The sequence below is a fragment of the Triturus cristatus genome, chromosome 5_2 (assembly GCF_964204655.1).
Source record: "Triturus cristatus chromosome 5_2, aTriCri1.1, whole genome shotgun sequence".
Taxonomy (NCBI): domain Eukaryota; kingdom Metazoa; phylum Chordata; class Amphibia; order Caudata; family Salamandridae; genus Triturus; species Triturus cristatus.
The window spans coordinates 1,116,659,276-1,116,787,776 of record NC_140588.1 but is presented as its reverse complement, the minus strand read 5'-3'; the positions used below and the strand labels follow the sequence as shown (position 1 = coordinate 1,116,787,776).

The 128,501-nt window shown below is 43.0% G+C and overlaps 1 protein-coding gene across 1 annotated transcript; it reads left to right on the top strand.

Annotated features, from left to right (window-relative positions):
• The first annotated feature begins 7,604 nt into the window (after positions 1-7,604).
• On the top strand, positions 7,605-109,745 carry LOC146829842 (nicotinamide N-methyltransferase-like). The gene is made up of 3 exons (XM_085606738.1): positions 7,605-7,808; positions 89,002-89,209; positions 108,940-109,745. Exons 1-3 carry the CDS (start codon positions 7,661-7,663, stop codon positions 109,373-109,375), a joined length of 792 nt encoding a protein of 263 aa, XP_085462864.1. The 5' UTR covers positions 7,605-7,660; the 3' UTR covers positions 109,376-109,745.
• Positions 109,746-128,501: the final 18,756 nt, after the last annotated feature.

Below are 128,501 nucleotides of genomic sequence, written 5' to 3'. Positions count from 1 at the left end.
AATGCATTACCCCAAGATTAAGCACCGGGTCCAGACAGTTTTTCTGTTGAATTGTATTCCTGTTTTTCACATCTCTTACTCCTGCATCTACGTACCTTAAATCAGTGTTTTATCTCACCAGACGAAGCTAAGGGGACTTTTTGGGAGGCAATGATCTGTTTGATCCCTAAAAAGGATAAGGATCTCTCCTCATATGCCAATTATAGCCCATCTCTTTTATTAATTTAGATTGCAAACTTTTCTCCAAGATGTTATCTATTAGAATCTCTCCTCTAATTCCAGTTATGGTCGGATTTGAGCAAACTGGATTTGTTCAGGGAAGACATATGATTAATAATTCTAGGGTGTTTCTGGATATTTTACATATGGAATCTTTTAACAATACACCTATGGCTGCTGTAACTTTGGATGCTGAAAAGGCTTTTGACTATGTTAATTTCTAATTTATGACACAGGCTCTAAAATGGCGTGGCTTTAGTCCAACTTTTCTTAAATAAATAGCTGTATTGTATTACTCCCTGATGATATCTGTTTTTTTAAATGACACTCAGTCTTCATATTCTCATCTTTTACGGGACACTAAAGAAGGATGTCCTTTATCTCCTTTGCTTTTCATTTTATCCTTGAACCCTTTTTGTTCATTTCAGTGCTTTCAATATAAAGAAATTCTCAGCATAAGCTGACGATGTGATCTTTTATGTCTCTGAACAGGAATCATCAATACCACCTTTTACTAATCTTTTATCTACTTTTTCTAAACTATCTGGATATAAATTGAACTTTTCAAAATCTGAGGTACTCCCCGCTAATAAGTATTGTCGGAAAGATATGTTTGATGGCACAAGCCTTAAATGGTCTCAATTAAATATTAACCTTCCAAGGCATAGACAATTCAGAAAAAATTAGATGATGTCCATCATAAAATTCTTCAAATGACAGAAAAATGGTCTCCTCTATATTTGTCTTGGTGGGGAAGGTTGGCTACCATAAACATAATGTTGCCTATTAATTTTCCTTTCAAAATCTTTATTTATTAAATACATCACTGTTAGATCTGGGGGTCTCTGGTTGGCAGAGGTAGGTACCTTTGACCAAATAGGGACCCTTGATTCTAGTCAGGGTAAGGGGGTACACTCCTAAAATAAACCCTGCTCACCCCCTTGGTAGCTTGGCACGAGCAGACAGGCTTATCTCAGAGGCAGTGTGTAAAGCATTTATGAACACATACAGTAATCCAGTGCAACACTTCAGATGGACCCCACACAGGCTTTATATAAAAAATAAGTATTCTTTATATAGACTTATCATAAGACCACAAACAACAAAAATCCACAATACTGTAAGAAATAGCTTAGTTCTCTTAAGATGGTAAATGCAACACTTTAAGTTCGATGTACCTTTGGATGCTTAACACTATACAACAATAGTATTGCAGGTAAGGTGATGCGTCGGTTCCTAACACGCAAGAACGGTGATGCATTGGGTCCCTACTGATGCGTAGGGGATGCGTCAGTTCTTCTCGGCATGGGGAGGTGAAGCGTCGGTTTCTTGCTGCGCTTCCGTGGCGATGCGACCAGCAGCGCCATTATGCGATGAAGATCCAGTGCAATGAAACAAAAATGGCGTCTTCTTCTTGTTGTGACACGATGCGTGCCCGCCCAATGGCCGGGCGGTGACTCAACGATTCTTCTGTGTCGCGACAGGCCCTGCTGCACACTTGTCCGATGATGTGAAGGGATCTGATGCGACGGCGACACTCTTCTCCGGCTATGGGAAGCGCTTCTGCGAGGTGAAGTGACAGCGGCGAAACACTTCTCCAGTGATGCAACGACAGTGGTGGCGGCGGTGACATGCTTCTTCTTCGTGAGTCGCGCTTCCAGCTCCTTGTGACACTCAGTCCCTCTGAAGGCCCCGCACACCAGCAGGCCTTTCAAAAGAACTCTTGGGGAGCCGGTTGATGAAGTGTGTTGTCCCTGAGACTTCAGCAGTAGGCATGCTCTATCTCAAGCCCTTGGAGATCCTTCACAAGTTGATTTGAAAGTAGCACAAATCAATCAATCAACCAATCAGAACATTTGTAAAGTGCACCACTTACCTGTGAGGGTCTCAAGGTGCTGGGGGGAATGCTGCTACTGCTCGAAAGCCAGGTCTTGAGGAGTTTTCTGAAGGTCAGTAGGTCTTGGGTTTTCCGTACGGGGATGGGGAGGGTGTTCCACGTCTTGGTGGCGAGGTGGGTGAACGATCTGCTTCCAGAGGTCGCTCTTCGGATGGGGGACTGTGGCGAGGGCGAGGTCGGTGGAGCGAAGCTAGCGGGTGGTGGTGCAGAAGCTGAGTCGTCTGTTGAGGTATGCTGGTCCAGTGTTGTGGAGTACCTTTTGTGCGTGGGTGAGGAGCTTGAAGTCCTTTCTCCTTTCTTTGGCAGTCAGGCAACCACAGCAGGCCAATCCCCCAAACAGCACTCAGCTAGGGATAGTCTCTTCCTCAGTTTCTCCGGTTCCTCTTCTCAGCAAAGGATCTTCTTGTTTTCCAAAGTGATCTAAAGTTCTGGGGTCCGGGTCGCCCCTTTTATACTCATTTTCTCTTTGTTCTCTGAAGACAGAGAGGCCTTTGCCTAGTCCAAAAACAGTTCATGTCAGTCCTGGAGCACTTTGTTGACAAGACTCTTTCTTTCCTTTCACAGTGTAGGCCAGGGACATCAGACGCACCACAGGAGGAGGAGCCAGCATTGTGAAGGGAAGGCACAGCCCTATTCAGGTCCCAGGTGCAAATCCTCCCACCCATCTACATGCAGATCTCTCTATTCAGCACTGTGCTGACTCACCCTGTCTCCTGGAATCCCCCTGCCCCTGTCACTCAAACTCCAGGCAAGGAATACATGACCTAGTAGAGTCAGGCTTGGATAGTTAGACAAGAAAATACCTACTTTCTAAAAGTGGTATTTTCAAACACAGAATGTTAAAACCAACTTCACTAAAAGATGTATTTTATCATTCTGAGTTCAGGCATAATAAACATGAATTTCTACCTAGTTCCCTGAGTCAGGTAGGATTATACGATGTTATAATCAAACTGCCCATTCTGACCTATGGGGAACAGGTAGCCTTGCAATAGTGAAAAACGAAAATGTCTGTAATTCACTATCAGGACATACCACACACATCAGGGCATGTCCTACCTTATATTTACAATGTACCCAGCCATTGGGCCTACCATAGGGGTGTCTGATATGAAGAAAAGGGAAGGTTTAGGGAATAGCAAGTGGGTTTACTTGACCAGTCAACATGGCAGTACCAGACTGCAAACAGGCTCTGCAATGGCAGGCCTTAAACATACTTTGCAGGCCGCGTCTGTGGGTGGCCCAACCAGTGCCGCAAGCTCACCAGCAGCCTTTGATTTACAAGCCCTGGGCACCCATGGTGCACTGTACTAGGGTCTGACAAGTAAACCAAACGAGCTAATCATGGTGTCACTAATCCATTCATCAATTTACCATAGGGAACACTTGCACTGTGGCACTGAATAGCAGTAGCACAGTGCCCAAAGCATCTAACATCAGCAAAAACACATGAGGCAACAGCCAAAAATCGAAGGGAGACCCACGCCAATGGTGCCAGGTCTAACAATCGCTTGCTGTATTTTTTTATAGGTACAATTCATATTGCCCTTATTTAGTCATAGAAAATCCAGCCCTTATTTAGGCATTGTCCATGCTAACCAAATACAGGCATGGTCTCCTACATCCGTCTATCCACGTCACAACGAGTTCTTGGAAAACCAGACTCTTAAGCCTTTATGAATTTCCCTTTCTTGGATATTGATTTCTGCAAGAAATCATTATTATGCATGAACATCTATTCCTAAGGGGTTCATTCATGATGTTCCGATGCCCGACTTTTACGTCAATAAAGGCTTTCCTAAACACCTTCAAGGTATAAATATACCTACACTTGCTCTGGCAAACAACGGTTCTGGTATGGTCCAGCTCGACTGCCTACTTGTGGTTCGCCACGGCAAGTTTGGAAGGAGATCGAGTTCCCGCCTGATGCACTGACCAGACGCTGTCATCCTCCTCACAGAGAATCCAGCTCCAGTGTTTCTGACTCCCCTTGCGAGGTGTTAGATATCGAGTCCCGGAAAGAGATTCCAATCTCTTACATTCTAAGGTATGGAGCAGACTAGAACTTAGAGAAACTTTTGACAACTCTTGGCAAAACTAAAACTATATCTAGCTATACTTTAGAAAACAGCACCTACTTCTTACCTCGTACTACACTTAGGTTAGGTACACTGGGGTTGAACTATTTAGAAGCATCAGATGAGTATTCACATTTTAGCCTGTGTTATTTATGTATGTATTTTATGAATATATGTCATAGCTACAAAACATGCTATTGCAGTATTATTTTATCTTACTGCTAACTCTGTACATATTGTACTTCACAGCCTGTCTTATGATTGTAGCAGTTCATATCCCTTGCATTAGAAATAAGACTGTTCAATAAACCCTTTTTATTGAAACGCTCGTCTCTCTATTTCTGTGCAATTCTGTAGAAATGAAGCATGCACGATTGAATGAGTGAAACTGTCATCTATTGTTTCCACGGTTTTGAGATTGTTCCGATTCTAAGGGAAACAAAGTTGTCATGTTTATGCGGTTGTCAGAAACGAATCCCTTCTTGTATATTCGAGAAGTTTCTAGTGACCTCTGAGTTAGCTGGCACACATAAGTAATTAAGTTTAATGTACTCAATAGAGACATACTGACCTCATTCCTATGTCAAAACTATAGTGTATATTATTCCAATGCGCAAAGCCTATCAGGGATAAAGGAACTACACTACAATTAGAGACACTGCTTCTCCACGTAATAATATTTGGCACAGACCGGGGGATTCACTTTTGTCACCCTTTTCTTCTTTACCATATTTTTTTAAGCCTCTATGAGCTTTACTATAGTATCTTCCCATATTTTTACAAGGCCTATGCCCCCGGTAAAAGAATTCCTGAATCTCCTATATAGCATAATAAATCTCTCAAAATTTCGAATCATACTTTTTTTGGGAGGTCATGGGTTCTTAAAGGAATCATTCAAATCAAACAATTACTGTGTGTTATGACTCCTCTTTCTTTTTTAGAAATTCAAACTAAATTTAACCTTCCCTCTGCAGATGCCATCAAATATGAGTCGCTCAAAGGTGCTCTTATACGGGCTATTTCCATACTCAAACAATCGCAGTTTCATATTTTGCCTCCCTCCTGACCCGATTGCACTTTCATCATCGCTGAAAGCATCATATATATATAAATAATGTACTATCCCGTCACAGCCCAAGTCTAAACCTGAATTAGCGTGGGAATCTAATCTTCAGCATCCCTTCTCTTTAAGAGTTTGGGGTTCAATTTGGAACAAGATACACCACACCTCGCCTAATGTCAGTATTACACGGACTCTTTATTACTTTTATAATAGGTTATATATTACCCCACTCTCTTTAAAAAAATATAGCTAAATCTTTCAAATATATGTTGGTCTTGTAAAACCCTCCCTGGGGCATATTTATACATGTATTTCCACTGTCCACAGACGCCTGCATTCCACCGTCCACAGACGCCTGCATTCCACCGTCCACAGACCACTGCTTTTGACTATTTGTTCCATCAAGGTCTTGGCCAATTAGGTAAATTCTGGACCTGTCATGCTATTGCTTTTCAAGGTATTGCATCCAACTGGAAGAATTCCAAGGATATGAACATTACTGGTTGTGGAATCTTCTTTGTTCCCATCATCGACTTGATACAGCAACTGCTACGCCTACACTCAGATGATAAATAAAGACATATTTTGGTCTCCGCTTATTGGTTACTTTAACAAAAAGCCTAAACCCTCCAAGGATTCTAAAATGGTTTTCCAACCCCCATGACTGTTTATCCCTTTCCTGTTTAATATCATACATAGTTATTTTGCTGGTGTCGTTTTATGGCATAAGTTGTTATATGTCATTAAGTTACTATATGGAATTAGCCAACTATATGATATAAGGTTTACTATATACACAGATAAGTAATACATGTTGTCTTATTTGTTTCCCTTTTCTTCCTTTTCTCTTCTAGCTAATTCTTTCTTCTTCCTCTTTTCTAAAATTACAAAATACAAACAATGTGTTCTCATCAGTGTATAATTATGATATTTTTGTACAATTTTCTCTTCTGTATATTAAGTATTATGTTTTCTTTCTTTTCTGCTATTATTCTATCTCATAACCTGATTTTCACTTTAAGCAAAAGATAATTCTGTACATTTGTATTTCACTTTAATAAAGCTTTGTTAAACAAAAAAAAAGAGAAAAGAGAAAAACTCCCTGACACAACCATCCTTTATACATTTTAATCCTAGCCATGAAAGCCAGAAATAAAGCTTTGCAGCGGATATTCCTGGGCCAGTTTTAGGTCCATGTTCTGCACAAATATGTTTATTTTGGATACCTATGAGTTTATGTTTGTATTCTATCCCCCTTCCCTTTTGCTCCACCCCAGGCCCTGGTCTGCACAGGGGTGTTGTTTAGCAAGCCCTGTGATGAAACATGCCACAAATTGTGGGTGAGCACCGTTTTTAAATATTAAGCAAATGCCACCAAACATAATCGTTTTAATTCTAAAACTCCCTCTTCTATTCTGTGTGTGCTGCTGAGAATGCTGCCAGAGTCTTCTCAGTACTTCTCACAGGTGCATCTCTGAAAGCTCATCAGCTCACTGGCTCAAGGATGCCTTTTTAAATGGAAAGGGTATGAGAGCACACTACTTTATATCGCAGCACAGTTTGCCCCTTTGCATTATGGTGAGTGCATTTCACAATTAGCAAGTACTTGAATATTAGCAGGAGCATTTCACCTAAGTTGGTGCAGGTAGGCTGTCACTCTATCTCTGTGTGCTGCAGCATGCACCATACAGAGAAAGCTGAAAACATTAGTAAAAATAAAGATATTTCTCCTTGTTATGCCTCACTTGCAGAGGCGGAAGATTTTGGCACAATCCCAGGTTTACAAGTCTGTGTAAATCTGTGAATGTGTCAAAAACCATGGGAGTTACCAGGGGTAAACTAACTGCAATGCCCATGGAAGGCAATGCAACAGTTTGCGCTGCAGGCAAAGCAGCGGTTTGTGCTGCTGTGCCTTACTCCAGAGTTTTGAAGCCATTCAAAGCCACACAAAGTGGCTTTACGTGGCTTAATATATCTGACTTAGAGGCTTGCGTCACACATGTACCACTTTGTGTGGTCAAACATGATGTAAGCCTCTCATAAATATGCCCCACAAAGTCCAAAATCAAGCATGTTGAAAAAATGAACAGCAAGTGCATGTTTTTTAGGACTTATACAAAAATCCTATTGACTGTAGTGTCACAAATAGCATTGCTGAATGCTTTGTTAATTATGGTGATAGGGCAAGCGGCACTTTACAACATTATGTTTAGGAAACAGAATGGAAAATATTTACAATCTCCACTCAGCTCACATCAAACAAGAATAGAATTTTAAATGAGGTTTGGAGCAGACACTACTAACACTGACTTCTGTTTATCAATAATTTGCAATTTAGATTATTTACTATAACATCAGGTGCACGCGCAGTAGAAGTAGAGTTGAAACTTCTCATCACTGAACATGGCGTCATTTTGTGAGCTGAAAGAGCTCCATGATCAATACTTGGATGTGACTGCGGCAGTGGACGTATTCACTGCCAAGGAGTCTGCCTTCCTTTATGATGGGATTACACGGATGCTACCTTTCTTCAACCAAATCTTCACCTCAGGTATGTGGGATTCATGTTCTGCTTTCTATAACTCCTGTTATCCAAGCTGAATATTACTGAAATGCAAATATATTGAATTTGACATGATGAATATTGGAATGCTTTTGTTGCATTAGTTATTTAAACAGATCAGCTTATTTAAAGACAAGAATGATCAATATATGTATTTCAATTTAGTTGTTAGTGAATTCACAAGCTGGAATAGACAATTTACAGAATGATCAAATATAAAATCTTCTCCTTTTAGCAAAAAGGCGTGGGTGAAAAGTAAGGGTGGGCGTAGTTCGCGAAGTAGCACTTCGCGAAGCTACGCAAAGAGAAGTTCGCACTACGCGAGCTACGCGTAGCACTTCGCGAACTGCGTAGTAACATGTTCGCACTGTGCAAGATGTTGTTTTCAATGATTGCACAGTGCGGACAAGCAACCGGCACTGTGCAATCATTGAAAATGGCATCTTGCACAGTGCGAGCTGTAGTTGTCTGCTGCTCGAGTAGATTTTTACTCGAGCGGCAGCTTTCTCAACGCGAAATGGTAGTTTCTCATCGCGAGCGGTCGCGAGCATACGCGACCCCTCGCAATGAGAAACCTGACCTCCTCGCATTGGGAATCTCGCCGGGAGGTTTATTTTCCATGCTCGCGATCGCCAACTTGATGTTGCTGATCGCGAACAAGGAAAAAGTCTCGCCGGGATGTCATTTTGCTTGCTCGCGGTCGCCAACTTGACGTTGAGGACCGCGAGCAAGCAAAAAATGACCGCAGCACTACGCAACACTACTCTACGCGTGTTCGCACTGTGCTACGTGCAGTTCGCGTAGTGCGAAGTAGCGCGAACTTCGCAAACTACGCAAGCGTAGCGTAGTGCTTCGCCCAGGCTTAGTGAAAAGTACATTGTAATGCAAATACATATGTGCCATTCATCCATGGCATCTTGTACATTTTGTATTGAAAAGCAAGATGAATGCCAATAGTTCCATCTATTTAAGCTGACATTGCACAAATAATGTACATTGTGAGATTAGAGAATCAAAATGAAACACAGGAGGCTGTTTCTGCAACTCAAAATAAAGAATGCACTAGAGACTGAGAAGGGACCAGTTGCATTACAGATCTGATCTGATCCCATTAAACACTAGTGACGTCAGTGTTGTAATGCTTCATGAGTGAAAAAGGAAAATATATTTCCCTGGTTCTTTTAATGAATCCTTTATATCTCACTATTTCATGATAACACAATTATACCTGAGTATACACACACCGTTGCAGATATTCTACCATAGACTACGTAAACAAGAATCAACATCACATCAGACATAAAACCTAACACCCACACCATTCACCTTGCCCCAAGCATGAATAGTGCACGTTCAAGGGCTGCATTCAAAGGTCAGTCTGCCTTCCACATTTCTGCAGGTGGCAGTGCTTTTCTATTGTCACATATTTACATATGGTGTCATATTGATGATACTGTGGGCCTTATTCACAAAGGTAAATCAACTACTAGTAAATGTGCTCCAAACTTTTTGGGTATTTTACTAATTTGGGTTTTAACAAAATACGAATGTGAAGTAACTCAACATGCAGACTCACTTGTCTACCCCCCTGAAACAGGGGGAGGACTCAATTCAATAAGTGGAAAGTTACTACTGCCAAAAATGAACAGTAGTAAGTCAAGCACCACACTGATACTGAACACCCACTCAGATGAAAATAACAGTGGTAGGGTCTTAAAAACTGCATAATAAAATAATTAGACTACAATATTTAAAATAGTTAAAATACAAATAATGCTATTTAATCTCCTCTAAAGTCATTATTTTATTATGAAATATTTTAATTACATTTTATAATTGTATTATTAAGGTAACATTAAATTGTATTTTACATTACAATTAATGTTGTTTATTCAACTCTATACAACACTTGAAATAATTAATAAAACATAATAAAAAACATAATATTTGTACTTATGTGGGTTTTCTTTTTCACGTAAACCTGAGAAAAAAGTCTGATTTAACTTAATATATTTAACTAGAAGGATGACCGGTCCAACAAACCGATTGTCTGCCTGTCCTATTCAATTATTGGGAGAACCACCACCTTTCTGTTGACGGACGTCTCTATTGATGGTTGATAGAAAGATAATTCTGATTGCCTGATTGAATAAGGGTGTCTGCAGTCGCACCTCACACTTCCCAACCTACCACTACCAGGTAAAACATGGTGGTGGGGATGGAAAAAACAAATAATGACCTCACACCAAGTGGAACGCACCATCACTCAGGGCAGTATTCTGACTAATTGTTTTTTTGGCCACCAATGCACCTCTGATTAGCCCCAGCCATATGCAGATTCGTCTTGGTACTGCCTCAATATGAAAAGTCCAGCCCTCACTGCCAAAGCCATGCCATCTCTGAAATGGAGCACGAGCAACCCAATGATGGTTTCAGCCTGATTGGGCATCATCAGATGGGTGCAGATTAGTTCCAGGAACACAGTAATCAAGGAATCCACAGTCACTGCCAGTTCATTACCAGCAGGATAGGAGGTGCATCCATTTCATTCATTTGGTAGGAAAGGATCCCATGTGATCCACCCTTTTGAATTTTGGCAAAAGAATATGATGAAACAGAATTGGGTTTTGCTTGGCTATGGGGACATCTAATTTCACTGGTTTTGTACAAGTGGAATCTGAGCCTAACTATAATGCCCCTGAAACCTTTGTATTTGTCAGTGAATTTCTAAGGTTTTCCTAATTCTATTTCCTAACTATAACATCCCTGTAGCCTTTGTTTTTTTAAGTGAATTTCCAAGGGTTGTAAAAAGCTGTTTTGTTAGTTTAAAGTCTCTGTTAATTGTAATTTTCAAAGTGAATTGTGTTAATATTTTTAAATTGTATTAGCTTACTATGAAATTGTTGTGATGTTTGTTTTTCAGTGTATGACTGGGTCTGTGACTGGGTGTATTAGTGTCTGAATAGGTCTGTTAGTGGGTGCATGATTTTGAATAGGTGTACAGCTGTCAGAAAGTGGGTGCATAAGTCACTGAGTGGAGCTCTGAGTGGGTAAATCAGTGTCTAAATGAGTGCTGGGTGGGTGTACAGCTGTCTGAGTGGGTCAGTAAGTGGTTGCCGGAGTCCCTGAGTCAATAGGAGTAGGTGCATCAGGGTCTAGGTGGGTCTAAGAGTGGCTCTGTGAGTGTCTGACTGAGTCTGTGAATGGGTGTGTCAGTCTCTCAGTAAGTCTGCAAGTGTGTGCTTAACTCTCTAAGGGCCTGATTCATAAAAGTAATCTAAGACAAAATTCTGACTTTACAACTTTCATTATTCACAAAAGGCATTTAGGAGTAGTAAAGTTAGGATTCCTAACTTTAATACTCCTAAACTGAGAATAATCTTAACTTTATAACTTTCAGTATTCACAAAAGTAATCTGTGACAAAATACTAACTTTAGGACTTTTGATAATCAAAAAAGGCATTTAGGAGTAGTAAAGTCAGGATTCCTAACTTTACTACGCCTAAACTGAGACAAAATCCTAACTCTATGACTTTCCATATTCACAAAAGGCATTTAGGAGTAGCAAAGTTAGGATTCCTAACCTTACTACTCCTAAACTGAGAAAAATCCTTACTTTGTGACTTTCGGTATTCACACAAGGGATTTAGGAGTTGTAAATTTAGAAACCTTAACTTTACTACTCCTAAATGCCATGCAAAATGCCATGCTAAATGAACCTGACTGCAGCATTCTGGATTGTCTACACAGTCTGCTAAGTTGTTGAGTGGTGACTCCCATGCTGATGAGACTGTGTTACTTTTTTTTTCATTGTGAGCCTTCTGTTATGTTATGTTATAGGGGTATTTGTAAAGCACACTGCTACTCTTACGAGTGTCCCGGTGCTGACTTAACCCTATTGACAGAGCAGATGGGGCGACTAGGGGAACTCTGCACTCATTGAAACAACCAGGTTTTTAATTTTCTTCTAAAGTTGAGGTGAACTTGTACCTGTCTCAGGAGAGGCGTCAGACTATTCAACAGCTTAGTGGCGGTCACCTGGAACGAGCATCCGCCCAACTGAGAGCATGTACATTTTGGCATGACCGACAGCTTCTGAGTGAAGGATCGCAGCATCCTAACAGTGGCATATGGCTGGATTCTGCTCCTGATGTGAGGGGCTCCGACGTCAAGTATGATGCCAACATTCCTGGCATGATCCTCAGGTGTGCATGTGAGAGCCAGGTCTGCTGGCCACCAGGTGTTGTGCCAGGGGTTGATGTTGTTCCTTTTTGTCAGTGTAAAGCTTAAAGCAGTTTTTCTGTATACAGCTAGTGACACTGGTCATATATCTGTGGAAATGTGCTTTGGTGTTGGTGGGGTCAGCGAATAGGGAGAGTATGAGCTGAGTGTCATCAGAGTATGAGAAGCTGTTCACGCCATGGGCTCTGACCAGGGTGGCCTGAGGAGCCATGTATGTGTTGAACAGGGCAGGGCTCAGTTAGGATCCCTAAGTGATGCTGAAAATGTTGTTCTTTGGGCCCGGGGTGAAGAGTTGGAGGCGGATAGTTGGTGATTGATGTTCTTTTCCAGGACTTTTGGCTGGAAGGGCATGAGTGAGCTGGGTCAATAGTTTTTAAATGCCTTTGGGTCTGTAGAGGATGTTTTGAGGAGAGGATTGATTTCTGCATGTTTCCAGTCCATTGGCAAGGAAACTGTGGTGATGGAGGTGTTGAGAATTGTTGTGAGCTCTTTGCTGATGGTGTTGTTTCCCAGTTTGAACAAGTGGTTAGGGCAGGGGTCTCTGGGGGCTCCTGAGTGGATGGATTTCCTGATTGTGGTGGTGGTGTTTGGCATGGTGAGAGGGCCCCATTCTGTGATCCTTGGGGGTGAGGTGGAGTCTGGTTGGTTGTGGATGCTGGTGACAGGTGGTTGGGATTTGAAGTGTTCATAGATGGATGAGATTCTGTTGAAGAAGAACCCTGTAAGGTTGTTGCCAAGCATCTGGGAGGACCTGCTGTTGTTTTTGGATGCCTGAGGGTTTAAGAACTCTTTGATGATGCTGAAGAGTTCTTTTTTGTGTGGTTACAGCTGGCTTTGGTGCAAGCTATCAGAGAGTCCTTTCTTGTTTTTTTAAAATTTGTGTGGTATGGGTTTAGAGCCAGTTTGAAGATGGCTCATTCGCTGGATGCTTTATTGGCGCACCATATTCTTTCTAGTAATTTCCATGTTTTTTTTGAGGTTTTGATTTCTGGGGTGAACCAGTTAGTGCGCTCAGCTGGTCTTCCTGGTTTGGCCAGTTGGAGGGGTACAACCCTGTTGATGCACTTGGAGATCCAGGTGTTGAAGATTTTGATAGCCACCTCAAGATTGGAGGCAGTGTCTGGGATGGAAGGACGTAGGGTGTCGGTCCAGAAATCCTTGGTTACCTTATTCCAGCTCCTGTGAGGGAATCTGGTCTGGTTTGTATGGGAGTTTAGGGTGATTGTGAGTGAAAAGTGGACCATTTACTGGTCCTTCCAGGTAAGTTAGGTGGTGTGGCTGTATTTGATTCTATTGATTGCTCTAAAGATGGGGTCCAGTGGTTGACCAGTGATGTGCATGGCTCCAGTGACTATTTGGGTGAGGCCTAGCTTGTTGATACTCACAAGCGGATTGGTTATGTTGGTGTCATTGGAATCCTCTATATGGAAGTTGAGGTCCCTGAGGAAGATGAAGTTCCAGGATCTGATGGCAAGGGTGGAGATGAAGTTGGCAATGGCTTTGCAGGATGCAGGCTGTGGACCCGGTGGTCTGTATGCCAGGGTGGCCCTGATGGTGGTCTTGTTGTCAGGTTTGAGTTGGAAGTAAAGGTGTTCCATGATGGGTTGGAGTTATCCATGGTTGCAGTGCAGTGGAGGGACTCTCTGTGGATGATGGTTACTTCACCTCCTAGTTTGTTGCTCCCGATGTATGATCTTGTATCCATTTGGTTAGGTAGTGATGATGTCAGAAGCCGAGGCAGGGTTGAGCCAGGTTTCGGTCAGGAAGACTATGTTGAGTGAGGGAGGTGATGGTCTCACAGATCTTGGAGGCATGTTTTTAGAGTGAGGAATCAGATCAGGAGGCAGTGGGTTTCTCCTGGGTCCGTAGTGGGGAGCAGGGGTCCTTCGGAGGAAGGTGTGGTCTAGCAAGTGAATGGGCATTGGTGGCAGGACAAGGGTAATGCCTTGGAGTGCAGAGAGGAGTGGATATATTGAGAGCTGCTGGGTTCGAGGTTCAGGGCTATGATCTTGTTGTTGGTGTAGTTGTAGGTCAGTGGAGTTCCAGGGGTCCGGGTGCTAGGTGGAGTCAAGGACTGGGCAGGAACAAACAGGCTTGCCTTTGGCATGCTTCAGTGTGCTGGTGGAATGACAGTGCAGAAGCCTGAATTAAGAAGATTCCTGGGGGAGGCAATGAAAAGGGTTATGGGGAGGCAGTTAGTTGGATAGGAGTCATGAGAAAAGAGGTAGCAAGAATTACAAGAATAACACAGAGAGAAATGAGAAGAGAGAGGCAAAAGTTAAGGGGAAAAAATGAGCGAGGAGGCAAAGGTTAAGTGGGAAAAAAGAGCAAAGAGACAGAAGTTAAGAGGAAAAAAATAGAAAAGAGGCAAAAGGTAAGAATAAAAAAGCAAGGAGCACAAGTTAAGTGAGAAAAATATGCAAAATGCTAACGTTTACTAGGGAAAACCCTCAAGGAGGCAAAAGTTAAAGGGGAAAATGTGCAGGGACGCAAGAATTAAGGGGAACAATAAGCACAGTATGTATGCGTGGTGAAGCATTGATCAGACCTGACCTATAGCAGCAGCGAGAGCTGGCCCAGTGACCTGCTCCTCCCACTATGTACAACTCAGTGTTTATTCTGCTCCAATGAGAACAGCCCAGCCTGAACTGCCAGAGCACGTCCTTCCTGAACTGGAACATAAAGAACCCAGGACCATTTTCACCCTTTTTTATGAGGTCCTCAGCTCGGTATAGCTTGGTCAAATTTGCACACTGTCCATAGGACCCACACCTGGGTATACATGACCCACTTAGGGTGACATAGTAAAATATTTAAAATATATGTTGGTTGGTATGCTGATTTAAACTCAGCCATTGGTCATAACATGAGGACTCTTCCCAGTCTATCATTCTGCACTTCATGCAACCTCAGTTCAGCTCCAGCTATTAGCAAATCAGTTATGACCTTACTCCAATCAGAACAGTCCACCACGAACAGCCAAACCAGGTCATCCCTGAACCGGAACACAAGCAACCCAGGACTGGTTTTGCCTTTGTTATTGAATCATCAGCTGGGTAGTGCTTGGTTCCAGTGACAGACATGAGACCCTTGCCTGGGTACACAAGTCCCACTTATTGCGACTTGGAATGATTGAATTATTCTCAGGTACGGTTAATCACTTTGGCCACATCCAAGTTCATCCTTATTTTGCATGCCATGCCATCTCATTTTGGGCCCAGCTATATTCAAGTCAGTTTTTACTTTGTTCCAATGAAGACAATCCAGTCTGAACTAACAACTAATGTCCTCCATTAACCGGAACACAAGCAACACAGGACCATTTTAGCCCTAGGTTATGGGCTCATCATCCAGGTATAGTTTGGTTCCAGAGTATGGGCATACCTATCCCACTTAGGGCAACATGCTAAATTGTACACAAGAGATGGCTGGAGTGCTTGAATTAATCTCAGCCAGTGGTAATCGCTCACGGCTACATCCCAGTGCGTTGTTATTTTTCACATTATGCCACTTCGGTTTGGACCTAGCTATATGCAAATCAGAAAAAGTTTAGCCCAAACTTCCAAACCGGATCCTTCCAAACTGGAACAAAAGCAATGCAGGATTGGCTTTGCCTTTTTTTGATTGGCTCACCATCTTGGTATAACCTGGCTCCAGAAACAAACTGAACATGAGCCCCACATCTGAGCATACCCGTCCAACTGAAGGCGACAAACTAAATATACAAAAGGTGATGGTTGGAATACTTGAATTATTATCAGACACTGGTAATCACTCAGGTTGCATCCAAGTTCACCATCATTTCGCATACCTTGCAAAATCAGTTTTGACCCTGCTCCAATGGCAGCAGTCCATCCCAGACTGTCAACCGTGCTCGGTCTGGACTGTTCCCATGAGGGGCAGGGCCAGGACTGATTTGAACTGAGATAGCATAGTGAGCAAAAGAACAATTGGCTGGATGCTACACAGAGTAGTGATTGCCAGTGGTTAGACACATTGGAATCATTCCTCCCATCACCTTTTGTGTGTTTCATGTTTCACCGCTTTAGGGTCCAACACCTTCACCAAATTTTCTAAGATCTGAGTGGGAATAGTAAATGACACTGCTTTAGCAGGGGCATAGCTTGGTCAATAAGATTAGGGCAGTGTGAACTTCAGGTTTTCAAAAACCAGGCTGGCATCTCAAATAAAAAAACATTATGAGAGAAGCAGTACAAATGGGGAGTTTAAGGAGCATCGAAAGGGAGAGGCATACAGATTTTAAGGGATGTTTAAAACACAGTGTTTTGTAGAATAGCCAACATTTTGTAAGACTTTTAAAACATAGAAAAGAGACTCTTTGTGTATGCAAAAGTCCCAGGTGAAAGTTGACAAACTCCTCACCATAGCCGATTTAAAACACCTGTACCCAACTATTTATTAGATAATAGATTCATTTGGGGTGCAACACCCTAAACAACCCCCCCAGAGCTATGCCCCTGAGCATTACAGTCCGATACTTACCCTAAACTGGTACAGATTGGAGTGACAATTGTAAATGCCACCTCCATAGTGATCAACACCTTCCCCAAATTGGTTTAGATTGGAGTGGGACTCATAAATTATACCCTTTTAGAGCCCAGCTCCTTTACCAAACCGGTATCGATTCGTCACTCCTTTATTGCCCAACACATTCTACAAATTGGTTTAGATTGGAATGCAAATAGTAAATGTCACCTGCTAATGTCCAAGACCTTCCCAAAATTGGTTTAGATTGGAGACTCCTTTAGTGCCTAGCTCCTTCGACAAATTGGTATGGATTGGAGTGGAAATAATAAATGTCACCACTTCATGGTCCGGTACCTAGCACACGTTGATTTACACTGGAATGGGAATAGTAAATGCCACATATTGAATGTCCAACACTGTCTCCAAATTGGTATAGATTGGAGTGGGAATAGTAAATGAGACCCCTTTATTGTCCAACACCTTCTCCAAATTGGTTTAGGTTGGAGCTAGACTATTAAAATCACCCCTTTACTGTATAACACCTTCTCCAAATTAGTTAAGGTTGGAGTGGGAATAGTAAATACCCTTAAGTGATCCTTCCTCAAGTTGGTTTAGATTGGAGTGGTGTGAGACCTTTCAGCCTTAGGGTGGCCTTCACCCATATCCTTTGCCTCTCCTCCTCTATTTTACTGCACTTATGTGTGTTAGGACTCTGTGTACCTTGCCACTGCTTGCCAGTGCTAAATTGCTTGTGCTCTCTCTCATAAAACATAGTTAAATGAGCTTATACCCAATTGGCAAATGTAGGCAGATATTTACAAGAAAATACTGAAGTGCGGTGTTACCCAAATGTGGCAAAGCCATGCTCTGACATATTCTAAATGCATGAGTTTATGGTGGTTATGGGTTTTTGGGTGCAAAGGATAATTTTAGGGTTTAGGGTGGGTATTGGTTTTTGGGTGACATGAAAATATTTAGGGTGGATATGGGTTTCTGGGTGGCAAGGGATTTTTTAGGGTTTATGTTTAGGCTGGGTATGTGTTTTTGGGTATCAAGGGTCATTTTAGGTTTTAGGATAGGTATGTATTTCTGGGTGGCAAGGGAGATTTTAGGGATGGATGTAGGGTTAGATATTTGGTGGCAAGATGTTTTTAATTGTTTTGGGTGGGTATGGGTTTTTGGGTGGCAAGGACACTTTTAACAGTTTTGGGTATGTATTGGTTTTAGGGTGGCAAGGGAATTTTTAGGGTAAGATGCCCATCACAATGAACAGTGAGGGTGATTGAACACGGGCCTGGCATGACATCATGCTGCCTGATCCAAGCTTCCTGCCCTCCCCACCACCTTGCCATCTATTGTCCAAGTCCATGACCCTGCTCCATTATTACAGCTAAATATGGCTGTTATTCTGTCATTGTCCTGCCCACCTGCCCTAATCCATCTACCTTCTCCCTACTCTCTATTGTCTGAGTCCATGCACCAGAATGCTCCATCGTGCCCTGCATGGTTAGATGTGCCCTCCATTGCCCAATTTTATCCCCCAAGAAAACAAAAACAATGGTTCTTTCGGGTTTCTCAATTATTTCTTGTAAGAACGCCTAGTGTTAATATACATAGATATCTCAATTGTCCAGACAGGATAGAAAATACAAAAAATAATCAAGATCGAGAAACACATTTTTGGCTACTCACTTGTTTTTATATAAATTGAATCATTTATGTGTATTTTTTATACATGTGTACAAGGCTGTCAACACAAAGTGAGGTATATAAATGAAAAGTGAACAAGTGACATTAGTGCTCAGTGCTGTTGCTCAGTGCGTAATATGTACAATGAAATGTTAATATGTACATGGGAAAGAATAGGCCTGAATTCTTGGGAACAACAATAGCTCTGCTGTGTAATGATTATTCCTAATCGCACAGAGCCTTGGTCAATCTGGACCATGCGAGGTCGTCGACGTTTCAACCCAAACTCAGCTCCATTAGGTCATCAAGGCGGGTCTTCATCAGGACAATGAAAAGGGGTTGGGTGTGACAGCCCAAAGAAAAACCAGAGAGGCTCCTGGTTATTCAAACTTCTTTGTGGATCCAAATTAAGTTGAGTGAAAGATACAATAAAGGAATCTCGATGCAGGTGGCAGCAACGGAGAATTCAGCTCGCCACAACGGAGACAGGCATGTGTCCTGTTCTTCTGCATCTGTTTGGTTAGAGTGAAAAAAAAAATAATAATAATATATACCCAGGTTCTGAGGGGCACAGGGTCGTCCCATTATTGTTTAACTACAATTATATCCCCCATCATTGCCCTCCGGCTTAGCCTCTGTGATTAGCTTGCTGCCCCTACTCTCCTTCCCCTGCCCTTTGATGTCTGTGTGCATAACTCTGCTCCCTCCTTTTTGCTTACAATCTTCTATGGACCGGCCACTGCCCAGTCTATTCACTCTTGAGTATTCTGTTGAACAGCCACTGCCTATCCCACCTGCCTAGCTTTGTCAAATGGTTGCCACCTGTCCCTGTCACCTCAACCCTGCCTTTCCAAGTTACATGCCCTTATCTCCTCCATACTGCCATCCAAGGTCAATTTTGCTCTACTGTCTGTTGTGCTGCAACTGCTCCTCCTGCCTGCCCTGTGGCCTGTTGTAAAGCCCCTTCCACTGCCCTTATTTTCTGTGTCCAGCCTCTACCCCTCCCTCCTGTCCTCCGTGGTCCTTTTTCCTTGTGCCTTCCCTCTCTCTTTTGTCCACCATGGCCATGTGCTGACACTGACCCTTACACTTGGCATGCATGTCCTTCTGTGTTTCTGCAGCCCTTCCCACCTGCCCTGTGTGGTCAGCTTGCTGGTTGCTGCCCCTGACCCCATCCCATCTTCCCTCTGCTGTCTGTGTGTATGCCATTATAGTCTCACTATTGCCCACAATGGTGTTTTCTGCTTTCAGTGTCCAACCCCCTGACTTCCATGGTCAGCTTGCTACTCCTGCCCTTACTCTTGCCCCCTGCCTTCTGTTTACATTTGCAGACCCCTATCCCCCTCCTGTTTTTTCTGGTGCATTGTCATGCTCTAGCCCCCTCCTTCCAGCATTTCATGGTCCTTTGTGAAGTAACTGTCTTTTCTGTCTGTCAGGTATGGTCAGCTTGCTCTCGGTTGTCCATTTGCATAGCCCTGCCCCATCCTTGTTGCTTTCTATGGTCTGTTGTGCTATACTTGCCATGTGTGGTGTATTGTGCTGCTGCAACCCCTGACACCTGCCCTGTATGGTCAGTTTGGAGCCCCAACCCATCTCCCTTCTGCCCTCTGTTTTACAAGTCCATGACCCTACTCCATTCCTTTTGCCTCCCCCATGATCTTATGTACCTTACTTGCCAACAGTTTGAACTTGGTAAGAGAGAGATTAAAAAACAAATAGGGAATTGAATGTCCCTATTGACTCACATTGAAAAAGAGGAGATTTTAGAAGACAGATAAAATAAAGCCCTTTTGGTGTAAAGAACACAGAGAGTCTCCTGCCTGAATCAGGTCTGTTGGCATGTATAGTTGTACTGCCACTGCCTCATCCTTTTGCCCTCAATGGTCTTTTATATTGTCACAGACTCTCTTGCCTGTTCTGCACAAGTGTTTTTTTTCCCCTGCCCTCCATAGTCCATTGTGCTGCCACTGCCCCTTAGCCTGTACAGCATGGTCAACTTGTTGACTTTGCACCCTCTTCCATGAGAGGGTCGTATTCCCATAGAAATGATCGTTAGTTCTCTAAACAACTAAAATGATGACATGTTCTCTGAGTTCTCAAATAGCAACAAAGCACTTTTAAATAATTTGCTATCCTTATTTTTTTTATCCATTTGATTACTTAAGGGAGAGGATGTGGCATTAAGGCCTGAGCAGCAGTCTTTGCATCTGGGGAAACAGTTTTGAGTGTTGGCATTAGCTGGACACCCTGTGATTCTGGGCAAATTACTTATCCTCTGCCTATGCCTAAATCCAAAATGAATGTGTCCTTGTGTGATGTAACATGTGTTCATGTAATGCACTCCAGTCTGAGCTATATAAAACTGTAAAAAACCTCAAGTATTTAGGGCCTAATGTACAAGATTTTGCCATAGGGCAAAAGAAAAGGTCAGGAATGGGCATATGTACCACATACAGCTCATTCCTGCCCTTTCACCCTGTACTGGCGCACAATGGTCTGTCATGCTCCCACACAGGCACCTTTGCGCATTGGTGCAAGGGTGCCTGCAGTGCAGGGAAGATTGTTTTTTTGGAAGAAGAGAAACTGTGCTGCACAAAAACAATCATGGGCGTCTTTTTCTTCTTTCCATGTGTGCAGCACACATAGAATAGCAAGGTGAAATAAAGGTGTTTCTCCTTGTTGCATCCCCCTTATGCCTTCCGTGGGGAGGCATAAGTTTTTTGCGCTGTCTCAGAGTTACAAATCCTCGTAAATCTGGGGCAGTGTCAAAAAGTCATAGATGTTGCTTGGAATGCCCCCAGAAACACCAATGACATGCCCCTTTAACCCAGAAAACTGTGTTAAATGGAACAATATGGTTGCAAGATGGCGTATGAGTAACGTCTCCGCGATGCTCCACTGGTCAGACCCCCAGAAGCCGTGACAAGTGCCAAGTATGCTCTCAAAAGCATTGCATCAAACCCATCAAAAAGAAGTTGTCAAATGGATCAGTCTCAATACCTGCAAGTCGTGATTACTATTGCAAGTTGATACGAGCAACCTGGAACCGGCGAAGAGGGCAAGCAACCTCTCCTGCCGCTAATTCCTGCTTCAGCTCGCTGGGATCTGGCATCTCTGACATCTCCTTCACTGCGGCAGGATTCTCCCTCAGTGCTGCCATTGATGAGAATACTATTGGCGATCTACAGAGCCCTGCCGGCCCGAAGGAAATTCCTCTCCCACCCAGACTACGTGATCAGCGCGGTGGCGTCTCGACTGCTACCCCGCTTCCAGTACAGAGACAGTGTTCGGCGGATACACTGTTGTGGTAAAGGACTTGACTAAAGACAAGTAAGGATGACAGGACGGGTGGGAAATCAGTCAAACCCAAAAATATATAGCTTTCTATTCCCGCAACAACTGTAACATCTCAGCCTAGCACAATGACTGCCGAAAATCAGCAAAAACGCTTTGATACACATGGGGGCAAGGAAAAAATGGGAGAGAAGAGTGAAAAAGGCGATATCGCGGGAGGCATTGAGAGACCTGATATACCTAAGAAAAGCCAGATGACAACCCCCAGGGACTCTGGCACCTCTCAAGTGCTAATCACTAACATTTTGTGCCCAAATGAGGGAAAAGTGCACAGGTCTCTGGAGGATAGAAAGAAAGGTGAATGGGGCCAGAATAATCAAACTGGTGCTGCGAACGCCATTGCTGCCCCCACCGCAGCCCCAGGGGTAACATCATGCCCTGGCCTCCATTCAACCCAAGCTCCCAGCCTGGAACTTGACCATGAAGAGACTATCAGTAAAAACTCTATCCCTGGGCCCCAAGTTGACCTACAAAAGTATAAGGAAAATGTAGGAGGAAATGTAGGTGCAACAGGCAATGAATCCTCTTCTATCAAGAAAGTCCCTGAAAAAAAATACTGGAAAAGAAACTGATAAATCCCCCTGCCCCTTGCTCAGGCAGGACACACGACAACTTAGAGAAGTTCTATTCCTTAACAGATGAATCGGAAATTTCAGACTTGAGCATATCCGCCTCCACCAAAGGAGAGGGGAATAACTGGAATAGCAGTTCGGATTCAGACCTACCTGCCAAAACTCACGGACAGAAAAACTCCAAATGAAAAATGGAAATTGAAAAAAGAGATGTGAGAACCCGGACCAAGGAAGTGCTGGGAACCTCAGATGGGAGTGACCTGCCTCGCAACTAACAACCATGTCTGACTAACACTGTGCTCAGGGAGCAACTGCACAATTACAGGTATTGCTGAGGATGAAGGGTTAGCGACTAAGAATGATCCTGCTCTAGTACTGGTGCTACAGTCAATCAAGAGTTTCAAGGAGGAGGTCAAACTAGACAACAGGAGATCATGCCTAGCCACCAAAAAACTACAAGGGGCCGTGAGGAAGGTGGGCAGAACGTGTGCTGACATTGTAGACAGAATGGACTCCGTTGAAGTACGGACCAAAAATCTGGAGAAGGATCTAGTCACTTTGAAGGCACAAGGAGATGAACATGAGGGTATAGTCAAGGGCCTGATTTGGAAAATGGAGGAATACAAAAATAGACAATGTCGCAATAACCTCAGCATTCTCAGCATTCCAGGAGGAGCAGAAGGGGACGACCCCAGGAAATTCATGATCACCCTTCATATGGGGGCCTTCCCGGAACTACACACCTGGGACTGAGACAAAGAGATCCAGTGAGCTCATAGATTTCTACTAACTCCATCAAAACTTCCCTCAAATACTTCTCAGCATCCACGTGCAATGCTCCTATACTTTAGAAACTTCCTTCTTTGCCAATCTCGCTACGATCTGGCCAGGCCAGCAGTCAAGAAGGAGTTCAACGGAGTTACTTTCTTTACAAGACCCGATTTAGCTCATGCCACTGTCGAACGCAGATGTAGGCTTAGACTGCTGTTTGCCCCCTTTCAACTACTTGGGGCCGATGTATACTTACAGAACCCGACTCGGCTAAAGGTTTTTTTTAGGGGGAGCACGTGCAGTTTTATTTCTGAAATTCAGGCCCAGGCATACCTACAAGAGATCGCCAGCTGCAATGAGAACAAAGACTAGCGCCCAATAGACTCAATGAAATCTCACTCCTGCAAAGTTATTATCTTTTGTCTTCTGTTCTTTAATTGTTTCCTTTCCTTTTTCTACAATCGCATGCTAACTTAAGAATCTTACAACAGTTGGTAAAGATTAATCATGGACAATTATTAATGCCAGTCAAATGTCTTGAGTTAGAATCTCTATTTTTTTCGCTGAGGGTGTCTCAAGTGAGGGGGGGGGAGACCGGCAGGGAAGTAGGGAGGTGTTTGTTCAGATGCCATTATCCTGGCTCGGGCTGGGACAGGTAACCTCAGCTATAGGTGGTGGGAGGGGATGGGGAAGGGTGGGGGGGTCGAGGCTTACAGGGTTGGGAAGGAGTTGGCATAACAGGGAGAAATCTTACAGGGATTTGTTTTTCTTTCGTCGTACTCTCTTATGTATCTTAAATTAGTAAACTGCGCATAGCCACAATCAATATTTGTGGCCTCAATGATCCCAAAAAAAAGACAGAATTCTGCATCTGGCCTTCGGTTATTGACGGCCGATGTAATCTGTATGCAGGAAACTCTCATCGAAAGGGCTCAGATACTCTTATTGGAAACACTCGGGTACACATTTGTGGGGGCAACAACACAAAACTCACAGACACGTGGGGATGCGATTCTGACATCTAATCTTTCCCTGCAATTCAGGCGTACATCAGTGGATCAGCTTGGGATATGGGTAATCACTGAATGCTGCAAGAATAAGCTTCTCACCCTATGTTCGATTTATGGCAGCACATTAGATGACCCAGGAGTATTTTTTCATATTAATAATAAATTAGCTGCATGGCCACTCCCTATAAAATATATATATAATACATATAATATATATGTGCGGATTTTAACATAAATGTACCTGCTGATAAAAATTTAAGCTTAGAAAGTGGCTGAGTATATAATGGTCGGAAACCAAAGGTATATCGGGCATTGAGGACATTATGTCTATAACATGAGCTTTCCGATCTTTGGAACTGGCAGAATCCTTCAGACCCAGGTTTCACTTATCTTTTTTACCCACACAATAAAAATGCAAGATTAGACTTTATATCAGTATCTCACACTCTTCTCCATGACTCCTCTATTGAGAAAGCCCCACGCATACTGGCTGATCACCACCCCCCAACTATAGAGCTTAAGGGAAAAACACCTAAAGGTGGGGTCGCTATCACATGGAGTTTGGAACACGCTCTCCTTGTCAATAAAGAATACTGTGATCATATGAGGGAGTGGATCCCCCAATTTCTTAAGGGGAATTTAGGCAGTGCAGAAATTGGAGTTGTTTGGGATATGTTGAAAACAGGAATACAGGGGGAACACCTTAGATTTTCACTATCTCTGAACAAAAAAAGTGCTCTTTGATGATCGATATACAAGACAGACTGCCCATTGCTGAAGAGAAACTGATCACAGTGCTCCAGACTGGGGGCGACCCCGCAGAAGCACAGGCAAAAGTGATGGTTGCTAAGTCAGCAATTATGGTTTAATTTTGCAGTGTGGCGGGAGGAAGCATACAAGTGTAGCGAGCAGGTTGGGCATCACTAGCAACCAGAGCTAGACAAAAAGCGACCCGGAATATAATTCTAGAAATTAAAGATCCTGAGTGAGGGATGATCACAGACCCAGAGGTAATCTGGAATGTCTTTTATACATATTACCGATACATCTGGAAATTTGGGAGATGTTGAAACATATCTTGGCTCGATTCCATCGGAAAAATTTTCACAGGAAGACCAGCTAAAGCTGGAGGAACTCCTGCAATGGATAGAGATGGTATTATGCATCAACAGCCTCCCCAACGGTAATGCTACCGGTCTAGATGGTATACCCCACGAGTTCTATAAGAAATGTTCAACACAACTGAAAGATTGTATGACACAGCTATTCATTCACGTATTTAAGGGTGGAAGACCACCTGAATCCTGGTCACAGGCCAAAATTGTTGTCTTTCTTAAAAAACGTAAAACACCATCTGAACCCGGCTTATAACGCCCTATAACATTAATCAATAGTGACAGTAAGAGTTATTCTAAAATCATATGGTTATTTCTATCTGGCAACATGGGTTCATACAGGAGCAGGGGACGAGGGATCATATTAGAAGGGTCATCTTACTTCTGGATGCTGCAAATATCTCCATGGACCCAATGGCACTAATTTTGCTAGATGCAGAAAAGGCCTTTGACAGGGTCTCCTGGCCCTTCCTATGGGAGACCCTGCCGAGGGTCTTCAGGACTTTAAAATGCTTTACTTTTGCCCTACTGCAAGACTTTTTGTAAACTGAGTACTTACAGCAGGAAACCCCCACTGGTAGGAAACCACATACCAAAAGCACAATAATGAAAACTGGCATCAGTGATGGGAATAGTTTGGACACCCATAGCGGGATCCACAAAAAAATACTATGCAACCATTCCTGCTCTGGGGAACTTCCCTCCTCCTTCATGTTGGCTTACAGACAATGGAGTTCTGGTATGAGCTAAAGTCCCATCGTCCATGTTGTTTCTGGAAATAAAAGTAAACACAAAGCACCAATTTTGGTACACACCCCACACTCTATTGTGGTCATCAAGTCCAATACGTACCGGTGTTGCATTACCATATGGTTTCAATTCTCTCAATTTTTATGTGATAGTGTTTAGGCCGAACTCAGTACCATTAATCTTCTTCAGCAACTCCCACCTGGTTATGTGCAAACAACGGGCGTGAACCGTCTAAAGTCTTCTGGAATGTCCTTGTACTGAGCCCAGCAAAAATAATCAGCAGTTTTTCTCCTTCGAGCCTGATGAAACAGATTTGTTTTTTTCTATGACAGGTTGGGACAACTCAGACATATCTTCTCTAAGGATGGTTAGGGTATGGTGTGTAAGGTCACAAGGTTGCGGAGACCCAGCCATCCAGGGATGAGCTGGGTGTAGACATGGTCTTTACATTGCAAGTAGGAATCCATCAATGTGGAGTTGCCACATTACAGTTCTGGTATGTACAGTATCATGCAGCAGTTCTCATTATTGCCTAATGATATGGTTCATTTTCCTCTAAAACCTAAAGATTACAGTGTAAGTTTCTGTACAGTTAGGGATTGCCCCTTCCCCCACAACCATGTGTGCCTATTAATCTTAGTGTCCTAGATTTCCTAGCACAGGGTGTCTTTGTTAGCTTTGGACCACTCACCTTGGACTCATTTCTTCTGCATGATTGAGATAAGCAGCACTTGCCTGTCATTCTATTCCCAGGGTCACCTTTTCATTAAAGACGGTGGCCCCAAATATGTTAAGGGCCACCCTGGGACTGCAGACATATTTGTGGTGGTTTTGCTACCTCCAGGTACCTATTTCTACAAATTTCTACGGCCAAGCAATGTCATCCCCTATGGTGCCCCTCCTACTCATCCTCAGATTGGATGACACTAGGCTTGCTGAAGAGATACAGTGAAGTGGGATTGGTCTCATAGCATGTGATATTTATTAGTGCCCTATGGGGTTCTACTCTATAGGGTTGCATCTTCACCTTGATCAATCATAGGTGCAGAGGGAGGAGGCATTTTTCTCTTTCTGGGGCATAGGTAACACCGGTCTGCGCCTACAGCATGGGGTATCAATGAACCTATATAACATGACCAGTCAGAAGTTTGTGTGTCTGCAGTGGTTTTGATGGCAGGTGTATGTAGGAACGCCATATGTAGTGCATGAAGAATACTAGAGTTTGGTTCAATGTGGGTGTAGTAGAAGTGAAAGAGGTCTCTGCGCATTTACAAGATTAGGCATATGTCTAGCTCTGGTGGGTCTCAAGAGCACCCTGGTTAAATAGAATGGGTACAGAAATACAAATACATAACTTAAAAAGCATTTATGGGCTGTAGGGCTGTCTTTACTTGAGGTGTCTGTTGTCTGGACACCCAAAGGTATCCTGTCTGTGTGCAGTGCAAGCAATGTCTTTCAAGGGCTTGTTGCAAAAGTCAATGTATCCTGTATTACTTGAGAGATTGGTCTCGTGAAAGAACGTCTTTTTGAAAGCTTTGGTCAGCAGTGTTGGTGCATATTTTGCTTGATCACGGACCGGTAGGATAAGATATTATTTGTAAGCTACTCTGGAAAAAACACAGCATTAGGCAGCTGTCTGGAAAATAGCTGTGTTTTCATTTTGCTGATGCACTCACTGGTTTAATTGTGTGTAAATGTTTTGGCATGTAGTACTGAAACAGAAGTGCTAAGGTTTTAAGATGATAGTGAGTTTGAAACTGTTTTAAGAGGTGCTAGAATTTTTAGGGGTGTAGTGAGTGTGAAACTGTATTAATGTTCTTTGTACTTTGAGTCCGCCCTCTCCTGGATACGGTGGGGACAGTACTCTTTTCTTGTGAGCTTCTCTGTTTTTAAAAGTCTGACACTTTGACCAGGGCAGGGGGTGTCCTTTTGACCTGCAGGTGCAGCGTGCATTTGTGAAAGGAAGTGGGTATTTGGATTTTAGGTTCGTGCTCCCGTTGACACATGCTCTTCCCTTGGGCCATGGAACATAGTGTAGAACAAGGTTTTTCTCTAAATGAAATGAAATGAGTTACTGGGTATCACCCTTCTTCCGGAAGGACCGAAAATCTTTAGGCTGTTTTTAGGATTGTGTGTGCCGGACCTGGTGGGTGGTTACCTGTGTTTTGAGCATTGCTAATTTCAACAAATCAATCAATCAATCAATCAATATACTTATAAAGCGCACTACTCACCCATTAGGGTCTCAAGGCGCTGGGGAGAGGGGATGCTACTGCTCAAAAAGCCATGTTTTGAGGCGTTTCCTGAAAGTTAGGAGGTCCTGGGTCTAGCGAAGCTGGAGTGGTAGAGAGTTCCAGGTTTGGGCGGCGATATGTGAGAAGGATCTTCCTCCGGCGGTGGTGCGGCAGATGCGGGGGATGGTGGTGAGAGCATGGTTGGCAGAGCAGAGATGGCGTGTGGGAGCGTGGAAGGAAAGTCTGTCGTTGAGGTAGGCTGGACCGGTGTTGTAAAGAGCCTTGTGTGCGTGGGTCAGGAGCTTGAAGGTGATCCTTTTCGGTACGGGTAGCCAGTGTAGGTCTCTGAGGTGGGGGGAGATGTGGTTGTGGCATGGGACGTCAAGGATGAGGCGGGCGGATGCGTTCTGGATACATTGTAGCTTGGTTTTGTAGCTTGGCCGTTGTTCCTGCATATAGGGCGTTGCCGTAATCCAATCTACTGCTGACCAGGGTGTGGGTGACGGTTTTCCTGGTCCACTTGAAGATCTTGCGGAGCATGCAGAGAATGTTGTAGCAGGAGGAGGAGATTGTGTTGACCTGCTGAGTCATTATGAGAGTGGAGTCTAAGATGAAGCCCAGGTTGCGAGCGTGGGTGGTGGGTGAGGGTGCGGTGCCTAGGGAGTTGGGCCACCAGGAGTCATTCCATGCTGAGGGGTTGGAGCCGAAGATGACTATCTCTGTTTTATCGGTGTTTAGCTTGAGGCGGCTTGATTCCATCCAGTTAGAGATGGCGTGTAGTCCATTGTGTAGGTTGTTTTTGGCAGTAGTGGGGTCTCTCGTGAGGGAGAGGATCAGCTGGGTGTCATCTGCGTATGATACTATGTTGAGGTGGTGTGTCCGAGCGATGTTGGCAAGAAGAGCCATGTAGACATTGAAGAGTGTTGGTCTGAGGGAGGATCCTTGAGGGACGCAACAGATGATCTTGGAGGCCTCAGACAGGAATGGCGGAAGGCAGACTCTCTGGGTTCTGCTGGTGAGAAATGATGAGATCCAGTTGAGAGCCTTGTCGCGGATTCCGGCGTTGTGGAGTCGTGTGCGTCGAGTGTGATGGCATACTGTGTCGAATGCGGCAGAGAGGTCCAGCAGGATGAGTGCTGCAGTTTCTCCTTTATCGTGCATGATCCTTATGTCGTCTGTGGCAGCGATGAGTGCGGTCTCGGTGCTGTGATTTTTTTTCGGAATCCAGATTGGGAGGTGTCGAGCGCCTTGCTGTCTTCTAGGAAGCGGGAGAGCTGGGTGTTGATGACTTTTTTGATGACCTTGGCCAGGAAGGGGAGGAGGGAGATCGGCCGGTAGTTCTTCGGATCATCTGGGTCCGTCTTGGGCTTCTTCAGTAGTGTGTTGACTTCTGCATGTTTCCAGATTACCGGGAAGGTGGCTGACTCGAAGGAGCTGTTGATGGTGTTGCAGAGGTGGGGAGCGATGATGTTGCTTTATTGAAATTGTGGTGAGGGCAGGGGTCCGATGGGGATCCGGAGTGGATGGAGGCCATGGTGTGAGTGACGTCTTCTTCGTTGATGAGGGTCCAGGTGTGGAGGAGGTTGGTGTTGCTCGGTGGGTGTCTGCAGTCTGTTTGGGGCTGTAGCTGTTGTGAATTTCTTCTATCTTGCGGCGGAAGTGGGTGACGAGGGAGTTCCAGAGCTCTTGTGACGGAGGGGGTTGGTTGGAGCAGGTCCTGGGGTTTGAGAGTTCTTTGACGATGCCGAAGAGTTCTTTACTGTTGTGGGCGTTGTTGTCTAGGCGGGTTTTGAAGTGGGTTCTTTTGGCGGTGCGGATCAGTTGGTGATGCTTGCGGATGGACTCTTTGAGTGCGATGTGGTTGGGTTCGGTGGAATCCATGCGCCAGGCCTTCTCTCTTTTGCGGTGTTCTCGTTTGGAGTTCTGTAGATCAGGGGTGAACCAGCTGGCCTTGGCGCTGTGCAGGGTGTTTGAGGACTTATTGAGCAGCGCAAGGGTGTTGGCGCAGTCTGCAAACCTGCGAAGCAGGTCGGTGGCGGCTGTGTCGGGGTCTGAGGTTCCTGGCGTTTGGGTCTGGGCGAGGGTGGAGATCAGTTGTTCTGTTGAGACTTTGCTCCAGTTGCGTTGGGGGGTTGTGTGCGGTGGTGGTGAGTAGGTGGTTTCTGGTAGGAGAAGTGGATGCAGTGATGGTCTGTCCAGTCGAGTTCGGTGGTGTGGCTGAAGGAGACGTGGCTGTTGGCAGCGAAGATGGGGTCAAGTGTGCGGCCTGCGGTGTGATTGGGTGAAGTGACGAGTTGTTTGAAGCCGAGGTTAGCGAGGTTGACCAGCAGGTGGTTGGTGTTGATGTCATTGTTGTTTTCTGGGTGGAAGTTTAGATCACCAAGGAGGATGTAATCCGCCGAGGCGAGGGCCTGCGCACTGACGGCAATGGTGTCGTAGAATTGTGCTCGGGCCTGGGGTTCTGTAGATCAGTGTTCCTTTGAGGGTGGTGTTGGTGTTGACGTAGATGTTGAAGTGGAGGTGTTCAGCGGAGTTGAGGGTGTTGTGGGTGCTGGTTGAGATTTTGATGGTGCTTTTGTGGACTATGGCGATTCCTTCTCCTGGTTTATTGGGATGGCAATGGCAATGTTGGGTTCAGAGGCCGAGCTTGTCCAGGTTTGGGTGAGGAAGGCGATGTCTGGTGACGTGGAGGTCAGCAGGTCCTAAAGTTCGATGGCGTGTTTGTGGATGGAGCGGGTGTTGAGCATAATGCAGCACAGGTGGTTGTTGGCAGGTCTGTCGTGGTGCATTAATGTGCAGGTGAAGTGGCAGGCTTGGAAGGCGAAGGGTCCTTTGGTGGTCCTGGGGGAGGACTGGAAACAGGTGGAAGAGCGTCCTGGGTTGAGGGCGTGGAAGTTGCTGGTGGTGTAATGGCATCTGGGGGTGTGGGGGTGCCACGGGCCAGGGGGACTGGCGCTGGGCGCGGTCCAGGCACGGACGGGCGCAGTCGTGCAGCGACCGCCAATAAGAAGGGAGGAAGGAGAGAGGAGCAGATGGGAGGCAGGAGGGGAAAGCGACTGGGGGCGCTAGAGGGGCGGGGCCGCAGGGACGCAGCAGCAGGAAGGCTGAGAGCCGCCAAGGGGAGCGCACAAGGGGCGGAAATGGCACAAAATGAAAAACGATCGTAAAAGCAAGGCACAATCAAAACAAGGCACACATACACAAGTCTAAGAACGCTTACCAGCAGCCCACTAGACACCAGGGATGAGGCGCAGGCGGGTGCATGCGGGTGGAGGAGGGCCTCGAATGCGCGAATAGCAGCGTGGGTGGGGGTCAGGGACACGGGCACAGCTAGGTGGTGCAGCGCGCATGGGGGAGTGAGCTCCTGACCAAAGGCAGGTCAGAGGTCACTTACCAGCGATGCGCAGCGACTGCCATTAAGAAGGGAGGAGGGAGGGAGGAGCAGCTGGGAAGCAGGAGGGGAAAGCGAATGGGGGCGCTAGGGGGGCGGGGCCACAGGGACACAGCAGTGGGAAGGGTGAGAGCGGCTCAGGGGGAGCCGGCAAGGGGAGCACACAAGGGGCGAAAATGGCACAAACAAAGAATATTGGAGATGGTTGGAAGGTCATGAGTAGACCCCCATATGAACTTGCAGGGGAATGGCTGGGGCTGTGTTTTATGGGGTATTTTCTCAGCAGGAGTCATGGGTCTCATTGAGACCTTCTGTGCTTGGCCTGAATGGTGGCGGCTTCAATGAATTCAATGGATATTCCCGTGGGCTGGGGTCTTGTGCTTGGTTTTTGTAGGGGTTTTGAGGATATTGTTGCTATTGTGGCCATTGCTACTCTCCATTTGTTGAGTAACCTGGCTCCTGATGCTGATACTGTAACATTAGACTTGTTTTGTAACTAAAGGATGCCATCCATTTAGCGGTAAACCATGAGGCTGTGGAGATTTACGTAGCCCACCCAAAATTGGACTTGAGTGAGTGGTCCTGGGTGCCTGTTTTTATGCACCAGCTGGGGGCCACCCCTGCTCCCAAGTCAGACTGCAGCCTGATTTTCTTGAGGGTTATTATTGTGATGCATGTGTGTTGTTCTGAGCTCAGATTGGGGGTGGATACTCTGTGGGGGCTGTCCGGTACAATCCCATTCTGATGGTGGTAAATATTTAGACACCACCCGTTAGCCATGTGGCCCATTCTGTGACAAGAGTGGGACTCTCTAAGACCGGGTTGGACCAACCTCCCTGACCTCAGCCATTAGGGCATTGTGGAATACCTCTAGGGTCCATTAGAGGAGCTCCCTTTGAGATGGGTGCCATCTGGATGCTTGCAGTTAATGTGGTCCCCTTTATTGCAGTCTTCTTCATACTTATGTTGGACCAATTTTACAGAGTCTCTTTGGGCCTGCTCCTGCACTTGCCTCTCCCTGCCCCTTTTCTGTCTCTTTCAGTAGTAGTGTAATATGTGGGCCTGTATTTCCCACCAGGTTTTGGTGTCCAGACATAGTAATCTGGTCAGGACATTAGTGGGTAGTCCTCGTTTTAGGATGATGTAGAAGAATGCAACCTGAGGACCCATGTTGGTCCATGGCTGTCCTGTCTCCTCTCATCCTGTATAGGAATTCATTCACATTCTCCCCAGGTTTTATGATCCCTGCCCTCAGTCCTCTTTCATCTAGGTAGTAAGGGAATTTCTCCCTTAGGGCCATACAGATCTGGTGTCTGAATGATTTAAATGCAAATCCATCATGCTTAGTATTGATAAGGATGACTTCGGGGATGCGTGCTCAGGTGAAGACCGTGTGGATCTGCTCCCCAATGAGGCTGCTGAGCAGTCATTTGATGCCACCCAAAGCTACGTTTATGTCCCTAGAGTTCTTTTCAAAGCATGAGCTCAATTTCCCTGCCCCATTCAACAAAGGGGGAACTTTAATACTGATACATTCTTTGTCCACCTGTGTCCAAGGCACGTAGATGGTTCCTGCTGCACCTTTAACGGCAAATCATGGCTTGGAGCAGCTCTGTCGGTGTCTCCCTGACATTCCAATTCTATCATCAAAAGCACCCCTGCAGGTATGGGTAGTTCCATTTTGGAACTCCTCTTCCATGCTGAATGCAGGCCTTTGCAATGGCGATGTTTTGGACTTCAAAAGATCCCTCCTCAGGCCATAGATGATCATACTGTTAGCCCTTCCTTTTGGTCCAGCAGACTGACTTATCTCTATGTAGGTCCTGAGGTCTAGATGCTGCTCCATCAGGGAAGGGGATTTTATTCCCCTCCCTGCAGGGCTATACAAGTTCTCTCTCTCTCCCCAACATTAACTCTTGCCTTTCCTCTTACTCCCACCTGGGTTCCCTCCTTCCCACAGTGCTACTCTTCTAGGCAATGTCTTGGCCTCAAACTCCCAACCTGGTGCTTCTTCTGTGCCATAGGCCTGCGTGGATGGATTGTAGCCCGTGTCACCCCTTTGGAGTAGGACTTTCTGGGAATGGTACTCCTTTCTTCCTCTTCACTTGTGGAATCAACTTCCAGTAAGGCCACAAATGTCTCTCCTTCCTTATGGCACCTGGTGGGGTGTTCAGGAGTACATTCTCCCTGTTTGGCTTAACCTGATGAGTCGCAACCAAAGGGTGAGAGGTCTAACCTGTGGCATTGGGTAAGTACAATGTCAAAGAATACCATGATTTGTGCAGGCCCGATAATGGCAATACCAATAAAGGAAACATCAATGTGTGCCATAACCTGTGTCTGCATGAACATGCCAATAGCCACCAATGTAATATCAATGTATTTCACAACCTGTACCCGCACAGTGGCACCAACATCGGCAATAACGTTATCAATGTACATAATCCATGCACAAATGATGTTACTGTTGCTAGAAAAAACTAAACTGATATATGTTATGACTTAAACAAGCCAAACTGTGTCAATACCAGTACTAACAATATCAACGTATACTGTGACAACTGTATGCACAATGTCAATAGAAATTATACAAATATTATTTCCAGGAGTTCCAATGAACTTCATCGTGGTCTGATTCACCCACGGGGACCTCCTCATGAACCACGAGTCAGAGATACGTGATTAGACAAGTCCTAAGACCCACACCTCTAAAATTACATGGTCACAGATGGGGGGGGGGTCTCTCTTAACAGAAAGACAATCGTGGGCTTGGTGAAAATGCTGATTGATCCCACAGACAGACAATTGCACCACAAACAGAAAATAGAACGCCCCCTAAAAAAACAAATGTTTGGCCCATGGCTCACGTTCCCCAAAATAAAACAAAGTTAAATATCACATGTACATAGAAATTCACAACCAATCAGGACACAACATGCACACCCCATTTAGTGATCATGCACTCCTCCTGCCTGACTTCTGAACACATACACATTGGCCCGCACTACCTCTCCCTGAGGCCGAGACCCATCGGTGTCCTTATCAGATGCCTGCATTTGTTGATTTATGAGATTTGTGTTGTAATGCAAAAAATCCCATTAACTGTATATAACAGAGGCCAAAACTTTGTACACTGAGTAACTTTGAGCAGGAGCACTCTGTCAAGGATGTCCCGGCTGCAGTGTTAAATTAAACCAACTTGTTCTTGTTTGCCAAACACCTCTTGTCTTTGGATTTATTTAAGGTAAACTCATATCCAAGCAACAAGCCCGAGGAGGCTTGACACCGGATTGAGCCAGGTATGACTGCTCTTGGGCTCGTGATACCTGTGATCTTCTTGCCCGCCTGGTGGCTTGCTGCATCATGGCCTGGTACAGCTGCTTCCTTGACCGCTGGATTTGTGTAACTTGTCACGGTGGCAACTGGGATGAACAACATCAGCAAGAGCACATCCCTGCCGGTGTTTGGGGTGGGAGGTGCAGATTCCTTACTTACAGACTCGGGGATAGAATTATAGGCAGGGTCCACCCAGGGTCCACCTCGAAGATAGTTCACAGTTGTAGTAGGGACTCCCACTAATCCTTTTTAATGCCCATTTATCTAGTCTGTATGTGAGTCTTTGTATGTGCTACTGTGTAGCTGTCAAATGTCCCCCTCAGGACTGGTAAATATGTGGACTTTGGTGTGGACTTGACTCTTGCAGGTATGTTTCTCTAGTTTCCTAAGATGGGTGGGGAAACTCGCTTGCATATGGCTTAGTGGAGTCTCCATGATTGATTGGGAAACCTATTTTAGAGATTTTGTAAAGTTGGAATGTCTTGAGATTCGTCAAATAATTATAACTTCTACTCTAATTTCGGAGAACAGTGTTCACGGTGTGGTATCAACACAATCTACTGGTTAGGAGCTCAATAAAAATCAATGCTTTTGAAAAGGACATTTAACATTAAACACAGGAATGATGCAATGAAATAGTAACAACCTGAAACAGAACACAATTGTTTGTTTATAACAGTATGAGTTGATTTGTAGCATTAAACTAGCAAACGTTAACATCTGATCTGGAATTCTTTTCTAATTATTTTATTAAGCAATGATTTACTAACATGACATAAAACTTGAACATGCAGCGCCACCACATCAATAAATGCATAAAATGGAAAAAATATAAGAGTCTAAGAGAGAAAGGGGTTGACAGAAAAAATATTACTTTGCTCCAAAGAAAAAAAACTTAGCCCTGAGGAGAGGGGATACTCCATGTATTACGCAGAGCTGAGTGAGCCTGATAATCTGTCACTATAGGCTCGAAGCACAAAGGTAGTGGAAAATGGAATAACCTGACAACTTTCAGCCCTCTGTGGCCAAACACAAGCTATGCCTTATTTCACCAAAGTCAGAATTTTACCCAACCTTTCAAATTACACCCTATGCTACTCCCAGGGGAAGTGCTTATAGACTGCCTGATGTCCAGTTGTCCAAGTGCAGAAATACACTGTTTTGCTTCATTTAAACCTCCCAGTGTTAAGAAAACACAGGAGTCTGTAAGAAAACTAATTTGACTAAAAAATAAGATTGAGGTGGTGATCCTTTATAACACACCAAGGATTGGGGTTGTACAGTTCTGTCACACCCAACATGTTCAAGCTAAAAAAGAAAGCCTATATATCACACCAAGGGTCAGGCTGTACGGTTGTGTCACACCCAAATGTTCAAGATAAAAAGTAACCCTATGTAACACGTCAACGGACCAAGGTGTACTGCTGCGTCAAGCCCAACTGTTCAAGCTAAAAAAAGGAGCTACCTTCTCCTTTTTCTAGCAGGCTGACTGTGGAGAAAATGATCTATGTGCTTGTCCTAGTTTGCCATACCTTATATGCTAGGAATAAGGATTACATGTGGTCTCTTAGCCTTGTGACTGCGGCCTCGAAACAGACCTCCACCCTGCAGATTCATAAGAACATCTAATCAATTATGACAGATGCTCACTGTTCTGGTTTGAGCAGATAAATCCTTTCAGACAAGGGTCCTTGTCCTTCGGCAGAAATTGGGCTAAAAAAACTATCTTTCCAATCTGGCCTGCCAAAATGTTGCTCGGATATGAATTCACCTTAAAGAAATACAAAGACAAGAGGCGTTTGGCAAAACAGGAACAAGTGGCGTTCAGAAGAGTCTCAACAGGATGCGTCTGAGGTACGTTTCTTGTTGTACAAAGTTTTGGCTGGTATTATATATATATCTTGTGAGGTACAATTATGCACTTTATGCATTCCTATAAAGCATCTTAGTCATAAGTTAACAAGCTCAGTCATATGATAGGTACACAGATAGCTCTCGATCTCGGGGAGAGCTACTGTGGGCCAGTGTGAATGTGTCCAGATGTCCGGCATGAGCAGTGTATGAGCACTACTTGCTGTGATGCCTGTTGTTTCCTGATTGACTAAGTGTTTCTATCTACATGTGGTATCTAGCTTTGTGGTATTTTTTGGGAAAGTGTTTTATTGGGTCCATTTTCTTAGAATCTGTTTGTTGTGCAATTACCTATCTGTAGGATCGATTGTGATTTTCCCTCGGTGGACATTTGTCTTTGGGTTAAGAGAGACACCTACTGTGACCTGTTATCCGATAGGCATGGGTGTGGGCGGCAGGACCTGCCTGACTGTGTATTTCTGACTCGGGTTGATGAAGAGGTCGCCTAGGGTAAATCCAACAGCAATGATTTGAGTCACTGGAACTCCTAAAAAAAATATGGCATTCAATGGTATTATTTTTATTGACATTTTCAACATTGTGCGTACAGTTGACATGCATACATCAATTTTTTAATTACTGATATTGACACAGTTATGCATTCCTAGATTATGGCATACATCAACATTGCTTTTACTGGTAACAACATTGTTATTTGTGCTTATATTATGGCATACATTGGATTTGCTACTGCCAGTATTGTTGCAGTTATGTAGGCATAGATTATGGCATACATTGACATTGCATTTTAGGGCATTGACATCGTTATGCAGGCACATTATGGCATAAAAGTACTTTAGTCATAGTTGAATCAGTAACTCATTGCATTTGTTTTTCGACCGGCAGTGCAGTGGTTGCAGGTGTGCGCATCAATCGAGTGTCGCTGATGGATGCTATGCTCTCTTCTGACTATGTGTTGGTTTTCCTAGTATGTCCTCATCTCTATGGGTACACCTCAGCCTAAGTAAAAACTTCATCCAATTTATAGTCTACGGCAGTGATAAATAAATGGACAATCATTTATTAACCAGCAAATACATGCTTGCCCGTTTATTTAACATGTTTTTAACCTCCTTACATAATCCATGAGCCACCCAGACCCCCTACTGGCATCAGTGCAGCCCTCGGGCACATCACAAACCAAACTTGGTGGCCCCTGGGCAAATGTTTGTGAGTACCCATGGTCTATGGTGTCCCTTTTAAATGTACGTATCTTACACGCATGGATTTCTTTAGCGTAGGCATCCAAGTTGGAGTTGATTTCTGACAATGTGAATTCCACAGGGGGAAGAAAGCACACTAGACACCAGGGATTCTTTTTTTGGGGAAAACGTGGGAGCTGCCGTAAAAGGGACTTATACTGCCCCCACCCATCCCAAGAATGGGCACAGTCTTTCTGCCCCCCTGGGTAACAGATGTGGGCAAGGATGCCAACAAGACACTAGAGATTTATTTTTATATCTGAAAGAGAGATGGGGGCTGCCTAGAATGGGCATGCTAATGTTCTCATGCCTCAAAACAAAAGGGAAAGTCATCCTGCTCCTCCCAGGAGGAAGATGGGGTTAATATCCCCAATCTGCCCCCACAGAGCCCACTAGAAATTAGGATTTTTTTCAAAATAAAACATGGGTGTGGGCTGCCCAGAATGGGTGATGTGAATGCCCCCCTCCCCCAAAGAATAACCCCAGTCTTTCTGCACTCCCTGGGGGGTAGAAAGCCCACTAAGCACCAGTAATGTGTTTATGGGCATTTCACGGAGTGACATCTTAGGCATGGGTTGCTCCCCTTTTTTTGCAAACATGTTTTGGCTGCTTCCACCCCTTTTCCCCCTTTTTGGCATATAAGCAATATTGTCAGGCTCATCTGCACCCAAGGGGGCAGGAAACCACTAAACAATAGTTTCTGTGTGTATGTGAACTGGAGTTCAGGTGATGGTTTGTGTGCACTGGCGTTTGGCTGGCCGTGTGTGAACCTGCATTTTGCTGGCTATGAATGTGGACTTGCACTTAGCAGGCAGTGTGTGTGGACTAGTGCTTGGCTGGCAGTGTATGCTTGGGTAGCGGTCTGCATGGATGGTAAATGTCTGGCAGTGTGTGCGGACTGCTGCATGGCTGGTGGTGTATGTGGACTTTTGCTTGGCTGATGATATGCGTGGATGGCTTTTGGCTCACTGAGTACATGGATGGATCTTGACTGGTGGTGTGCATGGATGGCGCTTGCCTGGCAGTGTGACTTGCATGAATCCTTCAATGTTTTATTACGAAGAATTCCTTGCACACCTTCAATTTAGCTACAAAGTCAGACTTTACTCACGTTTCTGTTTAGAAAGGTTGTAGGATCACCAAGCCAGGACACACTTTTCCCACCACCTAGCATTTCCCTTATAAAAATGATTCCTCACTTGTGTGGGTACCCAAACCAGGGACCCTAAAAAACGTATAAAATCGAAAATTGAGGTGGAACTAAAGTGAGTTCAAAAGGGCAGTTTATTTTTATAAGTTATTAGCCTGACTCTGCTTTTAGCACCCACAAAATGAGGTATCATTTTTATCAGGAGATAGGGGAATGCTGGTTGGTGGGAAATTTGTGCTGCATGGTGATCTTACACCCTTGGCACACAGAAATGTGAGCAAAATTTGACTTTTCAGCTCAATTTGAGGTTTGGAGGGGATTTTGGGTAAAATCAATTTTGGGAATCCACTCAAGCCACACCGCCTTGGACTCCCCTGGGTGTCTAGTATTTAGAAATGTCTAGGTTTAGTAGGTTACCCTTGATTGCCCTTGAGCCAGGACAAAAACTCCGACTTGATATTCGGGGGAGTCCAGGGCGGTGTGGCTTGCGTGGGTCACACAATCTTTCTGTAAAGACGAGGCGAGAGCTCCTAGATGCTTTTAAAGTGAAGAATTTATTAAGGAGTACAGAGAGCCGTCCCAGCCAGCACAGCTACAGCACAGAGACCAACTGCCCTCCAGAGAACCTTAGAGCAGAACCCTTAACCATTCTATATGACATCATGATGTTCTCATGTATCAGTCACATCACCACACCTCCCCCCTTTTTAACAGAAAGTCAAACTTATAACAATATAATAATACAATTAAATGTATAAAGAAAAGGGAAAAAGAAAAATTTAAAAAATAAACATAACACAATATAATTTATACATAATCTCGTAGACTGCTTGCAAAATTCAGATGTTTTTTTATTAGCAGAATACCACATGTTCCTTATGTCACAATCACGGTGGAAAGATTTCACCATCCAAAAAGGATAAACCTGCGAAGGAGCTTTTCTCCCTCTCATGAGTTCGAATGGACTAAAATTCGTGGCTACATGGGGCGACGTGCGAAATGACCAAACAAGATCATTCACTGCCTGAAAAATGCAAGTTTTTGACCTGAAAGCTGCTTGGACACACTCTACAATAACCCTATTGAATCTCTCAGTTTTCCCATTGCTTTGTGGATGATAAAGTGGAGTTCTAGTGTGTTTTATACCACAAGAACGTAAAAAATTGATCATTTCTTGTGAGGTAAATTGCACACCGTTGTCTGTAAGAATTTCTTCCGGAAAACCTTCTCTAAGGAAAATCTTATTGAGACAAGTAATGACACTTTTGGAATTGGGAACACTGATGGGTTCAACCTCAACCCATCTTGATAAATGATCAACAAGAACCAAAAACTATCTAGAATTGGCAGGAAGAACATGAAAAGGCCCAAGAAAATCCATGCCTATTTTCTGCCAGGCTCTCCCAGGAGGAGATACAGAAAAATCAACAGTGCCCTCTAATACTAAAACTTTGTCGCTATTATTGCACTGTATACAGTGTTTAACCAACTCATCAATCTGAGAATCCATCCTTGGCCACCAAAAATCGGATCTTACCTTTCTTTTAGTAATAGTTGCACCTAGATGACCCGCATGAGCAGCCAAGATGATTTTATCTCGGTAGCACGAGGGAGGTACAAGTTTGTCACTTCTAACAACTTTTCCACCTTCAAGAGAGAGTTCACTGTTGATTTTCCAGAACATTTGAAGATCTGGAGAGAGAAGCTTCTATTTTGGCCAACCTTTTTTGATCAATGAAGCAACCTCACTAAGCACAACATCTTTATCAACTTCAGTGACCCAGTCTTCATCTGCAAATGAGAGGATGTCATAATTGACGCATGCTACAAAACATTCCTCTACATCAGTCTCCCAATCTTGCTCTTCTGTGTCATGAATAGGAAGCCTACACAAACAAGCCGCTCTGCTATTTCTCCCTCCAGGGATATACTCTACCATAAACGTATATTCAATCAATTTGGTCGAAAGCCTGGCCAATCTAGCATTGGTGCGTTTGATATTCTTTCCAGACAAGATGTCAACTAATGGTCGATGATCAGTCCTAAGGACAAAAGATCTACCCCACAAATACGACTTAAACTTCTCGACACTCCAAGCACAAGCTAACAGTTCTTTTTCGATAACCGAATACTTTTGTTCAACAGGACGAAGAGTCCTTGATACAAACCCCACTGTGTACTCTTTTCCTTCAGCAATTTGCGACAGCACAGCACCCAGACCGTACTCGCATGCATCAACTGTAATAACAGTTTGCCTACCTTCCACAAAAGCGTGCAAGGCAGGTGCACAGACGATGTGACTCTTAATAATTTGAAAACCTTTTTCGCATTCCTCTGACCAGGTAAATGTTGCCCCTTTCTTGAGTAGAGTCCTAAAACACTCTGTAGTTTTAGCAAAATCTTTCATGAATTTCGCATAAAAGAAAATACATAAGTTGTTCTTTATTCTGAGGAGCTGGAGCCTCTACAATGCTTTTGATTAAACCGGGTCTGGGTTTTATACATTTTTCTGATATTATATGACCTAGTTATTCAATCTCTTTCACTTTGAAAGAGCATTTACATTTCTGTAGGGTCACCCCTCGACTTTCTAATACACCAAAGACCTGATTGAGAACTAAGTCATGTTCAGTTTAATTTTTAGTAAATCCAGAATCAACAAAGCCAGTGTACAATAATTTGAAACAAGGGGCACTCTAGTTAATGCGATACATTAAACAAACGAGCAAAGAGCCACAGATTCCCTGTGAACCGTTATGTTCAGGGAAAGCAAGTTTGGCCACTATGGAACAATACCCAGTGGGTATGAAAAAGCCCTCACTCGCCAACCTGGTTGGTGACATGCTTCATCATTGGGCTTCCACTGGGACGACCGAATGTCATCCCAGTGTGCTGCGACGCCAGGTTACTGCGGAGCGGGGTTTGTTGTGTGGGGAAAGTGAATTTAAAATATCCAATCAAGTCAAAAAAGAAACTTTAATAATTTTGCTTAATTGGAAAGGAGTAAAAAGGAGTGAGGGTCAAAAAAATAAAAGACCTGGTTCACTCCGTGGCGGTCAACATGTTTCTGCCTCATGGAGTGTTAATCCGGCATTCGTCAGGACCAGAGGACCAGAGGGGGATGTGCGCAGCCCCGGTGGTGTGAACTCGCTAAGATCCACCCAACCGTTGGCTGTTTGTGTGAAAAAACAAAAAAACACTGAATAGTGTGAACTCCGCCAGATAAATTAATTAATTATGGGGAGAGGAACGAGTTTACTCTGATGATACAAAGAGACAAACAAACAGGAAGACAAAACATAAAGAGAGGTATCAATGTTTGTCACAAACAGCGTGCTCTACAAATCAGGAATTAGGAACTGATGTGCTCGAAGGACAGGTGAGTGCCTCTAGAACTACCTCAGGTGCCAAAAATGTGAGAAGCTGTGCACCTAGGTATAGTCAAATATCGGTGTAAAGATAACAGACGTTATCCTCTCAAAGGTGACTAGTAGTCAAATCTCGGAACGCATGTGAAATGTAACAGTGACACTCAAATGCGGAGAAATCGGGCTAGGGACTAATAAACCTGCACGCGATGCTCAGTGTGCAGAAAAAGGAATGGATCTTACAGAGAGGCCAGTCCGTTAGAAGCCTCATGGATCCCGGGAGGGGGGTGGGAGCAAAATGGCACACCCTGCATCAGGAAGAAATAAAAAGAAAACGGAGTTCGTGTGAATATCACGAACGGAGGAGAAAGCGAAGGCTCGCTTACCTTGTTGGGCGAGGAGCGGATAATATTACTTACGCCCTTGCTGCTCTACACCCGCGATATGCCTAAACAGCCTCTTGCTGCCGGGTCCAGATGATAGTGAACCTGGGCCGGAGGTATGCATATGAAGGCCACCCGGCGTGTCCCTGGTCAGGCTCTCTAACAGAGCTTCTACCTGATAGGGTAGACAGCTCTAACTCGAACGCTGATTGGCCTAGAGGGAGCCAATCGGTGCGAAGATAATAAGAGACGAGGTTGTTCGTTGCGCTAGGCAACGCTTAACAACGAAGGGGGGAAAAAAGGGAGGTTTTAACAAAAACTTTAATGGCACGAGACCATGGGAGCGTAGACAAACCAACACAGAGCACACGAGAGTGTGCATCAGGGCCTGGAGAAAAGCATGGTACTGCGAGAAGGGACTATGAGGCAGATTCGCGCACTGGAGACCTGGCTTGTATGTAAATAGGGCACGAATAGACCAAAGTCATAATAGCTGGAAAAGAAACAAACCGGACACCCAGCCTGGGTGTCTGGAGTTCCTAATATGCAGAATAGTTATCGTTATAACAGGGAAGATGAGATGAACCCATCGACTAATTAGAGTCAAAGAGAGTGGTATCGGGGGATTTATTTGTAAATGATGATATTCATATAGGGTGAGAGTGTTCAAAGGATACTAACCCAAGGGACATTGTCATTCAACCCATGGTGGTTAGTCCCCAGACGGTAGACCCACCTCTGTTCCCTTTCAAAAAGCACTTTAGGGATGTTTCTACCACTTGAGATCTCTTCTATCACTGTCCACCTTAAATCGTTGGTTGTGTGGTTGACAGAAAGAAAGTGTTCACTCATTTTGGTAGTTGTGCGTTTGCACCTGATGTTGCTCCGGTGTTCGCATATCCGGAGTCTGACCTTCCTCGTCGTCATCCCCACGTATCGTAGACCGCAGGGGCATGTAATGAGGTAAACCACATTCGTAGTGTTACAATTCGTGTGGCCTCTTTGGGTCCAGATCTTGTTGGGTTCAAGGTTGAGGGTTTTGGTATGTGAGGTCATATGGCATACACTGCAGTCAGAACAGGGAAAATGCCCAGTAAACTCGTTCCTCTCCCCATAATTAATTAATTTATCTGGCGGAGTTCACACTATTCAGTGTTTTTTTGTTTTTTCACACAAACAGCCAACGGTTGGGTGGACCTTAGCGAGTTCACACCACCGGGGCTGCGCACATCCCCCTCTGGTCCTGACGAATGCCGGATTAACACTCCATGAGGCAGAAACATGTTGACCGCCACGGAGTGAACCAGGTCTTTTATTTTTTTGACCCTCACTCCTTTTTACTCCTTTCCAATTAAGCAAAATTATTAAAGTTTCTTTTTTGACTTGATTGGATATTTTAAATTCACTTTCCCCACACTACAAACCCCGCTCCGCAGTAACCTGGCGTCGCAGCACACTGGGATGACATTCGGTCGTCCCAGTGGATGCCCAATGATGAAGCATGTCACCAACCAGGTTGGCGAGTGAGGGCTTTTTCATACCCACTGGGTATTGTTCCATAGTGGCCAAACTTGCTTTCCCTGAACATAACGGTTCACAGGGAATCTGTGGCTCTTTGCTCGTTTGTTTAATGTATCGCATTAACTAGAGTGCCCCTTGTTTCAAATTATTGTACACTGGCTTTGTTGATTCTGGATATTCTACTGAGGGGACTAGCCGTGTTGAACCCTTCCTCTCCTGTTGATTTTTGAGAGGTAATTTTTAGTAAAGACAAGAATATCATCTTGAAATACTACAACGTTGGGACTGTGTCTGAACATTTCAGTCATTAGTCTCTGAAAGACCGCAGCCGCAGAGGCTAGACCGAAAGGAAGTCGGCAGAACTGGAAGACACCATCAGGATTGACGAAAGCAGTGAGTTGTCGGGACTGAGGATGAAGTTCGACTTGATGATACGCAGCTTTGAGGTCCAACTTGGTAAACCATGAAGACGACCCAACTTTCGCAATAAGATCTTCAATGCGTGGAAGGGGAAAGCCGTCAACCCAGATGGCCTCATTAAGACTTCTCAAGTCGACACACATCCTCAAGTCCCCAGACCTTTTCTTTGCTAAAACAATAGGAGAAAGCCAAAGAGTAGACTCAACTTTTTCAATTATGCCTTGTTCACACAAATTTTGTAGGTGTTTAGAAAGATCCTCTCTGATACTCAATGGAACATTGCGTAATCTGTGTTTAACGGGAGTAGAATTCTCTTTAAGTTTTATAAAGTGTTGGAAATTGGTAATCCTGCCAAGGCGATTTTAAAAAACTTTGCTGAACTTGAGTTCCCAATCATTGAGTGACTGTGTGCTAGAAAGCGAGTAGGTATATTTGGTGGAATGAGAATGACTTTGATCAAGCTGCTTGTCAATAAAAACAGGGTTCTCCAAGCCAGCCTTGATGGTTAATCCGAACTCTGCTTGATGGACAAGAACAAGAACATTGATCCCTCTCTTAGCAACATATACCTTCCCCTTGATAGTTTCACCTAAAACACGCACTTACAAACTTAACAGTGGCTGATACCGAGGCTGGGCAGACTCCAGATGCGACATTGCCGTGAGGGGAACGGCTGCTCTTGCCCCTGCTGAGCCGTATGGTAAACAGCTTACCGGCACACCGAGGACTTCATTTCCCAGACGCCCCATCGCGCACAGCATCCGCGTCATTGTTTCGGCGCCAGGAGCCCTTAAAAGCATCGAGGGCATACCGCAGCGCGGGACGCGCTTACAAACTTAACAGTGGCTGATACCGAGGCTGGGCAGACTCCAGATGCGACATTGCCGTGAGGGGAACGGCTGCTCTTGCCCCTGCTGAGCCGTATGGTAAACGGCTTACCGGCACACCGAGGACTCCATTTCCCAGACGCCCCATCGCGCACAGCATCCGCGTCATTGTATCGGCGCCAGGAGCCCTTAAAAGCATCGAGGGCATACCGCAGCACGGGACGCGCTTACAAACTTAACAGTGGCTGATACCGAGGCTGGGCAGACTCCAGATGCGACATTGCCGTGAGGGGAATGGCTGCTCTTGCCCCTGCTGAGCCGTATGGTAAACGGCTTACCGGCACACCGAGGACTCCATTTCCCAGACGCCCCATCGCGCACAGCATCCGCGTCATTGTATCGGCGCCAGGAGCCCTTAAAAGCATCGAGGGCATACCGCAGCGCGGGACGCGCTTACAAACTTAACAGTGGCTGATACCGAGGCTGGGCAGACTCCAGATGCGACATTGCCGTGAGGGGAATGGCTGCTCTTGCCCCTGCTGAGCCGTATGGTAAACGGCTTACCGGCACACAGAGGACTCCATTTCCCAGACGCCCCATCGCGCACAGCATCCGCGTCATTGTATTGGCGCCAGGAGCCCTTAAAAGCATCGAGGGCATACCGCAGCGCGGGACGCGCTTACAAACTTAACAGTGGCTGATACCGAGGCTGGGCAGACTCCAGATGCGACATTGCCGTGAGGGGAACGGCTGCTCTTGCCCCTGCTGAGCCGTATGATAAACGGCTTACCGGCACACCGAGGACTCCATTTCCCAGACACCCCATCGCGCACAGCATCCGCATCATTGTATTGGCGCCAGGAGCCCTTAAAAGCATCGAGGGCATACCGCAGCGCGGGACACGCGCGGGCGAAGCCCGGGCCAAGGGCGGGCCCGTCCGCGCCCGTCGGAGCCAGAAGGAGACTAGGCTGGGCCACGTCCCTGTCAACTGCAATATGGGCAAGAGGAAGCTGGCTGGAACTCAGGTACAGGGGGGGTCTAATGCTAAAGTTCCTCGTAAATCCTCCTCTATTATTACCTACCTGACTACAGCGGTGGGCGTGTTGAATAATGAGATTGAGGTTGCGGAAAGGGAGCTGGGTATAACCGCTAGAGAGGGTGAGGGCTTCTTACATGTTGAAACGCCATCTATACCATTGGAACCCGAGGTGATTGTAAATAATGGTCTTGAAACTGCCTTTGCTCCCTCGGGGATTGTTGGAATTGATATGGGGGAACGGGACCTAATTTTGGAAGTGCCTACTACTGAATCGGTAAATGGGTCCAAATATCAGGCTATTAAGACACAGGGAAAAAAACGGAAAAAAACAAAGGGGGCCTAAACCAAACATAGCAAAACCCATTTCCGGTCTGGACGACAATATACAATTGGCATTACGGAATCTGGTGGAAGAGATTTTCTCATCACGGTTTGAGGCCATACTGACTAATGTTGCCAAGGATGTTATTGACACTATGAATAAGTGTGTGGCGGACCTACGGAGCAAATGTGACCGCCTGGATTCCATGATTGACTCATTTAAATCCGATGCTAATTGTCTTTTATTGAATAGTGGGCGGTTAAACCCAGGGCTGAAAACATACTCTAAGGCTGATTTGGTAGAAAGTCCCCTACAAAGGAATCATTCTTTATCTACGGCTAATTTAAATCCAGGGGCAGTAACGAGTCATTTAGTTTCTAATGCACGGAAACCTGGTGTTGAATTACTGTTGGCTGGGGATAAGAATTGCGAGAATCAAGTTGTGGGTAGTAAGAAGGAGGCATGTAACAAGAATGTAGAGCAATTGGGGAAAATGTTCTCTCCCAACACATGTATAATCAACCTACCACCAGAAGCCACTCCTCTGGTGGTAGTTTTAGTTGGGGTTCCTCCTCTATCAGCTGGCGATATTGAATCTACAGCCGCCCTATTGAGAAAAACTAAGCATTGATGTGAGCGTCATTCTTCAGGTCCTGCGGGGATTTCTGCTAATATTATTATGGCAAGGCGAGTTGGCTGGGTGGGCTATGGCCCCAAACGTGTCACTGGGGATTGTATCATAGTTAACTTCAATGATCAAAATACACCTGGAAGATTGCTCTGGAACGTAACGGATCATCTTGGTGGGGATATTAGAGCTGTGCCCCTGGGGTTTTTCTATCCACCCCCTAGGAGATTGTATGATTCTCTTATCCCTCCCCAAGTGGATAGGCTTGTTCCTCAAGATGGAGTCATTAGACCATCTAAAGGCAGAGAGAGCAAGGTAGTAATATCACCAGCACAATATTCATCTCTATTGCCCACTCCCAGGGATAAAGGGCTGTTGTCCTCTAACAGCTTTTTTCCCCTTTCTCAGTTGGATCAAAATGATTGACCACCAGGGATAGGGGTGTCCAGAGTAGATTTGATTCCTACGGTCCAAGACCCAGTTGAGAGTATGGAAGATCCCACTTGAAATTGTAAAATTATTACATGGAACATTGCCAGCCTTAATTCTAAGAAACACTACCCCATATGGCTGAATACCATAAAGCAATATGATATAATCGCCCTACAGGAAACATGGGACAAGGGGGACGATTTTTGGATAGATGGATATACATCTTTCGCCCTACCGGCATGTCCATCTAAGGCTGGTAGAGCGAAGGGTGGACTGATGTTCCTTTTGTCCCTTAACCTCAAAGGTTCATTATCAAAATTAGAGGTTGATTCAAATAATATATTGGTTTTAGAAGTAAGCCGCCCTAATAATTTTAAATTGTTACTGATTAACTTCTATAATTCAAGTGATAGTATAGATACTAATCAGCATTTGGAAAAATTGAATGATTTTTTACTTGAATATAGGAGAGTTCAACCCACTAATTGTTTTATTCTGCTTTTAGGGGATTTTAACATACACTTATGTGATCATTTTTGTCACATATCTGACAATTTGGTTTATACTATTTCAAAGACCCCGCATTTTGAGCACTCTCTTTGAGGTGCTGCCCTGGAGAGTTTTTTGTCCGAAACAGATCTCTTTGAGCCCTCTTTTGCTAACTCCTCTGATCGCCATCATACATTCAAGAATGGCGAGACAATTATTGATTATATTTTTCTGTCTCACAATCTTCTTGAAAAGGTTATTTTCTATAATGCCATATCATCTTCCTTTAGCGATCATAACCCTGTTTTGTTGGAATTGGCTTGCAATTGCGGGTTTTTAGAATTGAGAAGGGGAACACTTGGCCCTAATAACTTGGTAACTCGGGATCAAGACAGGAGGCTTAAGTGGACTAAAGTGATACCCACTCTATTCTTTAACGATTTATGTACGAACACCAGGGATCTTATATCACTATGTAACGACCCCTTAACTTCGGAGGACGTTACATTGGAAGCTTGTGTGGGTATCTGTTCGCAGATTGCTACAGATCTGACTACTAAATCTAAGGGATATGTGCAACTGAAAGAAAAATGGTTTGATAAAAATTGTTCGCAAGCACATAGTGCTTTAATCTTAGCATTGAAAACCTCTCCGCAAGATAGGTCTCTGATAGCGAGTCGTAGGAAACTATACAAACTGGCGATCCAAAAGAGAAAATCAGAAATTAAAGCAGATACTTGGGATGCTTTGCTATCTGTTAACGTTTTAAAAGATAGTGCCAAGTTCTGGTCAATTGTAAATACTCCTCTTTTTACAGGTTTGTATAACAGCTGCCAGGAACATAATGTTACAGAAGCCCAATGGTTGAATTACTTTGAAGGGATCTATGGTTCTAATGATCCCAATAATTACAAGTCCAATAACTTTATGCAGCAAGGGCTGCCACCTCTTATATTTGTCATTGATGATATAGAAAAGGCCATAAATGACACATCGAGTAATAAAGCACCAGGCCCAGATCATGTTCCAGCGGATGTTTATAAACATAATCCCAGTTTCTGGGCAAAGATTTTGGTCAATGTTTTTAACGCCGTGGCTTTGATTGGGCCTCCTCCATCTTGGTGTCATTCGACAATTATTCCGGTTTTTAAAAAGGGTCAACGGAGTGAACCAAAGTGCTATAGACCCATTTTCCTGATTGATTCGGCTGTCAAAATACTTGGCAAAGTTATTCTAGGCAAGATAACAGATTGGGCTGAAGATAATAAAATTATAAGTAACTCACAATATGGTTTCCGTAAAGGTCGAGGCACTATGGATCAATGTTTGAACCTTTTCATGCTAATAGGGAAATATACTATGGCTAAGGAGGGTACGTTGAACTTAGCATTCATGGACTTGTCCTCAGCTTTTGACCTGGTCAACAGGTCAAAGCTGTGGACAATTCTATTAGAGATGGGTTTGGATCCACCTTTGGTCTACTTCTTAGTAGATCTTCATCGTGATCTTACTGCCTCGATCAGGTTATCCCAGGATGGCAGATGTTCCAAGCCTTTTAAATCTAGGAGAGGGGTTAGACAGGGGTGCATTATGGCACCCCTGTTATTTACCCTATACATTAATGCCTTGGACAAAACCCTGGTTAAAGCGAGTTTGGATATTCCGCGTGTAGGAGATACTTTAATCCCAGTTCTCCTATACGCGGATGACGCTGTCTTATTGGCTAGGACGGCGGTAGGCCTACAGCGTCTACTAGATGCTTTTGGTGAGTTTATGCTGTCCTTGGACTTAATTGTAAATATTGGTAAATCACATGTTTTGACAACCGGCCGGAGAGCTATAAAACCAAGAACTTTCTACTGTAATGGAGGATTAGTGTCGTCTGTCCCCTCTTTTACCTACCTTGGGGTAGTTTTTGATGAAAGGAGTACTTGGGCCCCACAACAAAAATTAAAAAAGAACGCAGTAATTAGATCAACTTCTGCTGTTCTAGGTTTTACGAAACGATTGGGGGCAAGACCAATGGAGGCCATCTTAAAAATATACTCCTCTAAGTGTCTGGCCATAGCAGGTTATGGTTCCGCTATTTGGGGTTATAAGACCCAACTAGATCTTCAGGTTGCGGAAAATAGTTTCCTGCGGAAACTGCTTTCATTACCACAATCTGCCCCTAATTTTTCTCTGCATCAGGAACTAGGCTTGGGATTTTTATCTGACACCCTGAGCTTGGCGCCGTTACTCTGCTGGCTCAGAGTTTGGCTTAATTCAGATTTAACTCTCAACCAAGAGATACTTGGGGATTTTGTCAAATTGGATAGAGTTAGTAAGATCAAGTGGTTGGTTTACGTTAAAACTATGTTCGCCAAGCTGGGACGTCAGGAGTTATATGACCATCCGGAAAACATCAGGAAGGATGATCTGAAATGGGTGAAAAGTAATTTTATAAAATTAATGACGATGGAAAGGGAAGGGAATGAAATACAAAAACCATCAGTAAGGGCTCATTCCCTATTAAAAACTACTCTGTTAATAGAACCCTACCTGCTTATAGTCACCAAACCATTTCATCGCTGGCTCCTGACTAGACTCCGATTTAATTTAATACACTTTATTTTGGGGGACTATCCGACTTGGTCGAAATCTGAGGATGCTGGATTATGCTCCTGTGATAATTACTCCATCCAAGATACTTTACATTTTGTATTATTTTGTAAACACTATTCTGTGATTCGCAAGAAGTTCTTGGTTCCCTTACTCAGACAGAAGGGCTTTCTTCAGGCCAAACCCGCCTTACTATATTTACAAATGTTATCCAATAATTGGGAAACTTTTTGTATAGCGTCTTTTCTTGTGGCTGCAGTCAGGGTGAGGGGTAGGATTATAGTCAGTAGAACTTTGTCGCTTGACTAGAAAACGGTATGAATTCACGGACTGTTATTCTTCATGTGACCATGCCTGTTTATGCACTTTAGCTTTTGAGCAATGAATTATTTTTAGGATTGGTTTTATGATGAATTTAATAGTGTTATTTATTGTATTTTGTATGTGTATATGAATGTAAATGTTGTGTGTACTTTTATGATTTTAATTCATCGATTAAAGTGGATTGAACTGAACTGAACCTAAAACACTGATAGTAGCCCAGAAGTATCCTAATAACTCAATTCTACTACCTTCAAATGTACTGTGAGAACATCCGGTGGTAATAAACTTTTCTGATACCAGAACTTTTGATACTTCTCTTGCGCTACAATAGTGATACGAGCCCCTGTGTCAACTAGAAGCTGAATTTGACTCGTTTCAATCGTAATCAAAACTTCAGGATCCGGAATGTTTAGTTGCCCCTTTTCATTACGGTTCTTAACTACTACAACATATTCTTGACTGATAACATCCTCATCATAAACATTGTCTCCTTCGTTAATTACGCATCTAACATTTCTTCTCCTGCTGGTCATGCAGACTTTAGCAAAATGGCCCATTTTTCCACACTGCCCACACTGCTGATTAATGGCTGGACAATTTTTAAAAGAAGAAACATGTAAAGAAGAACCACATCTATAGCAATATATCCTAGAACTATATTGCCTATCTTGCACGAAAGATCTACCACCCCTAAAAATGCCCGGTCTTCTAATGTTTTCACGAAAAACATTACCTCTAAAAGCATTATCATGCATGGGGATAGGAGGTTTGGTAGAACTAGCACCAGGATGCTTGGTGGAAACAGCACCTGAAATGGAAGAGTTAGACAGAGCAGTTTCAAGCTGTTTTGCGTTATCCATCGAACTTTCAATCCTTTTAGCAATATCTACCGCTTTGTCTAGGGTAGGATCTTTACATGTGAGTAGTCTTTCTTGTATCTTTTTACAATAACAATGTGCAACTAGTTGGTCTCTCACTAGTTGGGAAGTGAAGTTCTCAAACTCGCATTTAGAAGCTAAAACTTTTAAAGCTGTAATGAAAGTTTCTATACTTTCATCAGATTTTTGTGTTCTCGTAAAAAACTTATATCTATGTACTACTATATTCTTTGTTTTCGTGAAGTATTTGTCCAACTGAGCTACTGCTGTTTGAAATTCATCCGGGTCTTCACCTTCAGGTGGGTCGTAGGGAGGTAGATGATCAAACACTTTTTGTCCTTCAACACCAAGATGGTAATACATTAGGTTATTTTTCCTTTCAGGCCTGTATCTCTGTCCATCAATCGCTCCTAAATATGCCTTGAACGATCTAAACCATAACTTCCATTTCAAAGGAGGTTCTCCAGGTTCTTGTAGAAAAGGCGCTGGCGCAATAACACTCTGCATGTTGTCAATAAAAACCAAAAAAAACTGTAGGATGGAGTGTAAGTGTAAAGAAGAAAGAAAGAGAAGAGAGAGGAAAAAAAAAATATTCTGCGAATTCACTACTTCTGCAAGAAAGCAGAAAGTGAGAAGGTTAAGTTTTGCTATACTAAGAAGAAACACAAAGCTAACATTTCTCACTATTAGCAGCAAATACAGATGAGAGAAAAATAATTTTAAAAAAAATATCCAATTTTAGCCACTAGATGGTAGAATTGCACTGTGTTGATGCTTGAACAACGATAAAGTGCATGGTCAAAAATAACTAACACGTTATCTCAGAAATTGCAGAACTTTATGAGTTTTCTTGGAGACAGAAAAAAAAAACAATCGGGTAAAATTTAGTACTCCCAGCTGAGCACTATGTCGTGTCGAGGATTATGAGTAATCAAGAAATCCCCAATCAAAGATGGCCGCTGTAAACGTGACGTTACGAGCAGACGACAAATTCAAAGCGTCTCTGCCGAAGAGACTTCACACACCATGTAGCTTCTAGAATCCGCGTCAGCTTCAATCGCTATACTTTGAGGAAGATTCCACGACGTCATCAAATAGAGGAGACGACAGAAGGGTGAACACCTCCGGCTTCCAGCAATGACAGTCAGAGAAGACGACAGACAAAAGCGAAGCGAAGGTAAAACGTGTTCTTTAACGCGGCATTCTTCCCCCTTTTTCCTTTAAAATGAGTACAAATTGAAGCGCGGTGATTCCCAATGTCGTGAATTCCTAATAACAATAAAAATACCGCAAAGATTGCAATTATGCGTAATCCCAGAATTATAAAGGGATACGGAATGGGCACGGAATGGGTACGGCTGTCTGTACCATCGAATAAGTAAAGTGAGATAAAAAAAATCTACTCACAGTTGAGTGGCTAGAATGCCAGCATTAAAGACGTACTTATTGATGCCGAATGTGGACGAGTGGCAACACTGGCAGCAGCAGTGACAACTCAGCATCCCATCCTCTGTCGCCACTGTAAAGACGAGGCGAGAGCTCCTAGATGCTTTTAAAGTGAAGTATTTATTAAGGAGTACATAGAGCCGTCCCAGCCAGCACAGCTACAGCACAGAGACCAACTGCCCTCCAGAGATCCTTAGAGGAGAACCCTTAACCATTCTATATGACATCATGATGTTCTCATGTATCAGTCACATCACCACAGTTTCCTAACGCAAAATCCCCTGCAAACCTCAATTTTGCTAAAGAAATCAAATCTTTACTGTCAGTAAATGTTATGGTATGTTAAATATTGCTCATAAAGCTCATATACACTGAATTGGTTTCATGGCGCTGCTCTAAGGGGTGCTGAGCCCTGGGACTTTCCTCATATGCCTGTTTAAACAGCCGTGTCTTGAGGAGCCTCCTAAAGCTCATAAGATCTGTACCGGATCTAATTTTGAGAGGCAGATAGTTCCAGTATCTGGGGCCTAGTATGGTGAACCTATCTCTAACGAAGCGCTTCAGTTTAAAGGAGGGAGAGGGATAAAAGATGCATGTGAGCAGATCGCAGGTTGCACGTAGGATTGTGCATTTGAATGAGACTGTCAACAAATTTAGGGCTCCTGCCATTCAGGGATTTAAAGGTGAGACATCCCACCTTGAAGGCGCATCTTTCAGAAATAGGGAGCCAGTGCAGCTTCCTCATAGGGGGCGTGCCATGTTGAAGCCTGTGTTGCTGAAAAATCAGAATTGCTGCCTGGTTCTGTACCAATTATAGTCGACAGATTAGTTAGGCTGGGATGCTGTTAGAATCCGGGTTCTCTGGTTGGCACAGGTAGGTACTTGTGTCAAGCAGGGAACCTTTCCTCCAGTCAGGGTGGGGGGGTAAACTCCAACAATAACCCCTGCTCACCCTCTAGGTAGCTTGGCGCGAGCAGACAAGGCCTACCTCAGAACGTTCAGGTTAAGCATTTGTGAACACACACACAGTAACTCAGTGACAACCCCACAAATGGACTCCACACTGGGATATATAGAAAAAGAACACTTTATGTATATAGTTTAGGCTTAGCACAAGACCAGATAATGTTTAAACGGCCCACAATACTTATTAGACAAAGAGTTCTTGGTTTTAGCGTAGCTTTAAAGTTCTGTGTGCTTCGTTCCTGTCCGTACGCTTCGTACGTGGTAAAAACTGCTTGGGAATGGGTCTCACACGCACTGTAGGTGCTTCGGGATGAAGCGTACACCCTACGGTGTGAACTGGCACAGTACCTTTACTTTTGGTGAGTTCGTCACGGATGCTGCACTGACATCAAGCGCGATGTACGGTGCGTTGTCCTCCTGGTGTGATGCGTACTACGGTACGTTAGACCTTGGGCATGCAGGGCTTCAGGGGACGGTGCGTAGGTACGGTGCGTTCAATGTTCGTCGCGGCGTTCGCGCCGTACCAAGAGATCGGCAATCTTGATTCGAAGCGCTGGATACAAGCGAACAGTACGCTCCACACAGGGGAGACGTACTCGACTACCGTACGCAGCGCAGCCTTTCCAAAGCAGGGTAAAGGAGCGTACGCTGGGCAGTACGGTTCATAGGGGATAGATGCAAGTACGGTTCGCAGTCCTTCCGTTACGGTGCGAGCTACGGCTCGTAGGGGCCTGTTAGTCGCGTTGCTCAGGCCGGACGATACCTTCCTTTGCGGTGCGAGCTACAGCTCGTAGAGGTGCCTCAGACGCTTTGTTCGGGCCGGACAGCAGGATACCAGCTTGCAGGGGGTACGCTGCGATCAGCAAGACGTGCGTAGCAGTTTGAGTTGAAGATGCAGGGAAAACGGTCCGTTTTCCAAGGCGATCTCACGGCGGTGAAGTCCACTGGTCCTGGGACATCGTTCAGGCGGCAAGCTCACTCACAAGCCCTTGGAGATCTCTCAGCACAAGTCAAATAAAAGTTTCTTGAGTCTTTTCTTCCTGTTCTTCAGCAGCAAGGCAACCACTACAGGCCAATCCCCCAGGTCAGGGACAGTACTCCTCCGTGCAGCTTTTCCAGTTCCTTCAAGTCGGACAGAGGTTTCTTCTTGGCAGGACAGGATCTAGTTTCTTAGGAGCAGGGCTCCTACATTTATACCACAAATCCTTTGTTCTCCCAGGCCAGGGGGGCCCTTGCCTAGTTCAGTCCAGTTTTGGAACACTTTGTTGATGCAATGCAGGCTTCTTCTTCCAGGGTGCAGGGCAGAGCCATCAGACGCTCCACAGGGGGCGAGCCAGAATTGTGGTGGCAGAGCACAGCCCTATTCAGAGTCCAGGTGTACTCCTCCCACCCATCTATATGTCAATCTCTCTATTCACCACCAGGCTACCTAGCCCTGCCCATCTGGGTTTCCCCAGCCCTGTCACTCACACAAGCCAGACAGCAGATACACATCATGCAGAGGTGGGCTGAAATGGTTAGGCAAGCAAAGGACAACTTTCTAAAAGTGGCATTTGCAAACGCAGAATATTAAAATAAACCTTACTAAAAGATGTACCTTATTATTCTGAGTTCAGGCATACTAAACTCGATTTTCTACCAGGATCCCTGGGTCTGTTAGGATCATAGGATGTAACAATCTTAACAGCCCATTCTGGCCTATGAGAACAGGGTAGCCTTACAATAGAGAAAAACGAAAATGGCTGTAATTCACTATCAGGACATGCCCCACACATCAGGGCTTGTCCTGCCTTATGCTACAATGCACCCTGCCCTTGGGCCTACCATAGCGGTGACTAACATGAAGTTAAGGGAAGGTTTAGGGACTGGCAAGTGGGTGCACTTGCCAGTCAGCATGTCAGTACCAGACTGCACGCAGGTTCTGCAATGGCAGACCTTAGGCATATTTTTACCAGGCCGCGTCTGAGGGCGGCACAACCAGTGCTGCAAGCCCACCAGCGGCATTTGTATTTACAAGCCCTGGGCACTCCTGGCGCACTTTACTGGGGTCTGATAGTAAACCAAATAAGCCAATCATGGAATCCAACCAACATATACATTTACAATGGGGAGAGCATATGCACTTTAGCACTGAACAGCAGTGGTAAAGTGCCCAGAGTCATAAAACAGCCAACAACAGGTCAGAAAAAATGCAGGAGGAAGGCAAAAAGCTTAGGGATGACCCTGCAAAAAGGGCAAAGTCCAACAGATGCCAAAGTATAGAGAATTGGCGTAGTCTATGTGGGATATTACCATAGCTAAGACTTCCTGTATTATATCTTGCTGTGTGAGGAATCTACAGATTTTTCCCATTTTTCTCAACTGGAAGAAGCACATTGAGATCAAAGAGCCAATTTGAGTCTTCATTATAAGATCACTGTTAATTGTCACCCCCAGACTTTTTTCAGAGAAGGAAGAGGTGGGAGGCTGTCCTAATTCCTTTGGCAAAAAGAGAGGACTCCATGGGTTCAATGATCCCCCTGTTAGAATGACTTCCGTCTTCTCTGGGTTAAGTTTCAAGTGATTGCTATTCATCCAGTCACGGATGAGTAGCATAGTAGTCTGATGGAAAACATGAGTTAAAAAGTGTCCGCATAGTTAAAGGTGTGCACTTTCCTTTCTTTCAGGGCACGAATCAGAGGGAGGAGGTATAGTTTGAACATGTGGGGGGAGAGTGAGGAACCCTGCAGGACACCACAAGTGGTACTCATCTAGTGGGCTGTAAACTGTCCTATGTGTACCGCTTGAGATCGGTTTCCTAGAAAGGAGCAGATCTATTCAAAAGCTGAACCTTGGATTCCTGCACTTCCGACGCGGTCAACCAGTATGTCATGGTCGACCAAGACAAATGCTGCAGAGAGATCCAGCAGCACCAGAGCCTGCGGAGAGCCCCTATCAGCCTCCTTCCAAAGAGTGTTCAGTACTGTCAGTATCACCGACTCTGTGGAATGTGTTGGATGAAACCCTGCTTGATGGGGTCAAGATATTCAGACTGTTCTAGAAAGGCAGGGAGACATCTGGCCACATGGGCTTCAAGTACCTTGGCCAGGTAAGGCAACAAGGAGATAGGGCGGTAATTCCTCAGAGTTTTAGGGTTAGCCCCTGGCTTCTTCAGGAGGGGAATGACAATGGCCTCCTTGAAGGTATCGGGAACATAGGGCTGGGACAATGACTTGTTCTGGAGGGACAGGTCTGAGCCAGGGAGAGCAGAGAAGGTTTCCCTTAAGATCTAGGGTGGGCAGCAATCCCTGGGTGAGCCAGAGTTCATTAGCGAAATCGGACATAAACCAGTGGTGGAACATATGGGGATGCTAGCCTTAATAGCCTTAATTTTGTTAATGAAGAAGTTGTTCAAAGAGTCGCATAAGGTTTGAGAAGGCATCGGTTTTAGTGTCACTTTGTTAGGGTTGGACAGTTCATTAACTATTGAAAAATTTCTTTGGACCGATTTGTGGAGGTCACAATTTTGGTAGAGGAATATGTGACTTTTGTGGTCAGAAAAGCTTTTTTGTAGTCTTTTAACACAGCTAAGTAGATGTATTTTTCCTCAGGTAGGTATTTACTTCTCCACCTCCTTTAGGATTCCCAAAGGGCTAGTTTTAAGATTTTCAAGTCAGAGGCGAACCATCTCTGTGCCTTGTGGTGTTGGGCTCGACGTATTTTCCTAAGAGGTTTGTTACTGGCTGCTAGTAGCGAAGCTGTTAAGTTTTCCTCATTGAGGTTAATAGATGATTGGGCAAGCTTGACTGTGTTGGTCAATGTCTTGAGGAATTGACTTTTGTTGGTGTTGGTCCAGCTCCTCACTACCCCACCATCAGAAGTGGGTATTTTGTCCCCAGTGACATTTTTGATGATAGATATATGTAAATATATTTTAATTAATATATATGTGTGTGTATGTTTTATTAATTTTGTTTATATTTTATATTTGTTAATATATACATTCAATATTGTTATGTTTTATTTAATTTTACTATTTACTATTTCTTATTTTATTTTGTATATATTTAAAAATTATATTTTATACAACTATATAAATTACATTGATATTGTTTCCGATATTTTTGTACTTACCATTATAAGAATAGATTGTTGAAATTTTTAACATTGATATTTTGGTCACAATATTTTTGTATGGGGATATTTTGAGTGTTGATATTTTGTCAGTGTACTCTATGTTGTTATATACACACAATAAATCCCCTCGTAGACTTTTGGTCACTTTAAGGTAGCTTCCAGGATTACTAAATGAGAATTCTCTTTGAAGGAATTTCAATTTAATTTGGAATTATAGCCCTGAAGGTAGAACATGTGAGTATCCAAGAACAATAAGGTATGTGTGGAATGTAAGGCAAAAAATCCCCACTCTATCTATAAAACTCAATTCTTCTATGCCCACAAATATATAACACCTAATAAATATTCCAACCCAACCAACCTTTTAGAATCTTTCAATACCATTCAGTCAACATAAAGTTAGGAACTTCTATCTGGCAATAATACAAATACATGATTTTAATATAAAAATAGTATAATTGACTCTGAATAGAACATTGTTTTATTTTAGTATCATCAGCATCCCCACCAAAATACTGATTATAACCTATCAATCTAGTCCATGGTATGCTATGTTATGTTATGTTATGTTGTGTTATATGTCATCTTGTGAATTTGTAGAACATGGCTAATCACCCATGAGGGTATCTAGACACTGAGTAGGACAGGTCAGACGGGGGAGGAGGTGATCATGCATGTTTTGTCTGGAAAAGAAAGGTCTTGAGGTTCCTTTTGAAATCAATGAGGGAGGAGTTTCAGTAGGTTCTCAGGTGTTTCAGGAGGTCATTCCAGGTCTTGGCTGTGAGGTATGAGAAGGCACGTTCTTCACTTCTCGTCTTCTTGACGCAAGTGAGTTGCGCTTTCCTGGGATGCAGATTGAATGTGTCTTGTTGGTTGGTAGAAGTTGAAGTGGTTGAGGTAAGATGGACAAGTGTAATGGAGACTGGTTAGGAGTGGAGAGCTGTGGGTATTTTGTGTGATGCAAAAACAACAGTTGATGGACAGAATGCAGAACAATGTCATACATTCACCCAAGTACAGAGATCTGGGCCTAAATCCATCGTTTTTTTGCTCACCATGCCATTTCAGTTTGAACTTAGCCATATGCAAATCAGTCTTGGCCCTGTGCCTCATGGTAACAGTCCAGCCAGAACTGCCAAGCCAGGTCCTCCCTGGACTGGAAGCAAGCATCCTAGGGCCGGTTTCAGGGTCTCACCCCTCTTCAGCCAGGATAGCTTGATTCCAGTGGCATGGAGAGCACGGGACTCACGTTTGAGCATACCCATCCCACTCGGGGTGACTAATGCAAAAACAACAGTTGATGGACAGAATGCAGAACATATTTTGTGTGATGTTCATAATGGGTCTGGTGGTGCCATTCTGGTTAATTTGGAGTCAGCATAGGACATGGACAGGGATTCCGATGTAGAGGGTCTATCCGTAGTCAAGTCTAAAGGTGATAAGAGCCTGAGTGACTGTTCTTCTGGCATTCAGTGGGATCCACTTGCACATCTTGCGTAGCATTCACAGGATGTGGAAGCATGATTCGGAGATGCATTGATCTGTCTGCTCATGATCCAGAGGTTCTAGGAATGGTCAGCAGGAGTGGGTGGAGGACTAAGTTAGGAGGACCAGCAGGAGGCACCTCAGGGGGAGTTGCTTTTGCCAAAGATTAGGACTTTGGCTTTGTCTGTGTTAAGCTGGAGGCTGCCAAAGCAGCAATGTTTTTCATGCAGTTAGGGAAGTTTGCTTTGGTGGTGCTGGTTTGGTCAGTAAGAGAGAGGATGAACTGTGTTTTATGGTGCAGGATGTTATGTTGATGCTGTGGACTCTCATGATGTCCAAGAGGGGATTAATGTAGGCTTTCTGATGAGTGACTTTCAGGAGACCTTATCGAAATCTGAAGAGCGGCGAGAGGGAGGTGTCTCCTTAGTCAAGGAGGCTTCTGATGTCAATTAGTGGCTGCAATGAGGGCTGTATCTGTGATGTGGTTGATACAAAAGCCCAATTGGGAGCTGTTGAGGAGTTAATGAAGTTTTAGGTGGTCTGCAAATTGGGTATTAATGGTTTCTCAATTACTTTGGCTGGAAAATGCAGGAGCGAGATGGAGCCATATCTGTTGAGGGTGTTGGGGTCCACTGTTGATTTCTTTGATAGGGCATTTAATTCTGCATTTTTTAAGCAAGACGGGAAGGTGGTGGTTGTAATTGAGGTGCTGATAGAGCTGAGCTATATAAAGCACTGAATAATTCATGAATATCCATGTATACGCTTCTCCTATTGTGGCCTCACAAGAGCTGTGCAGCTAGTTAGCTAACTTTTTAAAACAAAATTAAGACAATTTGTAGTAATTTGCCTGCCATTCCTGACTTGTCTGAGAATGAGTTTGATCTTAATCTTCTACATCCCTCCTTTGTGACTTTGAACCTTATTTGGAAGACCAAGTGATGGATCAGCTTCTCCATGCCAAGTCCGTTTCTCTCCATGACCTCTACCCACCTAAGACAATGGCTAATCTGGTGTTATGCTTGGCTGCCATTGTCACAGATTTATTTGACCTCTTGCTGAGTACTGCTAAAGTGCCGAGGGACTAGAAGGGTGCATAAGTGTCTCTGCTGCTGAAAAAATCTACTACTGATCCAACAGTTCTTTCAAACTATAGACCAATTTCACTATTGCATTTATTTGTGAACATTTTAGAAAGGCTGATTAATAAAAAACTTTCAGCTTTTCTTGAAACTAACCGCATCTTGAATACCTTGCAATTGGGCTTTGGGTAGCTTCAAAGCACCAAGACCGCGCTTTTGGCTGTGTCAGATAATATTGGTCTCTCCCTTGATGTTGGAACTCCATTCATGGTGGCATTGTTGGATTTACCTGCACCATTTGACATGGTCCCCCCTTCGATTCTTATCCATAGGCTTCAAGAGGGAGGGCTATATGACAGGGCACTACATTGGCTCATGGACTTCCTTTCCCACCAATCACAACAAGTCTGCTCTGATTATTTTAAGTATCGCGTAATGTATACGGACAAGGGATTCCCCCAGGGATCACGCTTGAGCCCTACTTTGTTTAACATCTATTTGGCACCATTATCCCAGTCATTCCAATCTGCGGTGTGGAGATTGTGTCATATGCAGATGGCACACAAATACTGTTCTCCTAGAAGTCTCTGTATGAGTAACAACAGTCTCCAAATAAACAGCAACAAGACAGAGAGATATGGTCATACAACTGGTGGCCTGTACAACTTTGCTTGCATCCTACACCTTTGTGGGCTGTAGAAAACCTCAGCATGAGGCTGGATCATTCTCTCTCCATAAAAGTTCAAGGAACTCTACCTGCGGCATATGTTTTGCTAACTTGTAAAAAAAGCCCTGCCTTTGTTTTCAGGCACCACCAGAAAAGAAGAGCAGTGAGTGGGAAAAACCTGGGTGGGAGAACCAGGGCAATGGTGATGTCACTTGGTCAAAAAGTGGCAACTGGATCATGCTGGAACAAGCAGACATGGAATGCCACTGGCAAGTGGCAAGCTTGGTGCCTACTATATCACAATTTCAGAACAAAGCCCCATGTTGTGTCAGTCACTTGCCCCAGAGTTAAGTAGTAAATCAAATTAATTTTCATATCCTCCTTCCAGGACCTGTTGATGCATGTTTTAATGGATATAGCCTAATACTTGTGGCACCTTTACCAGGACAAGTGAATAGGTAGTTGATAACAACATTAGAACTCTTGAATTGAAAAGAAAAACTATGTGACTCTATATGGACCCCCTGCCCATTGAGCAAGAAAACTGCATCTTTATTTAATATGCCATAAGTGATCAAATATATGAAGATATGTAATTTGGAATTTGGAATTTGTGAAAGATGTTTAGTGTCCAATATCTTACACAATAGGGTTTATATTGTGGTTGGAATCATAAATCAGACCCCTTTAATGTCTAGAACTTTCTCCAAAATGGCTCACATCGGAGTGGGAATAGTAAAATTGACCCCTGTAATAAACAACACCTTCCCCAAAATGGCTTAGATTTAAATCCGAATTGTTAATCAGACTCTTTTAATGTCCAACACCTTCTGTAAAATGGCCTTGGAGGGGGCATGCTGTTCCCCTCCCCGGACCAATATTAGACCCTGTAACCCCACCCCCTAGAACCCGGCCACTACAAGGAGGGGGTGTTCTGGAGCCCAGCAAGGACATCCACTGTATGTTTTTTGGGGGAGCCCCAATGCCCCGCTCCGCCAGGCTGCTCCCCACCTCTATAATTAGCCAGCATTGCTCCTCCCTGAAGGGAGCTGCTGTAAATGCTGCTCCCTGTGGGTGGGAGCAATGTTTTAATCTGTTTCCCTGCTCAGGCAGGCAGGGAAATAGATGTAAAGTATTCTCCCAGTGGGAAGGAACGTTTTTCATGCTCCTGCCTGCTGGGAGTGGTCTTAGGGGCATAAGTTTGAGAATGGACTGCATTGAGATAGCGCTGCATCAGAAAAACCTATGCTGCATTGCAACACTTGCTTGAGACATGGCAGTGCCAAACTTATGGTACAGCGTACCATTCCACAAGTTCCTAAGTTGATCATAAATATCAATGCATCTAGGGAAGCATCCACAAAGGGCTGTAATGCAACTGATAACTACGTGACGCAAGCTTGATTTGCATGTTGTAAAGCACCTTTGTGTGAAGTGTGTTGGGATTTACCTCAAATCCACAGCAATCCAGGACCCCAAGATTTAGAATAAATGCAGGGAAACCACCGCCAACCCCAGCCAAGATGACCAGACAGCAGGCCTGGGGGAGAGGAAGTCCAATTTCAGTGAGGAGGAGAACCAAATATTAATTAATAGCTGAGGTGGCAAAGAATGAATACCTTCCCTTTGTCACCTTTAAATTGCCATTAGGGAAGCAGGAAGCCATTTGGCAATCCAAGGTGAATAAGAACAACAGTCTTAGCCAAATAATAAGGACTAGACTGGAATGCAAGTAGGGTGACCTACTGGCATGGGTGCAAATTCAGGACGGTAAGTGTAAAAATTCAGGGCGAAGGGCCAAAATTCAGGACAAAACTTCTGGACAAAAGGTAAGTTTTACAAACATATCAGAAGTAGTTGCACGATATTGTACATAAATAAGTAAATAGACAACCACTTAAGTACAATTCAAAATAAGTTTATATTAGGTTGAGACAATCGTGCAATTTGTAGTTTTTTGGTATGCCCGCAGCTGTGAGCAACTGTGCAGGTCTTATTGTGGTATTACATATGATAATAATCTCTTTATATGGTTACTGCATTGGGTTTTCCAGTCATGGTCCTGAGCAGGCATGTTTGGTGAGAGAAGTGTTCAGGAAGATCTGCTCGGATAGACTTTGCTACTAGCATCTCATATCTGACTGCCATTGGGAGATATAAAGCGGCAAGCCAAGGTGAACTAAATGGATGATTGCTGTGATGAACCCACTATAGGGAACGTATTATGGGTGTTTCAGCAAGTGGAACTTAAAATAGGGAATCTGACTTTGCTTATGGGGGCTTCACAAAGAGTTGCACTAGCTGATAGAAGTCACAAAGGTGCTTTTCCCTGCAGCTTTCTTAAAGAAGGCACTTTTAATACACTAATACATAGTTTATTTTTGACGCCTTACCTATTGTTACAAACAAAATATACATCTCAAGCACAGCTCATGGCACTATGAGGCTCTCCCTAAAACCTTACACCTAAAACAAAGCATGCAAACATTTACAATTACTTGTGTAACATTCAAGTAGCAGTTGGGTGTCACTCAAAATGTCATATTCATGATCTATTGATACCACACATAAGCACACAACAAATACAGAATAGTAATACATAGGCAAGGGAGTAGCCAGAAAATGTAAATACCTCCCTCTTTGAACTAAAGCTCTTATGGCACCAAGAAAGCAAAGTGAGTCATCACTACCCTCCTCAGATGAGCTCTCTTATCCAAAGATATCACCATTCATCCTTCCATCAAACCCCTGACATCCACCATTTCAAATGTACCTTCTGTCATCTATTAATTCTTTCATCCACCATTCAGTCTTCACCATTCATTCTGTCCTTCCATCTGTGTTCCCATCAATATCCAAACCTTTTCAACCATTTACAAACCTATCCATTGTCTATCCTTCCCTCCATCATTTCACTCATCCATCCCTCCATCCACCCTTTCACTCATCCATCCATCATTCATCCACCCTTTCACCAATCCATCCTTTCACTCATCCATCCACTCTTCCAGCTATCCATCCATTCACTCATCCATCCAACCACTTACCCTTTCACCCATCCAGCAACCCTTTCACTTATCCATCCATCATCCATCTACCCTTTCACCCAATCCATCATTTCACTCATCCATCATCCATCCACCCTTTCACCCAATCGCTCTTTTCACTGATCCTCCCACTCTTTCACTCATCCATCCATTCACTCATCCATCCAACCATTTACCCTTTCACCCAAGCCATCCTTTCACTCATCCATTCACACTTCCACCCATCCATCCATTCACTCTTCCATTCATTCATTCACCCTTTCACTTATCAATTCATCAATCCATCCACCATTTATCTCACCCATCCACCCATTCACTCACCCATCATCCACCCTTTCACTCATCAATCCATCCTTATACTGATTCATCTTTCATAATTGGTGGTGAAGGGTGGGAACCCCCAGGACAGCATCATGAAGGAGTGGGTTGCACACCTCGTATTTAACCAATGTTCTTTGTTTATTAAATTTCCGAATCCACTTTGTGCGTGCTTAACACTGGTGACGTGCCAAGCCCAAGAGCACGTATGAACTAAACAACATCAACTTTGGGGCTGTCTTTTAGCCCCAAAACCAGTGGCACTGCCAATATTGCATTTGCAAATGTTCTCGTTTCCTTGACACTTATGCTTCATATCATTCCATGTTTACTCCCCTTTTACGCTGTGAACCATTCAAAGTCCATATGCAGGGAAATGCAATTTTCTAAGTTTCTCATGTTCAGGTGGGCCTTCCGAACCTCTTCTTCAGAAACACGCACAAAAGCGAAGTTCATCAAAAGCAGTTTATTAAACCCAATGCATTTCGGGCCTCTGGGGGCCCTTCGTCAGGGGTAACTGAAAATAACAATAGGACATATATTAAAAAACCTGCATCATGTATACTTACAAGCTCATTAAACTATGCTTATGGTACAATTTACACTCGTCTAAATATGACACTTTAAAACCTCCGTAATGTTATCAACTCTGTTCAAAACCAACTGACTCTTAACATCAATCAGCATACCTTCATTCTTCCCATAAGTGTATTACTCCTAGCCACTAGATCAATATCTCCCCTCCGAAGACCTCATTATCCTAATCGACCCCCGTCACGTACTTCCAGTTTTCTTGGTGCAGGACCCTCCCGGTCTATTATTCGCTCATCTCCTACCTCCCCTTACTTGGCAACCCTCGTTCACATCCCTTCATTCCCCTTCTTTTTTGCTCTGTTTGTCCGAGCTGTTATCCTTCTTGGTCAGTTGCCACACTACATGAAAATGCCTCGCTGCCTGTAATTTCTCTCCCTTAACGAGACTTTCCAAAGTTACCCCTCTCACGTTACCAAACAGCCAGTCCTATTGTTCGTTCTCGCATACCTGCTGTTACGTATTCATCCTCCTCATTCCTGCGCCAAAAGACTTAAACTTTGCTTGTCTCGCCACCCAAATTTAAACTCTAACATCCTCCCCTCCCCTTCTACCACGTGACATTTAACACCTGACTGACGTCATCATCAATTATGCCTAAAACACTCCAACTCCCATAATACACTCGAACTGTGTACTCAAAACATTACGCTAAGTATACATATAATGATCACTTCAACTTTGTTACAAATCCCTACCACAGCCATTTAAATGTGAACAATATAGAGTGATTTGTACATGTGTCCAAAAATGTTTTTCAGTATTCGCTTGACTTCCAGAAACAAATATTAAGCATGCTTGATAAACATTGTTGTTCCGCCCTGCATGGGACAGCACACACATGTGCACACTACTGTTCTTTCACATCTTTACTGGCATGATCAAGTCTTTCCTGCTGCTGCCTGCAGTCAGTCTGGTATTTTTCTAAATGGTCCTTGTTTTTTTATTGGAGCTGTTTGTGTTTATTCTTGTATACAGACGGATGTGCACAACATTTCTCCATCTCTCTCTTTCATTACAGAAAACAGATTGATAAAAACAACAGATTGATTTACATTTCTTTAACAGTCTCATGGCGGGATAAAGCGTTGTCCGTTCCTTTCACACTACCAAATGAAATGGCACCGGAGAGTAACAACACCTCACAATTTATCGAACACAAGCAGGCACATTTGTTACAAGAAACGCGTCTTCTTATGAGAGAAGGGCGAAATTATGCTTTCAACTCCATGGATCTCCTACTTGCATTTTTTCTAGGACCAAAACCCCGCAGGGTACCCCCACTGCCTTCACTGTGCGCCCCAACTTCAAGAGGAGACTTCTTTTAACCGGCAGTGCTCTTATGCTTCTCCTACCACATGTGTCATATTTAAGCTTCAACCTTACCTTCAGCTCGGTGTCAGGACTCCAAGATTACAGATAGGTTTAATAGCGCATCGGAGAATCAAAGTTTACGCACCCCGTGCAATGGAAGATACATGGGTGGAGCTGACTCGGAAATGGCACCTAAAAAGGCCACCAGAACTGAGTGGCTGTTAGCGTTCTAGTGCCCAGCAGAGAATGCGCTGGAACTCCAGGTGAGGCTCGCGCTGCTTGAGAACTGCGCACTTCACCAAGAATTTCAATGGAGTCAGGAGTGTACTTCAGAGCGCGATATCAAAGGGTTAAAGAGTAGTTTTGAGGGCTTATATTTATCAGGTCCGAAAGGCATGCAGAAGTCTACTGCTAACGAGTTTGTAAACCCGAGTACAAGGAAGTTATGTGATATGTGAGGAGAGCTGCGGGTCTCCGTGTTTGTGAAGTATTCGTACCGCATTGAGGGAGACGAAGCAGAGTCGCACGGAGCTTCTGAAAGAAGAAGAAAACAAAGCTAAGTTATCAAGTGTATTATTTTACGACAGAGTATTGAAGTAAATTATTGATAGTTATATAAGTAAAGGAACTTACTGTGAAGAAAGCGGCATTTCAGTATATCAGCACTAAGTCAAGCGCAGAGTTGGCAAGACCTGAATAAAAGAAGAAGTAGTTAGTATTACATGTTAGAATACAAGAGCAAGCTGTAAATAGAATAAGATACCATACTCACCACTGAGATAAGACGTCAGTCAGTAACGCAGAAGCGGAGAGGAATAAGACCAAAATTAAAAGAATAAGAAGAGAAAATACCAAATAAACAGATGATTAATTACCAATAGGAAAAGACCCTAAAAAACAGTAGGTAGAATCCTAATTCGAATATAATAAATACACAGTAAAAAGGGAGAGAAGAAGTCCTTAACATATAAATGTAAATATATTGCAGGTGTGCTAAAAGGGAAGAAACTGCGAATTAAGGCAGAAAGCAAGGAAGATTTACATAGAAGAGAATAAAAGAGCACACATAGAAAAAAGAAATAAAAGAAATAGAAGAGGAGCTGAGTTCTGGAATTAGTAGGGTAAGGAAGCGAGGTAACAGGGTTTTAAAAGATAAGACAGGTTAAGAGCTAAATGGTATGATAACTTAATTCTCGTCTACAGGTTACCTCATCAGCAATAGAAGTCTGCGGGACGGGCTACAGAAGAAATCAGCCAGAACAGTCTCTTCTCTCTTTTGTTATTTTATCCACTTTCCCCCTTCTCCCGATATAGCCACTCTGGAGACTTGTTACACTAAGCTCTAGGTTGCTGTCGGGGTGGATTTGGGAACTAGCATCTCTGTTCCTGTGTAGTAGCGTACAGAAACTACAGTCTGACAGAGTGAAGTGCCCAAGTTGCATTTTACACCCAAACAGAGATGGCTGAGGGAATAGACTTACAAGGGTTAGGAACCATATTAGATACCATACAAAAAGAGTTAAGTGTAGTCCGAGAGGAAAACCAGAGCCTCAGATTAGAAGTAGTAAATTCTAGAAAAGAGACCGCAGAATTGGCGCAAAGGCTTAGACAACCTTTTGGTTCTGGGTTGGACGCTCAAGCTCCATTGACAGAAGGGAGTAATAAGATGACTACTCAGGTGATTCACTCCCTCTCACCCGTCATTCCATTAGCGGCACCTGAGCGTTTTAGTGGGGATCCACAGAAGGCTCAAATATTCATTACGCAGTGTTCGTTACATTTCAAGTGCCGCCCTTCCATTTTTCCAGATGCTCAATCTCGAGTAGCCTTCGTGTTGTCATACCTAAGTGGGGATGTAGCATCCTGGTCTTTGCCTCTGATTTCGAAGGACGATCCCATATTGCGGAATTATGAGAACTTCAAAGAAGAATTTCTCCGAATATTTGACAGGAGGCGGATATCCCAAGCCGTAGACAATGAGTTACTTGACCTGAAACAGGGGAATCGCGATGTGGTCTCTTATTTGGCTCAATTCAATAAACTAGTGGTGGAAACCAACTGGCCTGAGGGTAAGAGAGCAGCGGTGTTTTATCGTAGTTTAAGAGATGAGCTAAAAGATGCATTGGCTGGAATACCCAATAGACCCACAGAAATCTCAGCGTTGGTAGACTTGGTGCTGGAAATCGATTTCCGTCAAGGGGAAAGAAAAGGTGAAAGAAGAAAGGATTTTAAGTCGGTGGTTCCAAGATTTGATCGAGTCAGGGCGGAAGGAGAACGAAGTTATGAAAGTCAGCAGGGCATCGAACCAATGCAGATTGGTACAATACAGGGTCCTCTTTCCAAAGAAGAGAAGGAAAAGAGAAGAGCCAGCAATCTTTGTATGTACTGTGGATCGGGAGGCCATTTTTTGCGCGCTTGTCCGAAGAAACCCAAGGGAAGCTTCAAGCCGAAGGAAAACTAAAGGCACCATCTGTTGGAGGAGTTGAACAGGTGGATGCGATTTTAGATCAGACTCCAAAAGAACATAGAGTGGCTCATACTCTACAGTCTGCAGCATCACATCTAATTTTATCGATGAAAATCAGATTCCGACACGTGACGCTGAGGGAAGTCTCAGTGATGATCGACTCAGGAGCCACCGGAAACTTTTGCGATTTGAAGTTTGCCAGCAGGGTGGGAATCAAAGCCATCAAAAAGTTAAAAAATGAGCCCGTGAGGGCTGTGGATGGAACCAATCTGTCTTCAGGTCCAATAGTCAGTCACACAGAGTTAATAAATCTGATCTCGAATGATGGACATGAAGAGAAGATCCAGTTTAACTTGATCGATGCCCCTCAATTCCAATTGATCCTAGGACTTCCCTGGCTTACTGAACATAACCCAACAATCAACTGGAGTACCAGAGCCATTAAGATGGAATCAGAATATTGTTTAGGAAATTGTTTTGGAGGTCAGCAGAGGGAGCAAGAGGTTAATCCTGCACATTCGTTGAGTCAGACTGGAGGATCAATTTGCATAATCCATGTACAAGACATACCAGAGGAATATCAAGATTTTGAAGATGTATTCAATGAAGTGGAAGCTGAACAATTACCTCCACACAGACCTTATGATTGTAAAATTGAGATAGAACCAGGTTCGAATCTACCTTGCAGTCGTGTGTATGCCCTTACAGAAAAAGAACACCATCACCTAAAGGAATATTTGGACAAGTATCTAGCTAACGGCTTCATTCGTCCTTCGCAGTCTCCTCGCCCCTATTTTTTGTGCCAAAAAAAGAAGGGGATTTGAGGGCTTGCATTGACTACAGAGCCATCAATAAGATTACAAAAAAAAAACGTTATCCATTGCCCCTAATATCTGTTTTGTTAGATCGAGTGAAAGGAGCAACAATTTACACGAAATTGGATCTGAGAGGAGCGTATCATCTGGTGAGAATGAAGGAGGGCGATGAGTGGAAGACAGCTTTCAGAACGAGGTTCGGCCTATTTGAGTATCAGGTTATGCCCTATGGGCCATGTAATGCTCCAGCAGCTTTTCAACATTTATTAACGACGTGTTGAAGGAATTCATCGACCAGTGTGCATTAGTGTACATTGATGACATCCTTATTTACTCTGTGGACAAGGAACAACATCAGGATCAGGTTAGAAGGATTGTACGCAAGTTGAGAGAAAACAGATTGTTTGTGAAGCTTGAAAAGTGTGCTTTCAGTGTCTCTCAGGTTGAATTTTTGGGTTTTGTAATTTCACCAACAGGCATTCTTATGGACCGCAAAAAGATCGAAGCAGTAATCAACTGGAAGTCCCCCGAGAGCGTCAAAGAAGTACAAAGCTTTATTGGTTTCGCCAATTTTTACCGGAGATTCATTGGTGAAGTTTCACATAAGATTTTACCACTCACCCGTCTATTGAAAAAAGGGCTCAAATTTGAATGGACAACTGAAGCTGAAGAAGCCTTCCGATCTCTAAAAGAAAGTTTTACGTCAGCCCCAATTCTACAACATGCAGATCCAACTGAACCTTTTTATGTGGAGACTGATGCCTCAGATCAGGCTGTGGGAGGAGTGTTGTCCCAACGAAGTAAGCTAACGGGGCAGCTGCATCCGGTCGCCTATAGGTCCAGAAAATTAACTCCGGCGGAAACAAACTATACAATCACAGAGAAGGAGCTATTGGCCATAAAAGACGCATTCAAGGACTGGAGACACCACTTAATGGGGGCACAACATCAAGTCACAGTATACACAGACCACAGAAATTTAAAATTTCTGAAGACAGCCAGAACCCTAACACCAAGACAATTGCGATGGTCGCTATACTTCGCTGATTATGCTTTCGTCATCACTTATCGGCCAGGAGCCCAGAACGGGAAAGCAGATGCCTTGTCTAGAATAGACACAGAAAATCAAAAGACACCTCTAGGAAATCAATCCATTATCCCAAGTGAAAAGATAATTGGAGCAATTACTTCAGTTGATCTTGAACACGATATCTCAGACACGATGGATGAAGAGACCTTGAAAGAGTGGGTGAAGAAAGAAGGAAGAGAAATTCGTAATCAGTTGCCCTACTTCCAAGGAGCCCTGTATATTCCCACTAAAAAGTTGCAGCAACAGATCATCAAGGAATGCCACGATGCGAAACTGGCAGGACTTAAGGGGGAGGCAAAGACCAGAGAACTGATCCAGCGACACTTCTGATGGCCTGAAATGTCGAAGAGCATTGAGCAGTATGTTAAGACTTGCGAGATTTGTGCTCAGGGAAAATCCGAAAGGCAGGCCCCAAAAGGTTTACTTTTGCCCTTACCCACTCCACCTTCTCCTTCGCACACCGTTACATTAGACCTCATTACTGACTTACCCCTTAGTCAGGGCTACAATACCATCTTAGTAGTGGTAGATTCCCTTTCTAAAATGGCTCATTTCACAGCTCTGAAAGGAGTGCCAACGGCTAAGCAGTTGGCGACTCATTTTAGTGCTCAAATAGTGAAAATACATGGAATCCCTAAGATAGTAATCACAGATAGAGGCCCACAGTTCATTTCCCACTTTTGGAAATCTTTCATGGAAGGGTTGGGTACAGAAGTCCGTTTTTCCACCAGTTATCACCCAGAAACTGACAGTCAAACCGAGAGGGTGAATCAAGAACTTGAACAGTATTTGAGATTGTTTCTTTTAAAACAGGAAGGAAATTGGTCGGACTATCTATGGGCTGCAGAGTTTGCCCATAATAATGCCAAAAATGTTTCCACCGGGTTTTCCCCCTTCTTTATGAATTATGGGAGACATCCAAACTCAACCCTCAGACAAACTGAAATCTCAGTTCCAGCAGTAGAGGAGATTGTAACACAGTTAGAACAGGTACATAGGAGTGCAATTGAAAACCTTAAACTAGCTAAAGAAAAGTATAAGACTTATAAAGACAGAAAGAGACGAGTGGGCCCCCCATTGGAAATAGGAGATAAGGTTTGGTTAAGTACTAAGAATTTGAGACTAAAAGGAAATCGGAAGTTCCAACCGAGATTTATTGGTCCATATCTAGTAGAGGAGAAAATAAATCCGGTGACTTACCGAATTCAATTCCCACCAAGGCTGAAAATACATCCAGTTTTCCACATATCCCTGTTAAAGAAGGCTCCAGAAAACTTACGAAAAAACCTGCCACCAAGGCCTCTTCAACTAGAGACTGGTACTGAATTTGAAGTCAAAGAAATTCTAGACTCCAAAATGCAAAAGGGGAAGCTATACTATTTGGTGGACTGGAAGGGTTATGGGCCTGAGGAAAGATCTTGGGAACGAGATGAAGATGTCCATGCTCCAAGATTAGTTAAGGCCTTTCATCAACGATTTCCAACTAAACCCCAGAGGAGAGAACCTACCTTGTTGGAGGGTACTGTCAGGACTCCAAGATTACAGATAGGTTTAATAGCGCATCAGAGAATCAAAGTTTACGCATACCCGTGCTATGGAAGATACATGGGTGGAGCTGACTAGGAAATGGCACCTAAAAAGGCCACCAGAACCGAGTGGCTGTTAGCATTCTAGTGCCCAGCAGAGAACGCGCTGCAACTCCAGGTGAGGCTCGCGCTGCTTGAGAACTGCGCACTTCACCAAGAATTTCAATGGAATCAGGAGTGTACTTCAGAGCGCGATATCAAAGGGTTAAAGAGTAGTTTTGAGGGCTTATCTTTATCAGGGGCGAAAGGCATCCAGAAGTCTGCTGCTAACGAGTTTGTAAACCCGAGTACAAGGAAGGTATGTGATATGTGAGGAGAGCTGCGGGTCTCCGTGTTTGTGAAGCATTCGTACCGCATTGAGGGAGACGAAGCAGAGTCGCCCGGAGCTTCTGAAAGAAGAAGAAGAAAACAAAGCTAAGTTATCAAGTGTATTATTTTACGACAGAGTATTGAAGTAAATTATTGATAGTTATATAAGTAAAGGAACTTACTGTGTAAAAAGCGGCATTTCAGTATATCAGCACTAAGTCAAGCGCAGAGTTGGCAAGACCTGAATAATGAAGAAGTAGTTAGTATTACATGTTAGAATACAAGAGCAAGCTGTAAATAGTTAGAATAAGATAACATACTCACCACTGAGATAAGACGTCAGTCAGTAACGCAGAAGCGGAGAGGAATAATACCAAAATTAAAAGAATAAGAAGAGAAAATACCAAATAAACAGATGATTAATTACCAATAGGAAAAGACCCTAAAAAACAGTAAGTAGAAACCTAATTCGAATATAATAAATACAGAGTCAAAAGGGAGAGAAGAAGTCCTTAACATATAAATGTAAATATATTGCAGGTGTGCTAAAAGGGAAGAAACTGCGAATTGAGGCAGAAAGCAAGGAAAGATTTACGTAGAAGAGAATAAAAGAGCACACACAGAAAAAAGAAATAAAAGAAATAGAAGAGGAGCTGAGTTCTGGAATAAGTAGGGTAAGGAAGCGAGGTAACAGGGTTTTAAAAGATAAGACAGGTTAAGAGTATCGTACAGAAACTGCAGTCTGAAACTCGGCTCCTCAGTGATTTTAAGCTAAGGCGCTTTAGAGGTTCAGGGTGGGAAGTACGCTGTAGCAGCTCAGACTGGCCCATTGTCATTCTGTATGTGACAATCAGCCACATACAGCTTCCTTGGAGCTGCTCTTGTTACCCGAGGAAGAGTGCGAAGGGCCCGATCAGGTAGTTGAGGCCTCTCGCAGGGAACAGCTCTGCTCCCTGCAGGGCCCAAAATTACAGCCAAAAGGTGTCTGTAAAAGGGATCCTCACGCACAATGGACGTGAGGTCCAAATTACGGACGGTCCGTGAAATTTACGGACAGTTGGTCACCTCAAGTAAGGTGACATGACTACAAGCACATAACAAAGGAGAAACAGGCCAGAAACATTAGGGCAACCATGGGGACTAGAATAGGACCTGATGGCCAGGAGAAGTTGAACCCATTGGCAGAGCAGATGGCTTCACTCATCCCAACAGAGTTGGTGGTGGGACTTGCTGAATACAGCAATGCTGCATGTGAGGACCAGGAAGAACTACAGGGTAAGTGACAACCAGAGAACATATGGGTATAACTGTCATGCAGAAAAGTGCAGCAACACACTTTAATGCACTGCGCTGCACTGTGTGCAAGTGAAAGGGCAGGCATGTCTCACATGTTAACTCTTCCATCACATAAATGCGTTCTTATTGACTGGTCACTTTTATTTCTGTCCAGCCAAGTCTCTCTCATCTATGGGTGATGTGTTATCCCAGTGCAGGATGTCCTCTGAATCCTGGTACTTATAGTGTAACCTTTTAAAATGATTATCCACGACCACAAATCCCTCAATACACAGGAAAAAACCTGAACTGGAACAGCACATCATGCATAGACCTTCGACTGTGTGCAGAAATATCATTGCCAATGCAGTCTCTCTTGCACTATGAAGCAAGTGTGCCTGTCTAGTTTCTAGGCAGTCAAAAGTGTAATGTAATGTAAAGTAAACTGGCTTTCCAGAGGATTAACTTCTGACCCGAGAGGTTCTACAGGTGCTGAATACATGTTGGCCTTACAAGTAGTACAGTCAGTAACACTAAACCACATTGAACACAGCTGTCCTGATGAGTTGGGAGAGTTTTTACTGGTGTTGACAGCCATGTAAGTGACCACCCTACCTCTTGTATTACCTAAATAGATATTGGGTGTGGGTGAGAATGCAAGTGGTGCACAATAGAAGTCTTTAGGAAAATGACTTTTTATAAAAAGAGGTACACTGTGCAAAGAGTCCAGGCAGACCCCAGATTGTTAACACAGAGGAAGAAATGAGAACCAAACCCTATCTTTTGTGGGAGAGCGTGAACGCAGTTAGGCTTATCAGAGGGTGGTGCTAAGCATCTGTTGACACACATTGAGGCAATAAATGAGACACGCACTCAAAAATAAATCCAAGACCAATTTAGAAAATATTTTATTTTTTTATATAACTTTTGATACCAAGAACTAAGATAGCAAGTAAGTACTTTTCAAGATATTGATTTTAGCAGATAAGTAAAATGTTCACTTACAGACATCTAAGGACAATGTTTTCCTACAGGAGTAAAGGCATGTATAGCATGCATGTATTCGTGTTCGGTTTCTTGGGGTCTCCTTCTGGACTTTGGGTCATAAGGGGAAAGGTCCAAAGCACTACCAGCCGATTCTCATTACCTGCCCTGGGATATCGGGTGCCAAGGTGCTGGTCACATTGGTAGCTGTACGTACTATTCCAGTAAAGGGAAGCACACCTTCCTAGAAACAGGGTGCAGAGGGGTACTAGGGGATAAGTCTGGGAGTTTCCACCAGGGGCTTGGGTCACAATGTTCCTAGGGGCAAGAGAGCACAGATGGTTAATCGGTACTCTGGCTGGGGCACTCAGTGAAGAGTGAAAAGGTCAGTTCAGCCCTGTCCACCTAAGAAGCTCGCAGTCGTTGGTGTCACCAGTTGAAGGTGCAAAATCAGGACAGCTGGGCCACTTTGGAATTGGGTCTCTGTGGTGTTGATGTCCCACAATGGTGTTTTGTCTTGGAGTCAGAGTGGATCTTTAGGGGAACAGTACCCTCTTCCTGGGTCACTGTTATATTGGGTTGGCAGTGGAGTGGTGGCATGGTAAACTTGACTTTGCTTTTCAGTGCCTGCAGACTGAAGGAGAGTAGCTCCTCTACTCCAACACAGATTACGTGACAATTTGCAAAGGGCTGGCAGTCTTCTAGGGTTTCTTGAAAGCTGGCCAGCTGCAGGAGGCATTGCTGGGTTGTGATTGATGAGTATTGGGGCCTGATTATATCTTGGTGGTAACGGTCCTACCACCACTTATTTGACTGACTCATTGCTCACCCACTTGGCAGTCCAGCTGCTTGATTTACATGTTGGTAGATCTATGGACAAAAGACAGCCAGAGTCCCGCTGACTCTTTCAGGAATTCTTTCCCACATCCACAATATCACAGGCAGCAGTGGCTGTTCACAGGAGACCAGTCAAGATGAATGCAGAGCTAATCATGATTTGTCTTTCCATTGAGACAACTGTGGCAGGCAAACCTCCTACTTTGAGTTGGCAGAATCTAAGGAAATAAGGTAAGAACTTACCTTTTTACTGATTTCCACTTCTGTTTCCATCTTGAACCCCATTGTGCAGGATGCTTCTTTGCAGCTCTGAATCCAGCACAATGACTAATCACTCCGTTGTCACTGGGATGTAAGGTGCCAGGATGTAAGGTAATATGAACTGGTAGGTGTGCCTTCAAGGGATTTATTCTGATTCTTAATTTTCAACGGTTTGTGTTATTTGCTTGATGCAAGTTTATGTAATGTTCTTGCAAATTCATTTCTTTTTATATAGGATGCAAGTTTATCTGACTTTCTTGCAAATTAATTTATTTTGTTTAGATTTAGTCAATTTATATAAACACAATTTATGAGCAGTTATAGTTTTTCAGATGAAATTGTACAATTATATAAAATCATATCAAAAAATCTATTTGGCAGCAAATGATCAATTCAAACACACAGGTGTATGTTAGAAAGCAGATTTGTATCCTAAAGAAAATCGAGAAAGGGTACTAGTTTATTTAAAGCACAATGGAACAAGAAGATATCATACAATTCCTATGTTACAAGCTTCACAGTTCCAATTGTGTACACATTTTCCATATACAAATCTAATGAATCAACTGATAAATACAGAAGAATCCAGCTTATGTTGTTCTTCAACGGAAAAAAATGCACCTGTCGACGTTTCGGTCTTTATGCTGACGTCTGTAAGACTTTCTTCAGGACTAAACAATTGAAAATGATTGACCTCTAATAAAGGCCAGAAAAAACAATTATTACTGTGTATTCTTTTTAATCAAACTCAAATAATCACCCGTGTTCAAAAGGAAGAAAAGTGTCTTTTGAAAAATTCTCTAGAGAGATAGATCTGAATGATACCTTAACCCTTGATTGTTGAGGGTATATGAGAGGATTCTTGATTTTAAGAGAGTGAAATAGTTGCACTTACTCCAGTCAGTGGAAACCTCACTGTCACTGTAATATCCACAAACATAGTAGTCCGCAGTAGCAGAAACAAGTCCGTGCTGGTCTGAAAAATCAGTATATTTGCTAAATGTAGTGAAGAAAACCATATATGCATATAGAAATAGTTGTTCACCGCCATGATGTAAAAACATTTAAGGCGAGACATACTATTAGGCTAAATATAATTTAAGTAGATATGTGGCCGTTAAATGCAGACGTTACATGTATGCGCTTTTGTATATAAAAAGTGCAGTAGTAGTTTGACATCATGTCTCAGTTTGTTGGAAACCAATACTACGAATGGTAGACCCGCCACAAACCATCCCCATCTTCAATCTCTCGTCCCATCTCCTATCCGAACAAGAAATTGCTGTATTATCCGCAAGTCTGTCTTTTGTACCGATTTATAAAAATAATCTTTTTCAAACCAAATTGGAAATGTATGAATTCTTCCGATCAGTGAGGTTAAAAAATTACTTTAGCAATAACATCTCAATACAATCTAGTGGAGTCACTGGACTCAAGAATCCATCAACTTTGTATCCCACCAACGCGATGATAGCTAAAGAAATTGTGACATTTGAAAATGGCACTCTGACAGAGATTGACAAACTTTTCAAAGAAAAAATAAACTTTCCATATGTAACTAACTTTCTTGTTACATCACTGGCCTTTACTGTTGCTGTAAGTGTCTATAAAACTATCTGTCAGGAGCGCATGGATTCGGTCCTGGGTCTGTTACTTACTACTGAGTTAGCTAATTTACTGTGCAACCAACTGCATTACTGCTAGATACATAGGATTTCTGTCTGTGTGTGTGAGTGAATGTTTTCATAGTTCTGACACTAGGATAGGATAGTGTGTTATATGTGTAAAAGCCTACACACACAGTTACTAGTTCTAGTGATGTACATGCATATTTTCAGGCTCATATGCTCAGTTATTCATCCAGTCTCCCACTCTTATTTGAATCTCAGTTAAGCACGTGTAAAAGGGGTAACATACCAATACATCCGCTTAGACAGTGTCACAATCATCTAAATATTTACTCATATGCACGGAAAGAACACTTATGAATGTAGCATAAGTGCAGGTAGTGACACACTTAGCTAAATACCCCAATGCTAACCTGTACACCTAGAAGACAGTCAATACTATCTCTTACATAAACATTTAGAAAGACATGTACTTGCAAACAAAGGCAGCAATGCACTCACAAACATACTTGCATATAGAAACAGACCCTCAGATAGGGACTGAGACAATGGTTCAGATATGTAGTAAAGAACTGAAATTAGCAAGTGAACCATCTATTGTATTAGCCATTTTAACATGCCTTATACCTGGTATACTTGATGATATCCATCCAGTTTTAATGGTAGGTCAACTTGACACATAAAACTCCTTGACCAGACTTACCCTCTTGTTCAACCAGATATAACTCAGTCATACTTTAGCATATAGCTAGGCAGTAGGATACTCTCTTATGTGTATAAAAGGTAATGCTTGTAGCTGGTAATTTCAATGACCTACATCCACACCTTCAGACACATATACTCAGTTATACATGCATTCTCACATACTGCATTACACATGCCATGGTCAGTAACATCACTGATGTCATCTGAAAGACATCACTGATTTCATCACTGATTACATCATCCATGGAATCACTATCATCTCATACAAACTCTCATGCATCCAGTCATACACCCACACAGCCACTCACATACTCATTGACAGATCCAAACAACTGTTCAGAAATCTAGTTACTCATCCATAATCCAACTCGTACCCCTACTCACTCTCTCATACAACCACTCACACAATCACTCACACATCCATATAGCTATTTATGCAACCAGTCACTCACACAAACAGCCACTCACACAGCAATACATGTACCCAAACAGCTGCTCACCCACCCACCTTATACCTGTACAATCACTCAATCACCCACTCACTCACTCACTCATAAAGCCTCTCAACACAACCACTCACCCATACAACCAATCACACACACACACTCACACACCCATAAAACCACTTACATTCACATTCACACTTCTATACAATTACTCACACATCCGCTCACTCACCCATACACCTATTCACACATACTTTCCAATACAACTACTCACACACAGCTTCACTTAGCCAAACTCTAACTCAAAGAGTCAATCACTCACCCATACAGCACATTTACACACCCAGTCACTCACTCATACAGACATTCACATAGCTACTCACTCACCCATTCAGCTACTCACATACACCCTCACCCACCCATACAGCTACCTATACAACCATTCACTCACCAATAAAGCGGCTAACACCCACTCACACACTTTCCCATACAGCTACTTAAATATCCACTCATACATTCACTCACATAGCGAGTCAATCACACATTCCCTTCCTCACATACCTTTCGAACAAATACAACCACTAACACATCCACTCATTCATACAACATCTACTCTTGCACTCACTCACTCACTGAGTCATATATCTATGCACACATCATGACATTCACCCATACTTCCACTGATATATCATTTACAAATAAATATGCTCACTTATGTACTTCTCACTCAGTAACTCAGTCACACAACCACTGAGACAGCCACTCATTCACTCATACAAACAGTCAATATCCATTCACCTATCCATAGAGGCATCCATGCAACCTCTCACGCACATATATTACCACTCCTACTGTTAGTCACACACTTCAACAGAGATTCATACCCCGTCACCATGTACAAATGTGTTGGTAATGTGAAATTATGTTTTAGGGGTGTTGTATTTTTTTCTCTAACTCTTTTTTATTATTTGTGATGATGCTAGTTGCCACAATGACACTGTTGTTCGTGACAAATCAGAATATTGCAACAGATAGTATTTGGTAATGCAGGTATTGAAAATAGAATATTTTTTAATACAAGTTTGATAGACATATAAACAATAATTAAAATTACAGATTGAGGGCAGTAGTTTATTGTTATAGTGTAAAAACATGTATTAGGGTAACTACATTTACAATGAAGTAATTTTTATTATAATTCCTTGTTCGCGATGACGCCAGTTACCACAGTGAAGGTGTTGTCCACGATGGAGATGAATGTTGTGTCACATAGTATACAGTGATGTGGTTACCATGAATATTGTTTTTTAAATATGATTCATACACATGTAAGCAGTAATTCTAATTACAGATTGAGGGAAGTAGTTTATTGACATGTTGTAGAAACACCTTTTAAATATATTTCTGTGCTTGCAATGGTGTCAGTCACCGTGATGACGTCAGTGTTTGCGATTACGCTGCTATGCATGAAGATCATATGACCTATAAATGAAGAGATCCTATTGGAGTAGTCACTTTTGATTAATGTTCCCACCTGTTTCCACCTTTTTAAATTTTCCTCTGTGGGATTGTGGGATTCCAACACTTGTGGAACAATGGTGGGGATATTTAAAAGAAGGGAGAATGTGGGATTCTTTTTTGTAATTTCTACATAAATGTAATAGCATCAGGTTCAACTGAGGATAAAGAACATCTGCCTAGTCAAGCAGGAGAGGAAGGACCACCACACAAGAAGTGTGGCTTGGGATTACTTTTTTGTAATCTATTTTGCAAAATTAGTACAATATTCTTTGCTCAACAAAACTCTTTCGTGTGGTATTACCAAAAACTACTTTTGTGGTACTATGCCAATGTTCCTTCAGTTAAAAACATAGCACAGAAGGCAATTGAAAATGTCTCAAAATGGAAGAGAGAAAAACTAGCCAAGGGCATCTACAGCAGCAGCACCTGCAACAGTAACTACAGTGCCCCCAGAGGTACAGAAGTTCCAGCCCAATATCTCTCCTCCATTACATCATTTGAGAACATACTGTTTAGATTTCAATGCCACCCTAACTGTTGGAGAGCAGTCTGTTGTCATTATTTCAGACATTGCTGAGGTGCATTTTATTTTGTATAAAGTACACAAAAATTAAAAAATGTTTTCTGATTAAAAACAGAGTTGAAAAATAAATAGGTAAGATTCTTTTCAAAACCGCCTTTCATGGTAAAAAACAGATACATTTTATGGATGATTCAATGACTGCATGATTATTGGATGAATTATTGTATAAGTGTAGGAGAGTTGGATCTGCATCATATGGTTACCCCCACTTTTTGCTTCATGTGAAACTGTTTTTGACTAGTCTTACTGGGATCCTGCTAATCAGGACCCCAGTCTATCTTCTTTCTCCTTAAACTGTTATGTAATGTACTTAGGTACACTCCAGATTGGATACTGGGTTACCCTTGTCAGTCCCTAGTATATGGTACCCATGTACACGGGGCATAGATACCCCAGAGGCCTCCCATGGGCTGAAGCATGTGTTATGCCACCCATGAAATGCCATGCAAAATGGAACTACAGGCCTGCCATTGTAGCCTGTGTAATTTGGTGCATGCACAACTTACTTTAGATATAGGTTTGCTATAGCTAAGGGTCGCTACACCTAAAACCTATAAGTAACCTCTATAGCAGGCCTTAACAATCCTGAAGGCAGGGTGATTGGTTCTAAGTGAAAGGGTGCCACTTCATGAGCAGGACACCCCTGCAGCCTACAGAGTCCATTCTCTTGGGTTATTAGTGCTGCAGCCATTTATGACATAGAGAGTGGCATTATGCGACCATGTGATGGCCAACTCTAAAACGGCTGAAAGTAACCCTATTGTGTTTGGTGCCAAACCGTTAAGCGGAATAGGTGGTATGATTCCACCCCTCAGAAACTAGCTTTGTGAGGTCTCTGGTGTTCCCGGTACCAGCTTTCTAGTCCCCGGCACCCCAAAATGGTTCCTGATGAAGAGAGACACATTTCTGCCCTCCTGCTGCTGAGCCAAGCTTAAGCAGGGGAAGGCAGAACAATATATATCCTATCACAGGGAGGTGTGACCCCCAGACAGGATTTAGTGTATTAGACCTGGGTGGGTGAGCTTGCCAGTGACCCAAGGTCTGCATGAGGAGCATATGTGGTGTGTATGTGCATAGTTGAGTTCAAACCAGTCCTGGGAACCATTGCTTCCTGCTCTGGTGCGAAACTGGACAAATGACATAGGAGTAACATCCTCACTGTCCAGACGCTCCCCTGGGAGGGTCCCCTGAATCTGTCCAATCCACTCCCGTGGGAACAAAACGGCTTACCTGGCTGAAGGACCCTAGATTTGAGGTGGACAAGATTCTGAACCAGAAACCATTGAACTTGGACTGTCTGGACACTCTGGACTTCATTTGGGCCTAACTTTGTCTCCCCCTCTGTCTGAAGCATTGTCTGTGCCCATGCACCATACATACTCCATGCAGTACCTGTGGAGCATCTAGGACAACCAAAAATATCTCCCTTGGAGTGAAGGAGTCACTCCCTTGCCACTGCAGGCACCACATCATAACTAACTGGTCTGCTGCTCCTGAGCTCCTATGGACTCCAAAGGCTCCAGCTTGTTCCCATCCCTCCCTGACATCCAACACTCCTCAAATGTATATCTACCCCAAATTTATAATACCCCTAAATAGACATCCGCCCAACAATACAAAGACAAAACTAACACAATACTATACAAGAAGACACAAACGTTTTACAATTTGCATAAAACAGGAGCATATCAGACACCAACAAGAACAATAATTCACACCAAAACATCAGCCACCCTGTAAAACACCTCCAACAGCCATGACAGACTAACAGACTGGGAGAAAGTGAAAATAAATTTCACACTTTTTAGTATGCTGTCTGCCACATCCATTACATCATATACTGGATGTGTCCAGCATGTTTACGACATTTGGGATTGACTTTTCAAACACATTGCTATGCAAATGGACATCGTGTGATGGAAACACCGCACTGATGGTGATGCACCAGTTTCAAACCGCGCAACTGGTGTGATGCTCAGGTTCTGACCCACGTAACAGGGCTTTACTGCAGAGGCCTGGGTTATGCTGTATCACACACGTTAGGCCCACTTCCTTTGGTCCATAGGTGGGGTGGCACCTCTTGGCAGGCCAGTGTAACAGAGGGCAGTGTCCAGGTGGTGAAGCAAGGTGGTTGAAAGTATTTCATATGCCTGTGCCTAAGTCTATATGACAGGAGGCCTTGCAGAATGCCCGTGGAGTCAGTCTAGGTTCAAAGAATGCATGTGCAGACCCCTGGGGGTCTTCCGAATAAGTATATCAGACTGTTGAACCTATTTAGAGTTTGCCGTCTGATGTAATTGTTTTTGTTCAGAACCATCAGGAGAAGGCCAGTGTCCTGTTTTTTTTTTCAATAGAAAAATGAACCCCATACACTAAAAAATGAAAAAAAACATTTCAGGGTGTCAGGGTTTTTATTTGTTAATTTTACAAAAGCTTTGGGAGTTTGATTTGTTAAAATAAATGTTTGTTAACTGCTAATAAAAGAATGGCACCTCCCCAGAAAACCTTCAGAGGAGCAGATGTCGCCTAAAAATAACGTTCCTATAGATGACATTTTGAGCTATATAGGATTTTAATTTGATTGTGCCAGAGTCATTCTCCTTTTCTAGTCTGGAAAGCTACATCATTTACCTGGCACAAAAAGTCTAAGCCTGACCCTGAGGATAGCACCCAGGATAAGCAAGGACATAATTCAGGAGTTACTAAGGGTCACCGAGAACCATGGTAGTGGCTCCTGGTCTCAGAGATGGAAAAATCAATGCCAAGAATACAGGGGAGGGGCTAGCTTCCTTGTTTTTGAAAATTGCATTATTATAGTATTTGTGATTAATAGTGGGGCCTTTGCTGGTTGATGAGGTAAGTAAAATAAACTGCCTTTAAATGTATGGTATATATTCATGTTTGTAAGGGTGTGTTTGTGCACAATAAAGCATGTGCATATGTTAGTGTGTGAGTGTGTAGGCAGTGATTGGCAATGAGTAAAATTGACCGCCAGTACATTGTTATAAGTGAGTCATAGTGAGAGAGAATCAGTGAGTGAGAGAAAGAGAAAATGCAAGTATAAGAGAATAATTATGAATGAGGATGAAGGAACCTTAGCGACTGTAAATGACTTGGTGTGGGAATAATTGTGAACAAGCATTAATGACAGTGAGTGAGTGTAACTGTAAATTAGGTTGAGTTGGTCAGAGTGAATGAAAACACATGTAAATGAGTAAGTGTAGGAGTGGGTATAACGAGTAAATGTGAGTGTGAACGAGTATGAATTAATATAAGTAAGTGAATGTGAATGCATGACAACGAGTGAGAATAAGAGTGAACAGAAGAGTTAGTGAGAATGAATGAAGGTCAGTAGGAGTGAGCGAAATAAAGTGATTGTGAGTGTGAATGTAGTCTTACACTTGCAAGTCTGTCATTGGCCCCGGCATACTGAAAGTAAAGTCTTAGCTTATGGAGGCCCCCATGGCAAACCTCTGGCTATCACATACAGTTGAAAATTCTTGTCACACAGACACCTGTGACAGAATACTGGAACACTAGAGGTTGTACTTATCAAATGGGACACCCATGGCAAAATGATGGCATAATAGAGGTTATACTTGGCATGTGAGACACTCATGGCAAAATGATGGTGCTGGCATTCTGAAGGCCCCAGTAGCCAAATGCTGGTAATGTGATATAGGACATAATATTTCACTTAAGGGAGGGCAACTGGTGCCAAAAGGAACAATCATAAAATGCTTACTCTGATGTAAAAGAGGCAATATTTCCTAGAAAGGCAACCAATGGTATGGGGACAACAACACAGACAAACTTCTGGCACTTGCATGTCATGTGTAATTAGTGGCCTAAGAGAGGACCAATGGCATACATGGGAAACCTGCATCGAAATGCTGGCCCTAGCACAATGTTTTTTAAATACTGGGGCAAATCACATTTTGGACAAAAGGGGTCAATTCTAGGGGAGCAACAAATGTCACTGGCTTTGAACACCATAGTAGGGATTTAATATTTAATCAGTGCCCTTTCAGTGCCCATAGGGCTATTCACAAAGGTATTTTAAACACATATATAAATATGACAATTTTGAGTAACGTTGCTATCTTTGGCTATTCACAAAATGCCATCGTGAAAATACTCAAGAGTGTAGAAGCACATGTCTCCACTCCCTGAGAAAGGAGGTGGAGCAAAATATGCAAGTGTAATTTACTACTGCCAAAAAGAAAAAATGATAGAGACAAGGACCTAAAATAAAACCCTATAGGAATAATACTAAATGAAATTAAGATATTTAAAATAGTTACAAATATAAATCAATATAATTTAATGCTAAAACATATGTAAAATTAATGTATAAAATAGTTTGTCAATCAGTTTCATCCATAATCTAATGCAAAACTTTTTAATTATACCACATTTACTAAATTCTCTATATCTCTTTTAAATTAATTAAAATACATAAGTGGATGCATGGTAGCCCCCATGCTCCATGTAATGCCTGCTCAATGCCCAGTAGACAGCACAATGCACTGCATTACAAAACCATGCATAGCCATACCAATCCAGCTTTACCTGGCCTAGTAAATTCTAAAATTCCATTTCATGTCCAGGCCAAGGTGATGTGATCAACTCACTCTTGCTAATGTCTTATTTATATCTGGATTTACATGCTGATTAAACCAGGTGTGTAATTTTTCTAGGTCTTTATATAAGTTAGTATAAAGAATATATTATATATTCACTGACAGATCTCTCAAATAATTTTTTGATATTTTTCTTTGTATTTTCTTTAATTTGTCATTGACATATTTTGCACCTCTTTTTAAAACTGATGTTCAATCAATCTATGAATCATTTGTAAAGCGCACTACATACCCGGGAGGGTCTCAAGGCACTGGGTGGGGAGGTGGGGCCGCTACTGATCGAACAGCCAGGCCTTGAGTATCCTCCTGAAGGTCAGAAGGTCTTGGGTCTGTCGTAGGCTCAGTGGGAGGGTGTTCCTTGTTTTGGCGTTTGCACTGTTACTCCGCAGAGTGTCCCGGCGCTAGTGGTGCATTTTACTCTCAATCAATGTACTGATTCATTGCATAGCAGTTTGATAGCAGAGGTGGAAACAAAGGTTCCTAATATGTAACAACTGGTGCTGGATGAGATGCTGAGGGATGGTGCACAGGATTCAGGGGACCCAATGGGACTGAAGAGTACTGCTTAGTAAAGTAGGGAGTTAATGTGTCATCAGGAAAACAGCAGGAGTAAAAGGAGGGAAAGGAGCACAGAAGGCACAGGAGAGAAACAGTTCTTCTTTGGAGGACGTCATGGGGAAGATAAGTACTATCCTAGGAGAAATGGTACTTCGGTCATTTCTGCTTGAAGGAGGGTTGCTAGGGAGTTGGGGAAGAAGATCTAAATGTTATTAGTGTGCAGATGGCACTGGACACAGAAAAAGAGACCATGGGTCTAATTTAGACTTTGACAGATGGATTACTACATCACAAATGCAACAGATGTCATGTCCTCCATATTGCAAGTGTCATTGGATAGAATTGAATAACCCATCTGCCGAAGTCTAAATCAGACCCTATGTCACCAGGGTAGGAGCCATAAAGGGCACATAGGAGGGGTCCAGTACTGGGATTAGGGTACACCAGAGTAGATGTTAAGAGGCCATTATAAATCATATGTCCACTGCTGGATTCTGAGCTTGTTCTTATTACTCCTTGTTTGGTGACAGCAGCTTGACAAATATGTACAATGTCCTGGATTCCAAATCAAGACATTTTGACATCCAGTATCCAACTACCACTAATAAATGAATGTAGATGCCTCCTCTGCTTAGTATTTCATGTACATTTGCATGAAGTATGACTGAGTTCTTTATAACCAAATTGACTGAGGGAGAAACCTACAAGAATATAAAAGAAAGCAAACACAAGTATTAATTATCGTACTAAAAGCAGCCGCCTTGTATTCTCCGGAGTGAACATTTTATGTGCATTTGTAAAGTGTACTATCACTTGCAAATGGTACCCTGGTGCTGAGCAGATGGGTGTGTCTAGTCCTGCCTAGGGTAAGTCGGTTCATTGAAAAGGCAGGTCTTGAGCTTGTTTCAGAATTCAAGAGAGAGGAGGGGTTCTGATGTACCCTAACTTTAGGAGTAATGTGAGCGAATGCCTGTCCTTTTGATCTGGTTCTGTGTATAGATGGGATGTGTGTAAGTAGGAGATCACTGGAGCTCAGGTGTATGGGATTGAAGGAAAAATATGTGACTGTTCAGGGTAGCGGGGCATAAGTTGTTTAGTGCCTTGAATGTGTGTGAGAGGAATTTAAAATGTACATGTTTGTATGTTGGGAGCCAAAAGGCTCACTGAGGTGTGATGAGATTTGAGTTCTCTGTGGGAGGTTGAGGATGAGTCTGGCTTCTGAGTTGTAGATGGTTTGTTGTCTTCTGGTGAGTTGCTTGGCAATCCCGGCTTAGAGGGTGTTCCCATAGTCCAACTTCCTGACAACTGGGGTGTGAGTGACTTTTTTTGTCTTTCCTGGGAGCCATTTAAGGATCTTCATCAGTATTTTTAGGGTATGGAAACAGGGTGAAGGGATAGTGTTGACTTGCGGCGTCATGCCCAGTTTGAAGTTGGTGATCATTCTGGGTACGGGTCTGAGTCCAGCGGTCACCTGCAGAGTTCCCACGGCAAGCTGCTCTTGCAAAAGATCAGTACTTCCGTCTTTTCAGTGCTGACCTTAAGAAAAATGATTATTGGAAATGAGTGAATACGTTTTTCTTATCAGCCTTGTTTGCCTCCTAACTTTAAATGAGCTGATATTGATTCTGCGATTGTTGCAGCTAAAAGATATGACTTCTGATCATCAAATGTTGCAACATCTCAAAGGGGCACCTTCCTGGATATTATCCGTGCTTCACTGGCATTTTCATATTCCCCTCCAACTCAAGTTTTGATGCATTGTGTGTGAAATCTACAACTTTCAATTTTAAATCTTTTTTAGCTCCATTTCATACAATTGATAATTCTTTGTTTTCTAGAATGTGTGGAGATTGTCCTCAAACTGGAAGCAAATCATAATACATTTTACATTAATTTAAAGGAGACCTAAGGGAGAAGTCCTCAAAAAGAATTTCTTTACATTTTCTTCAATGAACAGAATCAATAATCCATTTCTGTATATTTTTCTCACCAGGTGGAGTGAAAGGCAAGCTGGTGATTGAGCTGTCCTATGCTCCTTTCTTTGAATGGACTTTCCCAGCCTGCGACAATTTTTCAGACATCATTCTTGGTGGCTCCACTGATCAATGTGTTGCAGCAATAGAGAAGTGGTGGAGAAATGAGCCCGGCGCTTTGGACTGGAGTCATGTACCAATGGCACTTTGTGAGCTTCAGGGCTGTAGGTATGTATTCAGCGCCTGATGATGTATTGAAAATGCCTCCCTTTGATTACCTTTCTCGCAGTCCTAGCACTGAGGGCAGCAGGTTTACTTTCTTGAAAGCAATTTCATAGTTTTAGGAGTTGAGCAGCAGGTTCAAGAGAGTTTTTGCATTGCTGATACTAGAGATCTGTAAGATGTTCATCAAACTTTTTCTATCCTTGAGTGTGTAAGTGAGGAGGCATGAAACAAGTGTCTCTCATCTTCTCTTGAAATGCATCACATCAAATGATGTGTGAAATAGTTTTGCTGTCATAAAAGCTGGTGGTTTAGTAAAGATATTTTCTTTTGCAAAAACTTTTACCAACTCATTCTGAACCACAGCTAGCAGCAGCCATGAAAGGGACATGTCTTCTTTTAGGATTAGCAATGAAATGTATCACAGTGGCTGCAATTGTGCTAATTAAGTTTTGAAAAGTTGCTCAGTCCTTAAGTGAGGTGGTACCACATTGAAAAGAGGGATGCCTGCTCAGGTATGTGATGCTCCCAACTAGGATTGTGTTTGCCACAGTAACAGAAGATTCCTGTAAGGAACATGGACTGCTTAGAAAAAAAAGCCATTTGTGACTTCAGATACATGGCTTAAGGTGGGCTGTTTGGTATATACGTTCATCCTCTTGTTTGGAGCCAGTCACTGTCGGTCCCAAAAATTGCCCTACCTATTTAATTACAATAGGCTGGCTTTCTTGACACCAGTTCAAACAACTTGGGGGTTTATTTGCAAGCTCTTGAGCTGCTGGTGCACCACTTTTTATGATTCTCTAGCACAGCAGAATGCAGACCCGTATCTCATATTGTGTGGCTATTCCTGGCCTCATAGATAGGGTGTAATGCAATGCAGAGCAAATTGCTGTGTGGTCTTACACTGTGGGTGTTCCCACATAGCATCCATGTATTGTGAAGCATTCCTAGATTTACAAGTATGTGTAAACCTGGGAGTGTGTCAAAACATTATGCCTACCCAGGGAAGACATACATTTTTTTCCTCTTACCACGTGTGCTGAATTTTGCCGCATACATAGAAAAAGGAAAAAGCCTCCATGGATTGTTTCTGTGCAGTAAGGTGCCCCTTCATGCACAAAAACAATCCTGCTTCCAATGCAGAAACCCTTGCATAACAGTGCAAGCCAAAATAGCACCAGCACAGTGGGAAATGTCAGACATGCAGGTATATCACAAAGATGGCACTTTCCTGGCCCTTCCTTTTGATGCAGGGCAGCACAGCAAAGTACATTTCTGTACTGCCTGGCATTAAAAAATCATAAATGAGGCCTTAGGTGCCCAACTCCCAACCGCTATTTGTGACCTATCTGTTTCTACGTCATCCCTAAGCGTATTAGGAAATATAAAACATAAAATTACATTTTTACATAAAAAAAATAAGCCAAAAAACCCCACTAATACACTCATTCAATTATCCATGCACCACCCACTAAAGAAAATTACTTAATGTATGTTTATCAAACCTTAAAAAAAGACATATATTCACACTTAATAACAACCCCGAAAGCTATGTATCACAGTGTTCCACATTATTGCGAACACCGTCATCGTCAAGGCAACCGCAAACTATTTACAAAATATGGGAAATCAAAAAATGCTCTCTACATGATAAAACTCGACACTACAGCCTTACAATTAGCAATACAAAAACATACAAATCCATCCCCAAAAAATAAAGGTTACAGGGACATTATAGATAGGAAATAGAATTAAAAAAATAAATTTACTGAAAAACCAAAGGTTATGGGGATGTTATAGTTCGGCTCACATTTCACTCCTACAAAACCAGAGAAATTCAGCAGCTATAGTTACCTTAAGTGACAAAATTTGCGCCCCCTCGATGCACTTCTTATGACCTCACATATTACATCACTCATTGTTGAGTGATCTAGCCATAGTCAGTGACATCACCTATGACAGTTCAAATTACATCACTGATGATATCACATATGATATCATACAGTGATTGTTAGTGTTTTCTAAATGTTTATGAATGTTACACATATATACTAAGGTACTACAAAAGCTAAATTACTATATTTGGTGTACTAATAATGTGGCATACTTTCTCTAACATATATTATGTGAGTGATTGTGTGACTGTGTATCTGTGTTTGAGTAGATATCTGAGTGGCTATATAGCTGTCGGGGTGAGAGTGTCTGTATGGGTGAATACGTTGGTGTGGGAGTACCTGTATGGGTGTGGGAGTGGCTATGTGACTGACAGTATTGGTGAGTGAGTAGGTATGTGAGTGGCTGTATGGGTCAGTGAGTGGCTGTGCATGTAGCTGTATGAGTGAGTGAGTGGGTATGTAAGTGGCTCTATGGATGAGTGAGTGGGTATGTGAGTGTCTGTATTGGTGAGTGAGTGGGTACATGATGGGCCCTATGGGTGAGAGAATGGCCTTCTGTCTGTGGCCAACATGATGCTCATGCCCCCTGCCCTCTGTTTTCCATTTGTTGAACCCTTCCTTCTGCTTTGTCTGATACATTGTTGTATCCCAGCCTCCTTCCTCTTGCCCTTCATGGTCTATTTTCCTACAACTGTCCATAGTGTATTTCAATTATGGTCTTCTTGCTGCCCTTGCCTCTTTCACCTCTTCTCTTGTGCATGGCCCTCTACTCTCTCTATTGCTTTCTATGGTCCTTTATGGTGCACTGCCATCCCGCTTGCCCTCTGTGGTGTATTGATAAGCTGCAACCCCTGATGTTTGCCCTGTAAGGTCAATTTGGTGCCCCTGCTCATCTCACTCCATTCCTGTGTTATCTGTGTCCATGTCCCTTCCCCATTCCTTCTGCCCTCTGTGATCCTATTTCCCTTACTTGCCAAAATTGTGAACTTGGTAAGAGTGAGACTTGAAAAAAAAAGTGTTGGGAATTGATTTTCTCCATTGACTTACATTGAAAAAGAGGAGATTTTTAGGCGACAGATAAAATAAAGTATTTTGGCCTTAAAAACATTACTAGTCTTCTGCCTGAATCTGGTCTATCGACATGTATGGTTGTAATGCCACTGTCTCATTATTCTGCCCTCAGTGGTCTTTTATATTGCCACAGCCTCTTCTCCCTGTCTTGCAAGGTTGGTTTAGCCCCCCCTTCCTTCCTTTCCTCTGCCCTCCAGGGTCCGTGGTGCTTCCACTTCCCAGCCCACATGCCCAGTGTCGCCAACTTGTTACCTCTGCACCCCTCTCCATTAGAGGGTCTTATTCCCATAGAAATTATGGTTTGTGTTCTCAACCGCTAAAATGAGAACATATTTTCTGAATTCTCTAATAGCAACAGTGTGAATTTACAGAAAATGTGCTCTTATTTCAGCTTCAGGAGCACCTTCCATATCCTCTATGAGAAAATCATGAGAAACTGTTTTTTTCTCAACACAATTGATGAAATCACATTAGAATGCACCACAGATCTTAAAATGAATATGGTACTTTCAACAAATTATTTTAAAATCTCTTATCACCCTTATATGTTCTTTATTTTGTGACCCTTAAAACCTGCCATTCACACCAGTGTAATATGTGATGTGTTGCAATCACATATTAAAATGGCCCCAGGCGGCCCACCGGAGGGCTCAAAAACAAAATTAAATAAATGAAGATAAACGGAACACACCCACTAAAGGGTTAAATCAATGAATGCACTTCAAATCCCATAGTGCAAAGGCGGTATATGGAAGTCACCTGTGATCCCACTGAAGGGAATTAATTGCCGGAAATTACTTTGCTCCGCTTTTGTCTAAGCCTGTGAACAAGATCCAGGAGGCTTGAAACGCGTCGGGCAGAAAAGATGATCCTGGCATGAATGCATAGTCGTATGCTCCTGCAAGTAATAAAGCTTCTGTTGAAGTTATCCGCTGTTGGAGTGCGCATTTTGTTTTTGGACATTTTTGAAAGATATGATAACGGCTGTCCCACCGTGAAATGCGCACCGCCTGAGAAACACAGTTGCCGCCGGGGCACCAAACTGTTCATCGCGTCAATGCGGCCACAGTGGACAATATACTGGACTGTGCACTCATGCCTGGAGGCCCACCGGAGGGCTCAAAAACAAAATTAAATAAATGAAGATAAACGGAACACACCCACTGGAGGGTTAAATAAATGAATGCACTTCAAATCCCATAGTGCACGGCGGTATATGGAAGTCACCTGTGATCCCACTGAAGGGAATTAATTGCCGGAAATTACTTTGCTCCGCTTTTGTCTAAGCCTGTGAAAGAGAGCCAGGAGGCTTGAAACGCGTCGGGCAGAAAAGATGATCCTGGCATGAATGCATAGTCGTATGCTCCTGCAAGTAATAAAGCTTCTGTTGAAGTTATCTGCTGTTGGAGTGCACGTTTTGTTTTTGGACATTTTTGAAAGATATATATATATATATATATATATATCACTGAAAAAAACATGGGTTTCACACACGTTATAGTTAGAAATTTGCATTTAAAAAACCTTGCAAATTCACTGAAAAAACCATAGGTTTCACACATGTTATAGTTAGGAATTAGCATTTAAAAAACCTTGCAAATTCAGTGAAAAAACCAAAGGTTTCACACATGTTATAGTTAGCTGGACATTTCACTCATAAAAAACCAATGAAATTCCCCCGTTATAGTTAGTTCAGCTAACTATAACTCGCGCGCCCGCAATGCACTGCTGATGACGTCACATATTACATCACTCATGACATGGTCACTGACATCACTCATGACATCACTGATGACATCTCAAATGACATCACTGATGACATCACTGATGACATCATCCAGTGAATGTGTGTTTTTCTGAAAATTAAATATGTTTTATATATGTATATCTCAAGGTCAATGGAAGAATAAATGGGTATATAAGTGTCTAAATGGATGCTTTGTTTTTGAAAAATGTATTGTGTTACTGACTGATTAAGTGTATCATAGTGAATACATGGCTTACTGAGTAATGTTTAAATATGAAAATATCTGTATCAGTCTCTCACTTTGTGTATAAGTGGCTGCATGGGTTGGTGAGTAGCTTCATGGGTGTCTATATAGGTTATTAGTTGTTTTTTTGAGTCTCAGTCTGAGTGTCTGTATGGTTCGGTGGGGGGTATTATGTAGTGCATAGGTGTATGAATGAGTGATTCACTCTTGTATGTGTTGAAGACAGCATGTGTGCAGGACTGTATGGGTGGATGAGTGTGTGAATGGTTGTGTTAGTGAGTGAATGACTGTCTCAATAGTGTCTTTATGAGTAACTACATATGTTTTAAACTAGTATATGTGACTATTGGTGTATATAAGTGAGTATATGTGAGAGTGAGAGATTGAAAGAGTTCCTGTATGAATAAGTATGTGTTTCTATAAGTGATTGTTTATAAGACTAAGTATGTGTAAGTTTCCGTAGAAGTAAGTGTGGTGGTGTGTGTATAACTGTATAAGCTAATAAATGTATGTTTGTTTCTTTATTAGCATGAGTGAGTATGTGTGAGTAACTCTATGGATGAGTGGCATTGTGTAACAGGATGTATAGGTGTATGAGTACATATGATGAGTGAGTGCATGTATGAGTGACTGTATAGGACTGTTGGTGAATGAGTGGATGTGTATGTGGTTCTTAGAATTACTTAAGAGGTTCTTGTAACTGGTATTGGTATGTCCATTGTTTTGAAAATTTCAGTCTCTATTTTTGAATGTGTGTATCAAAGGTTATATTAGGGGAAGAGGAGGTCTGCCACTCTATCACAAGGATGATGTCATCAGTGATGTCATCAGTGATGTCATTTGAGATGTCATCAGTGATGTCATGAGTGATGTCAGTGACCATGTCATGAGTGATGTAATATGTGACGTCATCAGCAGTGCATTGCGGGCGCGCGAGTTATAGTTAGCTGAACTAACTATAACGGGGGAATTTCATTGGTTTTTTATGAGTGAAATGTCCAGCTAACTATAACATGTGTGAAACCTTTGGTTTTTTCACTGAATTTGCAAGGTTTTTTAAATGCTAATTCCTAACTATAACATGTGTGAAACCTATGGTTTTTTCAGTGAATTTGCAAGGTTTTTTAAATGCTAATTTCTAACTATAACGTGTGTGAAACCCATGGTTTTTTCAGTGAATTTGTATGGTTTTTTAAATGCTAATTCTTAGCTATAACATATGTGATTCCCAAATTTTTTTTTATTGTTTTTTTTTTTTTTTTATAAAATCTTATATTAAATGTGTTTTTTTAAAAAAAAACAAGTTTTTTTTAAAACTTTTTATTCTCTTAAAACACTATGTTTTTTTTCTTTAAAATCTGCAATATTGCAAGATTTTTTTTTTTTTTTTACCGAACAGGTAAGATATATTAGTATAACTTTGAAAATATTTTATTTATTTTTTTTAGTGCGCGTACGGTAAGCTTACGGTAAGCGTACGGTTTACGCAATGTCCATAATTTATCTACGCTGTTTGCGTATAGTTACGCAATTTGCGTAGCCGCGCGTACTGCGCGTGGGGCGCGTACGCGTGTACGCTACATGCGCACGTTACGCGGAAGTGTTGGGGAGTGACTGTTATGCGCATGCGCTCGAGCGCGTGTCTTTTTTACGCGCATGCGTACTTTTGCCGTAAGCGCACCGTAAGCACACCGTAAGCGTACGGTTGGTCATGTGATCATGAAACACAACTTTTGATTGGTTGAAACTACTTTCAGTTCTAGAACTCTCCTACACCACACCCATTCCCCTCATTTCTGCTTGTGATCCCTTAGGAGAAGGAGCTGGGTTGTCTTTGTGATACGATGGCAGAACAGCAGAGCCCTTCTGAGAGTGAGGCTAGCAGCACTACCTTGAGGCAGTGAGCGAGGAAACAAAAGACCTCTTTCATATGGGAGTATTTTTCTTTTCCAGAGGGCCAGCAAAAGGTAAATGCACCCTTAGTGACTTGTAAGCTGTGTGGCCGTGTACTTTCAAGAGGGAATCCCGACAGGAAGTATTCCTTCGGGAATCACACCATGATGAGACACCTTAAGGATGTACACAGAAGGCCACATGCTCGACTTACTGAAGGTAACCCTTCAGTAAATCAACCAAGCACATCCACAGCAGCTCAGCCTGGACCATCATCTGCAGTGCCGAGTCCTTCTTCTGCAGGTCAGGTGAGCCCTTCATCTGTGGGGGGAGCATCTCCTTTTTCTTCTCCTCAGGAAATTAACCCTCGGTTTCTGAGGGTTGAAATACGGTGCGCCACTTGTCATGATCTAATTTGTTATAGGGAGACCAGTATTTCCCTAGTGAACAATAAAATAGATCAGCACACTTGTCGTACCGTCTAATATTCCCATTCTTTCTTTCCTCTGTCCCTGCATGAACACAACGGCTCTTTTAAGAGCCAACCTTACCTTTCATCTATTTTTTATATATGTTTTTAAAACTTTTTTTTGTTTTTTTTTTACCGTACGCGTACGGTACGCGTAATTATTATTTTTTTTTTAAAAAAACACTAAAAATCAATTATCACATTACAAGGTCCTTGACAGACTACAAAGAAAAACTGAAAATGTGATTGTGGAGAAGTGGAAAAAAGGGACCATGATCTTTTTGACTTACCATACCCACTCAAAAAAATATTTATTCATTGAAATTTTTTTTTAATTGCTTTAAAAATGGTTCTAGTTTTCGAAAATTATCTATCTCAATCTGAAAAAAAAGAAAAAAGTATTAATATTTAATAAAACATTTTATAATACAGTACACATATTTACATATTTTTCCCAAAAAATGTTTGCCTTTTTTTTGCTGTTTTCAAAACGAAATTTCTGTGCCAATTTGAAAGCACACTTACTACTCTTTTTTTTGGCAAGTGATAAACACTTTTACAGACTGACACATTATGAATCCACTTTTCAGATTCTTAAAAAAGCACATGTCCAAACTGCTTTTTCAGACCAGCACCATGTGTAACCTGGTTGACTGCCTACACTCCAGCAAGGGCAACCAGCCTTAGTGATGCTGAATGTATTTGCATTACTGACTGAAACCTCAAACCCCACTCGCTTGTGAATACTGTGCATGATTCCACAGGGTAAGCAGCTGGGTGTGTGCTAAGAGTCTGCTTCTGCACCAAAAAATTGCTCCCCCTTTCCATCTAATGCAACTGTGAAATCACCAGAGCAATACGCAATAAATCTCTGCCTGTAATTCCTATATGCACACAGAGTCATGTTTTCACATTAGTCACAAAACGAAATTTCTTTGCCATTTTGAAAGCACACTTACTACTCTTTTTTTTGGCAAGTGATAAACACTTTTACAGACTGACACATTATGAATCCACTTTTCAGATTCTTAAAAAAGCACATGTCCAAACTGCTTTTTCAGACCAGCACCATGTGTAACCTGGTTGACTGCCTACACTCCAGCAAGGGCAACCAGCCTTAGTGATGCTGAATTTATTTGCATTACTGACTGAAACCTCAAACCCTTAAAGTATTCTTTATTTTTACCAGTACACCTTAATTTATGGTGAAAACATAGTCCATATTATTTTACATGTTCTTCACATTTAAATTTCTCCCAAAACAGAAAATAATAAACACAACTTCAACAAAAGGAATCCCATTTCTATTATTCATTTCTTAATTTACCATATACATCCCCTCTCAAACTCTAAACTCACCTTTAAAATTAGTTAGCTGTGAAAGAAATGTGGCACTCAAACAGCAGATTATCAGAGCCAGGATCTCTGTTCTTTACACCTCTCTCCTCTCAGCAGAACCAGATAATGGCAAACTTTCCCTCTCTTTTTCCACACATATACATGTTAGTTTCAAATCTCAGTGCTTCCCCCTTTTTTTCAAAAGTAATCACACATTTCTATTGGTTGAAAACCAACCCTTTTCCAAAAGTACCCTTCCCCCAACTTGACTTCTGCCTAGTACCCTTCCCCCAACTTGACTTCTGCCTGCTACCATAGCAACAGCTCATGGAACACTGCTGTGTGGAGTTAGGTCAGAAGTTCACCAAACAATGTTTCAATTCCACAGAGCAAGAGTGCTTGACTTTTCAAACCTAACAGCAAATCCATAGTACTGTTCTTTGGTAATACATTTTTCTGTACCAATACAAAACATGCTTCTATTAATTTACACATACAGCTTAGTTTTTATTCTAGAATGGTATGAAACAGCCAATCAGTTCTTTTTTTTATGAAAAAAATATGTATGCCTCCATTTCCAAACTGTCTTTCTTTTCATATTGCCATTCTACTGAAAGACACCTCCTGAGTGCATCCAGTTCTCCTTTGAAGATGTTCACAGTGTGGATTGTAGGGCACAGCTATGTCTTCTGGAGTGAAAAGTATGCAGAGAAAACAGATATGGTGAGAGACCTTGCTTTGCCAAATGTAGACATTAAATGGATTGGTCAGAGAGGGTTAAAGTGGCACCAATTGATGCCATTGGTGAAATCCTTCATGCACATCCAACACCCTGACCTCATAATAGTGCACTGTGGTGGCAATGACCTAGGCACTTTGACTGGGGTAGGTCTGGAAATGCTTATGAAGGACACCTTTGCACAACTGTTTTCACTTTTCCCTAAAACTGCCTTTGTGTTTTCTAACACATGCCAAAGGCAAAAATGGAACTGGTCCAATCATTTCTGTCCGCAGATTGACCAAGCAAGAAAGCACGTCAACAAATCTGTTTCTGCTTTCCTCCGTGACTATGGTATGGGTTCCATTTACCACAACAACTTGCGTTACGACATGCAAGACATTTATAGAGGAGATGGTGTGCACTTCAATGATGAAGGGAACAGAGTCTTCCTCTTGAACCTTAGACTCTGCATCGGTACTTACTTGTAGGTACCACTAAAAAATCATTTCATAAACACAACGGCTCTTTTTAGAGCCCCCTAATATCTAAACACTTAAATCTGAATTTCATTTATTTTTTTATTTTTTTTTCTACCGTACGCTTACGGTAAGCTTACCGTACGCGTACCCCGCGATTTTTTTTAAAATCAATAAATGTTGTCTTTGTACTTTTCTGTCCTTCTTTGACCCCCTTACAAATGTAAGGGGGTCTGTAACTCTCCTCCTTGCCCCCTTTTCAAGATATCACTCTTTTTTTTTCTGAGTGAAACACACGAAATGGCGGCCGCCGCTTCCTGGTTTCGACCGATTCGAATGTTTACTAAGATCTAAGAGCCAATCAGAATCGCGCTCGCGCACGCCATCGTACGCGTACAGTAAGCGTACCGTAAGCGCACCGTAAGCTGGCTCAGATATATATATTGATTTAAAGGATATTTTCTCAGAATCTACTGAACAGATTTACACCAAACCTACAAAAGGCACTTCCTTGACCTGAGGACTACCTCTCTGCCAAATTTCAAGTAATTCTGTTCAGCCGTTCGGGCTGTAGCTGTGTCTAAAGGTCCTATGGAAAAATGCATGGGAAAAACGCGTTTTGGGACCCCCCTTTTATCTCAGCCCCCGCTTGACAAATCCCCCCGAGACTTTCAGGGTAGGAGCGGAGCGTAGCGCCCCACCTATTTTGAAAAATTCGCGAGGATTCGTCAGCCGGCGCAAAAGTTATTCCAAATAGAATGTTGCGGATTTCCTATGGAAACGTGGTCCTAACTATAACTACCTACTGGCGACCGCCAGTAGGTAATATATATATATATATATATATACAAAAGAAACTGCTCCCAGCATTGAGGCGCCTCACACTTCATGCTTACATACCATTTTATTGGAGCTTTCACAGGGATAAAACAGCGTGAGGCCAAACTTTTGCTTCAGTCTTCGTTTCCCATATGCGTTTTGGGAGCATTCTCCCTTGATCACTGGCACAGGCAGCATTCTCAGTGACTACCACATCAGCATCTAATAATATAATATCACAGAGGGGTGTATTGATACCAGTTGCCGAGTTTAAAGGGGCTTAAATAAAATTTAAATAAGGAGCAATATACATGTCCTCATAATCTAGTAGGTGTAAAACCCTATAGACATTTATCAGCCCATACTCCTAAGTCATTTGGAGAGTCATACCTCAAACATTTGTAACTTTCAGAAATGTTAGCTGGACAATTGCAAAATATGTAAATTAAATTGTGCGAGTTCAGACTGAAACAATGGAATTACAATATCACTAGTTCGACTAAGTAGGTGAGTTCTAAACTATAAATTATTTCACAGCATATTCATCACATAAATTCCCAAGATATCTAACTTTGGCATGGCTCCAGGTACCAAAAACAGTGATGTAAAACATTCAGGTCGTTCAGGATTATCCAGGAGCAAAGTATGGGCATGAAGGAGCAGAATCCCAAAGAACTTGTTAAAGTTCTTGGAGACTCTAATAAGAGCCTCAATCATCTTCAGTCTAACCTTCTTGAAAAATCTCTTCCTGTTGAATTTACTCTTAGTTTCACAGGGATTTTTGATACTAGAAGTGACAATAATCCAATTATAGGAATGAGTGTTTTAAAGTAATTTGATGCAATTTGCAATGCTGGCCCAATAATAAAGATGCTGATCCACGAATGCCTTTCCCCCCAGATTATGGGTAGTTTTAAAAATGTAAGGGCTCAGCAATCTTTCTTCCCTTTCCAGAGAAATTGACTTAATATCATGTCCAGTTGTTTAAATTATGTATAAGAGACATACAAAGGACATGCCCGAAATAAGATGTACACTTTTTGGGAGGCTATTTTTCTTAAATAAATTAATTCAGCCAATTAAATAAATGTGCAAATGCATCCACTTGGCCAACTTTACCTTGATCTTTTGTATAAATATAATTCTACTCATAAGAAAATGTAATTGTAGTAGCAAATAATGATACCAAGATATTAGCGTTAGTTGTCACTCGAGGCTCAGAACTGGTGGCCCTTCCTACCAAGAAAGGTTGTGTCTAGTTGAGTTTATACCCAGATATTTGTGCCAAACTCTAAAGCAGCTTGATCTATTATGCTAATTATTGGGTCACTGCAGTTTGAAAAAACTAAATATCATCTGAATATACAGCCAAAGGTGAAGCTAAGACTACATTTGTATTGGTGGTGATCTTGTTTTGTAAAGCCAAATATATGGCTTCATATATAAGGCATAAATAATGGAAGAGAGCGGGCAGCCCTGCCAAGTACCTCACATTATTAAAATGTAAGGAGTAAGCTCCTGTTGAATATTGATTTGAGCCTTAGGTGCCTTATACATAGCACAAATCAATTTAATAAACTTGGCGCTAATATTGAACTGTGCTAGTAGTTCCAAGAGAAACATCAAAGAATACCTGTCAAATGCGTTCTCAGCATCTAATAATATAATATTCAAGGGCTCTTGTGGAGGTTCAGCCCGGTCATCCAGGGTAGAATTGAGTTTAGTATGCGCAGTCGTTTCCCTACCGAAGCCATGCTGTTCCGTGGATGTAAGTCCTAAGATCTCAGAATCTTGGTTAAGTACGGAAATAGGTCAATATTAGGTACATTCATCCGGTTCCTTATGTTATATTTAAAATATTGTTATTGTGGCTTCATTCAAGGAAGAAGGGATACAGCCTGAGTCCTGAATTTCCCCATTCACACTATTAAAAATAATTTTGTGATTATAAAAACCAGAATGTTGTGGATTTCAGATGAAATATAATCTGATCCTGGGGCTTTCACTCCAGGCTATAACCTATTTTTGAAGAACTCCTCACTAAGCATGATGTTATCCTCATTATCAAGTTTCCGCACGTTTATGGGTCTGAGAAATTCTCCAATGACTGTATGATGGCTGTCCAATTCCTCTTAATAAAGTTCAGCATAATATGCTGGAAATACCAATAGATTCTCAGAGTGATGAGTACATAGCCGGCCATCTGGATGCCTGATTTGAGCAATAGCAATTGGCAACACGATGAGCTTACTTAAGCATGCCAACAGCTTGCCGGATTATTTGACTATTGCACAAAGTAAGGTATATGTTGGAAATGCCTTTTTATTGAGCTTAGCAGTTAGTAAAGCCTTAATACAACTGCGTAAGTTTGTGTATGTTTTTTGTGCTGGCCTGAGCGGGACATCATTTATGACATATGGACATATGGATTTGAATGAACATATTCAGCTGCCTGCCAGCAGAGCTTTCTATTTTTGTGTTTGTTTTAGGATGTGCTGAGTCTTCATCAATCAATGAATTTTCATGCCTAAATGTACATAAATACAGAATATAATTAGAAGGACCTAAATATATTTTGGGAAATTCTAGCCACATGAGTTTGTATTAAATTAACAGTTGCCTTCCAATAGCAACAGGACAACTGAGTGATCCGAATGTAGAAGATGCAGAAGTTCTGTGGCGCTTGAGGATATATACTTAATGCAGCATTTCAATATGTTGTGAATTTCAGCCTACATTTTAGTAATATAGGTTTCCTGTAACACTAGAATATCTTGTGTGATATGCAATGTTTCAGAAAAGACCTTAGCTTTCCTCTTCCCACTTTTCATACCATTATTATTCCAAGATAAGATGTTAACCATTGTCCTTATTAGTTTTATTGTTACCTGAAACTAATTTAACAAATGCTGCTTGATTTCCAGGCTTTAAGTAATCATTAACTGTCGTTTTTCTTGTTTGTCCCACCTCCCCTTCTCTTCCCCTTCTTCCATCCATTCCCCTATTTGCTCCCCCCACCCATCCAAAGGCCTCCAGAAGTCCCCCAGCCCTGGTCCTGCTGTTGGATGGAGACATCCTGTGCTAATGGGATGTCACGCCTGACATCCAGGCAAAAGTATAGTTTCAGCTCCAGTAAATTGTCTCCGGAATAAACACCATTAGCCCTCTGCCCTCCAATTCCAACTCCCTGACCCCCAATTAAATATACGTAAAAGACAAAGAATTATTGGACACTCATCTTGTAAACACTGCTCTGGTTTGCAGAATATAATAAACGAAGCTTTCCAACTGACTGTCAGAGAGGAGCCCCTTGTAAAAGAAACTGGAATTGAAATGGCCTTGAACTGGAAAGCCCTACATTTTGCGTCCTGGATTCCTTTTTCAAGGCCAAATTTTGGAATATGGAAAAATAATACCCCTCTGGTACAGTGAATCTCCTATGCTCCCTGGCTATGGAGAGTGTTATCACGTTAATAATAAAGTCCCATGAATAGACAATTATGGTTGGCGGTCTTTTTCTGGGTTCATATGGGCCCTATGGAACCCCCTTTGGGAGTGCAATTGTCAGTGAGTTGGCGGAGTAATGTCTAGAGCTTAGATAATTACCGAGAACATAAGGAGAGATACGTTTATCAATCCATTTGCTCATAGTCACCTCTGTGTGATCACTACTGCCTGCCGACTCTGACCCTTCTGGTATGCCCACCAAGCACAAATGTGATCTGTGGGATTGACTCTCGAGGTCCTCGATTTACATTTAAGAGTTTGAATTTTAGCTCCCATAGCCTTTTATTTCTTTTCCACTTGGGCAGATACAACCACCTGAAGGTTGGTTTCTATTGTTTTTTCTAGTATCAACAAAGTGAGAGATCTTATGCTTGCTAGAGAGTACTTTTAATGTCAAATTTTCAAATTTGGTAGCTTGTGTACATTGACTTCTTTTGAATGAGTGCACATCCTTTAGCATATTCCTAAGCAGAGACTTAGTAGATGTTGAAGTTATTTAGTGTGTAAAATACTCCTTGGAGTTGTCTGCCTCATATATCTTGAGGGTATACAAAATATCAGGAATTAGTTAAAAATGAGGGGATGAGAAAAAGTCCACAATTACTCTCCCAATGTCATTAAGGTCTATACTGAAAGCAACAGCACTAAGTTGTCCAGTGGACTGGCCTTTCTCTGGGAGGCCTTGAGGTAATGTATAGGAAGTGTAGCTATGCAAATGATTAGAAATCTGATGTCCTCTTGGGTGTTGTTTCTGAGCATAGTCTTCCTAGCCGCTCGCCTTAGTGAAAATACATGGTGCTCTGAGTTTGTTTGGGTCGTTGCCTTCTAACTATTTCAGAGCACAGGTCAGGATATTAGGTTGGCTGTGTCTCAACATTAATGTTTGTGTTTCTTTAATCATTCAAGTACAAATAAAGCTCTCTGCTTGGCGGTAAGCTGGTCCAGATAATTTCTTTCCCCCTCCACTTGTAGAATGAGGTGCCCAAGACTGAGATGTAGTTATGGGCTGACTAAATCCAACAGCTGCTTCTGGTATGGGTAAGGATTCACGATTTGTCAAGACATATGCTTCCTGCATGATCACTGAACTTTCAGCTACTGTAGCCATATTCACCCTCCCCACCCACTTCTTTATGGTGGCAGCAATAGCTAAGGCATCTTGCTGACCTATTCAGAAATTTACAGGGGTGGAGGTACCATAACAGTTGAGCACTATTGTAGCGAGAATAAGACCAACTGTGGGAGTTCTTGCGACTGCCTCAGGGAGCCTATCTAAGGTTACGCTCATTGCAATAATTGTCACTGCAGGGATAGGACATGAATTGGAAGTTTCATGGTAATCAGAGGGAGAAGGGATATTCACCTCAGCTTCGTCTCCCATTTTGAGGCCTGAACTTAGATTATTGATACGAGTGCCCTCTATATGTATATTCTGGGAATTGCCATTGTTTGTAAGGTATTACAAGCCTGCCAGCTCTCCTGGTTTGCCCTTGAGCTTTTCATGCCGACCCTTGCCTCTGCCCTTGGTCACTTTAAGGGGTTTATGTACTTCTGCCCTGTGTGCCCCGTGACTCCTCAAGTTATTAGCTCTGGATTTGATGCCAGCCATTAACCCCTCTAGTGTCAATGACTTTGCATATTCAGTCCTCTAGTGGTTCTGCCAATAGAAATAAGTAGCAAAGTTATGAAAAGATTATAGCTGTCGGTAAGCTCAAGCTAAGAAGGTGGTATGAATCAAGTAGAACAACTTAAGTAGATTATATAGAAATTATTTACATGAGATAGTTATGGAACTATCCAGGGGATAAGACTCAGTAATCTGTCAAATGTAAGTTAGATATAGGCCTGGGCTAAAATTCCGTTCCGTGATAATTTGACATTTTCGCGTTCCGCGGAGAGCGTGAAAATGTCAAAATTTCCGCAATCCGCATTTTACTGGAAATGATTTGCTTGCTCGCGCTGTAAAATAATACATTCTCGCGTGCGTGCAATCACCTTACCTGAATCCCGACAAGTTTTCCCGATCCGGTCGCGTTCTCCACGAGATGTTGGATTGTTGGTAGCCATTTGTGCTGTCTCGCGACAGTTCGCGCCCGCAGTAACGTCATTCGTCGCGCGATCACGTCTTTCTTCTCACAATCATGCACCGCGAGACAGTGAAAACAAGATGGCCGCGTCCGTGAGCAACTGCATGGGTAAGTTGGCGAGCCGCGACCACGCAGAAAATACCACGAATGGGCGGGAAAAAAACTTCTGCATCTTTGCGATATTTCCACGTGTTTGCGGAGATTTTTAAAATTTTCGCGATAATTTGCGAAAGTGAAGTTCGCAAATTCCGCCCACCCCTAGTTCGATATCCTCAAAAAATCAAGTAAAGTACCTTCCGTTCCATTTGATTTCCAGCTTGGGCTTCATCAGGCTCATACGGCATCCTCCAGAGCCTCCCACTGAGAGCCCAGTGGGATCCTGTGAAGTATCCTTTTCAGCTCAATACAAGTTTCAGCACACAAGTGTATCCCACTAGTTAACTACCTCACCAACAGCTTAGATTAAACTGAGCGGCGTAGGAAGCCGCTGCCTTTGTGTTGTCCGAATCAAAAAGCCTCACCAGCAGCCCAGCGAGTTGTGCCCAGAGACAAAGCTGCAGACCTGGGTAGGCCAATATAAAAGCCAGAGTACTCAGTCAGAACACGCATCCAGGCAAGTAGATTGTAGAGAGGTAATCAAAGTCACGTCAATATCGCTCAGTATCATAGTCATTGCAGCCCAGAGTGACACAAATATGATAGGTTGGTCATTGGAGAATCGGAGCCAAATTCTAGTGTCCAATCCGATATCGCTCTGATATAGCAGAGAGATGAAACTCTTGAGGATTTCTTTTGCTCCTGGATGCGTTCTCACTGCCGGATGCCATATTGCCTCCACCTTCACCCTGGAAGGGCTAAGTATAGTATATTGTCATGGAGTGTTGTGGCAAACAGTGAATTGGTGTACAGTGGAGTGGCATAGAGTGTTGTGGCATAGAGTGGGGTGGCGTGCACTGTCTTAGGGTGGATTGGAAGTGCATAGTGCGAGGTGGCATACAGTGAAACAGCGTAAAGTGGAGTGGGATAGAGTGAAGTGCCATACAGTGGAATACTGTAGAGTGGAGTGGCATAGAATGGAATGACATAGAAACCAATGGCATACAGTGGATTACAGTGGAGTGGAATGGTATAGACTGAGTGAGATACAGTGGAGTGGCATACAGTTAAATAACGTATACTGAAGTGGCATAGACTGGAGTGGTGTATAATAGAGTGGCGTGTAATGGAGTTTAATGGAGCGGTGTGAAGTGAAGTGGAGTGGCATGTTATAGAGTAGAGTCGAGTGGTGTACATTGGAGTCGAGTAAACTAGAATGGCGGGGAGACAAATAATATTTTTTAGAGTGGAGTGGATTGACATAGAGTCACATAGAGTGGAATGGCATACAGTGGAATAGCATATACTGAAGTGGCATAGACTGGAGTGGTGTATAATAGAGTGGCGTGTAATGGAGTTGAAAGGAGCGGCGTGAAGTGAAGTGCAGTGGCGTGTTATAGAGTAGAGTCGAGTGGTGTACATTGGAGTCGTGTAAACTAGAATGGTGGGGTGACAAATAATGTTTTGTAGAGTGGAGTGGATTGACATAGTCACATAGAGTGGAGTGGCATACAGTGGAATAGCATATACTGAAGTGGCATAGACTGGAGTGGTGTATAATAGAGTGGCGTGTAATGGAGTTGAATGGAGTGGTGTGAAGTGAAGAGGAGTGGCATTTTATAGAGTAGAGTTGAGTGGTGTACATTGGAGTGGTGTAAACTAGAATGGTGGGGAGACAAATAGTGTTTTGTAGAGTGGAGTGGAGTGGCATAGAGGGGAGTGCCATTGAGTGGAGTAGCGTACACTGAAATAGGGTACAGTGGCACACAGTGCCAATATTTTAGACTGGAGTGGTGTACACTGGAGTGGCATAGGTTGTAGTAACATACAGAAGAGTGCAATACAGTAAAATGATGCTGAGGGGATTTACATAGAGTGGAGTGGCATACTGTAGAATAGCATACAGTAGAGTGGCATACAGTGTAGTGGTGTAGAGTGGCATAGAGTGAAGAACAGGGAGTGGAATAGCATTGACTTGAGTAATGTAGACTGGAGTGTCATAGATTGCAGTGGCATAGAGTGAAGTGGTGTATAGTGAAGTGGCGCACAGTGGAGAGGCAGAGAATGGAGTGGCATGTCATAGAGTGGAGTATTGTGCCATTGAGTGAAGTGGAGTGGTATGTCATACAGTGGAGTCTGATGTTGTACAGTGGAGTGTCATGTAATGGGGTCTAATTTAAAGAGAAGCAGTGTGAAAATGGCTGAATGGATGTACATTAAATTTTGCAGGAAAATAGACTATGGTGTGCAGAGTACTGCAAGGAAATGCTTTGCATTGTCCTTTGTTTCCTTAAATTTATTTTACAAAACCTTGGCAAAACATATTGGCCATGTTTTTCTTGCTAAATCTGAATTAAGTATTTGGTTGCCCTTGAAACACATGCTTGATGCAAGCGTAAGGCAATACAATCATAAATCTGTCCCATAATGATATGTTGACATTGCAGTATACCGTGGTAAAATCCAATGACAAGACAGTATATGACGAAGGATTCTGCACACAGAATTTGTGGAATTTGAAAACTCTGTGTTTCTCTGCTAATGAATAGTTTTTGACAAATTCAGTGGCTCCAGAAATGAAAGCGAGATTTGATGTTGTCTAGTGCCAGTTTCTTACGCGTGTGGTCTTGATCTGTTGCCATCAGAGGGCTGCTTCTCGAGTAGATTTGCTGGCCCTCGAGTAGATTTTTTGATTTACTTGTAGCAACATCAACTGGAGTGACCGTTGTGCTGTTGCATACCACAACATTTGTCAATGCTACTAGCACCAAATCTAGTGCGAGCAGTGTGACATGCATATTTCCGCCGTTGGCAGAACTCCGCAGAATCTTGCACAGTTTTTATGTATTTCCACATAATTCTGCAGAGTGAAACTCTGCAAGTTCCTCCCACCCCTAGATAGGACTAATAATTCTGCCTTTACAAAATTAAAAGGCAGCCATATTCTTTTTACTGCTCTTTTGTTGTGGTCTGGGTTAGGGCCTCATATAGCTAAGTGGTAGGTTTTATCGTGGTTCCCTACCTACTTTATTTAAATGCTTATAGGTAGGGCAATTTATTAATGCTTTTTAATATATATTTTTTAAAGTTTACGAAGTACCACTCTAGTAAATAGGAAGTATAGTATTGTTTAACAAATATACCTTTCCTTAATATTTTTAAGTACTGTAATAATTTCTTGGTATTTTCACATTACTCTGCACAATTTGTCGAAGTGGATGGCTAGCACATATATATTGTCCATTTGCAAAAATCTTGTTAATATTCATACAAACTAGTTTTGAAAGAATTCCATAACTTGTGAGAAAATAACATATATAACTACATATTGAAATCAAAATTAAAATGTTTCTATGTTTGTTTTTTTTAGAGACAAATGGCCTGGGAAGGAAAATATGTTACGCAGAAAAATCAAGGACGTTTTTAAATATGACGCCAGCAAAAGTAACCCCTTGTCTCCCACCATCCTGCCTCAGGCTGACTGTCTGATTTTGCCTCATTGTTTAGAGGTCCACATGACAGATGAAGAAGAGTTTTGCAGTGGTTTAAGAAATGTCTCATCACTGTTAAAAAATGGAGGGCATTTAATAATGATAGTATGCCTTGAGACCACTTATTACATGCTTGGAGGCTTCAAGTTTCCCCATCTATGTGTGGATGAGTGTTTTATAAGGAAAGCGCTGTGTGATGCTAACTATATCATTGAGGAGCTGCAGGTTTTTCCTAGAACAGTTAATCAATTGTATGAGGTGGCAGATTACAAGAGTTTATTAGTTGTTCATGCTCGAAAAGCAATACCTGTTTAGTGTACTTATGAATCCTAATTGATAGACATAATGTCTACAGAGAGGAAAGGGATAGGTTGTCTCTGTCCTGAATCAAGATTCTTCTGTCTTCTCTTTTGTTGACCCCATTGCTGCTGACACCAGTGGTGCTCTGCTCTCTGCCTCTCCTCACTGCTTGACAACTGGACATTGCTTTTGCTGGGACCGCCTTCCCTTGGCTCTGCCAGGTTCTGATTTAATTAATATCCTCTTGGCTTTTACTGCAAAGTCACATGGATTGTGGCTCAGTCAATACCTACTGGGAGGAGTGATGCTTTGATCTTGCATTTGATTGCATTTTGGAGCTGAAAGGTTAATTCAGACTTGCAATAAAAATATGGTCCATTTTCTGAAAGAATTTCAATCTAGTGTGTTTTGTTGTGCGGTGCTCTAGCTCTGTGTGTGTGTCCATTAATGGCCATAAGTAGATGGTTCAGACAACCAGGAGATCATCCCTGTTGTAGAATGGGACCCAGCCATCTTTCCACCATCTATGAATTCCGAATGTGCATTTTATATTTAAATAAAGCTGTAAAATGCAGCAGTGAAAATAATAGTAATTCTAATCATGTATTTCATTATTTTACAGTACACTATGTGAACCATCCAGTTGTGCAGACTGATTTTAAGTTTCAATAATTTTTTTATTAATATTCAAAAGAACGACTAGCAACAGAACTACCACAAGAGCGAGGACAGTCCCCCAATGTGTTGCTTCCTCTCACCCTTCCCTTCCTCTGAACACCTACCCTTCAGACCCACTGCCTCACCCTAGTGGTCCTACAGTCCCCCAATGTGCTCCTTCTTCTCACCCTTTCCTTCCTCTGAACACCTACCCTTCAGACCCACTGCCTCACCCTAGTGGTCCTACAGTCCCCCAATGTGCTCCTTCCTCTCACCCTTTCCTTCCTCTGAACACCTACCCTTCAGACCCACTGCCTCACCCTAGTGGTCCTACAGTCCCCCAATGTGCTCCTTCCTCTCCCCCTTTCCTTCCTCTGAAACCTAATCTTCAGACCCACTGCCCCTAGTGGTCCTATACCTTTGTATTCCTTGCACTAATCTTAGGAACCACGGGCATATTTACAAGATGGCGATAAAAAATTATCGCCGCTATTGCTGCCGAAAAGCGGCGATAATTTTATCGCCTAATTAGCAAGGCCGCGCTAACGCGTGAAACCTTGCTTTAGCGTCAGGATTCCTAACGCCCAGCTTTGCATCTCTAATGAGATGCAAAGTGGGTGTTGCTGACCTGACATGACTGGAGAAATGTCGCTAAGCGACCTTTCTCCTATCATCAAGCCCCATGCTATGAAGCATAGCAGCAGGAAAAGTAGTGATGACCCCTGTTATCGCTACTTTCCTTACGCCTGCTTCAGGACTGACTTAGCCATGATATCCTATGGAGGGTGGATATCATGGCTACGTTTCTGAGGCCCTATCAACAAGCTGACGCCACACTATTTGTGAGATTATCGCTGGGTTTCCAGCGATAATCTCACGTTAGGCAGTGAGTGTGAGGATCTTTATCGCTGAGGAGATAAGCGTTGCTAATAGCACGCTATCTCAGCGATAAAAATCCACGTTACCCGACGATAATTATCCTCACGCTAAGAGCGCTGAGCGATACTTATCACCGGTTGTTGCTGATATGCCTCCACATCTGTCTAGTAATGTGTTTCCTTCTACCAATGGCCTATTGGTTGGTGAACTACGCGCCTGACCTCTATCTTAGCATTTCTTCTATCTGAGATGGAGGTTTCAATCTGCTCATCGTATTGGCTAAAGGTTTACTGCCTTATTCAATCAATCAATCAAAGCATTTATATAGCGCACTACTCACCCAGAGGGTCTCAAGGCGCTAGGGAAGGGGGGTCCGCTACTGCTCGAACAGCCAGGTCTTGAGTTGCTTCCTGAAGGCAAGGTGGTCCTGGGTCAGGCGGAGGTGGGTCGGGAGGGAGTTTCACGTCCTGGCGGCGAGGAAGGAGAAGGACCGTCCCCCTGTGGTGGCTCTTCGGATGCGGGGGACGGTGGCGAGGGCGTGGCCGGTCGATCAAAGCTGGCGTTTGGGAGCGCAGAAGTTGAGGCGGCTGTTGAGGTATCCTGGGCCTTGGTTGTGTAGGGCTTTGTGTGCGTGGGTGAGGAGACGGAAGGTTATTCTCTTGGTGACCGGGAGCCAGTGCAGGTCTCTCAGGTGTCTGGAGATGTGGCTGCGACGGGGGATGTTCAGGATGAGTCGTGCTGAGGCGTTCTGGATACGCTGAAGTCTTTTCTGGAGTTTGGCGGTGGTTCCGGCGTAGAGGGAGTTGCCGTAGTCCAGACGGCTGGTGACGAGGGCCTGGGTGACCGTCTTCCTGGTCTCGGTGGGGATCCACCGGAAGATCTTTCGTAGCATGCGCAGGATGTTGAAGCACGACGAGGAGACGGCGTTGACTTGTCTGGTCATGGAGAGGGTGGAGTCCAGGATGAAGCCCAGGTTGCGTGCGTGGTCTGTTGGTTTGGGTGCGCTGCCTAGGGCGGGGGGCCCCCAGGAGTCATCCCAGGCGGAGGGTGAGGATCCCAGGATGAGGACTTCCGTCTTGTCCGAGGTCAGTTTCAGGCGGCTGTTCTTCATCCATTCGGCTATCTCTTTCATCCCTTCGTGGAGGTTGGCTCTGGCGGTGGCGGGGTCGTTGGTGAGGGAGAGAATCAGCTTGGTGTCATCAGCGTAGGAGATGATGTTGAGGTTGTGCTGGCGTGCGATGTCTGCGAGGGGGCTCATGTACACGTTGAAGAGGGTTGGACTGAGCGAGGAGCCTTGAGGAACGCCGCAGATGACTTCGGTGGCTTCAGATCTGAACGGGGGGAGGCGGACTCTCTGTGTCCTTCCGGCGAGGAAGGAGATGATCCACTCCAATGCCTTCTCCTGGATTCCGACGTTGCTGAGTCGCTGCACTAGTGTACGGTGGCAGACTGTGTCGAATGCCGCGGAGAGGTCTAGGAGGATGAGGGCCGCTGTTTCTCCATTGTCAAGCAGAGCTCGGATGTCATCGGTGGCTGCGATCAGGGCGGTCTCGGTGCTGTGGTTGGCCCGGAAGCCAGACTGCGAGAGGTCGAGGGATCCGTTCGTCTCGAGGAAGGCGGCGAGCTGTCTGTTGACGGTCTTCTCGATGACTTTTGCAGGAAACGGGAGCAGCGAGATGGGGCGGTAGTTCTTGAGGTCGGTGGGGTCGTCTGATGGCTTCTTTAGTAGAGCGCTGAGTTTGGCGTGCTTCCAGCTCTCCGGGAAGGTAGCGGTGTCGAAGGAGGTGTTGATGATGTCCCGCAGGTGGGATGCGATGACAGCGTCGGCCTTGTTGAAGACGTGGTGAGGGCAGGGGTCGGTAGGAGATCCGGAGTGGAAGGAGTTTATCGTGCGGACGGTGTCTTCGGTGCTGATCGGGGTCCAGGCGCGGAGGGTGGTGGTGGGGGGCGGTGGTTCGGTCGTGGCGTGCGTCGGTTGAGTGCTGAAGCTGTTGTGTATGTCCGCGATCTTGTTGTGGAAGTAGGAGGCGAGGGAGTTGCAGAGGTCTTGTGAAGGGGTGATGTCGTTGTTACCGGCGTTGGGGTTGGAGAGCTCTTTGACGATGTTGAAGAGTTCCTTGCTGTTGTGTGCGTTGTTGTCCAGTCGTTCCTTGAATGCGGTTTTCTTGGTGGCGTGGATGAGTTGGTGGTGTTTTCGGGTGGCGAGCTTGAGGGCAGTCAAGTTGTCCGGTGTTAAGTCTCTGCGCCAGGTTCTCTCGAGGGCTCGGCAGTTCTTCTTGGAGCTCTTGAGTTCGTCGGTGAACCATGGGGATCTCTTGCTACCGGGTCTGCTCGTCGGGGTCTTCAGAGGGGCAAGGTCGTCTGCGCAGTCGCTGATCCACTTCGTGAGGTTGGTGGCCGCTTGGCTGGGGTTTGTTGCGCTGGTGGGTGGGTTCTTGCTCAGTGCGGTCGCGAGCTGGTCGGCTGTGATCTTGTTCCAGCTTCTGCGTGCAACCTGTTGCTGGTGGTGGTGGATCGTGGTCCTTCTGAAGCTGAAGTGGACGCAGCTGTGGTCCATCCAGTGGAGTCCGGTGGCGTGGCTGAAGGCGATGTCCTTGCTGGATGAGAAGACGGGGTCGAGTGTGTGTCCGGCGTAGTGGGTGGGGGTGGTGACCAGCTGCTTGAGTCCGAGGTTGGCGAGGTTGTCCAGCAGGGTGGTGGTGTTGCGGTCATTGTTGTTCTCCAGGTGGAAGTTGAGGTCCCCGAGGAGGATGTAGTCAGCGGAGGGGAGGGCGTGCGGGCTGATGAAGTCGGCGATGTCTACGCTGAATTGTGTGCGTGGTCCCGGGGGTCTGTAGATGAGGGTGCCTCTGAGGGTGGTCTTGGGGTTGATGTGGACCTGGAAGTGCAGGTGCTCGGCGGGTGCGAGGGTGTCGTCGGTGTTGGTCGTGATGCGGATGGTGTTCCTGTGGATGATGGCGATGCCTCCTCCAGTGTGGTTGATGCGGTCCCTTCAGATGATCTTGTAGCCGTCTGGGATGGCGATGGCAATGTCGGGCGTTGAGGAGGCGTTCATCCAGGTTTCCGTGGGGAAGGCGACGTCTGGGGATGTGGTGTCGAGCAGGTTCCAAAGCTCAACGGCGTGTCTGTGGATGGAGCGGATGTTGAGCAGGATGCATTTCAGGTGGCTGCTGCTGTTGCTCGTCTTGGTCTTGGTTGGTGCTGGAGTAGTGCAGGTCCGGATGCAGGTGAACTTGCAGGAGTTGCAGCAGAAGGGTCCATGGGTGCGTCTCGGGGTGTCTCGGTAGCATCCTGGGCTTCGGCCGGCGTTGAGGGTGGCGGCGTCGTATGTCCGGCGGGTGGGCTGGGGTCTGCGGGGGCCAGGGGTCCTGGCGCTGGGCGTGGTCCAGGCGCAGACGGGCTTACCTTTGGCGCACCTTCGGCGCTCAATCGGTGCTCCCGCTGCGCGCGTCCGCTGCGCGGTCGCTCTCGGGACGTCATAAGAAGGGAGCCGGTCGGGAGGGTCTGCGGGGAGGCGGGAGCGCGAGCCAATCGGCTGGCGGGGGGCGGGGCTACGGGCTGGGGCGGCGGGAAAGCTGGAGCAGGCTTGGCGGCCCTCGGGTGGCTGGGGCTGCGGGAGGCTGGTGTGGGCTCGGCGGCCCTCCGTGGCTGGGGCTGCGGGAGCAGGCACAGGCACAGGAGCGTGGGGGTGACCAGGCCGGAAGGCGCAGTGGTCACTCCCTGGTTCTGGTCAGGCTCCCCTTAAGAAGGGAGCCGGTCGGGAGGGTCTGCGGGGAGGCGGGAGCGCGAGCAAATCAGCTGGCGGGGGGGTGGGGCCACGGGCTGGGGCGGCGGGAAAGCTGGAGCGGGCTTGGTGGCTCTCGGGTGGCTGGGGCTGCGGGAGGATGGTGTGGGCTCGGCGGCCCTCGGGTGGCTGGGGCTGCGGGAGCAGGCACAGGCACAGGAGCGTGGGGGTGACCAGGCCGGAAGGCGCAGTGGTCACTCCCTGGTTCTGGTCAGGCTCTCCTTAAGAAGGGGGCCGGTCGGGAGGGTCTGCGGGGAGGCGGGAGCGCAAGCCAATCAGCTGGCGGGGGGCAGGGCCACGGGCTGGGGCGGCGGGAAAGCTGGAGCGGGCTTGGCGGCCCTCGGGTGGCTGGGGCTGTGGGAGGCTGTTGTGGGCTCGGCGGCCCTCGGGTGGCTGGGGCTGCGGGAGCAGGCACAGGCACAGGAGCGTGGGGGTGACCAGGCCGGAAGGCGCAGTGGTCACTGATTCAAATATGCAGAGGAAGAAACTCCTTCTGCTTTGATGAAAGTTGTACCATCTGACCAGCAGGTGCAGGAGTGTAGTGATGGAGCAATTATGCTGCGGTCCTGTTGTCTCCTGTCATATTCATGTGTCTTCTACATGGACGTCTACGTCACACACCTGAGATGAATGGGCAAAGTAATCACACCTGCAGCCCACACTATAAAGCACACCTCCTTTCATACCATGACCTTTTGCCTTTCTCTTTTGGAAGCTGCAAAAAAAGAGGTATATTAGTTGCATTGCCCTACTTCTTAATTGTTGTACTTTTGTGGTTCCCTCTACTAATCTTGATATTTGTAAAATCATATTTTTGTATGCACCATGTCTGGAAAAAGGAACCCCAGATTTTCAGATATAGAACTAACTGTAAAATGACTACACGTCATTGAGCAAATGTGACCTCATCCTGTTTATACTTCGATATGTATAAATATTTTCCATATTATTTTTTTAAGGTGCATTTTTTGACTAAATAAAGGCACAGCTGTAATATTATTATCAATCCTGGTTATTACTTTGTATATAATTTTTTCCTTCTCACTAAGTAATCTCTTTAGCCATGTTTCTTTACTCATTTTTCTTATCTTCCAAGCTTCTTCATTATTAACCTTAATGTTGTATTTTTTTTTTATGGTTCTGTTTACAAACTAAAGCATTTTGGGGCATATCAGCAACAACCGGCGATAATTATCGCTCAGCGCTCTTAGCGTGAGGATAATTATCGCCGGGTAATGTGGATTTTTATCGCTGAGTTAGCGTGCTATTAGCAACGCTTATCTCCTCAGCGATAAAAATCCTCACGCTAACTACCTAACGTGAGATTATCGCTGGAAACCCAGCGATAATCTCACGCAGTGTGGCGTTAGCTTGCGGATAGGGACTCACAAACTTAGCCATGATATCCACCTTCCGTAGGATATCATGGCTAAGTCAGTCCTGAAGCAGGCGTAAGGAAAGTAGCGATAACAGGGGTTATCGCTACTTTTCCTGCCACTATGCTTCATAGCATGGGGCTTGATGATTGGAGAAATGTCGCTAAGCGACATTTCTCCAGTCATGTTAGGTCAGGAACGCCCACTTTGCATCTCATTAGAGATACAAAGCTGGGCATTAGGAATCCCGACACTAAAGCAAGGTTTCACGGGTTAGCGTGGCCTTGCTAATTAGGCAATAAAATTATCGCCGCTTTTCGACTGAAAACGCCCGCAAAAGCGGCGATAATTTTTTATCGCCAGCTTGTAAATATGCCTTTTGTTCCTGAGATAAACTAATATGTAAATTGTAAAACACAGCTCCTTTAACATCATTACTGTCTCTTACTTATTTTCCGCAACTACTTTCCAGTGTTAGTAGTCATTGACTACATCTCCCATAATGCACCATGTAACTTGAAGATCATGTGTGGTATTTTAAAAATGCAACTTGCTAAATGTTCCACTTGTTGCAGCTCCATACATGTGCTGTGCTTATCTATAAACCTATACTGAAAAATATGTTAGTTTAGCCTGTTGTCTCTCTCTCTCAATGGTATTTATATGTAATCTGCGCTCCATGGTGTTTATAGGTTAATACAGTTACTGATGAATTCTCAGGTTCTTTAGCCTTTCAAGATGATGTTTGATGTAATACAAATATTAAAATAACATGGATTAATGCCATATGCTAATATTATAATGGGAAAGAAACTTTTTGAATCACTCTTGACAGACTAAAGCGCAGCACTGTTGCTCAAATATAACTAACTACTTCTGAGACCTTGTAAGGATGCCATCTCTCTTACCTTACTCACATGTACATTCTAATTGACAATGTATTAGCATCAGTTATTTTGTACTAAAACTGATGATAGATTTGCAATGGGTTTGAGCAGTATAGTCCACAGCATGGTCCACATACATCTGTGTCATGTTCCTTGGTTAGGAGCATGTAGCGAAGCTGCACATTTATTACATTGTCTTCCTTTTCACAATACAAAAGCTTTTGCACATATTTGCATGTATTACAATTTTGTATTAGTTTCTCTGAAACAACTTTGTTTACACATCTAGGTTTGCACAACATTATCACGACGCCTCGAACATCATGTACAAGACCTATTATGCAGAGTGTACAGGGTCTCTAGAATTCATTGCGACAGGAGAAAACTAATTCATCCTGAAAAAGGTGTCTTGAATCATTGGGAATCCCCCCAAACGTGTTGATGCAATATTGTGTACTAAATCTAAGAGGCAATGAGTGACACAGTAGATAATATTGAATTCCAGATACCCTGCACTCTGGACCATGACCCTGGAGATGAGTGACTTGCACACATACGTGTCCTGTCTATTGTATTCTCCTGGTCTTTGTTTATATATGTGCATTTCTCAAACCTAGTAGTCTTTCTCTCTATAATTGTGCATCTAAATAGAAATGTGATTAATGACTGTATTTTTCTTATTTCTCTTACTGTTGGCCTGTGTAGAAACATAGGATCTTCTTCTTATGGTTACCCTCACTTTCTGCTTCAGGTTATTGACTAGTCTGACTAGGATCCTGCTAATCAGGAACCCAGTCTATCTGCTGTCTCCTTAAACTGATTTGTCATGTACTTAGGTACACTCCAGATTGGATACTGGGGTACTCTTGTCAGTCCCTAGTATATGGTACCCATGTACCCAGGGTATAGGTACCCCAGAGACCTCCCATGGGCTGAAGAATGTATTATGCCACCCATGAGAGGCCATGCAAAATGGAAGCCACAGGCCTGCCATTGCAGCCTGTGTAAGTTGGTGCATGCACCACTTACTTAAGATATAGGTTTACTATATCTAAGGGTCAAGGCCCTTGGTTCTAAGTGAGAGGGTGCCAATGCATGAGCAGAACACCCCTACAGCCTATGGAGTCATTTCTCCCGGATTGTCAGTGAGGCAGCCATTAACGACATATAGATTATCATTATGCGGCCGCGTGATGACCAACTCTAAAACAGCTGAAAGTAACCCTATTCCAGATTACTTAATATGACACCTCCAGAAATGAAGGATCTAGCTGGGGCGTCAAGCAGTGGGTACAGTTTCCTGAGACCGTAAATCAGTGTGAAGCAGGTCCCAGCAATTCCATTCAATTGCTTTTCCATAGAGAGGCCCTCCTCTAGGATTACCCCCAGGTTTCGTACCACTGTTGAGTTGCCCAAATGGGTTTCCGTGGGTAGAGGCCAGAGAGTGAGAGGTAATGATATAGAGATTTTGATAGAAGGACAGTGTAGCAATGTGCATTTTATTTATATATATCTTGTACATAGTAGTAGTTCTCCTTTAAGAGTTAGTTATTGGGAAGGTTGCTGTTTATTGAAGCAGCTCCATGGTGATGGAATACTGTGATGTTCAGTTTGGTCAGCTGCACCTGACAGATTGAACTTGATGGATGGGATCTTATTTCCTCTTCAATAAACTTACAATACCTTCATCTCAACCTGCACCAGTTTATCTTATTTGAATGATTTTACACTGGCGACGAACATGGGATGCTTCAGTACAGATGAGAGATATTTTATTTCGAGGAATTTCAAGATTTAAAGAAGATCTCAACATCTGATAATTGTTTTTGTACTGCACCTTTGTGTAAGTGTTTAATTTTTTTTTTTTTACTTAGAGTCACTATCCCTTTAATTAATAATATAAAATATTTTAAACCTGAAGCTTTCGCCTCATTTCTCGTCCTTGAACCTAAATATATACTGTAGAGGGTTGGGAGAAAATCGATGTGGGCTTTATGTGATCCTGGAAACTTTGTTGGGAGCTCATTAACTTAATTTTTGATTTGGTAAATTGTAATTGTGCTCACGAAGTAAGGATTCACAAGGTTTAACTTTAAGGTGACGTCTAGAGAACCTTTTAACTCTTGAAAACATGGAACACATTTTTCATGACATACTCATCAAGTTTGTGGCTCAATATTTATTGGAGACTTTATGAATATCACCAAATTTCTAGTTTTCATCAAGCTACTGACTGTTGGTTCATCGCTTCAATTTAAATGCTTGCCTTTGTTGAACTCCTCTTTCAAACTGGGAAATTTCTTGCTAACCAGTGTGTTCATTCTGTTGTACGAGAAGTAAAGAGCCTGCATTTGAATTCTAAGCTGTACAATTAAAGTCTCTGAGGTGCTTAAAATCTCTTCCACATTGTAAATATTCGTTATACAAACTCCCTTGACATTCTTCATAACTCTGTCATCATTCAAAAAACTCACCGCGTGTGAAATCAGATAACGAATTAGTGCCGCATGGACTCTGCGTGACGAGTAGCATGGAACATTTGCGCTGACAGTCCGTCTTGGATTCTCTTATGTGCGTAAGTCTTCAGTGCGCAATTTGAGCAGTGAGGGCTCCGGTAGTTTGTTTGACGTCTTTACATTACAACGTTAGACATGTCAGCCATTTAGTACAATCAGGAAGTTCTCTCACAACCTCAGTGCTTCGTCAATCTACACAGCCTAATCTAACTTCTTGCACTCAGCGCCCAAACATTTGAATGATTTTTTTCCTTTTCAGAAATAATTTCAACATTCAAAGAAAACGGAAGTACTTTAAAAAAAAAACGGGCAGTGTTATACAACATCGCCATCTAATGGATTTTATTTGTAAAGCAGATGTATTTGTTCTTCAAAGTAATTGTAATGTATATTGAGAGTATATATTAATACCATAATTCTCTTTTAGGGTGAACTTAGGATGTATTAATCACCATATTTAGAGAATTATATGCAATTTATAAGTGTTTACAAACTTATGTTTACACTTTATTAGACAGGTACAACTAGCAACCACGTTTTTTTTGTTGTTTACGACACTCTGGGAAGGTGAAAGATAGTTGAGAGACTCTATTATTAACATTTGTTTTTTACTAGGGTGACATTCCTGTGTATTAATCACCACTTTTCGAGATTTATATACAACTTATAGGTGTTTACAGGATTGTGTTTACAAGTTATTGGACTATATAGCAACTATTGTATATTGTCTATTGTACTCTTGGAGGGTGAAAGATTTTACAATCTAATAATTTTTTTAAACATTTTTATTTACTTTACATTTAATTATTTTTATATTAAATTTGATTCATTCCTCAATTATTTAATATGCAGAACATTGCTACTCCACCTTTCTTTCTATCCAACCCTGGTGATCCACCTATTAGGTGGCAAAAATGGAAGAATGTTTTTCAGAGGTATGCCAAAGTGTGCGGAACTAATCTAAGCGCTGAAAGAAGGACTGCTTTACTTCTCCACTGTCTGGGTTCAGAGGGTCAGGAAGTATTTGACCACTTACCTGAAATAGATGATTCTACTTTGAATGAATACAAAATTTGTATACTTAAATTAGATCGACATTATTTACCTAAAGTTAGTACTATTCTTGAGCGCTATCATTTTGGCAGACGTACTCAAAATGTAGGATAATCTGTGGAGAATTACGTCACGGCTCTCAGAAAACTTGTTTCGTCTTGCAAATTCAGAGGTCTATTGGAAAAAAGAATAAGAGATCAGTTTATGTTAGGGTGTAATGTACAAAAAGTAAGAGATGACATATGGCAGAAAGATGACCCTACTATTGATTAAGTCCTAGTTATTGCAAAATAAATTGAACATTCACTTAAGTGTGTAGAAGTGATTACCAAGAATGAGAGTAAAAGTGAAAATGTTGAAGTGATAAAGGTGCATGGAAAAGAAAATGTTGGCATCAAAGATAAAGATGAAAAAAAGCATAAGAACTTCAGGTCTGAAAAAAAGCCTTCGTTTGCATCAAAAGACCAAGATTTCAACTTCAAATGCTACAGGTGTGGGAGCCCCAGTCACCTAGCCAATGATAGGAAATGTCCTGCACTCAAAGCAAAATGCAGTAAGTGCAAAAAGATTGGGCACTACTCCTCCTCTTGTAGATTTAAAAAGGTTAATTCCAAGGTCAACATGATATCCAAGAACGACGAAAGTGACAGTGCATCCAACTCTGACATAGATTGTGGACAGATTGTCTCTCAAGTCTCTAATGAAAAAAAAAGACCCCATAGATGAAGTGATGGTGGAGCATTGCGGAACAAGTGTTCTTTTTGACTCTGGAGCAAAGATTTCTATTGCCTCAAAAAGGCTCTATGAGCAACATTTAAAGGACAAAATCAATTTTTTGAAGGAAGATATATATCCGTATTCTTATTGTGGGGAGCCAATAAAGTTAATGGGTTATTTTCAAGGTCTAATTGAGTATAAAGGTAGGTAAACCTCCGGCAAGGTGTATGTTTCCTATAAAGGAGATAGTTTATTAAGCTGGTTACATCAAAAAGATCTAGAGGTGATGTTAGACCCCAATAGTGACCCACCTATTCTGTTAAAAGAGAACTTTAACATAAATAAAATTGAATTGCAGTCCCGTGGTGATGAATACACCTTGAAGTTGAAGAATTCCATTCTGAAAGTTTTTAAAGATGAATTAGGCTGCTTTAACGATTATGTTCATAAGATAAAACTAAAGTCTGGAGCTGTTCCTTTTGCCAGCAAGATACGGGGTGTCCCTTTATCTGTTAGAGAGGAGATGAAAGATCAATTGGAGAAACTCAAATTAGAAGGAATAATAGAGGAAGTAGAAGGAACTCAATGGTAGGCTCCGGTTGTAGCTGCCCGAAAATCGGACGGAAGTCTCTGTCTATGCATTGATCTCAGAGAACTTAACAAACAGGTTGTAGTTGACAAATATCCCCTGCCAAAAATTTCAGACATGCTCATGCTTCTTAAAGGAGCAAAAGTATTTTCCACGGTTGACCTCAAATCAGCTTACCACCAGATCAAATTAGAAGAGGGATCTAAGGAATACACCGCGTTCATTACTCCTTTTGGTACATTTAGATTCATACGTCTACCATTTGGGCTTGTTTCTGCAGCCTCGATCTTTCAGAGGGCTCTTGAGAGGGTTTTAAAAGGTCAGAAGGGCGTAAAAATTTACCAGGATGATGTCTTGATTTATGGAGAAAATGAGTCTGAGCATGATTTAAGAGTTAAGGAAGTTTTGGAGAGGTTCAGTTTACACAATCTCACAGTCAGGATTGATCAATGCAAGTTTAGGAAAACTTCTATTGATTACTTAGAACACACAATATCTGGTAAGGGAATTGAACCAAAAGGTGACTTAGTTAAATAAATTGAAAATTTGGCGTCACCTAATAGTAAAGAAGACCTAATTAAATTTTTGGGTATGGCTGAATATTACAGCAAACTTGTTAAAGGTTTTTCTGAAAAATGTGTTCACATGCGCACCCTTCTTTGCAAAGGTGTACAGTTTATATGGAGCAAGGAATGTCAAGCAGAATTTGTCAAGATAAAAGAGTATCTAAAAGAGACACCTAGATTAGGGAGCTTTGATCCTGCTGCTAAGTCGGTTTTAGTTACAGATGCGAGTATGAAAGGATTGGGTGCTGTTTAACAACAGGAGAGTAAAGGAAAAACAAATGTCATTCTTTTCCTGTCTAGGAGTCTTAGGGGAGCTGAATCTCGTTACTCAGTGATAGAAAAGGAGGCGTTAGCCGTCCATTGGGCTACGAAGAATTTAAAAAATGTATTGTGGGGTACCAAATTTGTGGTTCGAACTGATCACAAACCATTAGTTGAAGTTTTTAATAGGAAAGGTACTGATGCCATCTCAAGCAGAATTTCAAGATGGGTGGTTGACCTACAATGTTATGATTTCAATGTAGAATACTTACCTGGTGTACGTAATTATACAGCTGATTCTTTGTTCAGATTGGTCACACAAGATGATGGTTGCTTTGACCAAGATGAAGAGGAGGAGTTTGAATGGGTGTGTGCTATTGAGTGTGGCGGAATTAAGGAGGAGAGATGGAGAGAAGAGTGTACAATTGATGAGGAACTGGTAGAGTTCTCTTCTCTTCTCAAAAATGGATGAGTTAAGAAAAGGGAAGGTGTTTCTGGAAAATATTGGAATTTGAGGGGTGAGTTATCCATGTCTGATGGTTTGATGTTTCGTGGTACCAGATTAATTCCCCCTAGGTGTCTTCGTGAAGAGTTGATCACCTTAGCACATCAAGGTCATCAAGGTATTTCCAAAACCAAAGAAAGCGTTAGACTTAACTATTGGTGGGCTGGGTTGGATTTAGACATTGAAAGATTGGTGCGTGAGTGTATTCCCTGCACGCTAAGTGAGAAATACTTTAAACCAAGAGTCCAACCTATGGTCATTAGAGACAGACCGAATACACCTTAGGAGGAATCAGCTCTTGATATTTTAGGCCCTGTTAAATGTAAAGATGCTGAATTTATTTTGTTTGTTCTTAATGATTTGTACTCAATGTGGCCCGAAATTAAGATCACAAAATGCATTGACTCTAAACATGTTATTTCATTCCTCATGGAAGTTTTCACTAGAGAAGGTCTCCCTGGATATCTGCTTACAGATAATGGTGTGCAATTTGTTTCTAAAGAAATTGAGGACTTTTTAGAAAAAGGTGCTCTATTAAGCATAAACGTTGTTCTTTACACCATCCGGAAAGTAATGGCATGGTAGAAAGGTTTGTCAGAGTTCTTAAAGAATCAATTTCACTTTCCAAACAAAATATTGTGGATTGGAAGGAGGGTGTTAATAAAACCGTGGAAATGTATAGAGTCACGCCCCACGCAACCACTGGTTGCACACCTTTTCTGCTTCTCAAAAACAGACATCCCAATACTTTCATCACCCCTTTCTGGGTTAATCAAAAAGTGGTCAAGAAAGATACTGGTAAATCTTTCCTTGTGTCATGGAGGAAAAGAAAGGCAGACAAGGTTGTTGATCGCAAAATGAGATTTGACAAAAGGAAAGCTGTAAAGAAAACACTTGTGAATGTAGGAGATTTAGTTATTATTAGGGCTCCACCTGGACGGAAGTCTTCAGAGTTAGTCAAAATGATTTATAGAGTCAAAAAGGTTTTTACTAATGCAATCAAAACTGAAGATTCTAGGATTTGGAATCTTAACAGGGTGGTTGTTGTTAATAAATCATTGCCAAACAGGGAATTGCATGATACCACTTTCAAGTCTGGGAGCAACCATATTTCAAGTTCGGTGAGAGAGAGAAGTAAAAGGATTACAAAACCTCCAGCAAAATTCAATGACTATGTTAGAGAATAATCCTTTTAAAATCTTGCGTCTTTTCTCTCAATCTTGTTCTTCCTTTATGTGGGAGGAAGATGTGAAGCAATGTACATGTTATTTATAAATATCTTGTACATAGTAGTAGTTCTCCTTTAAGAGTTAGTCATTGGGAAGGTTGCTGTTTATTGAAGCAGCTCCATGGTGATGGAATACTGTGATGTTGAGTTTGGTCAGTTGCACCTGACAGATTGAACTTGATGGATGGGATCGTATTTCCTCTTCAATAAACTTACAATACCTTCATCTCAACCTGTACCAGTTTATCTTATTTCGATGATTTTACAGACAGCAAAGGAGCTCTGTTTTACTTCTGTTCATCTGAGTTTGCATTCATCCAGTTAATTATACCCAAAATACAGTCCTGAAAGGTGAAATGAGAGTCAGCATGATCTTCATTTAACCTTTTGGGTGTTATCTGCATAGTTGATAAGATTAATCTTGTGGGACTTAATGAGAGAGATTACAGGTTTGATATAAACATGAAATAAAATTGGGCTAAGAGAGGAACCCTGGGAGACAGCACTTGGAGTTGTTCTAAACTTAGAAAGTAGTTTCTACAAGTCTACAAGTGGTATTTAGTTTCGAGGTCAGGAAGAAGTTTGATGTACCTATTCATAAAGGGGTCGCATGAACGCTCTACTGCTTGTTTGCAGGCGGAAAGTGTGACCAGCTCTAAAGTCAGTAAAAATATATATCAGTTAAAGGGGGAAAATGTGAAGGGACCATGCAGAAAACAATCACAGGGAGTCGCAAACAGTGACCTGCCTAATAAATATTCATTAGATGGGTTGTTCTGAGATGCCCTGCATCTTAATAATATATAGATCTGTTTAAAATATTAGATACAAACACATGTATGAACATTTAAAACCATCCTGGTGGAGGGGGGTGACTTGAAATAATCAGGATCTCCAGATTACTCTTCTGTTGGATTGTTAAGAGCCAAGAGGACATCCTGCACATGCCCAAAGAGGCTGCAAAAGTGGAGCCAGCCTCCGATGACATATAGAAAGTGGACCCCAAAGAAGACATACTCAATCATCCTTGGACTCTATGTCATGGATTCTCCAACGTTGTTGTCGCTCAATCAAACGTCATGATGGAAGACCTCTTTAGAGGTCTCTTTCATATCATTCACGTCACCAGGAGAAGCCTCCCCAAGACATTCCACAGCCAACCCCTTTAAATCCAATGGCAAGACCCCTTCCTGCCCACCCTCTCTGAATGGTCTGATGCTCTTCAGACAGGTGCAGGGCACTGTATCACATGGTATATATTGCATGATAATAATATTGTAGCAGCTACATCAACCCGGCATTATATTGTAAGCTAACAACACCACACCTCACCTCTATGTGACCACCCCATTCAACCCCTCTCTGAATGCTATCCAGTATGATCTTCCAACCCCTACTGCAATGAATGGTAAAGAGGGTAAGCATTGGAGAAAGGCGACAGGCAGGGCTGGATTAAGAGCAGTGTGACCGGTGCGGCCGCACTGGTTGTTAACCTGGAGGGGGCACTGACCTGAGGGGAGGTGTTGTGTTTGGCAAAACTTACAATTTAAAAGCACCTGATGCAGAGTTCTTTGGCCGTCTAGCTTTCAGACTATTAAGGGTAATGGGGTAACCCAGTATCCCTCAGAATCTTAGAAATCTAGTAGTATGCAGCAACAATTGGTTTCTGTGGGGGAGGTTACATTACTTTAACTAGAGCATTAGTTACAAGCAAACATTCTTTGTAGACATGGGAAATCAATTGTGCCGTGGTACGATCAAAATATTGTAGGACACCAACACCAAAGTTTATTTTTACGGTATATTATCAATAATGTATCGTAAAGTGATGTATAAAATAACAGGTCACAGAAAACACAGGACTCTTAAGAGACATATACAATTATTAAATGGACAAGCATTCACAATGTAATAGGTCTCGCATCTGCAAGAATTCGAGCTATTGGTGTTGTAAATGACATTGTCTTTTACCTATGTTTTGATTTTGGAGTGTAGTGGATGTGCGCGGAGAGGAATTATGTGGCTTGCACTGGAATTGTTAGTTGTGGAATTGTGAGGGGTGGAATTGTGTGATGTGGAGTATATTTGTGCAGTGGAATTGTGTGGCATGGGGAATAGATAGGGGTGAGAGCAACAAAGAATAGATAGAAATGAAAATAGAAAGCTATGTAGGTTGTGCAGGGAGTGGTGAATTATCTAAAGACATAGGAGCAGAAAGAGTGTGTAGAGAGAGAGATAAGATAGGGAGAGCCGGCAACTGACGCAAAAAGAGGGAGGACCTGTGTATTCACAAGACACCCTAGAACGAGGAAGAGAGCGTGGGTTTGAGGAAAGGAAATCTTGAAAAGTCGCAGGAAAGAAACTGTGTTTAGAATGTGTGAGCAGGCCGTATCAAGTGGAGTTAGGAAATGTAAGGGAGGGATGAGAGGGGGCAGTGAGATTGCAAGATGAGAGGGGAAGTGGCAGTATTAGAGACAGTTTAGAGGGGCAGTGGGTATGTGGGAAAGAGTTGAAATGGTTGTTGGAAGTGCAAGGGAGAGATTGTTTGTAGTGGAATTGTGTGGTGTGAAGTTGGTTTACTGAAAATATGTGGTATTGCAGTGCCCTACCTTTGAATGTTGTTCCTAGAATGATTGCTCATCTATGCTCAAAATAGATCCCTAGTTACAAATGTGGGTGTGAGGGAAACCCAAGACCATATGAGCTCCTTTCATATTTCCATGAGACTTTAATGGAGAGCACTTGTGTTCCCCTCAGCTAATTGATATGAAGTTCAAGTGAGAGTGTCCGTGCAGAATGTACCACCACAGAAGACCAAAGACAGAGCAATATGCAACAGGTGTATTTTAGAAAGTAATTGAAATACAGAAGCATCCTAAAAAATACTTTTTAAATAAAAGATTAAAAGCTAGACAAAAAAGACTTAAGTTAAAAATATCACTTTTGAAATTCAAAATTAGGAAGATAAAAATAAAAGAAAGGGGCAGCACATGTATGTAAGAGTGGTTGATGCTAAACGAGAACTGCAGCAGTGATCAGTACGTCCACTAGTGTTATTTATCCAACACTCCCCGGATTGGCAGGGTTATTTTTCGGAGTGTGCTCCCTCTATTCCCAATGCCACTTCATGGTAAGTTACCATGAACAGCAATCATGGGCTCGTTCCCCAAGCACTTTGGAGCAGAGTGGTCTGTTTTGCATGATGGATAAATGGCAGTAGGTGGCTGACACACTGTCCTATGCTATAGGATGTGGTGAATGGAGCTCTGTGGGAGTCAACAAACCACAACAAGTACACACAAACAAGCAACACTCAAAAAAGGTGCATTTCTGGCAGACCCTATGCTGCCCCGCCTCATCCATGTACCATTTCTGAGAACACCAGAAAGCATCCGCAAATATTTTCCTCAGATTTAAAAAGCTGTAATGCAGTTATGAGTGCATTCTGTATGTTTCACAGGGCTGGATAGCATTATAATACATAGGTTAGAGGGGGGCATGAGCGTACTGTACACAATGTTTGCATAATCAACACACAAGTAAATACAGACTAGAATAAGAAAAGACTGCTATCCAGTGGAGTTATCAGCAACGTGTATGGCACATTAAATACCGACCCACTAAGTACTAACTTTGGGGTATTCCCAGACACACAGCAGTACATTTTTCCAAACTGCCCACCAAATTTAAATCCAGATACCTCAATGGTAAGGGGTGCTTAAACTGTTGACAAGTCCAGCAATCTGGACAGAGTCAAAATAACCATATGACAGGTTCGACTACAGTGGAGTGATGTGGCTCACTGGTTAGAGGCAGCAGACCCGGAAGCAGAGGACGGTCTGGGACCAGGGTTCAATTCCTGACGCGGCAGGGTTGTGGACCAGGGCCTGCGGACTCGATAATTCTCGCCTCGATGCCTACTCTAACCAGGGTTTTTGTAAATAACAACAGGAGTATAACCCATATACCACGTTGAGAGGTGGGTAGGTATGTAAGAAAGAGCAACAATTCTCAACAGGTATTATTACGCTAGACAATTAAAATTGTATGTCCAAGACATTAGACCGAGGGGAAAAAAGGAAGACTCTTTGAAAAACTTTTGAAGAATGTATTTAAATCAAAA

Excerpts from the sequence above, each read along its gene's own strand:
- LOC146829842 (XM_085606738.1), top strand. The coding sequence starts at position 7,661 with ATGGCGTCATTTTGTGAGCTGAAAGAGCTCCATGATCAATACTTGGAT. Across the intron at positions 7,809-89,001 it reads CAACCAAATCTTCACCTCAG|GTGGAGTGAAAGGCAAGCTG; the intron begins GTATGTGGGATT and ends TTTTCTCACCAG. Across the intron at positions 89,210-108,939 it reads TGTGAGCTTCAGGGCTGTAG|AGACAAATGGCCTGGGAAGG; the intron begins GTATGTATTCAG and ends TGTTTTTTTTAG.